Consider the following 144179-nt stretch of genomic DNA (forward strand, 5'->3'; position numbering starts at 1 on the left):
GAGGATCCAGTTGTTGCGGTCCACGTTGGGACAAATAACAGAGGTAAGACTAGGAAAGAGGACCTGTTTGGGGATTATCAGGAACTAAACTAAATTAAAGAACAGGTCCTCAAGGGTTATAATCTCCGGATTACTACCCAAGCCACATGCAAATTGGCATAGGGATGCGAGAATAAGGGAAGTAAACATGTGGCTAAAGGAGTGGTGTGGGAAAGAGGGGTTCCATTTCGTGGGGCACTGGCATCAGTATTGAAGCAGGAGGGATCTGTACCATTGGGATGGTCTCCACCTGAACCGACCTGGGACCAATGTTCTAGCGAAAAGGGTAAATAGGGTGGTCAACAGGACTTTAAACTAGAAAGTGGGGGGGAAGGGAAGGGTAAAACTCCAAGAGGTATGACTAATGGGAAACAAAGCAACAGGTTAGCGTGTGGGGGGATAGATTCAACATCATGGAAAATTATGAAAAAACTAAAAAGAAAGGAGAGCCCAGGAGAGGCTATTAAAGTCTCCAGAACACAAAATAGGGCAGAGTGTTTGGAAAGGGCTAGGAATCTAACTTCAAGCACATCAGATAAAGGGACGACAATGAGAAAGGGGACGGGAAATACAGGACTGAAGGTGTTGTATCTGAATGCACGTAGTATACAAAATAAGGTAAATGAGCTTGTGGCGCAGATTGAAATTGGCAGGTATGATGTGGTGGGCATCACGGAGACATGGCTGCAAGGGGATCAGGACTGGGAGCTAAATATCCAAGGATATACATCCTATCGAAAAGATAGGCAGCTTGGCAGAGGGGGTGGAGTTGCTTTGTTAGTAAGAAATGAAATTAAATCGATAGCAAGAAATGACGTAGGGTCAGATGATGTAGAATCTGTGTGGGTAGAGTTGAGGAACCGCAAAGGTAAAAAAACCATAATGGGAATTATGTACAGGCCTCTGAACAGTAGTCAGGATGTGGGGCACAAGATACACCAGGAGATAGAAAAGGCGTGGAAGAAAGGCAAGATTACAGTGATCATGGGGGATTTCAATATGCAGGTAGACTGGGAAAATCAGGTTGGTAGTGGATCCCAAGAAAAGGAATTTGTGGAATGCCTACGAGATGGCGTTTTGGAGCAGCTTGTGGTGGAGCCCACTAGGGAACAGGCAATTCTAGATTTAGTGATGTGTAATGAGGCAGATTTGATAAGGGAGCTTAAGTTGAAGGAACCCTTAGGAGGAAATGACCATAAATGATAGAATTTACCCTGCAATTTGAGAGGAAAAAGCTGGAATCAGATGTAACATTACAGTTGAATAAAGGCAACTACAGAGGCATGAGGGAGGAGCTGCCAGAATTGACTGGGAGATGAACCTAGCAGGAAAGACAGTGGAACAGCAATGGCAGGATTTTCTGGGAGTAATTTGGGAGACACAGCAAAAATTCATCCCTAGGAAGAAGAAGCATGCTAAAGGGAGGACGAGGCAACCATGGCTGACGAGGAAAGTCTGGGACAGCATAAAAGCTAAAGAGAAAGCATACACTGCGGCGAAGAGCAGTGGGAAACCGGGGGATTGGGAAGCCTACAAAGACCAACAGAGGACAACTAAAACAGAATAAGGAGGGAGAAGATAAAATATGAGGGTAAACTAGCCAGTAATATAAAAGAAGATTGCAAGAGTTTTTTTAGATATATAAAGGGTAAGAGAGAGGCAAAAGTGGACATTGGGCCGCTGGAAAATGACGCTGGAGAAGTAGTAATGGAGAACAAAGAAACGGCGGAGGAACTGAATAGTTACTTTGCGTCAGTCTTCACGGTGGAAGACACGAGTAACATCCCCAAAGTTCAAGAGAGTAGAGGGGCAGAGGTGAGTATGGTGGCCATTACCAAGGAGAAGGTGCTAGGAAAACTGAAAGGTCTGAAGGTGGATAAATCACCTGGACCAGATGGATTACACCCCAGAGTTCTGAAGGAGATAGCTGAAGAGATAGTCGAGGCATTAGTGGTGATCTTTCAGGAATCACTGGAGTCAGGGAGGGTCCCAGAGGACTGGAAAATCGCTAATGTAACCCCCTGTTTAAGAAGGGAGTGAGGCAAAAGACGCAAAATTACAGGCCGATTAGCCTGACCTCGGTCGTTGGTAAGACTTTAGAGTCCATTATTAAGGATGAGATTTCAGAATACTTGGAAGTGCATGGTAAAATCGGGCAAAGTCAGCATGGTTTCATCAAGGGGAGGTCATGCCTGACAAATCTGTTAGAATTCTTTGAGGAGGTAACGAGTAAGTTAGTCAAAGGAGAGCCAATGGATGTTATCTACTTGGACTTCCAGAAGGCCTTTGACAAGGTGCTGCACAGGAGGCTGCTCAGTAAGATAAGAGCCCATGGTGTTAGAGGCAAGGTACTAGCATGGATAGAAGATTGGCTGTCTGGCAGGAGGCAGAGAGTGGGGATAAGGGGGTCCTTCTCAGGATGGCGGCCGGTGACTAGTGGAGTTCTGCAGGGGTCAGTGTTGGGACCACAACTTTTCACTTTATACATTAATGATCTAGATGAAGGAACTGAGGGCATCCTGGCTAAGTTTGCAGATGATACAAAGATCGGTGGAGGGACAGGTAGTATTGAGGAGGCAGGGAGGCTGCAGAAGGATTTGGACAGGTCAGGAGAATGAGCAAAGAAGTGGCAGATGGAATACAACGTGGGGAAGTGTGAGGTCATGCACTTTGGTAGGAAGAATAGAGACATAGACTATTTTCTAAATGGGGAGAGAATCCATAAATCTGGAGTGCAAAGGGACTTAGGAGTCCTAGTCCAGGATTCTCTTAAGGTTAACTTGCAGGTTGAGCCGGTAGTTAGGAAGGCAAATGCAATGTTGGCATTTATTTCGAGAGGACTAGAATATACAAGCAGGGATGTGCTGCTGAGGCTTTATAAGGCTCTGGTCAGACCACATTTAGAATATTGTGAGCAATTTTGGGCCCCGTATCTCAGGAAGGATGTGCAGGCCCTGGAGAGGGTCCAGAGGAGGTTCATGAGAACGATCCCAGGAATGAAAGGTTTAATATATGAGGAACGTTTGAGGACTCTGGGTCTATACTCGATGGAGTTTAGAAGGATGAGAGGGGATCTGATTGAAACTTACAGAATACTGAAAGGCCTGGATAGAGTGGACGTGGGGAAGATGTTTCCATTAGTAGGAGAGACTAGGACCCAAGGGCACAGCCTCAGAGTAAAGGGAAGACCTTTTAGAACAGAGATGAGGAGAAACTTCTTTAGCCAGAGAGTGGTGAATCTATGGAATTCATTGCCACAGAAGGCTGTGGAGGCCAGGTCATTGAGTGTATTTAAGACGGAGATAGATAGGTTCTTGATTGGTAAGGGGATCACAGGTTACGGGGAGAAGGCGGGAGAATGGGGTTGAGAAACTTATCAGCCATGATTGAATGGTGGAGCAGACTTGATGGGCCGAATGGCCTAATTTCTGCTCCAATGTCTTTTGGTCTTATGGTTTGTAACATGAAAGTGCTGCCTTAAATGCCATTTAGTGGTTTTGTGCAATTGGGTAAGAACAGCAGGTTTCCTTCCCTTATGGGCAATAGGAAACTGGTTGGGGTTTTACAAAAATCATTTTTGCCAACTCCGCCATAAATACTTAATTCAAATTCTCAAGCTACCATTGTGGGATTTTAATTCCAGTTCTTTGGAAAACTTATGCACATCACTGGTTTCCTCATCCAGTATAACCACTGCATTACAGTCCTCCTCAGGTTCCTTCTTTTTGCCACAGTGTGAATGAAATGTTGCACCAGCCGCTTCTACTGCAAGCTGTCCTCACTGCTTCCTGATAGCCTATGTTTGTTCTTCCTTGATGTTGCATGTCCAAGAAACTCTGCGTCTTCCTTGGCTCCTTTTACCATTGATGTGGTCATACTTCCTACTAATCAAACTTGAGAAATAGCTTTCCAACTAAAATATTAAGCCTAGAAACTTTATTTTGTTACTTCTGTTCTTATCATTCAAAATGGCAGTATCCATTTTGGAGGTTTATTGAAAAATTAGTTTTATTGGCTTAACACTGACCTCAAGCAATGGTTTTCCAGCCACTCAGAAGCCCACACCACATTATTGATACAGCGTGGTTAACGCTTGACTCCGTGGAGGCATGCAGAAAGGCTGTTGCCAATGAGTGTGTCCACTGCAGCCTTTGTAAACTAAACTAGTCACCGCTCACCAACCGTGCATATATATTTGGTTTTATATTCATGATTTTCCCTATCTTAAAATGTGTTTGTTCACTAAGCACCCAGCTACTGATTCCATGCTTAACTACCCGTTTGTATCGTAAAGCCACATGTGTTACTGAAGGAAACAAAGCTAGACTAGAAATCAGGGCTGCATTTTTGTTGTACCAGCTTGAAAGTGTATAATGTAGAAACATACAATTTTACAAATTGGAAAGGGGTCATTCCTTGGACAGTATTAAGGCTCATTGCAGAATAGTTAAAGCACAGATGGGGACCGGTCAGCCCGTTGTGTCTATGCTGGCTCTCCATAGGAGCAATTTACCGAGTGCCATTCCCTCAACTTCCCCCCACAGCCCTGCACACTCTTCCTTTTCAGATAATAATCCAATTCCCTCTTGAGTTCTTCGATTGAATCTGCCTGCACCACACTCAGGCAGTGCATTCCAGATCCTAACCACTTGCTCTGTGAAAAGGTTTTTCTTCATGTTGCCATTGCTTTTTTTTTTGCTAATTACCTTGAATCTGTGCCCTCTTGTTCTCAATCTTTCTACCAATTAGATTTTCTTTTTCCCTGTCTACTCTGTCCAGACCCCTCATGATTTTGAATACCCCTTTCAAACCTTCTGTCAACATCCTCCTCCAAGGAAAACCCATGCTAACTTCTCCAATCTATCTTCATAACTGAAGTTCCTCATTCTGGAAGCATTCTTATTAATCTTTTCTTCACCCTCTCTAATGCCTTCACATCCTTCTTAAAGTGTAATGCCTAGAGCTGGATGCAATTCTCCTGTTGAGGCCAAATCAGTATTCTATATAATTTTAACATAACTTTCTTGTTTTTATGTTCTGTGCCCCTATTAATAAAGCCTAGGATGATGTATGTTTTACTAAATGCTCTCTCAACCGGCCCTGCACTTTCAATTATTTATGCATAGAAACACCCAGATCCTTCTGCTCCTGACTCACTTACTGTCTCTGTGTTCTTCTTACCGTCAATGACCTACTTGATCAATGACCTTTCTTCCATCATAAGGTCAAAGTGGGGATGTTTGTTGGTGATTGCAAAATGTTCAGCACCATTTGTGACTCCTCAGATACTGAAGCAGCCCATGTCCAAATGCAGCAAGACCTGGACAATATCTAGGCTTGGGCTGACAAGTGGCAAGTAGCATTTGCACCATACAAATGCCAGGCAATGACCATCTCCAACAAGCAAGAATCTAGCCATTGCCCCATTGACATTCAATGGCATTACCATTGCTGAATAGCTTACATTCAACATCCTGGGTGTTACCATTGACCAGAAACTGAACTGCACTAGCGATTATAAATACCGTGGCTACAAGAGCAGGTCAGAGGCTAGAAATCCTGCAGCTGGATGGGATGCCAATCAAGTGGGCTGCTTTGTTCTGGATGGTGTTAAGCTTCTTGAGTGTTGTTGGAGCTGCACTCAATGAGGCAAGTGGAGAGCATTACAACACATATTGGCATGAATAGAAGATTGGCTAGCTAACAGGAATCAGAAGATAGGCATAAATGGATAATTTTCTGGTTGGCAAGATGTAATGAGTGGTGTGCCACAGATGAGTGCTGGAGCCTCAGCTTTTTACAATTTAGATAAATGACTTAGATGAAGGGACCGAAGATATTGCTAAATTTGCTGATGACACAAATATAGGTAGGAAATTAAGATGTGAAGAGAACATAAAGAGACTACAAAGGCTTAAAGATAGGTTAAGTGAGTGGCAAATAGCTGGCAAATAGAGTATAATGTGAGAAAATGTGAAATTGCCCATTTTGGCAGGAAGAATATAAAAGAAGCTTATTATCTAAATGTGAGAGATTGCAGAGCTTTGAGATGTAGAGCATACGAACTAGGAGCAGGAGTAGGCCACTCGGCCCTTCAAGCCTACTCTGCTATTCAATGAGATTATGGCTGATCTGATTGTAACTTCCCGCCTACCCCCAATAAGCTTTCACCCCCTTGTTAATCAAGAATCTATCTTGCTCTGTCTTAAAATATTCAAAGACTCTGTTTCCAGTGCCTTTTGAGGAAGAGTTCATGATCCTCTAAGAGAAAAAAATTCTCCTCATCTCTGTCTTAAATGAGCGATCCCTTATTTTTAAACAATGACCTCTAGTTCTAGATTCTCCCACAAGAGGAAACATTCTTTCCACATCCACCATATCATGACCCCTCAGGATCTTCAAGGTTTAATTTAAGTCACCTCTTACTCTTCTAAACTCTACTGGATACAAGCCTAGCTTGTCCAACCTTCCCTTATAAGAACCTGCCCATTCCTGGTGTTAGTCTAGTATACCTTCTCTGAACTGCTCCTAACGCATTTACATCTTTCTTAAATCAGGTGACCATTACTGTGCACAGTACTCCAGTTGTGGTCTCACTAGTGCTCTGTACATCTGAAGCATGATCTCCCTTCTTTTGTATTCAATTCTCCTCGCAATAAACAATAACACCAATTAGCTTTCCTAATTACTTGCTGTACCTGCATACTTGCATTTTGAGATTCATGCATGAGGAGACACCCAGATCCCTCTGAATCTGAGAGCTCTGCAATCTCTCACCATTTAGAAAATATATGGAGTTCTTCAGTATCTGAGGAGTCGTGAATGGTGCTGAACATTGTGCAATAATCAGCGAACATCCCCACTTCTAGCCTTATGATGGAAGGAAGATCATTGATGAAGCAGCTGAAGATGGTTGGGTCTAGAACACTACCTTGAGGAACTCCTGCAGTGATGTTCTGGAATTGAGATGTTTGATCTCCAACAACCACAACCATCTTCCTTTCTGCTAGCATTGACTCCAACCAGCAGAAAGTTTTGCCCCTGATTTCCAGAGGGATTATTGAAACATCATCTTAAATGTTCTCTCTATAGAATCACTGTTACTATGAAGGGACAGTGAGAGGATTCCCTGGATCCCAAGTTGCTGCAAGTATATGTTCTGGACTCAGGTGAGCTTGAATCTGTTCATTTTTTTTTCAGTTATTGAGCATAACATGATCGGAATAATACCTCTGAACTATCAGCCTAGATTATGTGCTCCAGTTACTGTAATGGGCCAATGGGACTTTAATCCACTACCTTAAATAATTACCTAATCTTTGAGACCCCAGGCCACTTCTTTGTCCCTGGATTCCTGCTGTCCCAGGTGTGGCCTGTTTCAGGGTGGTATGAATCATCTCACTGGACATATCATCTTCACTCTTAAATCAGTTCCTTCTGAGCCCCTTCTGCTGTATAACTGGTTTTTAAGGGGTACAGGGAAATTTTGTTTCGTGACAAAGTTAGAGCCCCTAGAACAAGCCAGAACTTCGATTATTTTCAGACCTTTCATGGTCTTCTACTGCATTGGATTGCCACACTACCTCAATGTATTTATTAAAATTGCTAAACACAAGAAAAGTCCCAGACAAATCCAGAAATAACATACACAAGGTTTATTAGAATATTTTATGTCAATAACTGTCAGTTGTTTGTCACTCTTTTTTACTTGGTGACCATTTAAAGTGTGGGGATGTGAGAACACTTCAAATTATTCATTTGTGCTTTCAGTCAGTGAGGTTCCTATTGGGCGCACAAAGTCAGAAATGGCCGCTTTGGAGTCATTTTTGTAAACATCTAAAACCTGTCTAACCTTCACCCTTTCTCTTGTGTTGCTGTTAGCGCTCTTATTACTCTCACTAACCGGAGTTACGTTATTGAGCGTCTTGAGAAAGATGGACATGGGTACCACTTGGTGTATAGACCTGAATACCTCAAATCAAGAGAGATTATGTGCAGAGGCAGACACATATTCCCTGAATATACTCAGCACCCAAATCGGGTAAGCAATGTGCTTTGTGTTTAACTCAAATAGGTTGGTGCATTCATTTGGCAGATTGAAAGATCAGTGGATGTTCTTGAATGTATCTATGAACTAGAATCATAGAATGATGCAGCATAGAAGGATGCTGTTTGGCCCATTCAGTTAATCACATTCCACTGGTCTTTCGGCATAACCCTGTAATTTTTTCTCCAATGTGAACCTTCGAGCAGGAAAAGTCTGGCTGGTCCATCCAGATTATTACCTATGCATCAGGCCAAGAGACTCCCTACCCTCTCATGTCAACCCTGAGAGAGGCATGCCAGTGACTTTTGCAAGTGTGGTTGCAATGAATGGGGAATACAAATGTTGACTTCAAATCTCTTTCCTGTTTTGCTTCTAATGTTCTTCCCTTTTCTCTTCCAGAGGTACTGACCCACTACCTAAGCAGCCATTCATGTTAGCCTAAAGATTACCTAAGCAGCCATTCATGTTAGCCCAAAGATTATGGGTGGGATTTTCGCCATCGAGGCAAGAAGCTCAAATCATGGAATTTTCTGACTCGGCAGAGCTGTCTCCTTTAGAAGGGCCTGTGCCTGTCAATCTTTTGTTCTGGAGAGGTGAAGACAGGATGGAGTTCGGCTAGCCACCTCCAGACTCAATTTGGAGGCTGGCAAGTGCCAAGGCATGCTGGTTGGAAGGCCATCATCAGTTCTCTGGAACATTGTCCATGTTGTTTTAAAGGCTTTTAGGCCCCCTAGCCCTCACCCTTCACATCCCTCATAATGAACCCACTCCCATGACCCCATGCCCCTTTCGTTGGTCCCCTGCAGTCTCCCTGCCCACTCACCCAATATGTGCTATAGAACCAATAAACCATATAATAGCATTGGTAAGACTTGAAACAAACATCCATTCAGAAATTTGCTTTGAAAATAACTGTTACAACCCATTAAAAGTGTCAGAGCCATTATAATATCAATGACAAACTTTACCCCACTTCACACCTCCTACAGTTGCCTACTTAAACATACAGACATTGAAAAAAAAGAGTCCAAAGAATAATTTAGTATAATCTCAAAGATGTCAATCAATAAAACCAAATGCTCACCTCCCACCCTGGTAAACTAATCTGTTAGTGAGGCTTGGAGCTCAGAAAAGCATTTATATTAAGGCCAGAAAATGGTCTTACTCCAGATGGAGTAAGCACTCTGAAGAAGAGTCATACGGGTAAGAAATGTTAACTCTGTTTCCCTCTCCATAGATGCTGTCAGATCTGCTAAGTTTTTCCAGCATTTTCTGTTTTTATTTCAGATTTCCAGCAATCGCAATATTTTGCTTTTATTTTATGATAAGACCACCTGGAGTAGCAGATGTCGGGACATCTGTTTCTGTTGTTCCAGTTAACAGATTGCCATATTAGGAATAGCCATCAGCCCTTGACATTCAATGGCATTAACATCGCTGAAACGCCCACCATCAACGTCCTGGAGGTTACTACTGACTAGAAACTGAACTGGACTAGCCACATAAATGCTGTGGCTACAAGAAACAGGTTAGAGGCTAGGAATCCTGTGGCGATTAGCTCACCTCCTGATTCTCCAAAGCCTGTCCACTATCTACAAGGCACAAGTCAGGAGTGTGATGGAATACTCCTCACATGCCTGGCTGAGTGCAGCTCCAACAACATTCAAGAAGCTTGGCACCATCCAGGATAAAGCAGCCTGCTTGATTGGCACTCCATCCACATACTTAACATTCACTCCCTCCATCACTAATGCACAGTAGCACCAGTGTGTACCATCTACAAGATGCACAGCAGGAACTCGCCAAGACTTCTTTGTCAGTACCAGCTCGTGACTGCTACCATCTAGAAGGACAAGGGCAGCAGATAGATGGGAACACCGCCACCTGAAGCCACTCATCATCCTGACCTGGAAATATACTGTTCCTTCACTGTTGGGTCAAAACTCTGGAACTCCCTAACAGCACTGTAAGTGAACCTACACCATATGGATTGCAGCAATTCAAGAGGCAGCTCACCACCACCTTCTCAAGGGCAATTAGAGATGGGCAATAAATGCTGGCCTAGCCAGTGAAGCCCTTATGCCATGAATAAATGAAAGGAGGAATGTTTGGTTGAGCTCCAGGACACTCTAATACATTAGCTTGTTGGGAGGCCTATTTATAATGGACCTGTTTGATATTCACTTTTATAGAGTTGTAAGAACAGTTTTTTCTCAAAGCAGATTTCTGATTGGGTGTTATTTAAGCACATTTCAAGATTTGCCAATGTTATTTTGTGGCTTATTGGTTCTACAGTGCATACTGGGTGAGTGGACATGGAGGATGTGAGAGTCCATGGGGGAGTGTGGAAGGGACATGAAGGGCATGGAAGGGGCATAGAGGGAATGGGTGAGACCTTTTTAACATACATTTCAAAGGTTCCCAAATCTAGACCGTGGCTCAGAAATCCTGTTATGACACAGCAGTTTGTAAAGGCTGAGCTGTTTAAATCCCAGAGGGAGACTTGACAACTGTCATAACCTATATTTTCAATTGGTATGTTTGAGATGCAGCTCTGAATTCAGGAATAAGACTACCGAGCCTCAAGGTTTTTTTATATAAAACTAAATTAAACATTTATTAATTTAACAATAAATTAAATACATAAATATGTCTACACATTACCACCATAATAACTTTTAAACAAATCCGCAAATTAATCACTCCCAGGTAAATCTTCTCCAAGGCAACAGTAACCCATACACTTTAAATTGACACCAGGCAAAGCACATTTGTCCTTACACACACAAAGTCCCTTCTGTTTATACCTTTCTTTTCCTTTGAATATAAATTTTCAATTGTATTACTAGGTTTTTTTTAATTTTACCTTTTCTAACAAACCCTTTCATTCCACAAATTTTATTAGTAAGCTGAAAAAATAAACAATGCTTGGCATCTTCTAGCTAGGTGCAAGATTTCACCTATTCTTTTGAATGGTTTATTTAAAAATGCAAATTGCCCCTTGGCACCTATGTTTCTAAACTTCCCCATAGGCAAAATTTTCCCCATCGGGTGGGGAGGGGGGAAGTGTGGGAGTGGGTGTGGGTGGGCGGCCCTCTGATCGGGGGCACACTGCCATTTTTCATGGGCGGGCCAATTAAGGCCCGCCCAGCATGATGTACGCATGGAAGTGCTGTGCGCTCCCTGTGTGGGCGGAGAGAATGGCAAATGCGGAAGTACGCTCTCATCTCCCTGAGACTAAGTGCTGCCTCAGGGAGATCGGCTACCAAAGTTAAAAAGCTATTCTTTCAAAAATTTCATTTACCATCCATGTCCCCTCATGTGACAATGTCACATGAGTTGGGACATGGACACAACTTTAAGTAAAAGTGAATCTTAATTTTTAAATTCAGTCATGAAACCTCATCCCGCCCGTGGATGAGGTTTCATGCTTTTTCAGGTGGCTGCCAGAGCTCCCAACCTGTCTGCCAACCTTAAGGTTGGATGGGCAGGTCCGCTAATTGCTTTAATTGTTTCTTGAATGTCCTCCATAGGCCGTTTACAGGTTGGTGGGCACACAGCTGACTCGGCTGCGCCCCCGCCAACCTGAAAATGCAAATGACACGGGATGACGTCAGGAATTCCGCCCGACGTCATTCTGTATCCTTTTACATGTCGGTGAGCAGGCCCCGCCCCCCCGCTCGCCGACAGGAAAATTCTTGCCCATGTTTATCTAATTTTCAGGTCTGACAGCATCTGTGGAAAGGAAGACAGAGTTAATGTTTCGAGTCCGTATGACTCTTCTTCAGTTCTGATGAAGAGTCATACGGACTTGAAACGTTAACTTTGTCTTCTTTTCCACAGATGCTGTCAGACCTGCTGAGTTTTTCCAGCAATTTTTGTTTTTGTTTCAGCTTTCCAGCCATCCGCAGTATTTTGCTTTTATCTAATTGTCGTTTCAAGCCTACTTCTTTCTATAGATCAAAGCACCCAGACTAGCTGGCTTTAATCTAATTAAGACACACACACAGACACACACATAGACTCTGTTTTGAAAAATAATTTCCAATAACATAGACACTAATCTCTTCATGACATATAAACACACTGCTTGGCGTCTCCCAGCTAGGTGCAAGATTTTGCTCCCACTCTTGAATGCTTTATTCAACAAATGCAAATTTACACTTTACCTTCTATCCTCTTTAATGTTCACCCAATTAACATCTCAAACTACTATACATCAACGCTCCCAGACTAGCTGGCTTTAATCTAATTAAGACATGAACAGCTAAACACATAGGCAGAGACCCCACTACAATTCCAATTTTAAAAATAATTTTTAATAACATTATAAACATTAATACCTCTTCATGACATCCCCTCCCTATCGAAAAATGAACTGTCATAATTCTAAAAGATGGCTTAATTCCTAAAAACCCATCTTACACTATCTCCTATACTTATTACACTATTACATTACCAGATGCATACATTAACATAACATATATACACAAGTCCTTGGTATCAATAGAAATGACTCCAATCCAGTGTCCAGGTTTTTAAAAATGTCCAATTTTCCATTTAAGCTTCAAACTCTTGAAAACATATCTGCAAACAGATTTTCTCTACCAGCAACATATATAATTCGTAGATTAAATTATTGTAATAATAGACTCCATCTGAAAAGTCTTGCATTTTTGTCTCGAAATTTGTCCAAACACGTCAAAGGATTGTGGTCTGTATAAACAATTGTTTCTGATTAATTGTTTGCAACATAAATTTCAAAATGCTGCAATGCTAACACCAAACCCAAGGTCTCTTTTTCGACCGTTGAATATCTTCTCTGTTGTACATTCAGTTTCTGTGAAAAATACTCAATCGGTTTTTCAATTCCAGTGTCATCTTCTTGTAACAGTACAGCCCCAATGCCTATATCGCTTGTGTCAACGGCCAACTTAAATTGCTTGGCATAATTGGGTACTGCCAAAACTGGTGTCGTAGTTAATACAGTTTTCAAATTGTCTAATGACTTCTGACACTCCAGTGTCCATTGCAATTTCTTGTTCTTTTTGAATACTTCAATCAGTGGAGCAACCACACTGCTAAAATTTGGTACAAATTTCCGGTAAAGCCCACTCATGCTTAGAAATTTCAAACGTCTCATTTTGTTGGAGGCACTGGGAAATCCACGATAGCCTTGACTTTCGCACCTCTCGGAGCCACCTTACCAATGGTATGGCCTAAATATGTAACTTATGCTTTTGCAATTTCACTTTTAGCCAAGTTCATAACAAAATTAGTTTCTTATAATCGAGTAAGTAATTCTTCCAGATGTTGTAAATGCACCTCCCACGACTGACTGAAAACTATCAGATCATTAGTATAAACAGCACAATTGCTTAGACCTACAATTACTTTATTTGTCAGTCTTTGAAATATCATAGGTGCATTCTTCATACGAAATGGCATGACTTTAAATTCATATAGTCCATTTGGCGTCACCAAAGCCAATATCTCCTTTGCTCTTTCCAACAACGGTACCTGCTAATACCCTTTTAGCAAGTCAAACTTTGCAATAAATTTTGATTATCCTACTTTCTTATTGCAATCTTCCAACCGTGGTATAAGATAGGTATCCGCTTTTCTCATCGCATTCACCTTTTGATAGTCCAAACAGTCATCCGGTTTCGGTAACAGCTCAATAGGTGAACTCCAGTTACTGCAGCTAGACTGAATGATATCATATTGAAGCATGAAGTCAATTTTGTTTTGTACTTGTGATAACTTTGCCGGATTTAAACTATTAGGATGTTGCCTTATTGAAGATGAAACCTGTACAGACACATCGCTAAACCTGCCTTTCCCAACTTATTCCTACAAATAGGTTTGTGTGACTGCAATAGCCTTTTCAAATCACTTTGACAGTTATTTGGAAGGTAACTCAATAGTTCATTTAAATTTTTAAGCACTCCCTCATTATCCAATTTGATTAGAGGAAAATCAATTTCATAGTCCTGCACTTCCTCATCATCCACCATCACTAATACCTATTTTTGTTCCTTTTCCCTGTCAAAGTACTTTTTAAGCATTATTACATGACACATCCTCTGCTTTCTTCTACCTGGAATTATTAAATAATTTACTTCACTCAATTTATTTTCAGCCCTGTAAGTGGTGGTGTTCCCATCAATCTGCCACCTTGTCCTTCTAGATGGTGGTGGTCGTGGATTTAGAAGCTGCTGTCTAAGGAGCCTTGGTGAATTCCTGCAGTGCATCTTGTAGATGGTACACACTGCTACTACTGTCCATCGGTGGTGGAAGGAGTCAGTGTTTGTGGATGTGATGCCAATCAAGCAGACTGCATTGTCCTGGATGGTGTCCAGCTTCTTCAGTGTTGTGGGAGCTGCATTCATCCCGGCAAGTGGGGAGTATTCCATTACACTCCTGACTTGTGCCTTGTAAATGGTAGACAGGCTTTGGGGAGTCAGGAGGTGAGTTACTCGTCACGATTCCGAGCCTCTGATCTGCTCTTGTAGCCACAGTATTTATATGGCTAGTCCTGTTCAGTTTCTGATCAATGGTAACCCCCAGGATATTGATAGTGGTGAATTCAGTGATGGTAATGCCATTGAATATCAAGGGGCGATGGTTGGATTCTCTCTTGTTGGAGATGGTCATTGCGTGACACTTGTGTGGTGTGAATGTGACTTGCCAGTTGTGAGCCCAAGCCTGGATATTGTCCAGGTCTTGCTGCATTTGGACATGGACTGCTTCAGTATCTGAGGAGCCGCGAATAGTGTTGAACATTGTGCAATCATCAGTGAATATCCCCATTTCTGACCTTATGATGGATGGAAGATAATTGATCAAGCAGCTGAAGATGGCTGTGCCTAGGACACCACCCTGAGGAACTCCTGCAGTGATGTCCTGGAGCTGAGATGACTGGCCTCCAACAACCACAACCATCTTCCTTTGTGCTAGGTATGACTCCAACTAGCGGAGAATTTTCCCCCAGATTCCTGTTGACTCCAGTTTTGCTAGGGCTCCTTGATGCCACACTCGGTCAAATGCTGCCTTGATGTCAAGGGTAGTCACTCTCACCTCACCTCGGGAGTTCAGCTCTTTGTCCATATTTGAACCAAGGCTGTAACAAGGTCAGGAGCTGAGTGGCCGTGACGGAACCCAAATTGGGCATCAGTGAGCAGGTTATTGCTAAGCATGTGCCATTTGATAGCACTGTCGATGACCTTTCCATTACTTCTGATGGGGCGGTAATTGGCCGGGTTGGATTTGTCCTGCTTTTTGTGTACTTGACATACCTGGGCAATTTTCCACATAGCCGGGTAGGTGCCAGTGTTGTAGCTGTACTGGAACAGCTTGGCTAGGGGCATGGCAAGTTCTAGAGCATAAGCCTTCAGTACTATTGCCAGAATGTTGTCAGGGCCCGTAGCCTTTGCAGTATCCAGTGCCTTCAGCCGTCTCTTGATATCACGTGGAGTGAATCGAATTGGCTGAAGACTGGCATCTGTGATGCTGGGGTCCTCTGCAGGAGGCCGCGATGGATCATCTATTCAGCACTTCTGGTTGAGGATTGTTGCAAATGCTTCAGCCTTATCTGTTGCACTGCTGTGCTGGGCTCCTCCATCATTGAGAATGGGGATATTTGTTGAGCCGCCTCCTCCAGTGAGTCGTTTAATTCTCCACCACCATTCAAGACTGGATGTGGCAGGACTGTAGAGCTTAGATCTGATCTGTTGGTTGTGGGATCATTTATCTCTGTCTATCACTTGCTGCGTATGCTGTTTGGCACGCAAGTAGTCCCTTTTTATAGCTTCACCAGGTTGACACCTCAGTTTTAGGTATGCTTGGTGCTGCTCCTGGTTATGCTCTCCTGCACTCTTCATTGAACCAGGGTTGATCCCCTGGTTTGATGGTAGTGGTAGAGCAGTGGATACGCCAGGCCATGAGGTTACAGATTGTGTTTGAGTACAATTCTGCTGCTGCTGATGGCCCACAGCGCCTCATGGATGCCCAGTTTTGAGTTGCTAGATCTGTTTGAAATCTATCCCATTTAGCACGGAGGTAGTGCCACACAACATGATGGAGGGTATCCTCAATGTGAAGGTGGGACTTTGTCTCCACAATGACTGTGCGGTGGTCACTCCTACTGACACTGTCATGGACAGATGCATCTGCGGCAGGCAGGTTGGTGAAGATGAGGTCAGGTATGTTTTTCCCTCTTGTTGGTTCCCTCACCACCTGCCACCGACACAGTCTAGCAGCAATGTCATTTAGGACTCGGCCAGCATGGTCAGTAGTGCTGCTATCGAGCCACCCTTGGTGATGGACATTGAAGTCCCCCACCCAGAGCACATTCTGTGCCCTTGTCACCCTCAGTGCTTCCTCCAATTGATGTTCAACATGGAGGAGCACTGATTCATCACCTGAGGGAGGGTGGTACATGGTAATCAGCAGGAGGTTTCCTTGCCCATGTTAAAACTGATGCCATGAGACTTCATGGGGTCCGGAGTCGATGTTGAGGACTCCCAGAGCAACTCCCTCTCAACTGTATACCACTGTTCCGCCACCCCTGCTGGGTCTGTCCTGCTGGTGGGACAGGACATACCCAGGGATGGTGATGGTGGAGTCTAGGACATTATCTGTAAGGTATGATTCCGTAAGGAGGACTATGTCAGGCTGTTGCTTGACTCATCTGTGAGACAGCTCTCCCAATTTTGGCACGAGCCCCCAGATGTTAGTAAGGAGGACTTTGCTTAGGACTTTCATCTGGAATTTAAAAAAGAATCTCAGATTCTGAGGAGAGTTCTGATGATGAAAAAACCTTTAACCTAAAACCCAGTGTGGAGATGTTCAGATTTGTACAAGTTCTTCCAACGTTTGAGGAAAGAGACATTGAAGCATGCTTTATTTCATTTGAGAAGATGGCTAAACAGATGAAATTGCCACAGGAGTACTGGACATTGTTGTTGCAATCCAGGTTGGTGGGTAGCGTGCATGAGGTATAAGCTTCGCTATCAGAAGAGGTATCGGACTTATCTGCCACCTCTGTTAACTTATTCTTGGATACGTTTTGTAACTCAATTAGAGTTATATCTTCTACTCAGAAGAATGAGGGGGTATCTCATGGAAACCTATAGAAGTCTAACAGGACGAGTCAGGGTAGGTGCAGGAAGGATGTTCCTGATGGTGGGGGAGTCCAGAACCAGGGGTCACAGTCTGAGGATACGGGGTAGACCATTTAGGACTGAGATGAGAAGAAGTTTCTTCACCCAGAGAGTGGTGAGCCTGTGGAATTTGCTACCACAGAAAGTAGTATGTTTTGAAGAAGGAGTTAGATATAGCTCTTGGGACGAAAGAGATCAAAGGATATGGGGAGAAAGCGGGAGCAGGCTATTGAGTTGGATAATCAGCCATGATCATAATGAATAGCGAAGCAGGCTTGAAGGGCGGAATAGCCGACTGCTGCTCCTATTTCCTATGTCTGTGTTACTCCCATACAAGTCTTAGCAATTGCCAAAGCCATCATGCAGTCTCACCACTTCTAAAAGTACCTCACCAACTCCTGAACTCAAAGTGCTTCTCCTACTCGTAACCTTAGTATTCACTAATTCCAAACCAGTCAAGGAATTACAAATATTATCCTGCCAAGAGCCCCCATTTGTTATGACACACCAGTTGGTAAAGGCTTAGTTGTTTAAATCCCAGAAGGAAACTTGAACAACTGTCATAATCTATATTTTCAATTGGTATGTTTGAGATGCAGCTCTGAATTCAAGAATAAGTACACCAAGCCTCAAGAGGTTTTTTTTTAGATAAAACTAAATTAAATATTTATTAATTTAGCAAAAAGATAAACACATACGCATGTCTACACTGCCATAATAACTTTTAAACATATCTCCAAATTAATGACTCCCAGGTAAATCTTCACCAAGGCAACAATAACCCAGAGACTTTAAACAGGCACCAGGCAAAGCACATTTGACCCTATGAATTTAACCTGAGGTTCCTTGCATTTTGGTTCCTTTGCAGACACAGTTGTAAGCACTGGTTAGATCTTAAATGCCTCTGCTTTACACACACAAACTCCTTTCTGTTTATACCTAGCTTCCCCTTTGAATGGAAATTTTCCATTGTATCCTAGGCTTGTAACGCCATATCTTCTATCAATAATATTTTCATCCCACTAATTTTATTAGTAATATAAGCACATTGCTTGATGTCTCCCAGCTAGGTGCAGGATTTTACTCCCACTGTTGAATGCTTTATTCAACAAATGCAAATTTACACCTTACCTTCTACCTCCTTACTGTTTACTCAATTAACATCTCAAGCTACTATATATCAAAGCATCCAGACTAGCTGGCCTTAATCCAATTAAGACACACACAGTCAAACACATAGACACAGACCCCACTATAATTCAAATTTTAAAAAATAATTTCCAATAACATTATAGACATTAATATCTCTTCATGACAATCACCTGAGGGACCTTGAACTATATGCCTTTGGGGAGCTGGCTGGACTCCACATAAGTTGCAGGGCCATGAGATGCTTACCCCCACAATGGAGCCAGCCATGTCAGGAGTGCTGGGTGCAGGCTTGCTACCCACAGCCTTATCCCATGCTGGCAATAATTGCTAGCGCTGGGAATGGGGTAGGATGCCTGGAATCAGGTCCTGCATCCCATTTTTAAAGGCCTCCAGAGTCGGCCTGACTCTGCGAAAATCCCTCTCTAAATCAGTAAGCTACCTATTCACACATGCAAGACATCACTGGCAAACATGATTTAGCCTTCATTTGATGCCCATTGATCATCAATTTCTAGCAAGGGTAACTGGTTAGATGCAGGAACATTGTCTGATTCCACTAACATTGCACTCCCCTTTAATCTTCTCTGCTGCCGAACTCAATGATGCTGAGGCCAGATTCTGCTCCAGCTGAATTTCAATAATTCAGCATAGGTCAAGAATCAAATCTGAAACCTATGGGCTATGTGGCTTAGCACTGTATCTAAGGATGTCTTCATTCATTGTGTATGTTCCCCCACAGAGGCTATGAAAATGGGGACAGATGGGAGCAAGCCTAATCAGGCTGCAGTGTTTAGACAACCCCAGAAGGCGTTTGTGCCTTTATGCATGAATATCTAGGAAAATCTCACACCATTGGTAAAAGTTGAATACTTAGAACAAGAACAGAGTTGGATAAACACATTAGGTGACGATTCATACTGAACAACAAAGATGAAGCTCACCTAGATAAAAGCAAAATACTGCGGATGCTGGAAATCTGAAACAAAAACAAAAATAGCTGGAAAAACTCAGCAGGTCTGACAGCATCTGCGGAGAGGAATGCAGTTAACATTTCGAGTCCGTATGACTCTTCATCAGTTATTTTTGTTGTTGAAGCTCACCTAGGTTACATTAGGGAGAGTCATATTCTGGCATCAGCACAGTTTTTCTCGGCTGTTATGGATGTCATGCTATTTCTTTACCAAAAAGCATGGTGTTTGCATTCAACTTTAGGGCAGAAAATGATGCCTCATGAGCAGCAATCATTAACCCATTCAGGCTCCTTCCCTTTATAACTTAATTTGAACTTGCTAATGGGAGGCTACCAACTGTGGCTCCTAAGATAGGTGATGTTCACAAGTTTAAGGTTAACTCAGTCCAAGTTGGAGACCTTTGACCTTCCTTTTGTTTAACAACCTTGGATACCCCTCCAATTTTCTGTAAGTTGTTAAGCATGTAACTGGCATGTCTGTTCCCAAACATGGGCCTTTTTAGAGTATTGCCTTGTCATGGCCTTACTTAGCAGCTGCTTGCCTTATCTCTTCCTGGGGAGCAACACACTTCTCAGACATATGAAACCACATTATGATTGAAGAACTTAAGTAGCATGAAGGTGCAGCTTTGGCCAAGTGCTTAACTCTGGGAATTTTAAGGGTTGATCTCTTTATAAAATCCAGTCAAGTTTGCATTTTCCATTGAACTTAACTGTCACAATAAATTGTAATTTTTTTCCGTCTTAGTGATAAACAGGGTTCCTGCTGAAAGGCACCTGCAGAGTTAGTTAATTAGGTGGCTGGTCAGAACTGCTTCCCTAGCCAGCAGTAGTGATTCGGGTCACTGGAACCTTAGTTATTATAAATACAAGAGGTTTAGCAAACAAAGTAAGTAGCAAGATGCAACTTATCGGAGTGCAATAAGGCTGAGTGCTTAACTCTATGAATTTGGTTAAGTGAAGGAATTTTAAAGTGCAATTTTGTTTAAACATTTTTTTTACGGAATGTGGGCATCACTGACTAGGCCAGCATTTATTGCCCATTCCTAATTGCCCTGGAGACGGTGAGGGAGGGAGGGCTGTCTGGTATTTTTACAAAAAAGAGTGCTCCAAGAGTGCGAGTAGGAGATGGCAAGCCCTGAAACTCAGAGGCGTTAATCAGGGGAGCAGGTAGGTGATTGGTGAGTTTTAAGTTCCTTTTTCTTCTCTCTAAATTGGGGCAGTTATTTAAACTGGTACTGAGGAGATATAAGTATTGCATTAAATTTAGAGCACAACTAGTTGAATCCATAACATAACTACAGGTAATCATTGAGTAATGTTTCTGACCTTGAAACCTAATTAGTTAAATAGAACAAAATAAAGATGACAGGACAGGTGATGTGTTGCAGTTGCAGCATGTGGGACCTGGTGGGCACTTGTGTGACCCATGGCAACTATCAAAGGGAGGTGGGTGGTGTCGTAATGTCACTGGATAAGTAATCCCAAGGCCCAGGCTAATGTTGCAGGGACATGGATTCAAATGCCACCATGGCAGCTGGTGGAATTTGAATTCAATTAATAAATCTGGGGCAGAATTTTAAGTTTCCCTGCCAGGCTCATGCCTGTCCTGACCCCTCCACAATTTTAGGTTGGGACGAGTGAGGCAGAGCCTATCCCACCTGTCCTTTCCCTGGGAGTCTGAAACATTGACTCTAGACCCCATGAAGTCTCATGGCATGAGGTCAAACATGGGTAAGGAAACCTGCTAATTAGCACATACTGCACCCTCCTCCCTTCAGATGATGAATCAATGCTCCATGTTGAAACTCACTTCAAGGAACCACTGAGAATGCCTAGGATGCAGAATGTAATCGGTGGGGACTTCTATACCCATCAAGAAGATTGGCTCAATAGCACCACTACAGACCAAGCTGGGCGAGTCCTAAAGGATTTGATTCACTCCACGTGATATCAAGAAACGGCTGAAGGCACCAGATACCTCAAAAGCTATGGGCCTTGACAATATTCTGGCAATAGTACTGAACACTTGTTCTCCAGAACTTGCCGCGCCCCTAGCCAAAGACTTCCAGTACAGCTACAACACTGGCATCTACCTGGTTATGTGCAAAATTGTCCAGGTATTTCAAGTACACAAAAGCAGGACAAATCCAACCGGGCCAATTACCGCCCCATCAGTCTACTTTCAATCATCAGTCAACTAATGGAAAGGATCATCAACAGTGCTATCAGGCAGCACTTGCTTAGCAATAACCTGCTCACTGATGCCCAGTTTGGGTTACGCCAGGGCCACTCAGCTCCTGACCTCATTACAGCCTTGGTACAAAGATGGACAAAAGAGTTGAACTCCAGAGATGAGATGAGAGTGACTACCCTTGACATCAAGGCAGCACTTAACCAAGTGTGGCAACAAGGAGCCCTATCAGAACTGGAGTCAATGGGAATTGGGGTGAAAACTCTCCGCTGGTTGGAGCCATACCTAGCACAAAGGAAGATGGTTGTGTTGTTGGAGATCAGTCACCTCAGATCCAGGACATCAGTGCAGGAGTTCCTCAGGGTAGTGTCCTAGGCCCAACCATCTTCAGCTGCTTCATCAATGACCTTCCTTCCATCATAGGGCCAGAAGCGGTGATGTTCACTGATGATTGCGCAATGTTCAACACCATTCGTGACTCCTCAGATACTGAAGCAGTCCATGTACAAATGCAGCAAGACCTGGACAATATCCAGGCTTAGGCCGACAAGTGGCAAGTAACTTTCGTGCCACAAATGTGTCAGGCAATTAACATCCCCAACAAAAGAGAATCCAATCATCACCCCTTGATGTTCAGTGGCATTACCATCACTCAATTCCCCACAGTCAACATCCTGGGGGTTACCATTGACCAGAAACTGCACTGGACAAGCCATATAAATATTGTGGCTACACAAGCAGGTAAGAGGCTAGGAATCGTGCGACACGCAACTCACCTCCTGACTCCCCAAAGCCTGTCCACCATATCTACAAGGCACAAGTCAGGAGTTTGATGGAATACTCCCCACTTGCCTAGATGAGTGCAGCTCTCACAACACTGAAGAAGCTGGACACCATCCAGGACAAAGCAGCCCACTCGATTGGCACCATATCCACAAACATTCACTCCCTCCACCACCAACGCACAGTAGCAGCAGTGTGTACCATCTGCAAGATGCACTGCAGGAATTCACCAAGGTTCCTTAGACAGCAGCTTCTAAATCCATGACCACTACCATCTAGAAGGATAAGGTAGCAGATCGATGGGAACACCACCACGTGGAGGTTCCCCTCCAAATAACTCACCATCCTGACTTGGAAGTGTATCGCCGTTCCTTCACTGTCGCTGGGTCAAAATCCTGGAACTTCCATCCTAACAGCACTGTGAGTACACCTACACCATATGGACTGCAGCGGTTCAAGAAGGAAGCTCACCACCACCTTCTCAAGGGCAACTAGGGATGGGCAATGAATGCTGGCCCAGCCAACGAAGCCAACACCCTGTGAATGAATTAAAAAGCAAGTAAAATTAGGTTACCTGTAGGGGTGGAGAAAGCAGATATAATTAAAGGTATAGCACAGCATCTACAATCAGAAGTGATACCTGACATTCGTGCGTCAAATCTGGAGGTAGTGAGACTTCAGTTACAAATGAAGACGCTTGAACTCGAACAAGCAAAGGAACTGAAAAAAACTTGCATTCGAAGCAAAAGAAAGAGAAAGGGCATTTCAAAGGGAGCAAGCAGAAAAACAGGAGAAAGAAAGGAAGCAGGAGCTGGAATTTCAGGCAAGACAGAAGGATAAAGAAAGAGAGGCAAGGGAAAGAAAGAGATAAAAGGATGGAAGTTAAAAAAGAAATCTCAGATTCTGAGGAGAGTTCTGACGATGAAAAAACCTTTATCCTAAAGCCCAGTGTGGAGATGTTTAGTCTTGTACAAGTTCTTCCAAAGTTTGAGGAAAGAGACACTGAAACTTGCTTTATTTAATTTGAGAAGATAGCTAAACAGATGAAATTACCACAGGAGTACTGGACATAGTTGTTGCAATCCAGGTTGGTGGGTGCAGTGAGTGAGGTATATGCTTCGCTACAGAAGAGATATCGGTGAATTATGATGTGGTGAAAAGGGCTATTTTGAGTGCATTGGAATTGGTTCCTGAGGCATACAGGCAGATATTTAGGAATACGAGAAAACAGGCTGGGCAAACCTATATTGAGTTTGAGAGAGTAAAACAAAGTAATTTTGACTGGTAGATACAGGCGTTAAAAATAGACATATGCAGCTCTTAGAGAGCTCAGTCTTTTCGAAGAATTTAAAGATTCAATTCATTTGGTAGTGAGAACTCATGTGGAGCAACAGAGGGTTCAAATGGTAAGACAAGCAGCAGAGATAGCTGATGATTATGAGTAGTTCATAGAGCTAAATCTTTTTTCCATCACCCTTTTAAATCCGAAAAGAATAGAAAGTGGGAAGCTAAAAGGAAGGTGGGTGGTCAGGGAAGCGGAGTAGCTGGAAATTCCCAGGAAGTTTTTTTCTCAGAATAAAAAGGAAGGTGCTGAGGGTAGGAATGACATTCGAAAATTGAGGTGTTTTCATTGTAATACAGTGGGGAATGCGAAGTCAGTGTTTTGGAAATTACTGGGAAAATCTGTCGGAATTATTGGGGTACAGAAAGGTTCTGGAAATAAAAGTACTGTGGCTTCTGAGGTTCAGGCATAGGAAAAACCAGTGGTGTGTGTACAGGTAAAACTGGAAGAATCAGTGATCAGTAAAGAAGTGGAGATCTGTTCACAATTCACCCAAGAGAATTCTGAGGGGCAAGTTGCAGAAATGTTTAAAGATTTTGTGTGTAAAGGGAAAGTCTTTCCATGTGTACAGGGTGGAGTAGGTAAAGATGTTAAAATTTTAAGAGGCACATGGACTCGTCAATCCTTAATGTTGTGGGATAATGACATTTGATGTTCAGAGGGAGTATTGCAGGGGCAGGTGATAAGTGGGGGTTCATGGACTTGCTAAATCTATTCCGTTGTGGAAGGTAAATTTAAAGAGCAGATGGAAGATGGGTGAAGTTATTGTTGGGGTGCTGGAAAAATTGCCCATTGCAGGGGTTCAATTTATTTTGAGCAATGATATAGCTGGGTCACAGATTTGGGTGATGCCTAGGGTAGTTGAGCAGCCTGTAGAAGTGGTTTCAACAGAGGTGTGACAGAAGGAACATCCTGGATTGTTTCCAGATTGTGTGCAACAAGATCAGAGGCTCATAGGTTGAAACAAGAAAAAACAAGAACGGCAGGCAGTTCAAAGGAAAGAAGGTGTCAAAATCCAATTGGCTGGCACAATTCAGCTGAAGTGTTTAACTCGAGGTTAGGGGAGTTACAGAAAAATGATTTGCAATTAAAACAGTTATATCAGGCAGCTTACTCAGAAACAGAGGCAAAATGTCCGTTATGCTATTGCCTTAATGTATGATATTTTAATGAGAAAATGGAGGCTGGATCATGTCTTAGCAAAGGAAAGCTGGAGTGAGGTGCATCAGATTGTTATCCCAGTTGGGTACAGAAATGAGGTTCTGAGGATTGCTCATGAAATTCCAATGGGGGGACATTTAGGAATTAGCCAAACACAGGAAAAGATAAAGTTTTTTTTTTGGCCAGGATTGCATAGGGATGTAGTGAAATTCTGTAGAACATGTCATACATGGCAGATAATAGGCAAACCACAAGCAGTGATTAAGCCGGCACCCTTAATCCCAATACCAGAATTTGAACAACCTTTTACCAGGGTCATGACTGCTTGTGTACAACCCCTCTCTAAGAGTAAAAGTGGAAATCAGTACTTACTGACAATAATGGATGTGTCTACCAGGTTTCCTGAAGCGATACCTTGAAGAAATATTACAACTAAGGAGATTTTGGAGGAGTTAACTAAATTTGTTACAAGATATGGTTTGCCTAAGGAAATACAATTAGATCAGGTGTCAAATTCCATGTCACAGCTGTTTAAGGAAGTAATGAACAGTTTGGGGATAAAACAGTTTAAGTCAACAGCTTATCATCCGGAGTCACAAGCAGCTTTGGAAAGATGGCATCAAACTTTAAAAACTATGATAAGCATGCACTGTCAGGATAATCCTCAGGATTGGGATGGGGGAATTCCATTCTTGCCATTTGCTATCAGTGACGCTCCTAATGCATCGGCTGGTTTTAGCCCTTATGAACTAGTTTATGGCCGAGGTAAGGGGACTTGTGACATTCATTCATGAGAAATTGGTGGGTCAAAATTCAGAAACTATGCTCCTGGAGACAAATGTGTCAGGCAATTACCATCTCCAACAAGAGAGAATCCAATCATCGACCCTTGATGTTCAATGGCATTACCATCACTCAGTTCCCCACTGTCAACATCCTGGGGGTTACCATTGACCAGAAACTGCACTGGACAAGCCATATAAATATTGTGGCTACACGAGCAGGTAAGAGGCTAGAAATCGTGCGACACGCAACTCACCTCCTGACTCCCCAAAGCCTGTCCACCATCTACAAGGCGCAAGTCAGGAGTGTAATGAAATACTCCCCACTTGCCTGGATGAGTGCAGCTCCCACAACACTGAAGAAGCTGGACACCATCCAGGACAAAGCAGCCCACTCGATTGGCACCATATCCACAAACATTCACTCCCTCCACTACCAACGCACAGTAGCAGCAGTGTGTACCATCTGCAAGATGCACTGCAGGAATTCACCAAGGTTCCTTAGACAGCAGCTTCTAAATCCATGACCACTACCATCTAGAAGGACAAGGCGACAGATTGATGGGAACACCACCACGTGGATATTCCCCTCCAAATAACTCACCATCCTGACTTGGAAGTGTATCGCCGTTCCTTCACTGTCATTGGGTCGTAATCATGGAATTCCCTTCGTAACAGCACTGTGGGTGTACCCACACCACATGGACTGCAGTGGTTCAAGAAGGCAGCTCACTGCCACCTTCTCAAGGGATGGGCAATGAATGCTGGCCCAGCCAGCGAAGCCCACATCCTGTGAATGAATTAAAAATAACTATTGGTAGGAGTAACCACCGCAATCTTTTGAAGTGAAGTCTCCTTTTCGCCTTGAGGACACCCTTCATTGTGTTGTGTAGCCTCCCACCGTGCTTAATAGGATAGATTTAGAATGGAGTGCAGCCGACTAACTGAGTGAAGAATCACACAGTGCAGAAGAGGCCCTTCGGCCCATCGAGTGTGCACCAATACGTGAGAAACACCTGACTCACCGACCTAATCCTATTTACCAGCACTTGGCCCATAGCCTTGAATGTTCTGACAAGCCAAATGCTCATCCAGGTACTTTTTAAAGGATGTGAGGCATCCCGCCTCCACCACCCACCCAGGCAGCACATTCGAAACCGTCACCACCCTCTGGATAAAAAAGTTTTTCCTCACATCCCCCCTAAGCCTCCTGCCCCTCACTTTGAACTTGTGTCCCCTCGTGACTGACCCTTCAACTAAGGGGAACAGCTGCTCCCTATCCACTCTGTCCATGCCCCTCATAATCTTGTACACCTCGATCAGTGTTCTCTGCTCCAACGAAAACAGCCCATGTCTATCCAACCTCTCTTCATAACTTAAATGTTTCATCCCAGGCAACATCCTGGTGAATCTCTGCACCCGCTCCAATGCAATCACATGCTATAATGTGGCGACCAGAACTGCACACAGTACTCCAGCTGTGGCCTCACCAAGGTTCTTTACAACTCCAACATGACCTCCCTACTTTTGTAATCTATGCCTCGATTAATAAAGGCAAGTGTCCCATAAGCCTTTTTCACCACCCCACTAACGTGCCCTTCCACCTTCCGAGATCTATGGACACACACGCCAAGGTCCCTTTGTTCCTCAGAACTTCCTAGTGCCATGCCGTTCATTGAATACCTCCTTGTCAAATTACTCCTTCCAAAGTGTATCACCTCTCACTTTTCAGGGTTAAATTCTATCTGCCACTTAACTGCCCATTTGACCATCCCGTCTATATCTTCCTGTAGCCCAAGGCACTCCACCTCACTCGGCCAATCTTTGTGTCATCTGCAAACTTACTTATCCCACCCCCCACGTAGTCATCTATGTCGTTTATATAAATGACGATTAATAGGGGACCAAGCACAGATCCCTGTGGTACGTCACTGGACACAGGCTTCCAGTCACTAAAGCATCCTTCTGTCCTCACCCTCTGTCTCCTACAGTTTTGAATTCAGCAAAGGAGGACCAAGGGATTGATTAAGAAGGGGAAAATAGAATATGAGAGTAAGCTTGTGGGGAACATAAAAACTGACTAAAAGTTTCTGTAGATATGTGAAGAGAAAAAGATTGATGAAGACATATATAGGTCCCTTACAGTCTGAAACAGGGGAATTTATAATGGGGAACAAAACAATGGCTGACCAACTAAATACATACTTTGGTTCTGTCTTCACAAAGGAGGACACTAATAACAAACCAGAAATGTTGGGGAACACGGTTTAGTGAGAGGGAGGAACTGAAAGAAATAAGTATTAGTAGGGAAATGGTGTTGGAGAAATTGATGTGATTGAAGGCCAATAAATCCCCAGGGCCTGATAATCTACATCCCAGAGTAGATAAGGAAGTGGCCCTAGAAATAGTGCATGCATTGGTGGTCATCTTCCGAGATTCTATAGACTCTGGAACAGTTCCTACAGATTGGAGGGTAGCTAATGTAACCCCACTATTTTAAAAGGGAGGTAGAAAGAATAAAGGGAATTATGGACCAGTCAGCCTGATGTCGGTAGTGGGGAAAATTATAGAGTCCATTATAAAAGATTTAATAGCTGAGCACTTGGAAAACAATGGCAGAATCGAACAGAGTCAGCACAGATTTACGAAAGGGAAATCATGCTTGACAAATCTACTGGGATTTTTCGAGGATGTAACTAGTAGAGTTGACGAGGGAGAGCCAGTGGATGTAATTTAGTTGGATTTTCAGAAGATTTTCAACAAAGTCCCACATAAGAGATTAGCGTGTAAAGTTAAAGTGCATGCGACTGGTGGTAGTGTATTGAGATGGATAGAAAACTGGTTGGCAGAGAGGAAACAAAGAGTAGGAATAAACATGTCATTTTCTGAATGGCAGGCAGTGACTAGTGGGGTACCAGCGGGATCGGTGCTGGGACCGCAGCTATTCACAATATATATTAATGATTTAGATGAAGGAACTAAATGTAATATCTCCAAATTTGTAGATGACATAAAGCTGGGTGGGACGGTGAGCTGTGAGGAGGATGCAGAGATGCTTCAATGTGATTTGGACAAGCTGAGTGAGTGGGCAAATGCATGGCAGATGCAGTATAATGTGGATAAATGTGAGGTTATCCACTTTGGTAGCAAAAATAGGAAGGCAGAATATTATCTGAATGGCTATAAATTGAGAGAGGAGAATGTGCAATGAAACCTCGGTGTCCTCGTACACCAGTCGCTGAAGGTAAACATGCAGGTGCAGCAGGCAGTAAAGAAGGCAAATGGTATGTTGGCCTTCATAGCGAGAGGAGTCAAGTGCAGGAGCAGGGATGTCTTGCTGCAATTATACAGGGCCTTGGTGAGACCACACTTGGAATATTGTGTGCAGTTCTGGTCTCCTTATCTGAGGAAGGATGTTTTTTCTATAGAGGGAGTGCAGCAAAGGTTTACCAGACTGATTCCTGGGATGGCGGGACTGACATATGAGGAGAGATTGAGTCGATTAGGATTATATTCGCTGGAGTTCAGAAGAATGAGGGTGGATCTCATAGAAACCTATAAAATTCTAACAGGACTAGACAGGGTAGATGAAGGAAGGATGTTCCCGATGGTGGAGGAGTCCAGAACCAGGGGTCACAGTCTGAGGGTATGGGGTGGACCATTTAGGACTGAAATGAGAAATTTCTTCACCCAGAGGGTGGTGAGCCTATGGAATTCGCTACCACACAAAGTTGTTGAGGCCAAAACATTTTATGTTTTCAAGAAGGAGTTAGATATAGCTCTTGGGACGAAAGGGATTAAAGGATATGGGGAGAAAGTGGGAGCAGGCTATTGAGTTGGATGATCAGCCATGATCATAATGAATGGTGGAGCAGGCTCGAAGGGCAGAATGGCCTATTCCTGCTCCCATTTCCTTTGTTTCAATGTGTTTGCCCTGGATCACACTGTTATCCAGGACCTCCCACATGTGGCAGCCATGACACATCACCTGTCCTGCCAGCCTTATGTGTTTTAATTAACAACTTCATCATTTTATTCAATTATTTATTTTTTATGTATTTTATTAATCTACAACTCATTCCTCTACTATTTTAAACCTTAGGAATATAATAGACCTTAATCACTCACCACATACTTATCAGATACTCAGAAAACAGCTAGCTACTTCCCTTGTAGTAGAGTAAGAACCAATTTCTTGCAGGTGACAAAGTTAGAAAAAGCAAAGAAGCACCTCCCTCTCCTAACTCTCTCAACTCACCAAACTCCAGCACATTGGAGAGACCAAATGCAGACTGGGTGACTGCTTTGCGGAACACCTTCGGTTTGTCCGCAAGCATGACCCAGACTTCCCTGTTGCTTGCCATTTCAACATGCCACCCTGCTCTCATGCCCACATGTCTGTCCTTGGTCTGCTGCAATGTTCCAGTGAAGCTCAACGCAAACTGGAGGAACAGCACCTCATCTTCCTACTAGGCACTTTACAGTCTTCTGGACTTAATATTGAGTTCAACAATTTCAGATCATGAACTCTCTCCTCCAGCCCCACCCCCTTTCCGATCCCCCTTTTTCCAATAATTTATAATTTTTTTACAAATATATTTTTCTTTTCCCACCTATTTTAAAATTTATTTCGATCTATTGTTTCATCTCCATCTTTTAGTCCATTTCGATCCCTTCCCCCCCACCCACCCCCACTAGGGCCATCTGCCACTAGCTTGTCCTGCTTGCTACCCTTAATGTCCCCATTAGCACATTCCTTAGCTAATATCACCACCATGAACACCCCTTTGCCCTTTTGTCTATGACATCTTTGGCAGTCTCTTCTTGGCCTCCATCAATCACTGGCCCCCTATCGAGCACTACCTGTCCCACCCCCCCTCTACCAGCTTATATTTCATCTCATTTCTATATTTTTTAGTGAAGGGTCATACGGACTCAAAACGTCAAATGTATCCCTCTCCACAGATGCTGTCAGACCTGCTGAGTTTTTCCAGGTATTTTTGTTGTTCTAGATTTCCAGTACAGCGCTGGGCCGCACTGAGATCTCTGAATTTACATGCTCTGAAACTAAAGGGACAGCCTAGATACAGAACAAACAGTTCAAGCTAGTTTCTTTAATTAACTATTTCAGCTGCTGCCAGTGGATATCTTCTATGTTCTTCTTGGGCCCCCGAATGAGATTTAGAATTTAAACAGTACATTCCGTTAAATGTTAAATACAAACAATATTCGATTTTTAGAAAAAGATTTAAGATTCCCTCAGTTCACCAAACTCCAGCACACCGTTCAAGGTCACACTCTGGTAATGATTCTGAAGTGGAAGGATTGAGAACAAGAGGACACAGATTTAAAGTAGTTGGCAAAGTATGCAATGTGACATGAGGGAAAGGTTTTGTATGCAGTGTGTCGTTAGGATCTGGAATGCACAGGCTGACAGTGGTGGAGGTAGGTTCAATGGAGACAATCACGCAGGAATTGGATTGTTATCTGAAAAGGAAGAACGTACAGGGCTGTGGGGAGAAGGCAGGGATGTGGCACGAGGTAAATTGCTTCTATGGAGAGCTGGCGCAGAAACGACCGGCCCAATGGCCTCCTTTGGTGCCAAGGAGGTGTGGCAAGGGAAGGGAGGCAGCAGACAGAAAAGTGGTGTTAAAGCCACAATCAGCTTACACATGATCTTATTGAATGCTGATGTGCTGTATGGCCTGCTGCTCCTATTTCTTATGATCTTCACTTAAAAGACATATTTTCTCTGAGAGCTGATAACATATTCAAACGTTTTTGATTATACAATTCAAGTTATCCTTATTAATGTTTAATCACATGTTATTTAACCAAGCTAACTATACAATTGTCTGGTTAACGTACTTAATAATTGATTTTGTTAACTCAATCAAGTGTTAACTGATTAGATATGTTTAGATGGTCTTTTTCAAGTTAGAGGCATTAGTTTGAAATGACTCAGGAGCAACACGTCAGATCCCTTCAAACTGGGACCAGCAGCTGAACTTCCTTTGCCTTTTAAAAAGCCCTCAAAATTTGTCAGATTGCAACAGTAAAAAATACATTTGCAGCAACAAGCTTGTGCTTGACTGTAGCAACAAATGCAGATGTTTCACGTGGCACCTGCAGTGAGATTGAACAATGTTGAATAACCAGGGTGTAAGCAAAATACTGAGGTTGCTGGAAATCAGAAATAAAAACAAAAAATGCTGGGAAAACTCAACAGGTCTGGCAGCATTGTGGATAGAGAAGCAGAGTTAACGTTTGAAGTCTGTATGATTCTTCTTCAGAGTTGTTGTTTTTATTTCTAATAACTAGGGTTTCAAACCTGCTCAAATAATTGGGATGAAAGTCTGACTTGTATACAGTTTCTAGGGGTCCTACGCGAAATGAAAAAGAAATCTTAGCATAGCTGTAAGGAAGCCTGCCTTTGTAATCCAAAATATTCCAGTTGTATTGAAGTTGCCCTTGTGGGACCGTCTGGGCCTAAAGTGTAGTTAAATAGTTAAAAACAAAAAGCTACTGCGGATGCTGGAAATCCAAAACAAAAACAGAATTACCTGGAAAAACTCAGCAGGTCTGGCAGCATCGGTGGAGAAGAAAACAGTTGATGTTTCGAGTCCTCATGACCCTTCAGCAGAACTGAAGTATAGTTAGGAGAGAGGTGAAATATAAGCTGGCCTAAGGTGGGGGGCTGGGGGAGAGAGAAGTTGAGGGTGGGGTGGTTGTAGGGATAAGCAAGCAGTGATAGGAGCAGATAATCAAAAGATGTCACAGACAAAAGGATCAAAGAGGTGTTGAAGGTGGTGATATTGTCTAAGAAAAGTGCTAATTAAGAATGGATGGCAGGATACTCAAGGTATAGCTCTAGTGGGGGTGGTGTGGAAAGACTAACAAAGTATTAGTTGTAGATTTAAAAATAATGGAAATAGGTGGGAAAAGAAGAATCTATATAAATTATTGAAAAAAAAGGGAAGGGGAAGAAACGGGGTGGGGATGGGGAGAGGGGGAGTTTAAGATCTAAAGTTGTTGAATTCAGTATTCAGCCCGGAAGGCTGTAAAGTGCCTAGTTGGAAGATGAGATGCTGTTCCTCCAGTTTGCGTTGGGCTTCACTGGAACAATGCAGCAAGCCAAGGACAGACATGTGGGCAAGAGAGCAGGGTGGAGTGTTAAAATAGCAAGCGACAGGGAGGTTTGGGTCTTTCTTGCGGACAGACCGCAGGTGTTCTGCAAAGCGGTCGCCCAGTTTGCGTTTGGTCTCTCCAATGTAGAGGAGATCGCATTGGGAGCAACGAATGCAGTAGACTAAGTTAGGGGAAATGCAAGTGAAATGCTGCTTCACTTGAAAGGAGTGTTTGGGCCCTTGGACGGTGAGGAGAGAGGAAGTGAAGGGGCAGGTGTTGCATCTTCTCCGTGGGCATGGGGAGGTGCCATAGGTGGGGGTTGAGGAGTAGGGGGTGATGGAGGAGTGGACCAGGGTGTCCCGGAGGGAACGATCCCTACGTAATGCCGCCAGGGGGGGTGAAGGGAAGATGTGTTTGGTGGTGGCATCATGCTGGAGTTGGCGGAAATGGCGGAGGATGATCCTTTGAATGCGGAGGCTGGTGGGGTGATAAGTGAGGACAAGGGAGTTAAATAGTGCTGGGTGGGACAGTGTAAGAGGGAGTTTTTTCTATATCTAACTCTGTGTTATATGTGCCCTGAGAAGGTTTGATGAGACAGTGTAGAGAGATTTATCCTGCATATTTTTTTAACTTCATGGGATATGGGTGTTGATAGCAAGGCAAGCATTTGTTGCCTATCCGTAATTGCCACAATTGAGTAACTTCCTAGGCTATCTCAGAGGGCAGTTAAGAGTCAACTACATTTCTGTAAGAAAGGATCTGGAGTCACAAATAGACCAGACCAGGTAAGGACTGGCAGATTTATTTCCCTATAGGACATTAGTGAACCAGATGGGCTTTATGACAATAAATGATAGTTTTATGGTCACCATTACTGAGAACAGTTTTCAATTCTAGCTCTTTTAGTTAATTTCATTTAAATTACACCAACTGGATTTGAACCAGTGTCCCCAGAGAATTAGCCAGGGCCTTTGGATTACTAGTCCAAATAGATGGTTCGTATTTAAAAAAGTATCACATGGTTTATAACAAATATACAGTCCTCTAAGACACAAAAACTCCCAACATGAGAGGTGAATCAACCGTGGCTAACAAAAGAAGTTAAAGATTACATTAGATCAAAGGAAGTAACTTATAAGGTTGCCAAAAAAGATAAGCCCAAGGATTGGGGGCAAAAGGATGACCAAGAAACTGATAAAGGGAAAAGAGAATATGAATGCAAGCTAGCAAGGAACATAAAGGTGACTGTAAAAGCTTCTTAAGGTATGCATCAGTATTTACACGAGAGAAAGAGGTCAGCATGCTGGAGTACCCCAAGAAACTATTGCTGGAGTACCCCAAGAAACTATTGAATAAACAACTAATATTGAATTTGGGACAGGCAAAATTTGGGGCATTTGATATAAACAAAATAACAATTACTCTGCTTTTTAAGAAAGATGAGTGGCAAACGAGGGAACTATAGAACAGTTAGCCTAACATCTGTCTTGGGGAAATTACTAGAGTATTATTAAGGTTAGGATGGCTGCATAGCTTGTAAATTTTCTACTGATTAGAGAGACCCTGCAAGGATTTGCAAAGGGTAAGTCATGCTTACCCTTGAATCTCATTGACTCTCATAAAGAGGTGAATAAAGTAGTAGGCAGGGGAATGTCAGTGGATGTTGTTTCTACTGATTTCCAGATGGCATTTGCTAATATCCCTCAGAAGAGTTAGTTAAAGTTGAAAAGATGTAACAAGTGGTGTGCCACAGGGATCACAGGGCTGGGGCCTAAGCTTTTTACAATTTATATAAAGCACCTGGATGAAAGGACCGAAAGTATAGTTGCTAAATTTACTGATGATACAAGGATAGGTAGGAAAGTAAGATATGAAGAGGACATAAAGAGGCTGCAAAAGGATATAGATAGGTTAAGTGAGTGGGCAAAGGTCTGGCAAATAGAGTATAGTGTAGGCAAATATGAAATAGTCCATTTTGGCAGGAAGAATAAAAAAGCATGTTACCTAAATGGTGAGAGATTGCATAGCTCTAGGATGCAGAGGGATGTGGGTGTCCTAATGCATGAATCACAAAAGATTAGTATGCAAATACAGCAAGTAATTAGGAAAGCTAATAGAATGTTATCATTTATTGTGAGGGGAATTGAATACAAAAGTAGGGAGGTTATGCTTCAGTTGTACAGGGCATTAGTGAGACCACATCTGGAGTACTGTGTTGGAAGCAGTTCAGAGAAGGTTTACTAGACTAGTACCTGGAATGGGCAGGCTGCCTTATGAGGAAAGGTTGGACAGGCTAGCCTGTATCCGCCGGAGTTTAGAAGATGAAGAGGTGACTTGATTGAAATGTACAAGATCCTGAGGGGTCTTGACAGGGTGGATGTGGAGAGGATGTGGCAGAATCTAGAACTAGGGGTCACAGTATAAAAATAAGGGGTTGCCCATTTAAGATAGAGATGAGGAGAATTTTTTTTCTCAGAGGGTCGTGAGACTTTGGAACTCTCTTCCTCAAAAGGCAGTGGAAGCAGGGTCTTCGAATATTTTTAATGCAGAGCTAGATAGATTATTGATAAGCAAGGGGGTGAAAGGTTGTCGGGGTAGGTGGGAATATGGAGTTGAAGTTATAATTCTGCTGGTTGGATAATGTCAACAACAACTTATTTATATAATGCCTTTAATGTAATGAAACATACCAAGGTACTTCACAGAAGCATTATAAAACAAAGTATGACACCAAGCTACATATTGGGATATTAGGCCAGATGACCAAAAGCTTAGTTAATGAGGTAGGTTTTGAGGAGTGTCTTGAAGGAGGCAGAGAGATGGAGCAGTACCAGGCAGGAGCAATTCTGGAGCTTGGGGCCAAAGCAACTGGAGGCACAGCTACCGGTAGTGGAGCAATTATAATGAGAATGCACAAGTGGCCAGAATTCAAGGAGTCAGATATCTTGGAGGGCTGTGGGACAGGAGGAGGGTACAGAGATAGGGAGGACCATGGAGGGATTTGGAAACAAGGATGAGAATTTTAAAGTCAAGATGTTGCTTGACCGGGAGCCAATATAGGTCAGCGAACGTAAAGGTGATAGGGAAATAGGACTTGATGGGACTTAAGACACAGAGAGTAGAGTTTTGGATGACCTCAAGTTTATGGAGCGTAGAATGTGGAGATCAGCCAGGAGTACGTTGGAATAGTTGAGTCTAGAGGTAAGGGATGTAAGAGGGTTTCAGAAGCAGATGAACTGAGATGAACTAAGTCAGGCAATGATATGTTGGTGGGAATAGGCGGTCTTAATGAAGGCATGAATATGAGGTTGCAAGCACAAATGTGATAGCAAGGTTGCAAACATCGGCTATTCGTAGACTGTTGTCAGGAAGATGGGTGGAATTGGCAGCTAGGGTACAGAGTTGTGAGCAGGGAAAACAATGTTTTCAGTTTTCTCTGTTTAATTGGAGGATATTTCTGTTCATTCAGAACTGGATGTCCCATAAGCAGTATGATAATTTAGCAACATTGGAGGATTTGAGAGAGTCCTTGGCAAGGTTGAGCTGGAGGTTATCGTCATACATGTGAAAACTTATGATGTTGCCAAGGGCCAGCATGTAGATGTGAAATAGGAGGAGGCCAGGGATACATTATGTCTAGGGGTAGTCTGAAAATTAGAGACAGACTTTCAGGAGTGAAATTAGGAAACAATTATACATCCTTTTGTGCTGTACCAGATGGGGTTTTTGATGCTGACACTGAGTGCTAAAGTCCATTCTCTAAGGCCTCCCTTCACCACGGAGGGCACTCAGAAAAAGTGGGAACTCAATGGCTACATTATGAAAAATAGAATGAATAAGAGAACCTATGACTATCAACTTAAACACTTTTTGAAGACATTTAAATGTTATTTTTCAGATGAAAAGGTCTCTTGGTTCAGAAATGAAACACATAGAATTGGTGCTTGTTGCAGATAGTGTTGAGGTGAGTACTTACTTTAAAGAGGGAACTTGAATTTACATAGCAACTTTAAGATGCTCCAGAGTGCTTCATATCCAGTCAGGTACCTTGGAAATGTAATCACTATGGTTGAGTGATAAATATTGACTAGGAAGAATTCCTCTACTCATCTTAAAATAATGCCTTGGAATCTTTAAACTTCACTTGAGATGGCAGACTGCGTCTTAGTTTAAGATCTCATTTCAAATCAATAGTAGGGAACATGCTATCTATTTATTATCTATGATCTATCTATTATTAGGGACATGGTAACAGGTCACTTAGAAAATCATATGATTGAGCAGAATCAACATAAAAGGGAAATTGTGTTTGACAGATCTGTTATAGCTTTTTGAAGATATAACTAGTATATTTGGATTTTCAAAAAGCATTCAATAAGGTACCACACAAGAGGTTATGACACAAAATTAGTACTTATGGAATTGAGATAATATATTAACACAGACTGAGGATTGGTGAATGGACATAAAACAGTCAGAATAAATGGGACACTTTTGTTTTTGGTTGGCAGGTATTTGCAATCTATATCAATGATTTAGATAAGAGGACTGAGTCTGATGTATCCCAAGTTTGCTGATGATACAAATCTATGTCGCAAAATAAGCTGTGAGGATGACACAAAAAACCTGAAAAAACATATAGACAGGTTAAATGAGTGGACAAGAACGTGACACGTGGAGAATAATGTGGAAAAATGTGAGATTGTCCACTTTGGTAGGAAATAGAAGAGCTGAATATTTTTAAAGGGTGATAAATTGGGGAATGTTCATGTTCAGATCTTGGTGTCCATGTATATGAATTACAGAAAGGTGAAGTGCAGATACAGTGAGAAATTAGGAAGGCAAATGTATCTTAGCTTTTATTACAAAGGGATTTGAATATAAGAGTTAAGAAGCAATGATACAGGGTTTTGGTGAGAGGACCCTAGAATACTGTGTATTGTGTGTTGTGTTACCAAGAAATTCAATGGGAAATTCAGAAGAAACTTCTTTACCCAAAGAGTGATGAGCATGTGGAACTCACTACCACAAGCAGTGTTTGAGTGAATTGTGTAGATGTATTTAAGGGGAAGATAGACAAATATTTAGGAAAGAAGGAAATTGAGGATTACAATGATAGATTTAAATGAAGGAAGATGGGAGGAGTCTCAAGTGTGGTATAAACACCGACATAGATTGGTTGGGCTTAATGACTTATTTAAGTGCCATAAGTCCAATGTAGTTCCTGCCTCCTTACCCTTTTACCTTGGAGTGGGCACCGAAGGCTCACCAGACTAATTCCTGAGATGAGACGATTGCCCTATGAAGAGAGATTTGAGTTTAGAAGATTGAGGGGTGGTCTCATTGAAAGACATAAAAGTCTTAAGTGGCATGAAAGGGTAGACACTGGGGAGATATTTCCACTGGCTGTGGAGTCCAGAACTAGATGTTTCAATCTCCGAATAAGTGATCACCCTTTTTTCCTATATGTTCATAGGTTGTCAGTGTCACTGGCAAGGTCAACATTTGTTGCCTTTCCCTAATAACCTTGAGAAAGTGAGTCGACTTCTTGAACCACTGAAGTCCATGTGGTGTGGGAACACTCACAGTGCTGTTAAGGAAGGAGGTCTAGATTTTTGACTCAACAATAGTGAAGAAACAGTTATATTTCCAAATCAGGATGATATCTGATATTGAGGGGATAATGTGATTCACATGTGTCTACTGCCCTTGTTCTACTAGGTGGTAGAAGTTGCTGTTTTGAAATAAAAGCAAAATGCTGCAGATACTGGAAATCTGAAACAAAAACAGAAAATGCTGGAGAAACTCAGCAGGTCTGACAGCATCTATGGAGAGAGAAAAACAAAGTTAACGTTGCGAGTCCGCTCTGAAGAAGGGTCATACAGACTCGAAACATTAACTTTGTTTTTCTCACTCCACAGGTGCTGTCAGACCTGCTGAGTTTTTCCAGCATTTTCTGTTTTTGTTTTGCTGTTTTGGAAGATGGCCGCAGCGTGTACCCTAGATACACTACAGCACCTCACCAAGCCTCCTTTGATAGTGCCTTCCAAATCCGTGACCTCTCCCACCTCGAAGGACAAGGGAGACAGATGCACGAGAACACCACCACCTGCAAGTTCTCCTTCAAGCCGCACCATTCTGACTTGGAACTGTATTTCCATTCCATCACTGTCATTGGGTCAAAAAATGAGACATGACTAAGCTTTTCATCAAGACACTTGCAAGAATACCAATATAAGGGGAAAAAAAAACAATTTATACTGTCTGTGAAGAGAGTGCTGATTGGTTGGCAAGTGGCGTTGCCATGGCAAATGCACCAGTGATGGTGACTGGCAGTTAACTGCTAAGAATTGTTTGAAATTTAAACCAGGCAGCTTGACCCTGATTGGTCAAGGCATTGCCCTGAAGAATGAGTCAGCGAATGACTGTCACTTGCATTTTGCCTGTTTCAGCTAAACAATATATGTATATGTTCTTTCTGTCTGCAAAGAACAGAGCCTTATGTATTAATATATGTAGCTCCCAGTACACGCAAATGTGCCACAGTGCGTGTCACTGACTGACAATCTTAAATTGGTTGTCAGGGTGATTCTTAGCACACTGAGGATTATTTGGCAAATATTGTGCAATTGTGGAATCACATTTAATGTTGGACACTGTGTTTTGAGTTTTGCAATCACGGGCTGGTGGGGTACAGTCTGTACCCTGCCCATTGCGAACAGCGGCTGGGACATGTTGTATGATACAATCTGCCAGTCTTTGGGACATACGGCCTACATACCTAGCATCACACTGGCATTGAAATTCATATACCACATTACTCATTTGGGTGATAAGCAGAATGTCTTTTTGTTTTGACGGCAGCACACTGTTAGTCGTGAAAGCCATTGTTACTGCATAGTAGCAGCGTGAAACCGCTAGCTTCACCCCTTGCTCAAATTTTTGAGATACCTTGCCTTTCGGAGGTAATCTGAGGTAGAAAGGGCATTTTTCAGGGTCAAAAGTGATGGCCTTGGGCTTGTTCATGAGTTTGCGTGATATACAATGCAAAATTATCTGGTCAGGGTAGCCATTACGCTGCAGAATGCCTCTGATGCGCTCTATTTCAGCATCAAGCTTACATGGTGAGCAAATGGCTCGGGCCTTATTTATAAGGTGGCCATTAAGACCAATCAAATAGAATGTAGAACGTAAGAATCCCAATGTGTATATTGACCGGTGAAGGTAGGCTTGCGGAAAGCTTAGACACGTCTCCTTTTTTCAGCAATTCTCAAGTCCTGTACTACCAAATATCTATTAGTATTGGTTCTGGTCACCACACGTTAGGAAAGAGTGAAGGTCCTTGGGAAGGTGCAGAAGAGATTTACCAGAATTGTTCCAGGCACTGGGGGATTTTAGTCTGTTATTCAAGTAGTTTTTATATAGCAAAAAACAGTGGTCCTAGCACTGACCCTTATGGAACAACACTGTCTGAAAAATAACCATTCACGCGACTCGTTGTTTTCTGTTCTTAAGACAATTTTTTTCCAGTTGGACACTCTGCCCCCATTCCATGAGCCTCAATTTTGTTAACCAGCCTTTTATGTGGTACTTTGTCAAATGTACCTTTTTTCACCTTCGTCCATGTGCACTTTTTTAAGAAACCTCTTAAAATCCATATAGACAACATTTACTACATTATCTTCTACAACATTTTCTGTTATTTCAGCAAAAAATTCATTTAGATTAGTCAGGCATGATTGCCTTTTGCAAATCCGTGCTGGCTTTCCTTAACTAACTTGAATCTCTCCAACTGCCTGTTAATTTTTTTCACTGAATATTGTTTCTAAAACATTACCACTGACTGGCCTGTAATTGCTAGGACTGTCCTCAAATCCCTTTTTTAGAATAAGGGGGTTACATTTGTCACTCTCCAATTATCCGGCACTTCCCCCGCGCCTAGGGAAGATTAGAAGATTATGCAAGCTATAATGACACAGCCGATGGCAAAGGCTGAGTTGCTCAAATCCCAGAGGGAAACTTGAAACAACTATCATAACTAATTTTTGCAATTTGTATGTTTTGAGATGCAGGCTTTGAATTCGGTAGTAATAAGACCACTGAGTCTCAAGAGGTTTTTTAATATAAAAAACTAAATTAAACATTTATTAACACTAGGAGAATTGTAAGCACATACATATGTTTACAAAATTACTACTATAATAATGACAAAAATCCCCTCATTAATCTGACTCTCAGTTAGACCCCCATTAAAGCAACAGTAAAACTCAGATTTAAAAAGACCCCAGGCAAAGTGCATTTGACCTTACGAATTTAAAATGAGGTTCCTTGCAGACACAGTTGCAGGTGTACAGGCTGGTTAGATCTTAAATGACTGCCTTACACACACACAAACTCTTTTCTGTTTATACCTAGCTTTCCCTTTGAATGTAAACTTCCGATTGTATTACTAGGTTTTTAATGTCACATATTCTAACAATAATATTTTCGTCCCACTAATTTTATTAGTAATATAAATACATTGCTTGGCATCTCCCATCTACGTGCAAGATTTTACTCCCACTCTTGAATGCTTTATTCAGCAAATGCAAAGGTACCCCCTTGAGACCTATGTTTCTAAACTTCCCCATGTTTACAGACAAAGCGCTTCCACTGTCTCCATCCCCACTTCGTTCAGCAACCTGGGATGCAAGCCAGGTGACTTAGCTACCCTAAGTATAGCCAGTCTTTCCAGTATCTCCTCCCTTTCAATTTTCACACTATCCATTGCATCCAGTATCTCTGCTTCTACTGATATTTTGTCAGGTTCCTCTTCCTTAGTAAACACTGATACAAAGTACTCACCAAGTATTCTAGCCTTGTCCTGCACCTTTAAGCTTATATCACCTTTGTCCATACCACTCCAATAGGGTCCACTCCACCTCTTACTACCTGCTCCCTAGTAACATGCCTGTGGAAGGTTTTTGGGTTCCTTTTTATTTTGACTGACATTCTAATCTCATATTCTCTCTTTGCCAGTCATATTTTCTTCTTCATCTTCCCTCTCAGAGGCTATTTTGGTTCCCCTGCCTTTTGCCTTTATTGGAATGTGCCAAACAGTAAGCTGTTCGGCCCATCAAGCACTCTCCACCATTCAAACAGAACATGGTTGATCATGTATCTCTACATCATTTTCCCCCACTGATCCCATATCCCTTGAGGTCCATAATATCACAGAATCACACAGTGCAGAAGAGGCCCTTCAGCCCATCGAGTCTGCACTGACACGTGAGAAACACCTGACCTACCTACCAAATCCCATTTACCAGCACATGGCCCATAGCTTTGAACGTTATGACGTGCCAAGTGCTCATCCAGGTACTTTTTAAAGGATGTGAGGCAACCCGCCTCCACCACCCTCCCAGGCAGTGAATTCCAGACCGTTACCACCCTCTGGGTTAAAGAGTTTTTCCTCACATGCCCCCTAAACCTCCTGCCCCTCACCTTGAACTTGTGTCCCCTCGTGACTGACCCTTCAACTAAAGGGAACAGCTACTCCCTATCCACCCTGTCCATGCCCCTCCTAATCTTGTACACCTCGATCAGGTCGCACCTCAGTATTCTCTGCTCCAATGAAAACAACCCAAGTCTATCCAACCTCTCTTCATAACTTAAATGTTTCATTCCAGGCAACATGCTGGTGAATCTCCTCAGCACCCCCTCCAGTGCAATCACATCCTTCCTATAATGTGGCGACCGGAATGCACACAGTACTCCAGCTGTGGCCTCACCAAGGTTTTATACCTCCCTACCTTTGTAAGCTATGCCTCGATTGATAAAGGCAAATGTCCCATATGCCTTTTTCACCACCCCACTAACATGCCCCCCTGCCTTCAGAGATCTATGGACACACACGCCAAGGTCCCTTTGTTCCTCAGAACTTCCTAGTGCCATGCCGTTCATTGAATACTTCCTTGTCAAATTACTCCTTCCACAGTGTATCACCTCACACTTTTCAGGGTTAAATTCCATCTGCCACTTATCTGCCCATTTGACCATCCCGTCTATATCTTCCTGTAGCCCAAGACACTCAACCTCACTGTTAACCACCCGGCCAATCTTTGTGTCATCCACAAAATTACTAATCCTACCCCACATAGTCATCTATGTCGTTTATATAAATGACAAATAATAGTGGACACAGCACAGATCCCTGTGGTATGCCACTGGACCCTGGCTTCCAGTCACTAAAGCTTTCTTCTGTCATCACCCTCTGTCTCCTACAACTAAGCCAATTTTGAATCCACCTTATCAAATTACCCTGTATCCCATGTACATTTGCTTTCGTTATAAGTCTCCCATGTGGGACCTTGTCAAAGGCTTTGCTGAAATCCATATAAACTACATCAACTGCACTACCCTCATCTACACACTTGGTCACCTCCTCAAAAAATTCAATCAAATTTGTTTGACATCCCTCTGACAAAGCCATGCTGACTATCCCTGATCAAACCTTGCCTCTCCAAGTGGAGATAGATTCTCTCCTTCAGAACTTTCTCCAATAGTTTCCCTCCCACTGACGTGAGACTCACCGGCCTATAGTTCCCTGGCTTATCTCTACAACCCTTCTTAAATAGCGGAACCACATTAGCTGTTCTCCAGTCCTCTGGCACCTCCCCCGTGACCAGAGGGGAATTAAAAATTTGGGTCAGAGCCCCTGCGATCTCCTCCCTTGCCTCCCTCAGCAGCCTGGGACACAAATCATCCGGACCTGGAGATTTGTCCACTTTTAAGCCTGCGAACACCTCCAATACCTTGTCCTTCCCTATATCAATTTGCTCAAGAACCTCGCAGTCTCTCTCCGAGTTCAGTACCTTCATCCTCATTCTCTTGGGTGAAGACGGATGTGAAGTATTCGTTCAACACACTACCGATGTCCTTTGGCTCCACCCATAGATTGCCCTCTTGGTCCCTTATGGGCCCTACTCTTTCCCTGGTTATCCTCTTCCCATTGATACAATTATAGAATATCTTGGGATTTTCCCTACTTTTACCAGCCAGAGCTTTCTCATATCCCCTCTTTGCTCTCCTAATTGCTTTCTTAAGCTCCGCCCTGCACTTTCTGTACTCCACTAATGCCTCCGCTGAGTTGCTTCCCTTGTACCTGCTAAAAGCCTCTCTTTTCCTTCTCATCGTATCTTGAATATCTCTGGTCATCCATGGTTCTCTGTGCTTGTTACTCCTTCCTATCACCCTAGAGGGAACATGTTGAGCCTGTACCCTCCCCACTTCCTTTTTGAATGTCCCCCACTGCTCCTCTGTAGATTTCCCCACAAGTAGTTGTTCCCAGTCTACCTGGCTAGGTCCTGCCTTATTTTACTAAAATGCACTCTCCCCCGATCCAAAACATTTTTTTGCATCTTGTCTATTTCTTTGTTCATAACAAGCTTAAACTGTACCATGTTGTGGTCGCTATCGCTAAAATGCTCGCCCACCACCACCTCAGCCACCTGTCTGGCTTCATTCCCCAAAATTAGGTCCAGCACTGCACCATCCCTTGTTGGGACCTTTACATATTGACCTAAAAATATATCCAGAAATCTATCAATTACTGTCTTGAATATGCTCACTGATTGCGCTTCCAGACCCCTGAGAGGTAGGGAATTCCAAAGATTCACCATCCTTTATGAAAAAATTCATCCTCATCTCAGATGTAAATGGCCTGCCCCCTATTCTGAGATTGTGTCCCCAGTTCTAGACTCACGAGTCAGGGAAGAAATTCTATCTACATTTACTCCATCAAGCCCTGTAAGAATTTTGTAAGCTTCAATGAGATTGCTTCTCATTTTTTGAGTCTAGTCTGAGGAGGGCAAGAAAAGTGTTATACTGACCAAACATGAGCAGTGCTTGTTACGAACATCAAGCTAAGCAAGCTAAAGAGTCACTCATGTTTAATGACATCTCAGACAGACCATGGATGAAGTTTGGATTAGACTTCTTCACTCTTTTCAGAATTGATTTTCTTGTCACTGTCCACTGCCATTTCGACTACTGGGAGTTAGACAAGCTGACATCAATGGCCACCAGTGAGATTGCAGAATGCCTGAAAGCATACGTCAGTTGTCATGGTATTCCTGATATTGTGATGAATAACAATGGCCCTTAGTTCACGAGTGAAGAATTCAGGTCCTTCATAAATAATTGGGAAATTCAGCACTCCACACTATCTCCAGTCAAATAGAAAGGCTGAGACACCAGTGAAAATTGCCAAAGGGATCATCAAAAAATCGAGTAGATCCAGCATAGATGTATACAAGGCAGTCCTGGAGTGGAGGAATGCACCTACTAAGGGCTTGTAAAGTACTCCAGTTCACGCCACACCCAAACTACTCTTCCAATAGCTAAAACACTACAGAAGCCTGAAGTATTAACAGGAGTGAGTGACAAAATCAAAGTTAAACGACAGAAAGCCAAATTTCACTTTGATAAAGCTTCCAAATCGTTGCCAGAGCAGAGAATTAGAGGTCAGAGTGCAAACATTCAACACTCTCAACAAAAGTCAGCCCACTTGGGAACTTGGAACATATCTAGAGAAGTTGTTACCTCGATTGTACACGGTAAAACTGAACAACCAGATATATCATCGAACCGCAGACATATACATGCAACTGGCGAAGCTGCTCCTTCACAGCAGATAGCTGATGAGGAAGATGTGAGTTCACCACCAGGAACTCGATGACCATCAGTCCTAGAAGTCAACCGTAAGACACAGGAGCAGAAGTAGGCCATTCGGCCCATAAGTCTGCTCTGCCATTCAATGAGATCATGGCTGATCCGATAATCCTCAACTCCATTTTCCTGCCTTTTCCCCGTAACCCTTGATTCCCTTACTGATTAAAAATCTGTCTATCTCAGCCTTGAATATACTTAACGACCCAGTCTCTACAGCCCTCTGCAGTAAATAATTTCACAGATTGACTATTCTCTGAGAGAAGAAATTCCTCCTCATCTCTGTTTTAAATGGGTGCCCCCTTACTCTGAGATTATGTCCTCTGGTCCCAGACTCTCCCTGAAGGGGAACCAACCTCTCAGCATCTACCCTGTCAAACCCCTAAGAATCTTATATGTTTCAATAAGGTCGCCTCTCATTCTTCTAAACTCCAGTGAGTACGGACCGAACCTACTCAACCTCTCCTCATAAGAAAATCCCTCCATACCTGGAATCAACCTAGTGAACCTTCTCTGGACTGCCTCCAATGCCATTATTTCTTTCCTTAGATAAGGGACCAAAATTGTTCACAGTATTCTAGGTGTGGTCTAACTAGTGCCTTGTATAGTTTTAGCAAGACTTCCCTATTTTTATACTCTATTCCCTTTGAAATAAAGGGCAACATTCCATTTGCCTTCCCTATTACCTGCTGAATTTTTATATTAGCTTTTTGGGATTCATGCACGAAGACCCCCAAATCCCTCCATGCTGCAGCCTTCTGCAGTCTTTCTCCATTTAAATAATATTCAGCTCCTCCATTCTTCCTGATAAAGTGCATAACCTCACATTTTCCCACATCATATTCCATCTGCCAGTTTTTTGCCCACTCACTTAACCTTTCTATATCCCTCTGTATACTCCTTGTGTCATCCTCACCACTTGCCTTTTGTGAATTTCCCAATCATCATTTGTATCATCCGCAAATTTCCCAACCAGGACAACGGATCAGCAGCACCAATTACCACAGCAGCAACACTTGCCACAGCAATAAAATTCCCCAGAAAGGTAACATTACCGCAGGAACAAGCAGAAATCAGATGAACCACCAAGAACAACCTGCATGCGTACCATTAGAAGACTTGAATGCTTTAAAGATTATATGCGCAATGCATTATGTAGGGTCAGATGTAAGTGGATCAGGCTAAAATGACCACTTTCTGTACATGCGTGATTATTTTCATTGTAGACAATGTAAGTGTCTAACTTGCAATTGCAAATGATAGTGTATGCAGGTTGTTTTATTTTTCTTTTTATGAAAAGGGGACTGTTTGGAGAAGTGCCTTTTGCGATAGTCATGTGATCTCTGATGTCATCCTTGGTGTATAAACCCTTCAGAGCAGAAGCAATTTCATCCACTACTTGGAACAATACTCATGATTGGGCAGACTGCTGATTGCCTTGCAGAATGACTTAAACAGCTCTGGGCCATGAAGGCCCAGATTCAAACTGCATCACCTTAGCATAGGCGACAGCAGTCTAGACTGGCTGTCTGACAGGCAACAGCATATTGTCAAGAAAACAAGAAATTGTAATGTTTTTCTTCTGGAAATATCTCTGGCATATTTTCTAAAGTACTGTAAATCAGGCTGTAATTAGATTAAGAGCTAGAGTGACGGCAAGGATCTAAAGTCAACAATAAGAAGTTGTTTCGATATGAAGAGGAACTTCAGTCAGTTTTACATAAAACAATAACAGGAATAGTTTGAATTGAGTTGTTTTAGTTGTAAAAATGTGTAAGGAAGTGAGATAAAGATAGGGTAAGTTTGTTATTTACAGGTCAAAGAGCTAAAGTAAAGAATGATTTAATCAATTCTGAGAAGAAAGCATTTCTGAAGAAACTGGTTGCAACAATTGAGAGATCAAAGGGAAGGAACGTATTTAAGGAAATACCAAAGCCTATCTGGAGGGTTAGCTGGTCAGATCCCCCAGAAGAAGCAGGATAGCTGATCGGAACTCCCCGAAGACAGTGTGAACAAGGCCAGACCTGAAGACCCAGTTGCTGCCAGCCTCAGGGGACACCCCAAGGAAAAAAACACTGTGTGGTAAAAACTACTGGAATCCTATAGATTTTAAAATCTATAAGAATAGTTGCTGAACAGAAAAGGGAAAGGTTAGCTCTGAGGGTAGTTAAGATTTGTCAGACTGTTTTAAAGTACTGCTTACTGTGTGAAGCCATTTTTGCGATTACATTTAATTGTGTTTTTTTCTTTTACTCTTTTAATAAATGTTTACTTGACCATAAAATCATCAGAAGTAGTCAGGGAAATCATCTCCTGATTTCAGAACCACTCCTCATATGATACAAATTGGAAAAACCTTTTTGGCAGCTGTTTCTAGTTTCCATCTGGGATTTGAGCAGCTCGGCATTCACCATCCACCATGTCATAACAATAATCACTGGTAGAGTCTTAGTGGCATGAAGGTGAATGCTGTCATTCTGAAAGAGGATAGGAGGTTCATACTTCACGGAGTCATTACCACTTTCCCTGTGCAGCACTTCAGAGTCTCGCAAGCTGTACCTGTAGCCATGATGTCAACAATTTGAACTTGCTTAGCAGCAAGCTTTACCTGCACAAGAGCAGTGTCAGCTTTTACTGCAGCACTTGGACTTCTGCTTATGCAATGGAAGCTAAGACATTGACCATCAGACACTACATCGTAATCAGATCCACTAAAGGAGTTGGCTACTACTGCCGCTGGAAAGGATGAACTTCATGCTTTGCTAAAGCAATGTGCAAAATTGGTGCCAGATTCCTTTATGTCTTTGACATTAACTGCAAGAAAATCCATCAGGCATTTCAGTGTATACCTATCAGATTTCTTTTGTCGGATGTTCCAGCAAAGTCAATATCGGAGTCCCTCTACAGCAGAACTCGACTTTCCCTTCTGGCGAACTGGCACCTGTGCTAGCCTTATTCCCTAATCTCGCTCCTGTCTCTTATGCCAGTGTCTCATCATAAGACCATAAGACATAGGAGCAGAAATTAGGCCATTCGGCCCATCGAGTCTGCTCCGCCATTCAATCATGGCTGATAAGTTTCTCAACCCCATTATCCCGCCTTCTCCCCGTAACCTTTGATCCCCTTACCAATCAAGAACCTATCTATCTCAGTCTTAAATACACTCAATGACCGGGCCTCCACAGCCTTCTGTGGCAATGAATTTCATAGATTCACCACTCTCTGGCTAAAGAAGTTTCTCCTCATCTCTGTTCTTCCCTTTACTCTGAGGCTGTGCCCTCGGGTCCTAGTCTCTCCAACTAATGGAAACATCTTCCCCATGTCCACTCTATCAAGGCTTTTCAGTATTCTGTAAGTTTCAATCAGATCCCCCCTCATTCTTCTAAAATCAATCGAGTATAGACCCAGAGTCCTCAAAACGTTCCTCATATGTTAAGCCTTTCATTCCTGGGATCGTTCTCGTGAACCTCCTCTGGACCCACCCCAGGGCCAGCACATCCTTCCTGAGATACGGGACCCAAAATTGCTCACAATATTCTAAATGTGGTCTGACCAGAGCCTTATAAAGCCTCAGCAGCACATCCCTGCTTTTATATTCTAGTCCTCTCGAAATAAATGCCAACATTGCATTTGCCTTCCTAAATACCGGCTCAACCTGCAAGTTAACCTTTAGAGAATCCTGGACTAGGACTCCCAAGTCCCTTTGCACTCCAGATTTCTGAATTCTCTCCCCATTTAGAAAATAGTCTATGCCTCTATTCTTCCTACCAAAGTGCATGACCTCACACTTCCCTATGTTGTATTCCATCTGCCACTTCTTTGCCCATTCTCCTAACCAAATCCTTCTGCAGCCTCCCCGCCTCCTCAATACTACCTGTCCCTCCATCTATCATTGTATTATCTGCAAACCTAGCCAGATTACCTTCAGTTCCTTCATCTAGATCATTAATGTATTAAGTGAAAAGTTGTGGTCCCAACACTGACCCCTGCAGAACTCCACTAGTCACCGGCTGCCATCCTGAGAAGGACCCCCTTATCCCCACTCTCTGCCTCCTGCCAGATAACCAATCTATCCATGCTAGTGCCTTGCCTCTAACACCATGGGCTCTTATCTTACTGAGCAGCCTCCTGTGCGGCACCTTGTCAAAGGCCTTCTGGAAGTCCAAGTAGATAACATCCATTGGCTCTCCTTTGTCTAACCTACTCGTTACCTCCTCAAAGAATTCTAACAGATTTGTCAGGCATGACCTCCCCTTGTGCAGATCATGTGCAGATCTAGCTTCTACGCCAACTTCTAAAGTATATGCAGCGTTAGTATCTGAGCTGGTGAGAGTGAATGAGTTTCCACTGTGTCACAGCCTTTCTGCTTTTTCACCTGTGACTCTGCTACCATTGCCTAACCAGTTCACAGTTCTTGAATGTCTGAAGGGAGAATTAAATTAAGTTCTAATTTCCTCTTTCAGTATCAGAGTGCATTTAACAGCAAACGAAAAGTGATCAGTCGATTGGCTAATGCTGCTAATTATGTAGATTTGGTGAGTATGAGAACAGATTTAAATAATTATATCAAAATAATTTTCCCTGAACTTATCAATCACAATGTGCAGAGCGCAGAATCTTTGCAGCAGTAAGACGGGAGTTTATGACATGACTAAAGAGTACAGTGAGATGGTTTTATAATATGGGTAAAATATGGAGGGAGACAGAGGTTTATCAGGTGAGTAAAAAGTGTAGTGAGACAGGTTTATGCAATTTGTAAAGAGTGCCGGGAGTCAGGGGTTTATGAGATGAACCAAGAGTGCAGTGAGACAGGAGGTTATGAGATGGTACAGAGGGCAGTGAGACAGCGGTGTATGAACTGGTAATGGGAGATAGGGGTTTATGAGATGCGTAAAGAGTGCAGTGAGACGGGTTTATGAACTGGGTAAAGAGTGCACTGAGAGAGCATTTTAGGAGATGGGTAAAGTTTGGAGGGAGACAGTGGTTTAGGAGTAAAGAGTGCATTCAGAATGGGGTTTGTGAGATGAGTAAAGAGTGCAGTGAGACAAGGGTTTGTGAGATGAGTGAAGAGTGCAGTGAGACAGGGGTTTGTGAGATGGGTAAAGAGTGCAGTGAGACAGGAGTTTGTCAGATGAGTAAAGAGTGCAATGAGACAGATTTGTGAGATGGGTAAAGAGTGCAGTGAGACATTGTTTTGTGAGATGAGTAAAGAGTGCAGTGAGACTGGTTTGTGAGATGGGTAAAGAGTGCGGTGAGACAGGAGTTTGTGAGATGAGTGAAGAGTGCAGTGAGACAGGGGTTTGTGAGATGGGTAAAAAGTGCCGTGAGACTGCGGTTTAGGAGTTGGGTAAAAAGAGCAGTAAGACAGGGGTTTATGAGATGGGTAATGTTTGCAGGGACACAGTGATTTTGCAGTTGGGTAAAGAGTGCAATGAGAATGGGGTTTGTGATATGGGTAAAGAGTGCAGTGAGACGGGTTTGTGAGATGAGTAAAGAGTGCAGTGAGACAGGTTTGTGAGATGGGTAAAGATTGCAGTGAGACGGGTTTGTGAGATGGGTAAAGAGTGCAGTGAGACAGGGGTTTGTGAGATGGGTAAAGAGTGCAGTGAGACAGGGGTTTGTGAGATGAGTGAACAAGTGAGACGGGTTTGTGAGATGGGTAAAGAGTGCAGTGAGACAGGGATTTGTGAGATGGGTAAGGAGTGCAGTGAGATAGGGGTTTACGAGATGAGTAAAGAGTGCAGTGAGACGGGTTTGTGAGATGGGTAAAGGGTGCGGTGAGACAGGGGTTTGTGAGATGAGTAAAGAGTGCAGTGAGACAGGGGTTTGTGAGATGGGTAAAGAATGCAGTGAAACAGGGGTTTGTGAGTTGGGTAAAGAGTGCAGTGAGACAGGGATTTGTGAGATGGGTAAAGAGTGCAGTGAGACAGGGGTTTGTGAGATGGGTAAAGAGTGCAGTGAAACAGGGGTTTGCGAGATGGGTAAAGAGTGCAGGGAGACAGGGAATTGTGAGATGGGTAAAGAGTGCAGTGAGACGGGTTTTTGAGATGAGTAAAGAGTCCAGTGAGATGGGTTTGTGACATGGGTAAAGAGTGCAGTGAGACGGGTTTGTGAGATTGGTAAAGAGTGCAGTGAGACGGGTTTGGGAGATGAGTACAGAGTGCAGTGAGAAAGGGGTTTGTGAGATGAGAAAAGAGTGCAGTGAGACAGGGGTTTGTGAGATGAGTAAAGAGTGCAGTGAGACAGGGGTTTGTGAGATGGGTAAAGAGTGCAGTGAGACAGGGGTTTGTGAGATCGGTAAATAGTGCAGTGAAACAGTGGTTCGTGAGATGGGTAAAGAGTGCAATGAGACAGGGGTTTGCGAGATGGGTAAAGAGTGCAGTGAGACACGGGTTTATGAGATGGGTACAGAGTGCAGTGAGACAGGGGTTTACTAGATGAGTAAAGTGTGCAGTGAGACAGGGGTTTGTGAGATGGGTAAAGAGTGCAGTGAGACAGGTGTTTGTGAGATCGGTAAAGAATGCAGTGAGACAGGTTTGTGAGATGGGTAAAGAGTGCAGTGAGACAGTGGTTTTCGAGATGGGTTAAAAATGCAGTGAGACAGGGGTTTGTGTGATGGGTAAAAAGTGCATCAGGGAGACAGGAGTATACAAGATGGGTAAAGCCTGCAGTGAGACAGGGGTTTATGAGAAGAGTAAAAAGTGCAGTGAGACAGGGGTTTGTGAGATGGGTAAAGAGTGCAGTGAGACAGGGGTTTTTGAGATGGGTAAAGAGTGCAGTGAGACAGCGGTTTACTAGTTGGGTAAAAAGAGCAGTAAGACAGGGGTTTATGAGATGGGTAAAGTTTGCAGGGAGACAGTGATTTAGGAGTTGGGTAAAGAGTGCAATGAGAATGGGGTTTGTGAGATGGGCAAAGAGTGCAGTGAGACGGGTTTGTGAGATGAGTAAAGAGTGCAGTGAGACGGGTTTGTGAGATTTGGTATAGAGTGCAGTGAGACGGATTTGTGAGATGGGTAAAGAGTGCAGTGAGACTGGGTTGTGAGATGAGTAAAGAGTGCAGTGAGAAAGGGGTTTGTGAGATGAGTAAAGAGTGCAGTGAGACAGGTTTGTGAGATCAGTAAAGAGTGCAGTGAGACAGGGGTTTGTGAGATGGGTAAATAGTGCAGTGAGAAAGGGGGTTGTAAGATGGGTAAAGAGTGCAGTGAGACAGGGGTTTGCGAGATGGGTAAAGAGTGCAGTGAGACAGTGGTTTGCGAGATGGGTAAACAGTGCAGTGAGACAGGGCTTTGTGAAATGGGTAAAGAGTGCAGTGAGACAGGGCTTTACGAGATGAGTAAAGAGTGCAGTGAGACAGGGGTTTGTGAGATGGGTAAAGAGTCCGGTGAGACAGGGGTTTGTGAGATGAGTAAAGAGTGCAGTGAGACAGGGGTTTGTGAGATGGATAAAGAGTGCAGTGAGACAGGGGTTTGTGAGATGGGTAATCAATGCAGTGAGACGGGTTTGTGAGACGGGTAATGAGTGCAGTGAGACAGGGGTTTGCGAGATGGGTAAAGAGTGCAGTGAGACAGGGGTTTGTGAGATGAGTAAAGAGTGCAGTGAGACAGGGGTTTGTGAGATGAGTAAAAAGTGTAGTGTGACGGGTTTGTGAGATGAGCAAAGAGTGCAGTGAGATGAGTTTATGAGATGAGTAAAGTGTGCAGTGAGACAGCGGTCTGTGAAATGTGTAAAGAGAGCAGTGAGACGGGTTTGTGAGATGGGAACGGAGTGCAGTGAGATAGAGGTTTGTGAGATGGGTAAAGAGTGCAGTGAGACAGGCGTTTATGAATTGGATAAAGAGTGCAGTGAGACGGGTTTCTGAGATGGGTAAAGAGTGCAGTGAGACGGGTTTGTGAGATGGGTAAAGAGTGCAGTGAGACAGGGGTTTGTGTGATGAGTAAAGAGTGCAGTGAGACAGGGGTTTGTGAGATGAGTAAAGCGTGCAGTGAGACAGGGGTTTGTGAGATGGGTAAAGAGTGCATTGAGACAGGGGTTTGTGAGATGGGTAAAGAGTGCAGTCAGACGGGTTTGTGAGATGAGTAAAGAGTGCAGTGAGACAGGGATTTGTGAGATGAGTAATGAGTGAAGTGAGACAGGGGTTTGTGAGATGAGTAAAGAGTGCAGTGAGACAGGGGTTTGTGAGATGAGTAAAGAGTGCCATGAGACAGGGGTTTATGAGATGAGTAAAGAGTGAATTGAGACAGGGGTTTGTGAGATGGGTAAAGAGTGCAGAGAGACAGGGGTTTTTGAGATGAGTAAAGAGAGCAGTGAGATAGGGTTTTGTGAGATGGGTAAAGAGTGCAGTCACATGGGTTTTTGTGATGAGTAAAGAGTGCAGTGAGACAGGGGTTTGTGAGATGAGTAAAGAGTGCAGTGAGACAGGGGTTTGTGAGATGAGTAAAGAGTGCCGTGAGACAGGGGTTTGTGAGATGGGTAAAGAGTGCAGTGAGATGGGTTTGTGAGATGAGTAAAGAGTGCAGTGAGACAGGGGTTTGTGAGATGCGTAAAGAGTGCAGTGAGACAGGCGTTTGTGAGATGAGTAAAGAGTGAATTGAGACAGGGGTTTGTGAGATGGGGAAAGAGTGCAGTGAGACGGGTTTGTGAGATGGGTAAAGAGTGCAGTGAGACAGGGGTTTGTGAGATGTGTAAAGCGTGCAGTGAGACAGGGGTTTGTGAGATGGGTAAAGAGTGCAGTGAGACAGGGGTTTGTGAGATGGGTAAAGAGTGCAGTCAGACGGGTTTGTGAGATGAGTAAAGAGTGCAGTGAGACGGGTTTGTGAGATGAGTAAAGAGTGCAGTGAGACAGGGGTTTGTGAGATGAGTAAAGAGTGCATGAGACAGGAGTTTGTGAGATGAGTAAAGAGTGCATTGAGACAGCGCTTTGTGAGATGGGTAAAGAGTGCAGTGAGACAGGGGTTTGTGAGATGGGTAAAGAGTGCAGTGAGACAGGGGTTTGTGAGATGAGTAAAGCGTGCTGTGAGACAGGGGTATGTGAGATGGGCAAAGAGTGCAGTGAGACGGGTTTGTGAGATGAGTAAAGAGTGCAGTGAGACGGGTTTATGAGATTTGGTATAGAGTGCAGTGAGACGGATTTGTGAGATGGGTAAAGAGTGCAGTGAGACATGGTTGTGAGATGAGTAAAGAGTGCAGTGAGAAAGGGGTTTGTGAGATGAGTAAAGAGTGCAGTGAGACAGGAGTTTGTGAGATGGGTAAAGAGTGCAGTGAGACAGGGGTTTGTGAGATGGGTAATCAATGCAGTGAGACGGGTTTGTGAGACTGATAATGAGTGCAGTGAGACAGGGGTTTGCGAGATGGGTAAAGAGTGCAGTGAGACAGGGGTTTGTGAGAGGGGTAAAAAGTGCATCAGGGAGACAGGAGTACACAAGATGGGTAAAGCATGCAGTGAGACAGGGTTTTATGAGACGAGTAAAAAGTGCAGTGAGACAGGGGTTTGTGAGATGAGTAAAGAGTGCAGTGAGACAGGGGTTTGTGAGATGGGTAAAGAGTGCAGTGAGATGGGTTTGTGAGATGAGTAAAGAGTGCAGTGAGACAGGGGTTTGTGAGATGAGTAAAGAGTGCAGTGAGACAGGGGTTTGTGAGATGAGTAAAGAGTGAATTGAGACAGGGGTTTGTGAGATGGGGAAAGAGTGCAGTGAGACGGGTTTGTGAGATGGGTAAAGAGTGCAGTGAGACAGGGGTTTGTGAGATGTGTAAAGCGTGCAGTGAGACAGGGGTTTGTGAGATGGGTAAAGCGTGCAGTGAGACAGGGGTTTGTGAGATGGGTAAAGAGTGCAGTGAGACAGGGGTTTGTGAGATGGGTAAAGAGTGCAGTGAGATGGGTTTGTGAGATGAGTAAAGAGTGCAGTGAGACAGGGGTTTGTGAGATGAGTAAAGAGTGCAGTGAGACAGGGGTTTGTGAGATGAGTAAAGAGTGCATTGAGACAGGGGTTTGTGAGATGGGTAAAGAGTGCAGTGAGATGGGTTTGTGAGATGAGTAAAGAGTGTAGTGAGACAGGGGTTTGTGAGATGAGTAAAGAGTGCTGTGAGACAGGGGTTTGTGAGATGAGTAAAGAGTGAATTGAGACAGGGGTTTGTGAGATGGGGAAAGAGTGCAGTGAGACGGGTTTGTGAGATGGGTAAAGAGTGCAGTGAGACAGGGGTTTGTGAGATGTGTAAAGCGTGCAGTGAGACAGGGGTTTGTGAGATGGGTAAAGCGTGCAGTGAGACAGGGGTTTGTGAGATGGGTAAAGAGTGCAGTCAGACGGGTTTGTGAGATGAGTAAAGAGTGCAGTGAGACGGGTTTGTGAGATGAGTAAAGAGTGCAGTGAGACAGGGTTTTGTGAGATGAGTAAAGAGTGCAGTGAGACAGGGGTTTGTGAGATGAGTAAAGAGTGCATTGAGACAGCGCTTTGTGAGATGGGTAAAGAGTGCAGAGAGACAGGGGTTTTTGAGATGAGTAAAGAGAGCAGTGAGATAGGGTTTTGTGAGATGAGTAAAGTGTGCAGTGAGACAGGGGTTTGTGAGATGGGTAAAGAATGCAGTGAGACAGGGGTTTGTAGGATGGGTAAAGAGTGCAGTGAGACGTGTTTGTGAGATGAGTAATGAATGCTGTGAGACTGGTTTGCGAGATGAGTAAAGAGTGCAGTGAGATAGGGTTTTGTGAGGTGAGTAAAGAGTGCAGTCAGACGAGTTTATGAGATGAGGAAAGTATGCAGTGAGACACGGGTTTGTGAGATGAGTAAAGAGTGCAGTGAGACATCTTTGTGAGATGTGAAAAGTGTGCAGTGAGACGGGTTTGTGAGATGGGTAAAAAGTGCTGTCAGACGTGTTTGTGAGATGAGTAATGAATGCTGTGAGACTTGTTTGCAAGTTGAGTAAAGAGTGCAGTGAGATAGGGTTTTGTGAGATGAGTAAAGAGTGCAATCAAACAGGGGTTTGTGAGATGGGTAAAGAGTGCAGTGAGACAGGGGTCTGTGAAATGTGTAAAGAGAGCAGTGAGACGGGTTTGTGAGATGGGAAAGGAGTGCAGTGAGATAGAGGTTTGTGAGTTGGGTAAAGAGTGCAATGAGACAGGGGTTTTTGAGTTGGATAAAGAGTGCAGTGAGACAGGTTTCTGAGATGGGTAAAGAGTGCAGTGAGACAGGGGTTTGTGAGATGGGTAAAGAGTGCAGTGAGACAGGGGTTTGTGAGATGTGTAAAGAGTGTAGTGAGACAGGGGTTTGTGAGATGTGTAAAGCGTGCAGTGAGACAGTGGTTTGTGAGATGGGTAAAGAGTGCAGTGAGACAGGGGTTTGTGAGATGGGTAAAGAGTGCAGTCAGACGGGTTTGTGAGATGAGTAAAGAGTGCAGTGAGACAGGGGTTTGTGAGATGAGTAAAGAGTGCAGTGAGACAGGGATTTGTGAGATGAGTAAAGAGTGCAGTGAGACAGGCGTTTGTGAGATGAGTAAAGAGTGCATTGAGACAGGGGTTTGTGAGATGGGTAAAGAGTGCACTGAGACTGGGGTTTGTGAGATGAGTAATGAGTGCAGGCAGACGGGTTTATGAGATGAGTAAAGTGTGTAGTGAGACAGGGGTTTGTGAGATGGGTAAAGAGTGCAGTGAGACAGGGGTTTGCGAGATGAGTATAGAGTGCAGTGAGACACGAGTTTATGAGATGAGTAAAGAGTGCTGTGAGACAGGGGTTTGTGATATGAGTAAAGAGTGCAGTGAGACAGGGGTTTGTGAGATGAGTAAAGAGTGCAGTGAGACAGGAGTTTATGAGATGAGTAAAGAGTGCTGTGAGACAGGGGTTTGTGAGATGAGTAAAGAGTGCAGTGAGACAGGGGTTTGTGAGATGGGTAAAGAGTGCAGTGAGACGGGTTTGTGAGATGGGAAAGGAGTGCAGTGAGATAGAGGTTTGTGAGATGGGTAAAGAGTGCAGTGAGACAGGGGTTTATGAATTGGATAAAGAATGCAGTGAGACAGGTTTCTGAGATGGGTAAAGAGTGCAGTGAGACAGGGGTTTGTGAGATGGGTAAAGAATGCATTGAGACGGGTTTGTGAGATGGGTAAAGAGTGCAGTCAGATGAGTTTATGAGATGAGTAAAGTGTGCAGTGAGACAGAGGTTTGTGAGATGGGTAAAGAGTGCAGTGAGACTTGTTTGTGAGATGAGCAATGAATGCTGTGAGACTGGTGTGCGAGATGAGTAAAGAGTGCAGTGAGATAGGGTTTTGTGAGATGAGTAAAGAGTGCAGTGAGACAGGGGTTTGTGAGATGGGAAAGGAGTGCAGTGAGATAGAGGTTTGTGAGATGGGTAAAGAGTGCAGTGAGATGGGTTTATGAGAAGGGTAAAGAGTGCAGTGAGACAGGGGTTTGTGAGATGGGTAAAGAGTGCAGTGAGACAGGTTTGTTAGATGTGTAAAGAGAGCAGTGAGACGGGTTTGTGAGATGGGTAAAGAGTGCAGTGTGACAGACGTTTATAGGTTGTATAAAGAGTGCAGTGAGACGGGTTTGTGAGATGGGCAAAGTGTGCATTGAGACAGGGGTTTGTGAGATGAGTAAAGAGTGCAGTGAGACAGGGGTTTGTGAGATGAGTAAAGATTGCAGTGAGACACGGGTTTGTGAGATGGGTAAAGAGCGCAGTGAGACAGGGATTTGTGAGATGAGTATAGAGTGCAGTGAGACAGGGGTCTGTGTGATGTGTAAAGAGAGCAGTGAGACGGTTTTGTGAGATGGGTAAAGTGTGCAGTGAGACGGGTTTGTGAGATCGGAAAAGAGTGCCGTGAGATAGAGATTTGTGAGATTGGTAAAGAGTGCAGTGAGACAGGGGTTTGTGAGGTGGGTAAAGAGTGCAGTCAGACAGAGGTTTATAAATTGGATAAAGAGTGCAGTGAGACGGGTTTGTGAGATGATTAAATAGTGCAGTGAGACAGGGGTTTGCGAGTTGGGTAAAGAGTGCTGTGAGACAGGGGTTTGTGAGATGGGCAAAGTGTGCATTGAGACAGGGGTTTGTGAGCTGGGTAAAGAGTGCAGTGAGATGGGTTTATGAGATGGGCAACGTGTGCATTGAGACAGGGGTTTGTGAGATGGGCAAAGTGTGCATTGAGACAGGGGTTTGTGAGATGGGTAAAGAGTGCAGTGAGACAGGGGTTTGTGAGATGAGTAAAGAGTGCAGTGAGACAGGGGTTTGTGACATGAGTAAAGTCTGCAGTGAGACAGGGGTTTTTGAGATGACTAAGGAGTGCAGTGAGACGGGTTTGTGAGATGGGTAAAAAGTGCAGTGAGACAGGAGTTTGTGAGATGAGTAAAGAGTGCAGTGAGACAGGGGTTTATGAGATGGGTAAAGAGCGCAGTGAGACAGGGGTTTGTTGATGAGTAAAGAGTGCAGAGAGACAGGGGTTTGTGAGATGAGTAAAGAGTGCGGTGAGACAGTGGTTTGTGAGATGAGTAGAGAGTGCAGTGAGTCCGGGGTTTGCGAGATGAGTAAAGAGTGCAGTGAGACAGGTGTTTGTGAGATGGGTAATGAGTGCAGTGAGACAAGGGTTTGCGAGATGTGTAAAGAGTGCAGTGAGACAGGGATTTGTGAGATGGGTAAAGAGTGCAGTGAGACAGGGGTTTGCGAGATGTGTATTGAGTGCAGTGAGACAGGGGTTTGTTAGATGAGTAAATAGTGCAGTGAGACAGGGGTTTGTGAGATGAGTAAAGAGTGCAGTGAGACCGGGGTTTGTGAGATGAGTAATGAGTGCAGTGAGACAGGGGTTTGTGAAATGTGTAAAGAGTGCAGTGAGATAGGGGTTTGTGAGATGAGTAAAGAGTGCAGTGAGACAGGGGTTTGTGAGATGGGTAAAGAGTGCAGTGAGACAGGGGTTTGTGAGATGAGTAAAGAGTGCAGTGAGACAGGGGTTTGCGAGATGAGTATAGAGTGCAGTGAGACGGTGGTTTGTGAGATGGGTAAAGAGTGCAGTGAGACGGGTTTGTGATATATGTAAAGAGTGCAGTGAGACAGGGGTTTGTGAGATGGGTAAAGAGTGCAGTGAGATGGGTTTGTGATATGTATAAAGAGTGCAGTGAGATGGGTTTGTGATATGTGTAAAGAGTGCAGTGAGACAGGGGTTTGTGAGATCGGTAAAGAGTGCAGTGAGACAGGGGTTTGTGAGATGTGTAAAGAGTGCAGTGAGACAGGGGTTTGTCGGATGAGTAAAGAGTGCGGTGAGACGGGTTTGTGAGATGAGTAAAGAGTGCACTGAGACAGGGGTTTGTAAGATGGGTAAAGAGTGCAGTGAGACAGGGGTTTGTGAGATGAGTAAAGGATGCAGTGAGACGGGTTTGTGAGATGGGAAAGGATTGCAGTGAGATAGAGGTTTGTGAGATGGGTAAAGAGTGCAGTGAGACAGGGGTTTATGAATTGGATAAAGAATGCAGTGAGACGGGTTTCTGAGATGGGTAAAGAGTGCAGTGAGACAGGGGTTTGTGAGATGGGTAAAGAATGCATTGAGACGGGTTTGTGAGATGGGTAAAGAGTGCAGTCAGATGAGTTTATGAGATGAGTAAAGTGTGCAGTGAGGCAAAGGTTTGTGAGATGGGTAAAGAGTGCAGTGAGACTTGTTTGTGAGATGAGCAATGAATGCTGTGAGACTGGTGTGCGAGATGAGTAAAGAGTGCAGTGAGATAGGGTTTTGTGAGATGAGTAAAGAGTGCAGTGAGACAGGGGTTTGTGAGATGGGTAAAGAGTGCAGTGAGATGGGTTTGTGAGATGAGTAAAGAGTGCAGTGAGATAGGGTTTTGTGAGATGAGTAATGTGTGCAGTGAGACAGGGGTCTGTGAGATGTGTAAAGAGAGCAGAGAGATAGGTTTGTGAGATGGGAAAGGAGTGCAGTGAGATAGAGGTTTGTGAGATGGGTAAAGAGTGCAGTGAGATGGGTTTATGAGAAGGGTAAAGAGTGCAGTGAGACAGGGGTTTGTGAGATGGGTAAAGAGTGCAGTGAGACAGGTTTGTTAGATGTGTAAAGAGAGCAGTGAGACGGGTTTGTGAGATGGGTAAAGAGTGCAGTGTGACAGACGTTTATAGGTTGTATAAAGAGTGCAGTGAGACGGGTTTGTGAGATGGGCAAAGTGTGCATTGAGACAGGGGTTTGTGAGATGAGTAAAGAGTGCAGTGAGACAGGGGTTTGTGAGATGAGTAAAGATTGCAGTGAGACACGGGTTTGTGAGATGGGTAAAGAGCGCAGTGAGACAGGGATTTGTGAGATGAGTATAGAGTGCAGTGAGACAGGGGTCTGTGTGATGTGTAAAGAGAGCAGTGAGACGGTTTTGTGAGATGGGTAAAGTGTGCAGTGAGACGGGTTTGTGAGATCGGAAAAGAGTGCCGTGAGATAGAGATTTGTGAGATTGGTAAAGAGTGCAGTGAGACAGGGGTTTGTGAGGTGGGTAAAGAGTGCAGTCAGACAGAGGTTTATAAATTGGATAAAGAGTGCAGTGAGACGGGTTTGTGAGATGATTAAATAGTGCAGTGAGACAGGGGTTTGCGAGTTGGGTAAAGAGTGCTGTGAGACAGGGGTTTGTGAGATGGGCAAAGTGTGCATTGAGACAGGGGTTTGTGAGCTGGGTAAAGAGTGCAGTGAGATGGGTTTATGAGATGGGCAACGTGTGCATTGAGACAGGGGTTTGTGAGATGGGCAAAGTGTGCATTGAGACAGGGGTTTGTGAGATGGGTAAAGAGTGCAGTGAGACAGGGGTTTGTGAGATGAGTAAAGAGTGCAGTGAGACAGGGGTTTGTGACATGAGTAAAGTCTGCAGTGAGACAGGGGTTTTTGAGATGACTAAGGAGTGCAGTGAGACGGGTTTGTGAGATGGGTAAAAAGTGCAGTGAGACAGGAGTTTGTGAGATGAGTAAAGAGTGCAGTGAGACAGGGGTTTATGAGATGGGTAAAGAGCGCAGTGAGACAGGGGTTTGTTGATGAGTAAAGAGTGCAGAGAGACAGGGGTTTGTGAGATGAGTAAAGAGTGCGGTGAGACAGTGGTTTGTGAGATGAGTAAAGAGTGCAGTGAGTCCGGGGTTTGCGAGATGAGTAAAGAGTGCAGTGAGACAGGTGTTTGTGAGATGGGTAATGAGTGCAGTGAGACAAGGGTTTGCGAGATGTGTAAAGAGTGCAGTGAGACAGGGATTTGTGAGATGGGTAAAGAGTGCAGTGAGACAGGGGTTTGCGAGATGTGTATTGAGTGCAGTGAGACAGGGGTTTGTTAGATGAGTAAATAGTGCAGTGAGACAGGGGTTTGTGAGATGAGTAAAGAGTGCAGTGAGACCGGGGTTTGTGAGATGAGTAATGAGTGCAGTGAGACAGGGGTTTGTGAAATGTGTAAAGAGTGCAGTGAGATAGGGGTTTGTGAGATGAGTAAAGAGTGCAGTGAGACAGGGGTTTGTGAGATGGGTAAAGAGTGCAGTGAGACAGGGGTTTGTGAGATGAGTAAAGAGTGCAGTGAGACAGGGGTTTGCGAGATGAGTATAGAGTGCAGTGAGACGGTGGTTTGTGAGATGGGTAAAGAGTGCAGTGAGACGGGTTTGTGATATATGTAAAGAGTGCAGTGAGACAGGGGTTTGTGAGATGGGTAAAGAGTGCAGTGAGATGGGTTTGTGATATGTATAAAGAGTGCAGTGAGATGGGTTTGTGATATGTGTAAAGAGTGCAGTGAGACAGGGGTTTGTGAGATCGGTAAAGAGTGCAGTGAGACAGGGGTTTGTGAGATGTGTAAAGAGTGCAGTGAGACAGGGGTTTGTCGGATGAGTAAAGAGTGCGGTGAGACGGGTTTGTGAGATGAGTAAAGAGTGCACTGAGACAGGGGTTTGTAAGATGGGTAAAGAGTGCAGTGAGACAGGGGTTTGTGAGATGAGTAAAGGATGCAGTGAGACGGGTTTGTGAGATGGGAAAGGATTGCAGTGAGATAGAGGTTTGTGAGATGGGTAAAGAGTGCAGTGAGACAGGGGTTTATGAATTGGATAAAGAATGCAGTGAGACGGGTTTCTGAGATGGGTAAAGAGTGCAGTGAGACAGGGGTTTGTGAGATGGGTAAAGAATGCATTGAGACGGGTTTGTGAGATGGGTAAAGAGTGCAGTCAGATGAGTTTATGAGATGAGTAAAGTGTGCAGTGAGGCAAAGGTTTGTGAGATGGGTAAAGAGTGCAGTGAGACTTGTTTGTGAGATGAGCAATGAATGCTGTGAGACTGGTGTGCGAGATGAGTAAAGAGTGCAGTGAGATAGGGTTTTGTGAGATGAGTAAAGAGTGCAGTGAGACAGGGGTTTGTGAGATGGGTAAAGAGTGCAGTGAGATGGGTTTGTGAGATGAGTAAAGAGTGCAGTGAGATAGGGTTTTGTGAAATGAGTAATGTGTGCAGTGAGACAGGGGTCTGTGAGATGTGTAAAGAGAGCAGTGAGATAGGTTTGTGAGATGGGAAAGGAGTGCAGTGAGATAGAGGTTTGTGAGATGGGTAAAGAGTGCAGTGAGATGGGTTTATGAGAATGGTAAAGAGTGCAGTGAGACAGGGGTTTGTGAGATGGGTAAAGAGTGCAGTGAGACAGGTTTGTGAGATGGGAAAGGAGTGCAGTGAGATAGAGGTTTGTGAGATGGGTAAAGAGTGCAGTGAGACAGGGGTTTATGAATTGGAAAAAGAATGCAGTGAGACGGGTTTCTGAGATGGGTAAAGAGTGCAGTGAGACAGGGGTTTGTGAGATGGGTAAAGAATGCATTGAGACAGGTTTGTGAGATGAGTAAAGAGTGCAGTGAGACTTGTTTGTGAGATGAGCAATGAATGCTGTGAGACTGGTGTGCGAGATGAGTAAGAGTGCAGTGAGATAGGGTTTTGTGAGATGAGTAAAGAGTGCAGTGAGACAGGGGTTTGTGAGATGGGTAAAGAGTGCAGTGAGATGGGTTTGTGAGATGAGTAAAGAGTGCAGTGAGATAGGGTTTTGTGAAATGAGTAATGTGTGCAGTGAGACAGGGGTCTGTGAGATGTGTAAAGAGAGCAGTGAGATAGGTTTGTGAGATGGGAAAGGAGTGCAGTGAGATAGAGGTTTGTGAGATGGGTAAAGAGTGCAGTGAGATGGGTTTATGAGAATGGTAAAGAGTGCAGTGAGACAGGGGTTTGTGAGATGGGTAAAGAGTGCAGTGAGACAGGTTTGTTAGATGTGTAAAGAGAGCAGTGAGACGGGTTTGTGAGATGGGTAAAGAGTCAGTGTGACAGACGTTTATAGGTTGTATAAAGAGTGCAGTGAGACGGGTTTGTGAGATGGGCAAAGTGTGCATTGAGACAGGGGTTTGTGAGATGAGTGAAGAGTGCAGTCAGACAGGGGTTTGTGAGATGAGTAAAGATTGCAGTGAGACAGGGGTTTGTGAGATGGGTAAAGAATGCATTGAGACAGGTTTGTGAGATGAGTAAAGAGTGCAGTGAGACTTGTTTGTGAGATGAGCAATGAATGCTGTGAGACTGGTGTGCGAGATGAGTAAGAGTGCAGTGAGATAGGGTTTTGTGAGATGAGTAAAGAGTGCAGTGAGACAGGGGTTTGTGAGATGGGTAAAGAGTGCAGTGAGATGGGTTTGTGAGATGAGTAAAGAGTGCAGTGAGATAGGGTTTTGTGAAATGAGTAATGTGTGCAGTGAGACAGGGGTCTGTGAGATGTGTAAAGAGAGCAGTGAGATAGGTTTGTGAGATGGGAAAGGAGTGCAGTGAGATAGAGGTTTGTGAGATGGGTAAAGAGTGCAGTGAGATGGGTTTATGAGAATGGTAAAGAGTGCAGTGAGACAGGGGTTTGTGAGATGGGTAAAGAGTGCAGTGAGACAGGTTTGTTAGATGTGTAAAGAGAGCAGTGAGACGGGTTTGTGAGATGGGTAAAGAGTCAGTGTGACAGACGTTTATAGGTTGTATAAAGAGTGCAGTGAGACGGGTTTGTGAGATGGGCAAAGTGTGCATTGAGACAGGGGTTTGTGAGATGAGTGAAGAGTGCAGTGAGACAGGGGTTTGTGAGATGAGTAAAGATTGCAGTGAGACACGGGTTTGTGAGATGGGTAAAGAGCGCAGTGAGACAGGGATTTGTGAGATGAGTATAGAGTGCAGTGAGACAGGGGTCTGTGTGATGTGTAAAGAGAGCAGTGAGACGGTTTTGTGAGATGGGTAAAGTGTGCAGTGAGACGGGTTTGTGAGATCGGAAAGGAGAGCCGTGAGATAGAGGTTTGTGAGATGGGTAAAGAGTGCAGTGAGACAGGGGTTTGTGAGATGGGTAAAGAGTGCAGTCAGACAGGGGTTTATAAATTGGATAAAGAGTGCAGTGAGACGCGTTTGTGAAATGGGTAAAGAGTGCAGTGAGACGGGTTTGTGAGATGATTAAATAGTGCAGTGAGACAGGGGTTTGCGAGTTGGGTAAAGAGTGCTGTGAGACAGGGGTTTGTGAGATGGGCAAAGTGTGCATTGAGACAGGGGTTTGTGAGCTGGGTAAAGAGTGCAGTGAGATGGGTTTATGAGATGGGCAACGTGTGCATTGAGACAGGGGTTTGTGAGATGGGCAAAGTGTGCATTGAGACAGGGGTTTGTGAGATGGGTAAAGAGTGCAGTGAGACAGGGGTTTGTGAGATGAGTAAAGAGTGCAGTGAGACAGGGGTTTGTGACATGAGTAAAGTCTGCAGTGAGACAGGGGTTTTTGAGATGAATAAGGAGTGCAGTGAGACGGGTTTGTGAGATGGGTAAAAAGTGAAGTGAGACAGGAGTTTGTGAGATGAGTAAAGAGTGCAGTGAGACAGGGGTTTATGAGATGGGTAAAGAGCGCAGTGAAACAGGTGTTTGTTGATGAGTAAAGAGTGCAGTGAGACAGGGGTTTGTGAGATGAGTAAAGAGTGCGGTGAGACAGTGGTTTGTGAGATGAGTAAAGAGTGCAGTGAGACAGGTGTTTGTGAGATGGGTAATGAGTGCAGTGAGACAAGGGTTTGCGAGATGTGTAAAGAGTGCAGTGAGACAGGGATTTGTGAGATGGGTAAAGAGTGCAGTGAGACAGGGGTTTGCGAGATGTGTATTGAGTGCAGTGAGACAGGGGTTTGTTAGATGAGTAAATAGTGCAGTGAGACAGGGGTTTGTGAGATGAGTAAAGAGTGCAGTGAGACAGGGGTTTGTGAGATCGGTAAAGAGTGCAGTGAGACAGGGGTTTGTGAGATGTGTAAAGAGTGCAGTGAGACAGGGGTTTGTCGGATGAGTAAAGAATGCGGTGAGACGGGTTTGTGAGATGAGTAAAGAGTGCACTGAGACAGGGGTTTGTAAGATGGGTAAAGAGTGCAGTGAGACAGGGGTTTGTGAGATGAGTAAAGGATGCAGTGAGACGGGTTTGTGAGATGGGAAAGGAGTGCAGTGAGATAGATGTTTGTGAGATGGGTAAAGAGTGCAGTGAGACAGGGGTTTATGAATTGGATAAAGAATGCAGTGAGACGGGTTTCTGAGATGGGTAAAGAGTGCAGTGAGACAGGGGTTTGTGAGATGGGTAAAGAATGCATTGAGACGGGTTTGTGAGATGGGTAAAGAGTGCAGTCAGATGAGTTTATGAGATGAGTAAAGTGTGCAGTGAGACAGAGGTTTGTGAGATGGGTAAAGAGTGCAGTGAGACTTGTTTGTGAGATGAGCAATGAATGCTGTGAGACTGGTGTGCGAGATGAGTAAAGAGTGCAGTGAGATAGGGTTTTGTGAGATGAGTAAAGAGAGCAGTGAGACGGGTTTGTGAGATGGGTAAAGAGTGCAGTGTGACAGACGTTTATAGGTTGTATAAAGAGTGCAGTGAGACGGGTTTGTGAGATGGGCAAAGTGTGCATTGAGACAGGGGTTTGTGAGATGGGTAATGAGTGCAGTGAGACAAGGGTTTGCGAGATGTGTAAAGAGTGCAGTGAGACAGGGATTTGTGAGATGGGTAAAGAGTGCAGTGAGACAGGGGTTTGCGAGATGTGTATTGAGTGCAGTGAGACATGGGTTTGTTAGATGAGTAAATAGTGCAGTGAGACAGGGGTTTGTGAGATGAGTAAAGAGTGCAGTGAGACCGGGGTTTGTGAGATGAGTAATGAGTGCAGTGAGACAGGGGTTTGTGAAATGTGTAAAGAGTGCAGTGAGATAGGGGTTTGTGAGATGCGTAAAGAGTGCAGTGAGACAGGGGTTTGTGAGATGGGTAAAGAGTGCAGTGAGACAGGGGTTTGTGAGATGCGTAAAGAGTGCAGTGAGACATGAGTTTGTGAGATGAGTAAAGAGTGCAGTGAGACAGGGGTTTGCGAGATGAGTATAGAGTGCAGTGAGACAGTGGTTTGTGAGATGGGTAAAGAGTGCAGTGAGACGGGTTTGTGATATATGTAAAGAGTGCAGTGAGACAGGGGTTTGTGAGATGGGTAAAGAGTGCAGTGAGATGGGTTTGTGATATGTGTAAAGAGTGCAGTGAGACAGGGGTTTGTGAGATCGGTAAAGAGTGCAGTGAGACAGGGGTTTGTGAGATGTGTAAAGAGTGAATTGAGACACGGGTTTGTCAGATGGGGAAAGAGTGCAGTGAGACGGGTTTGTGAGATGGGTAAAGAGTGCAGTGAGACAGGGGTTTGTGAGATGTGTAAAGCGTGCAGTGAGACAGGGGTTTGTGAGATGGGTAAAGAGTGCAGTGAGACAGGGGTTTGTGAGATGGGTAAAGAGTGCAGTCAGACGGGTTTGTGAGATGAGTAAAGAGTGCAGTGAGACGGGTTTGTGAGATGAGTAAAGAGTGCAGTGAGACAGGGGTTTGTGAGATGAGTAAAGAGTGCATGAGACAGGGGTTTGTGAGATGAGTAAAGAGTGCATTGAGACAGCGCTTTGTGAGATGGGTAAAGAGTGCAGAGAGACAGGGGTTTTTGAGATGAGTAAAGAGAGCAGTGAGATAGGGTTTTGTGAGATGAGTAAAGAGTGCAGTGAGACAGGGGTTTGTGAGATGGGTAAAGAGTGCAGTGAGACAGGGGTTTGTGAGATGAGTAAAGCGTGCTGTGAGACAGGGGTATGTGAGATGGGCAAAGAGTGCAGTGAGACGGGTTTGTGAGATGTGTAAAGAGTGCAGTGAGACGGGTTTATGAGATTTGGTATAGAGTGCAGTGAGACGGATTTGTGAGATGGGTAAAGAGTGCAGTGAGACTGGGTTGTGACATGAGTAAAGAGTGCAGTGAGAAAGGGGTTTGTGAGATGAGAAAAGAGTGCAGTGAGACAGGTTTGTGAGATCAGTAAAGAGTGCAGTGAGACATGGGTTTGTGAGATGAGTAAAGAGTGCAGTGAGACAGGGGTTTGTGAGATGGGTAAATAGTGCAGTGAGAAAGGGGGTTGTAAGATGGGTAAAGAGTGCAGTGAGACAGGGGTTTGTGAGATGGGTAAAGAGTGCAGTGAGATGGGTTTATGAGAAGGGTAAAGAGTGCAGTGAGACAGGGCTTTGTGAGATGGGTAAAGAGCGCAGTGAGACAGGGCTTTACGAGATGAGTAAAGAGTGCAGTGAGACAGGCGTTTGTGAGATGGGTAAAGAGTCCAGTGAGACAGGGGTTTGTGAGATGAGTAAAGAGTGCAGTGAGACAGGGGTTTGTGAGATGGGTAAAGAGTGCAGTGAGACAGGGGTTTGTGAAATGGGTAATCAATGCAGTGAGACGGGTTTGTGAGACTGATAATGAGTGCAGTGAGACAGGGGTTTGCGAGATGGGTAAAGAGTGCAGTGAGACAGGGGTTTGTGAGAGGGGTAAAAAGTGCATCAGGGAGACAGGAGTATACAAGATGGGTAAAACATGCAGTGAGACAGGGTTTTATGAGACGAGTAAAAAGTGCAGTGAGACAGGGGTTTGTGAGATGAGTAAAGAGTGCAGTGAGACAGGGGTTTGTGAGATGGGTAAAGAGTGCAGTGAGATGGGTTTGTGAGATGAGTAAAGAGTGCAGTGAGACAGGGGTTTGTGAGATGAGTAAAGAGTGCAGTGAGACAGGGGTTTGTGAGATGAGTAAAGAGTGAATTGAGACAGGGGTTTGTGAGATGGGGAAAGAGTGCAGTGAGACGGGTTTGTGAGATGGGTAAAGAGTGCAGTGAGACAGGGGTTTGTGAGATGGGTAAAGAGTGCAGTCAGACAGGGGTTTATAAATTGGATAAAGAGTGCAGTGAGACGCGTTTGTGAAATGGGTAAAGAGTGCAGTGAGACGGGTTTGTGAGATGATTAAATAGTGCAGTGAGACAGGGGTTTGCGAGTTGGGTAAAGAGTGCTGTGAGACAGGGGTTTGTGAGATGGGCAAAGTGTGCATTGAGACAGGGGTTTGTGAGCTGGGTAAAGAGTGCAGTGAGATGGGTTTATGAGATGGGCAACGTGTGCATTGAGACAGGGGTTTGTGAGATGGGCAAAGTGTGCATTGAGACAGGGGTTTGTGAGATGGGTAAAGAGTGCAGTGAGACAGGGGTTTGTGAGATGAGTAAAGAGTGCAGTGAGACAGGGGTTTGTGACATGAGTAAAGTCTGCAGTGAGACAGGGGTTTTTGAGATGACTAAGGAGTGCAGTGAGACGGGTTTGTGAGATGGGTAAAAAGTGCAGTGAGACAGGAGTTTGTGAGATGAGTAAAGAGTGCAGTGAGACAGGGGTTTATGAGATGGGTAAAGAGCGCAGTGAGACAGGGGTTTGTTGATGAGTAAAGAGTGCAGTGAGACAGGGGTTTGTGAGATGAGTAAAGAGTGCGGTGAGACAGTGGTTTGTGAGATGAGTAAAGAGTACAGTGAGTCCGGGGTTTGCGAGATGAGTAAAGAGTGCAGTGAGACAGGTGTTTGTGAGATGGGTAATGAGTGCAGTGAGACAGGGGTTTGTGAGATGAGTAAAGGATGCAGTGAGACGGGTTTGTGAGATGGGAAAGGAGTGCAGTGAGATAGAGGTTTGTGAGATGGGTAAAGAGTGCAGTGAGACAGGGGTTTATGAATTGGATAAAGAATGCAGTGAGACGGGTTTCTGAGATGGGTAAAGAGTGCAGTGAGACAGGGGTTTGTGAGATGGGTAAAGAATGCATTGAGACGGGTTTGTGAGATGGGTAAAGAGTGCAGTCAGATGAGTTTATGAGATGAGTAAAGTGTGCAGTGAGACAGAGGTTTGTGAGATGGGTAAAGAGTGCAGTGAGACTTGTTTGTGAGATGAGCAATGAATGCTGTGAGACTGGTGTGCGAGATGAGTAAAGAGTGCAGTGAGACCGGGGTTTGTGAGATGTGTAAAGATTGCAGTGAGACAGGGGTTTGTGAGATGAGTAAAGAGTGCAGTGAGATAGGGTTTTGTGATATGAGTCAAGAGTGCAGTGAGACAGGGGTTTGTGAGATGGGTAAAGAGTGCAGTTAGATGGGTTTGTGAGATGAGTAAAGAGTGCAGTGAGATAGGGTTTTGTGAGATGAGTAATGTGTGCAGTGAGACAGGGGTCTGTGAGATGTGTAAAGAGAGCAGTGAGATAGGTTTGTGAGATGGGAAAGGAGTGCAGTGAGATAGAGGTTTGTGAGATGGGTAAAGAGTGCAGTGAGATGGGTTTATGAGAATGGTAAAGAGTGCAGTGAGACAGGGGTTTGTGAGATGGGTAAAGAGTGCAGTGAGACAGGTTTATTAGATGTGTAAAGAGAGCAGTGAGACGGGTTTGTGAGATGGGTAAAGAGTCAGTGTGACAGACGTTTATAGGTTGTATAAAGAGTGCAGTGAGACGGATTTGTGAGATGGGCAAAGTGTGCATTGAGACAGGGGTTTGTGAGATGAGTAAAGAGTGCAGTGAGACAGGGGTTTGTGAGATGAGTAAAGATTGCAGTGAGACACGGGTTTGTGAGATGGGTAAAGAGCGCAGTGAGACAGGGATTTGTGAGATCAGTATAGAGTGCAGTGAGACAGGGGTCTGTGTGATGTGTAAAGAGAGCAGTGAGACGGTTTTGTGAGATGGGTAAAGTGTGCAGTGAGACGGGTTTGTGAGATCGGAAAGGAGAGCCGTGAGATAGAGGTTTGTGAGATGGGTAAAGAGTGCAATGAGACAGGGGTTTGTGAGATGGGTAAAGAGTGCAGTCAGACAGAGGTTTATAAATTGGATAAAGAGTGAAGTGAGACGGGTTTGTGAAATGGGTAAAGAGTGCAGTGAGACGGGTTTGTGAGATGATTAAATAGTGCAGTGAGACAGGGGTTTGCGAGTTGGGTAAAGAGTGCTGTGAGACAGGGGTTTGTGAGATGGGCAAAGTGTGCATTGGGACAGGGGTTTGTGAGCTGGGTAAAGAGTGCAGTGAGATGGGTTTATGAGATGGGCGACGTGTGCATTGAGACAGGGGTTTGTGAGATGGGCAAAGTGTGCATTGAGACAGGGGTTTGTGAGATGGGTAAAGAGTGCAGTGAGACAGGGGTTTGTGAGATGAGTAAAGAGTGCAGTGAGACAGGGGTTTTTGAGATGACTAAGGAGTGCAGTGAGACGGGTTTGTGAGATGGGTAAAAAGTGCAGTGAGACAGGAGTTTGTGAGATGAGTAAAGAGTGCAGTGAGACAGGGGTTTATGAGATGGGTAAAGAGCGCAGTGAGACAGGGGTTTGTTGATGAGTAAAGAGTGCAGTGAGACAGGGGTTTGTGAGATGAGTAAAGAGTGCGGTGAGACAGTGGTTTGTGAGATGAGTAAAGAGTGCAGTGAGTCCGGGGTTTGCGAGATGAGTAAAGAGTGCAGTGAGACAGGTGTTTGTGAGATGGGTAATGAGTGCAGTGAGACAAGGGTTTGCGAGATGTGTAAAGAGTGCAGTGAGACAGGGATTTGTGAGATGGGTAAAGAGTGCAGTGAGACAGGGGTTTGCGAGATGTGTATTGAGTGCAGTGAGACAGGGGTTTGTTAGATGAGTAAATAGTGCAGTGAGACAGGGGTTTGTGAGATGAGTAAAGAGTGCAGTGAGACCGGGGTTTGTGAGATGAGTAATGAGTGCAGTGAGACAGGGGTTTGTGAAATGTGTAAAGAGTGCAGTGAGATAGGGGTTTGTGAGATGAGTAAAGAGTGCAGTGAGACAGGGATTTGTGAGATGGGTAAAGAGTGCAGTGAGACAGGGGTTTGCGAGATGTGTATTGAGTGCAGTGAGACAGGGGTTTGTTAGATGAGTAAATAGTGCAGTGAGACAGGGGTTTGTGAGATGAGTAAAGAGTGCAGTGAGACCGGGGTTTGTGAGATGAGTAATGAGTGCAGTGAGACAGGGGTTTGTGAAATGTGTAAAGAGTGCAGTGAGATAGGGGTTTGTGAGATGAGTAAAGAGTGCAGTGAGACAGGGGTTTGTGAGATGGGTAAAGAGTGCAGTGAGACAGGGGTTTGTGAGATGCGTACAGAGTGCAGTGAGACATGAGTTTGTGAGATGAGTAAAGAGTGCAGTGAGACAGGGGTTTGCGAGATGAGTATAGAGTGCAGTGAGACAGTGGTTTGTGAGTTGGGTAAGGAGTGCAGTGAGACGGGTTTGTGATATATGTAAAGAGTGCAGTGAGACAGGGGTTTGTGAGATGGTTAAAGAGTGCAGTGAGATGGGTTTGTGATATGTGTAAAGAGTGCAGTGAGATGGGTTTGTGATATGTGTAAAGAGTGCAGTGAGACAGGGGTTTGTGAGATCGGTAAAGAGTGCAGTGAGACAGGGGTTTGTGAGATGTGTAAAGAGTGCAGTGAGACATTGGTTTGTCGGATGAGTAAAGAGTGCGGTGAGACGGGTTTGTGAGATGAGTAAAGAGTGCACTGAGACAGGGGTTTGTAAGATGGGTAAAGAGTGCAGTGAGACAGGGGTTTGTGAGATGAGTAAAGGATGCAGTGAGACAGATGTATGTGAGATGAGTAAAGAGTGCAGTGAGACAGGGGTTTGTGAGATCGGTAAAGAGTGCAGTGAGACAGGGGTTTGTGAGATGAGTAAAGAGTGCAGTGAGACAGGGATTTGTGAGATGAGTAAAGGGTGCAGTGAGACAGGGGTTTGTGAGATGGGTAAAGAGTGCAGTGAATCAGAGGTTTTTGTGATGATTAAGAAGTGGAGCCGGGAGACAAAAGTTACGAGATGTGTTCAGCGTGCGGTGAGACAGGTGTATGAGATGATTAAGGATTGCCGGGAGACAGGAATTGACAAAGTGAGTAAAGAGTGCAGTGAGACAGGGCTTTATGAAATGGGTAAAGAGTGCAGCGAGACAGGGTTTTATGAGATGAGTAAAGAGTGCAGTGAGACAGGGGTTTGTGAGATGGTTAAAGAGTGCAGTGAGACAGGGGTATAGGAGTTGGGTAAAGAGTGCAGTGAGACGGGTTTTTGATATGCGTAAAGAGTGCAGTGAGACAGGGGTTTGTGAGATGGGTAAAGAGTGCAGTGATACGGGTTTGTGAGATGAGTAAAGAGTGCAGTGAGACAGGAGTTTATGAGATGAGTAAAGAGTGCAGTGAGACAGGGGTTTGTGAGATAGGTAAAGAGTGCAGTGAGACGGGTTTGTGAGATGGGAATGGAGTGCAGTGAGATAGAGGTTTGTGAGATGGGTAAAGAGTGCAGTGAGACAGGGGTTTATGAATTAGATAAAGAATGCAGTGAGACGCGTTTCTGAGATGGGTAAAGAGTGCAGTGAGACAGGGGTTTGTGAGATGTGTAAAGAGTGCAGTGAGACATTGGTTTGTCGGATGAGTAAAGAGTGCGGTGAGACGGGTTTGTGAGATGAGTAAAGAGTGCACTGAGACAGGGGTTTGTAAGATGGGTAAAGAGTGCAGTGAGACAGGGGTTTGTGAGATGAGTAAAGGATGCAGTGAGACAGATGTATGTGAGATGAGTAAAGAGTGCAGTGAGACAGGGTTTTGTGAGATCGGTAAAGAGTGCAGTGAGACAGGGGTTTGTGAGATGAGTAAAGAGTGCAGTGAGACAGGGATTTGTGAGATGAGTAAAGGGTGCAGTGAGACAGGGGTTTGTGAGATGGGTAAAGAGTGCAGTGAATCAGAGGTTTTTGTGATGATTAAGAAGTGGAGCCGGGAGACAAAAGTTACGAGATGTGTTCAGCGTGCGGTGAGACAGGTGTATGAGATGATTAAGGATTGCCGGGAGACAGGAATTGACAAAGTGAGTAAAGAGTGCAGTGAGACAGGGCTTTATGAAATGGGTAAAGAGTGCAGCGAGACAGGGTTTTATGAGATGAGTAAAGAGTGCAGTGAGACAGGGGTTTGTGAGATGGTTAAAGAGTGCAGTGAGACAGGGGTATAGGAGTTGGGTAAAGAGTGCAGTGAGACGGGTTTTTGATATGCGTAAAGAGTGCAGTGAGACAGGGGTTTGTGAGATGGGTAAAGAGTGCAGTGATACGGGTTTGTGAGATGAGTAAAGAGTGCAGTGAGACAGGAGTTTATGAGATGAGTAAAGAGTGCAGTGAGACAGGGGTTTGTGAGATAGGTAAAGAGTGCAGTGAGACGGGTTTGTGAGATGGGAATGGAGTGCAGTGAGATAGAGGTTTGTGAGATGGGTAAAGAGTGCAGTGAGACAGGGGTTTATGAATTGGATAAAGAATGCAGTGAGACGCGTTTCTGAGATGGGTAAAGAGTGCAGTGAGACAGGGGTTTGTGAGATGGGTAAAGAATCCATTGAGACGGGTTTGTGAGATGGGTAAAGAGTGCAGTCAGACGAGTTTATGAGATGAGTAAAGTGTGCAGTGAGCCAGAGGTTTGTGAGATGGGTAAAGAGTGCAGTGAGACTTGTTTGTGAGATGAGCAATGAATGCTGTGAGACTGGTGTGCGAAATGAGTAAAGAGTGCAGTGAGATAGGGTTTTGTGAGATGAGTAAAGAGTGCAGTGAGACAGGGGTTTGTGTGATGGGTAAAGAGTGCAGTGAGATGGGTTTGTGAGATGAGTAAAGTGTGCAGTGAGATAGGGTTTTGTGAGATGACTAATGTGTGCAGTGAGACAGGGGTCTGTGAGATGTGTAAAGAGAGCAGTGAGATAGGTTTGTGAGATGAGTGTAGAGTGCAGTGAGACAGGTGTTTGTGAGATGGGTAAAGAGTGCTGTGAGACAGGGGTTTGTGAGATGAGTAAAGAGTGCACCATGACAGGGGTTTGTGAGATGTGTAAAGAGTGCAGTGAGACAGGGGTTTGTCGGATGAGTAAAGAGTGCGGTGAGACGGGTTTGTGAGATGAGTAAAGAGTGCACTGAGACGGGTTTGTAAGATGGGTAAAGAGTGCAGTGAGACAGGGGTTTGTGAGATGAGTAAAGGATGCAGTGAGACGGGTTTGTGAGATGGGAAAGGAGTGCAGTGAGATAGAGGTTTGTGAGATGGGTAAAGAGTGCAGTGAGATGGGTTTATGAGAAGGGTAAAGAGTGCAGTGAGACAGGGGTTTGTGAGATGGGTAAAGAGCGCAGTGAGACAGGGATTTGTGAGATGAGTGTAGAGTGCAGTGAGACAGGTGTTTGTGAGATGGGTAAAGAGTGCAGTGAGACGGGTTTGTGAGATGGGTAAAGAGTGCTGTGAGACAGGGGTTTGTGAGATGAGTAAAGAGTGCACTGAGACAGGGGTTTGTGAGATGAGTGAAGAGTGCAGTGAGACGGGTTTGTGAGATGAGTAAAGTGTGCAGTGAGACAAGGGTTTGTGAGATGGTAAAGAGTCCAGTGAGACAGGGGTTTGTGAGATGGGTAAGGAGTGCGGTGAGACAGGGGTTTGTGAGATGGGTAAAGTGTGCAGTGTGACAGACGTTTATGAGTTGGATAAAGAGTGCAGTGCGACTGGTTTGTGAAATGGGTAAAGAGTGCAGTGAGCCGGTTTCTTGAAATGGGCAAAGTGTGCATTGAGACAGGGGTTTGTGAAATGGGTAAAGTGTGCAGTGAGACAGGGGTTTGTGAGATGAGTAAAGAGTGCAGTGAGACACGAGTTTGTGAGATGAGTAAAGAGTTCAGTGAGACAGGGGTTTGTGAGATGAGTAAAGAGTGCACTGAGACAGGGGTTTGTGAGATGTGTAAAGAGTGCAGTGAGACAGGGGTTTGTCGGATGAGTAAAGAGTGCGGTGAGACGGGTTTGTGAGATGAGTAAAGAGTGCACTGAGACGGGTTTGTAAGATGGGTAAAGAGTGCAGTGAGACAGGGGTTTGTGAGATGAGTAAAGGATGCAGTGAGACGGGTTTGTGAGATGGGAAAGGAGTGCAGTGAGATAGAGGTTTGTGAGATGGGTAAAGAGTGCAGTGAGATGGGTTTATGAGAAGGGTAAAGAGTGCAGTGAGACAGGGGTTTGTGAGATGGGTAAAGAGCGCAGTGAGACAGGGATTTGTGAGATGAGTGTAGAGTGCAGTGAGACAGGTGTTTGTGAGATGGGTAAAGAGTGCAGTGAGACGGGTTTGTGAGATGGGTAAAGAGTGCTGTGAGACAGGGGTTTGTGAGATGAGTAAAGAGTGCACTGAGACAGGGGTTTGTGAGATGAGTGAAGAGTGCAGTGAGACGGGTTTGTGAGATGAGTAAAGTGTGCAGTGAGACAAGGGTTTGTGAGATGGTAAAGAGTCCAGTGAGACAGGGGTTTGTGAGATGGGTAAGGAGTGCGGTGAGACAGGGGTTTGTGAGATGGGTAAAGTGTGCAGTGTGACAGACGTTTATGAGTTGGATAAAGAGTGCAGTGCGACTGGTTTGTGAAATGGGTAAAGAGTGCAGTGAGCCGGTTTCTTGAAATGGGCAAAGTGTGCATTGAGACAGGGGTTTGTGAAATGGGTAAAGTGTGCAGTGAGACAGGGGTTTGTGAGATGAGTAAAGAGTGCAGTGAGACACGAGTTTGTGAGATGAGTAAAGAGTTCAGTGAGACAGGGGTTTGTGAGATGGGTAAAGAGTGCAGTGAGATGGGTTTGTGAGATGAGAAAAGAGTGCAGTGAGACAGGGGTTTGTGAGATGAGTAAAGAGTGCAGTGAGACAGGGGTTTGTGAGATGGGTAAAGAGTGCAGTGAGATGGGTTTGTGAGATGATCAAAGAGTGCAGTCAGAAGAGGTTATGAGATGAGTAAAGTGTGCAGTGAGACAAGGGTCTGTGAGATGTGTAAAGAGAGCAGTGAGACGGTTTTGTGAGATGGGAAAGGAGTTCAGTGAGATAGAGGTTTGTGAGATGGGTAAAGAGTGCAGTGAGACAGGGGTTTATGAGTTGGATAAAAAGTTCTGTGCGACGGGTTCGTGAAATGTGTAAAGAGTGCAGTGAGACGGGTTTGTGAGATGGGCAAAGTGTGCATTGAGACAGGGGTTTGTGAGATGGGTAAAGAGTGCAGTGAGACCAGGCTTTGTGAGATGGCTAAAGAGTGCAGTGAGACGGGGGTTTGTGAGATGGGTAAAGCGTGCAGTGGGACGGGTTTGTGAGGTGGGTAAACAGTGCAGTGAGACAGGAGTTTGTGAGATGGGTAAAGAGCACAGTGAGGCAGGGGTTTGTGAGATGTGTAAAGAGTACAGTGAGACAGGGGTTTGTGAGATGGGTAAAGAGTGCAGTGATACGTGTTTATGAGATGAGTAAAGTGTGCAGTGAGACGGGTTCGTTAGATGGTAAAAGGTTCAGTGAGACAGGCGTTTGTAAGATGAGTAAATTGTGCAGTGAGACGGGTTTGTGAGATGATCAAAGAGTCCAGTCAGAAGAGGTTATGAGATGAGTAAAGTGTGCAGTGAGACAGGGGTTTGTGAGATGGGTAAAGAGTGCAGTGAGACGTGTTTATGAGATGAGTAAAGTGTGCAGTGAGACAGGGGTTCGTGAGATGGTGAAGGGTTCAGTGAGGCAGGCGTTTGTAAGATGAGTAAAGAGTGCAGTCCGAAGAGTTTATGAGATGAGTAATGTGTGCAGTGAGACAGCGGTCTGTGAGATGTGAAAAGAGAGCAGTGAGATGGTTTTGTGAGATGGGGAAAGAGTGCAGTGAGACGGGTTTGTGAGATGGGAAAGGAGTTCAGTGAGATAGAGGTTTGTGAGATGGGTAAAGAGTGCAGTGAGACAGGGGTTTACGAATTGGATAAAGAGTGCAGTGAGACGGGTTTGTGAAATGGGTAAAGAGTGCAATGAGACAGGGGTTTGTGAGATGGGTAAAGAGTGCAGTGAGACGAGTTTGTGAGATGGGTAAAGAGTGCAGTGAGACAGGGGTTTGTGAGATGGGTAAAGAGTGCAGTGTGACAGACGTTTATGAGTTGTATAAAGAGTGCAGTGCGACGGGTTTGTGAAATGGGTAAAGAGTGCAGTGAGATGGGTTTGTGAGATGGGCAAAGTGTGCATTGAGACAGGGGTTTGTGAGATGGTTAAATAGTGCAGTGAGACAGGGGTTTGTGAGATGGGTAAAGAGTACAGTGAGACTGGGGTTTGTGAGATGGGTAAATAGTGCAGTGAGACGTGTTTATGAGATGAGTAAAGTGTGCAGTGAGACAGGGGTTTGTGAGATGTGTAAAGGGTGCAGTCAGACGTGTTTATGAGATGAGTAAAGAGTACACGGAGACGGGGGTTCATGTGATGGGTAAAACGTGCATTGAGACAGGGTTTTGAAATGGGCAAAGATTGCGGGGAGTGTGGGTGCTGTATGTGTGGTGTGCTTATTGTAGTCATGCAATATAATGTAATTTCAGTTGATGCTTACTGAATATTCTATCTCACTGTAGTTCTACAGACCTTTATATATTCGAATTGCACTGATCGGTATTGAGGTGTGGACAACAGACCAGATAGTTGTGGATGGTAATGCGCTGGGAACCATGAAGCGATTTCTTAACTGGAGGAAAACAAACCTTCTACCAAGGCTCTACAATGATAATGCTCAGTTTATAATGTAAGCTAATCTTACTGCCAGCTCTGCTTTTTTAGGACTGAGTCTAATTGCATGCTGTTTTCAGGTAACGGAGGTGCAGGAACTGTTAGACTAGTGGTAACTTTAGTTAGAATTTATTTTTCAAAATAATAGGGTTCAGTGCTTAAATGTTCACAGGTTCATTAATTTTACTACGTCAATAGTAATTAAAGTTACACTTAACACTCAACATGCAAATAGGCTTAAGGTAAATAAGATTAGACAGGTAAATGAGTGGTTCAAGGATTGGTGTGGGAGAAATGGGTTCTGATTCATGGTGCACTTGCACCAGTACTGGGGAAGGAGAGAACTGTTCCGTTGGGATGGGCTTCTTTTGAACCATGCTGGGACCAGTGCCAACTGCGGTTGTAGATAGGACTTTAAACCAATTTGTGGGTGGGAGGGTTCAGCTGAAGGGAAGTTTAAAAAATCAGAAAGAAACGAGAGAGCAGATGTGCAGGGAGGTGAACGATAATCAAAGTGTGACATATCAGTTGATCCAAATGCAGTTACTGCATTACTTAATGGGAACTTATACTAAAAGCATTGATTTCAATATCAGCTGTCAAAGAGGCCTTGGTGAGTTGACACAGCGCATCTTGGAGATGGTACACACTGCTTCCATTGTACATCGGTGGTGAAAGGAGTGAATGTTTTTTGTGGTGGATGGATCAAGCAAGCTGCTTTGTTCTGGATGGTGTCAAACTTCCTGAATGTTGATGGAGCTGCACTCATCCAGGCAAGTGGAGAGTATTTCATCATACTCCTGATTAAGAACATAAGAATTAGAAGCAGGAGTAGGCAATTCAGCCCCTCGAGCCTGCCCCGCCATTCAATACGATAATGGCTGATCTCATTTCAGCCTCAACTCCAATTTCCTGCCCTCTCCCCATAACCTTTCAACCTGTTACTAATTAAAAATCTGTTTATCTCCTCCTTAAATTTATTCAGCGTCCCAGCATCTGCTGCACCCTGAGGTAGTGAATTCCATAGATTCACGACCCTTCGAGAAAAGTAATTCCTCCTCATCTCTGATTTAAATCTACCACCCCTTAACCTAAAACTATGACCTCTCATTCAAGAATGCCCCACAAGGGGAAACATCCGCTCCACATCTACTTTGTCTATCCCCTTTAGCATCTTATATACCTCAATTAGATCTCCTCTCATCCTTCTAAACTCTAGTGAGTATAGGCTTAAACTGCTCAATCCCTCCCCTTAAGACAAGCCCCGCATTTCTGGAATCAACCCTAGTGAACCTCCTCTGAACCGCCTCGAGTGCAACTATATCCTTCCTCAAGGAAGGGGACCAAAACTGTGCACAGTACACCAGGTGCAGTCTCACCAATGCCTTGTACAGTTGCAACAACACTTCCCTATTTTTATACTCTATTCCTTTAGCAATAAATGCCAAAATCCCATTTGCCTTCCTTATTACCTGCTGTACCTGCATAATATCTTTTAACGATTCATGCACGAGGATGCCCAGATCCCTCTGCACTGAAGCATTCTGAAGTTTCTCTCCATTTAAATAATAAGTCACCTTTTTTATTCTTCCAACCAAAAATTCTCGTTCCTTTTATATAATTGTAGAAGCTTTTGCTCTCAGTTTTTACATTTTGCGCTAGTTTTCTTTCATAATTTACCTTTGCTCTTTTTATTATTTTTTTAGTAATCCTTTGTTGACCTTTAAAAGTTTCCCAATCTTCCAGCCTGCCACTGACCTTTGCAATTTGGTATGCCTTAGTTTTTGCCTTTATGTTATCTTTAACTTCCTTGCTTAGCCATGGATATTTTTTACCCCCTCTTACCATCTTTCTTCCTCTTTGGAATATATTTTACTTGGGCGGAATTGAATGTCTTGTTAAATATCTGCCACTGTTCATCAACTGTCCTACCTTGTAGTCTTCCTGCCCAGTCCACTAGGGCCAAATCTGCCCTCATACCTATGTAGTTACCTTCGTTTAACTCCAGAACACTAGTGTGGGACTCAAGTTTCTCGCTCTCAAACTGAACTTGAAATTCTAGCATGCTATGATCACTCTTCCCTAGAGAATCCTTTACTATGAAATCACAGAAACTAGGAGTAGGCCATTCGGCCCTTCGAGCCTGCTCCGCCATTCATTACGATCATGGCTGATCACCCAACTCAATAGCCTGCTCCCACTTTCTCCCCATACCCTTCGACCCCTTTCGCCCCAAGAGCTATATGTAACTCTTTCTTGAAAACATACAATGTTTTGGTCTCAACTACTTTCTGTGGTAACGGATTTCACAGGCTCACCACTCTCCGGGTGAAGAAATCTCTCCTCATCTCAGTCCTAAATGGTCTACTCCATATCCTCAAACTGTGACCCCTGGTTCTGGACACCCCCACCATCGGGAACATCCTTCCTGCATCTACCCTGTCTAGTCCTATTAGAATTTTACAGATTTCTATGCGATCCCCCCTCATTCTTCTGAACTCCAGTGAATATTATCCTAGCGACTCAATCTCTCCTCATATGTCAGTCCTGCCATCCCAGGAATCAGTCAGGTAAACCTTCGCTGCATTCCCTCTATAGTAAGTACATCCTTCCTCAGATAAGGAGACCAAAACTGCATACAATGTTCCAGGTGTGGTCTCACCAAGGCCCTGTACAATTGCAGCAAGACATCCCTGTTCCTGTACTCGAATCCTCTGGCTATGAAGGCCAACATACCATTTGCCTTCTTTACCGCCTGCTGTATCTACATGCTTACCTTCAGCGACTGGTGTACAAGGACACCCAGGTCTCGTTGCACATTCCCCTCTCTCAATTTATAGCCATTCAGATAATAATCTGCCTTCCTATTTTTGCTACCAAAATGGATAACCTCACATTTATCCACATTAACCTGTACCTGCCATGCAATTGCCCACTCACTCAGCTTGTCCAAATCACACTGAAGCATCTCTGCATCCTCCTCACAGCTCACCCTCCCACCCAGCTTTGTGTCATCTGCAAATTTGGAGATATTACATTTAATTCCCTCATCTAAATCATTAATACATATTGTGAATAACTGGGGTCCCAGCACCAATCCCTGCGATACCCCCACTAGTCACTGCCTGCCATTCGGAAAAAGACCCATTTATTCCTACTCTTTGTTTCCTGTCTGCCAAGCAGTTTCCTATCATGTTCTCCCTGTAACCATGCCTCAGTAATTGCCACAAAATCATACCTATTTATCTCTATTTGCGCTGTTAACTCATTGGTTTTATTCCAAATGCTACGCGCACTCAGATACAAAACCTTTAAGTTTGTCCTATTGTCAATTTTCCCTACTCTTATATGATTCTTTGGTGCAATATGGCGTTCACACACTGTCCCTTCCTTTCACTTTTGGTAACAATCAGCCTCGTCACTAACCTGCACTCTTACCCTCTCCTTAAACTTTGATTTTTTTATATTTCCATGCAACTGAACCCTCCCCACAACTATTTAGTTTAAAGCCCTATATACAACTCTAGTTATGCGATTCGCCAGGACACTGGCCCCAGCATGATTCAAGTGGAGCCCGTCCAAATGGAATAGCTCCCTCTTTCCCCAGTACTGGTGCCAATGTCCCATGAATTCGCACCCATTTCTCCTACACCAATCTTTGAGCTACGCATTTACCACTTTAATCTTATTGACCCTGTGCCAATTAACTCGTGGCTCAAGTAGTAATCCGGAGATTATTACCTTTTTGGTTCTGCTTTTTAGTTTAGCCCCCAGCTGCTCGTATTCCCTCAGCAGAACCTCTTTCCTGATTCTACCTATATTGTTGGTACCTGCGAGTACCACGACAACTGGATCTTTTCCCTCCCACTCCAAGCTCCTCCACAGCCCTGATGAGATATCCTTAACCCTGGCACCAGGTAGGCAATACAGCCTTCGGGACTCTCGATCCTGGCTACAGAGAACAGTATCTATTCCCTTAACTATACTATCCCCTTAACTATACTATCCCTGATTACAACTACATTTCTCTTTCCTCCCCCCACTTGAATGGCTCCCTGTGCCACGATGCTATGGTCAGTTTTCTCATCCTCCCTACAGTTCCCGCTCTCGTCCATGCAGGGAGCAAGAATCTCGAACCTGTCGGATAAGAGCTACGGCTGAGGCTCCTGCAGTGCTATTTCCTGGGTCCCTCTATCTGCCTCACTCATAGTCACACCCTCCTGTCCCTGACCACTGGCCAAATTTAAGGTAGTTAATCCAAGGGGTGACTGTCTCCCGAAATACAGCATCCAGGTAACTCTCCCCCTCCCTGATGTGTCGCAGTGTCCGAAGCTCAGACCCCAGTTCATCAACTCTGAGCCGGAGTTCCTCGAGCAACCAGCATTTGCCAAAGATGTGGTCACTAGGAACCACAATTGGGTCCACCAGCTCCCATATCCTGCAGCTACAACACATTGCCTGGCCCTGCATCTTTATTTAATTTAATTAGTTTTTCAATTTGTTTTTAAATTTCCTACTGGTCTTTAGTTTATCAATCTGTAAAATATTTCTCCTATTTACCTTTAATCTGAAAGCAAGTTAGAATAGAGATTCAAAATACACTTTTTAAAATCAACTGGAACTTGCTTTCTCTGCTGAGTTGAAGCTGAAGTGTTAGGCCTCCGATCCTGGGCCCCAGTAGTCACCTTTAATCTGAAATCAACTTAGAATAGGTAGTTCAAACTAACAGGTACTTACCAACCAATTAACTTACAATTTTCCTGTGATGTCATGCTTTGTTTTCTTTCACTCGGCGACAGTGACTGCAGAGGACGTTCTTTCCAGGCTGCTTCCTGGCGACGGTGACTGCAGAGGACGCTCTTCCGAGACTGCTTCCTGGCGACGGTGACTGCAGAGGACACTCTTCCCAGACTGGTTCCTGGCGACAGTGACTGCAGAGGACGCTCTTCCCAGACTGCTTCCCGGCAACGGTGACTGCAGAGGACGCTCTTCCCAGACTGCTTCCCGGCGACGGTGACTGCAGAGGACGCTCTTCCCAGACTGCTTCACGGTGACGGTGACTGCAGAGGACACTCTTCCCAGACTGCTTCCCGGCAATGGTGACTGCAGAGGACGCTCTTCCCAGACTGCTTCACGGCGACAGTTACTGCAGAGGACACTCTTCCCAGACTAGGATTCTGCCTAGTAGATGGTGGACAGGCTTTGGGGAGTCAGAAGGTGAGTTATTTACTGCAGAATTCCCATCTCTGACCTGCTCTTGTACCCACAGTATTTATATGGTTGTTCCAGTCCAGTTTCTGGTCAATGGTGTTGTGAAAGCCAGCTTACCTAAACACTGAGAGCAGATGTCGGGAACTCCAAACCCTGATGGACTTCTGAGTTTCCGCACATTCACAGACTGCGAACGCTGCAGTTTTGCATTTTTTACGTCCTTTGGGCCCAGCATGCCTGTGTATTAAGAAAAATGGGGCAAAGACCTGGATCCTGTGACCGGGAGTGGAGGGCCTTTGCTGGCAAGTGTCCCAGGCAGAGACAGGAAGGGGAAACAGGGAACAGGGAGAGGCCCCAAATGAAGAATCCCAGACAAGGGACAGGAACAGGAAGAGGTCCCACTTAGGTTAAAAAGTAGGTAAAGTGCTGTAGTTAGCAGACTTTTAAGTCTGGTAATTGAAGAGGGCTCAGGGGGAGCCCTGAAGATCCAATAAGGCAGCAGAAGGTTGGTGACTCCATGCTGCGGTCCGCCAGGGCAAGGTACCCCTTTTGGAGCAGTAATCTTCTGCTCGGTGCGACTGAAGAGCTGAATTTGTGCTTGTGAGTTGGTGCTTGATCGCAGACTCGGGATCCAGGGAAATGGAATCTTGGGCGATGAGATTGACACCGTGCGAGGTGGGCCGTTGTTGATGCCATCCAAGTTGGAGCGAGTTTTGGAGAGAATAACCAAGCTAGATCGGTTAGATCTTTGAAGGTGAAGACTGGGATCCCTCTTGTGAGAGAAAGAGTTTCAGTGAGGTTGATTGGCTCATAGTGATTACTGACGTCTGGGTGGGTTGTTGAGAAATCTGTGGACTCAGTCTTGGTTGCATCTGTCATTTATTATGCAGTGTGGTGTGTTCGACTATTTGTTTGTTAATTTACACATACCTCATATTAACCCTGAATGTTAGAGAATAAGATAGATATTGTAAATTGTTTCATGCTTCTGATTTTGTATACTAAAGTTTATTTTTGTTTGTTCAAAATCCATGGAATCTTGTGTCTTTCTTTGCTGAGCAAACGTTTTGAATTTCAATCTTTGTCTAGTTTAAACAAAACGCTATTGGAGCTTACCAAAAATTGAAGGTCTGGCCTAAGACCATGACAGTGGTAAACCCCAGGATCTTGATGGTGGGAGGTGATAATTCTGTTGAACGTCAAGGGGAGATGATTGGATTCTCTATTGATAGAGATGGCCATCACCTCACAATTGTGTGGCAATTACCCCTTATTAGCCCGAGCTTGAATGTTGTTCAGATCTTGCTGCATGCGGGCACAGACTACTTCAGTATCTGAGGTGTTACAAATTGAACTGAACACGATACAATCATCAGCAGGCATCCCCACTTTTAACCTTATGATGGAGGGAAAGCCATTGATGAAGCAACTGAAGATGGTTGGGCCCAAGAAACATAGAAACTAGGAGCAGGAATGGGCCATTCGGCCCTTTGAGCCTGCTCCGCCATTCATTATGATCATGGCTGATCATCCAACTCAATAGCCTGCTCCTGCTTTCTCCTCATACCCTTTGATCCCTTTCACTCCAAGAGCTATATCTAACTCCTTCTTGAAAACATACAATGTTTTGGTCTCAACTACTTTCTGTGGTAACGGATTTCACAGGCTAACCACTCTCTGGGTGAAGAAATTTCTCCTCATCTCAGTCCTAAATGGTCTACCCCATATCCTCAGACTGTGACCCCTAGTTCTGGACTCCCCCACCATCGGGAACATCCTTCCTGCATCTACCCTGTCTAGTCCTGTTAGAATTTTATAGGTTTCTATGAGATCCCCCCCCTCATTCTTCAGAACTCCAGCGAATATAATCCTAAGCAACTCAATCTCTCCTCATATGTCAGTCATGCCATCCCAGGAATCAGTCAGGTAAACCTTTGCTGCACTCCCTCTATAGCAAGTACATCCTTCCTCAGATAAGGAGACCAAAACTGCACACAATATTTCAGGTGTGGTCTCACCATGGCCCTGTATAATTGCAGCAAGACATCCCTGTTCCTGTACTCAAATCCTCTGGCTATGAAGGCCAACATACCATTTGCCTTCTTTACTGCCTGCTGCACCTACATGCTTACCGTCAGCAACTGGTGTACAAGGACACCCAGGTCTCGTTGCACATTCCCCTCTCTCAATTTATAGCCATTCAGATAATAATCTGCCTTCCTATTTTTGCTACCAAAATGGATAACCTCACATTTATCCACATTAAACTGCATCTGCCATGCATTTGCCCACTCTCTCAGCTTGTCGAAATCACACTGAAGCATCTCTGCATCCTCCTCACAGCTCACTCTCCCACCCAGCTTTGTGTCATCTGCAAATTTGGAGATATTACATTTAATTCCCTCATCTAAATCATTAATACATATTGTGAATAACTGGGGCCCCAGCGCCGATCCCTGCGATACCCCACTAGTCACTGCCTGCCATTCGGAAAAAGACCCATTTATTCCTACTCTTTGTTTCCTATCTGCCAACCAGTTTTCTATCCATCTCAATACACTGCCCCCAATCCCATGTGCTTTACTTTTACATGCTAATCTCTCATGTGGGACTCTGTCGAAAGCCTTCTGAAAGTCCAAATAAACCACATCCACTGGCTCCCCCTCATCAACTCTACGAGTTACATCCTCGAAAAATCCCAGTAGATTTGTCAAGCATGATTTCCCTTTCATAAATCCATGCTGACTCTGTCCGATTCTGCCACTGTTTTCCACGTGCGCAGCTATTAAATCTTTTATAATGGACTCTAGAATTTTCCCCACTACCGACATCAGGCTGACTGGTCTATAATCCGCTGTTTTCTCTCTGCCTCCCTTTTTAAATAGTGGGGTTACATTAGCTACCCTCCAATCTGTTGGAACTGTTCCAGAGTCTATAGAATGTCCTAAGATGACCACCAATGCATCCACTATTTCTAGGGCCATTTCTTTAAATACTCTGGGATGTAGATTATCAGGCCCCAGGGATTTATCGGCCTTCAATCCCATCGATTTCCCCAACACCATTTCCCTACTAATACTGATTTCTTTCAGTTCCTCCCTCTCATTAAACTCTGTGTTTCCCAACATTTCTAGTATGTTATTAGTGTCCTCCTTTGTGAAGACAGAACCAAAGTATGTATTTAGTTGATCAGCCATTGTCTTGTTTCCCATTATAAATTCCCCTGTTTTAGACTGTAAGGGACCTACATTTGTCGTCACCAATCTTTTTTCCTTCACATACGTATAGAAACTTTTACAGTCAGTTTTTATATTCCCTGCAAGCTCACTCTCGTACTCTATTTTCCCCTCCTTCATCAATCCCTTGGCCCTCCTTTGCCGAATTCTAAACTGCTCCCAATCCTCAGGTCTGTTGTTTTTTCTGGCCAATTTGTATGCCTCTTCCTTGCATCTAATACTATCTCTAATTTCCCTTGTAAGCCATGGTTTGGCCACCTTTCCTGTTTTACCTTGCGCCAAAGAGGAATAAACAATTGTTGCAGATCACCCATGGGCTCTTTGAATGTTTGCCATCGCCTACCCACCGTCATCCCTTTAAGTAACGTTTCCCAATCCATCATAGCCAACTCGTGCCTCATACCATCGTAGTTTCCTTTATTAAGATTAAGGACCCAAGTCTCAGAATCAACTATGTCACTCTCCATCTTGATGAAGAATTCTATCATATTATGGTCACTCATCCCCAAGGGGCCTCACACAACTAGATTGCCAGTTATTCCTTTCTCATTACACAATACCAAGCCGAGGATGGCCTGTTGTCTCGTTGGTTCCTCAATGTATTGGTCCAGAAAAACATCCCATATACACTCCAGGAATTCCTCCTCTATGGTATTGTTACTAATTTGATTTGCCCAATCGATATGCAGTTTAAAGTCACCCGTAATTACAGATGTTCCTTTAACACATGCGTCTCTAATTTCCTGTTTAATGCCATTCCCAACATCACCAAGCAGAGGAACTTTTTTTTTTATTCATTCACGGGATGTGGGCTTCTCTGGTTGGGCCAGCATTTATTGCCCATCCCTAGATGCCCTTGAGAAGGTGGTGGTGAGCTGCCTTCTTGAACTGCTGCAGTCCATGTGGTGTAGGTACACCCACAGTGCTGTTAGGAAGGGAGTTCCAAGATTTTGACCCAGCGACAGTGAAGGAACGACGATATATTTCCAAGTCAGGGTGATGAGTGACTTGGAGGGGAACTTCCAAGTGGCGGTGTTCCCATCTATCTGCTGCCCTTGTCCTTCTAGATGGTATTGGTCTTTGGTTTGGAAGGTGCTGTCTAAGGAGCCTTGGTGAATTCCTGCAGTGCATCTTGTAGATGGTACACACACTGTTGCTACTGTGCATCGGTGGTGGAGGGAGTGAATGTTTGTGGATGTGGTGCCAATCAAGCTGCTGCTTTGTCCTCAATGGTGTCAAGCTTGTTGAGTGTTGTGGGACCTGCACTCATCCAGGCAAGCAGGGAATATTCCAATACACTCTTGCAGAGATGTCCTTGGACTGAGATTATTGGTCTCCAACAACCACAACCAACTCTCTTTGTGTTAGATTTGACTCCAATCGATAGAGAGTTGCCCCCTGATTCCAATGGACCTCAGCTTTTTTTCAGGGCTTCTTGATGTTAATAGGATCCACGCCGGTGATGGAGTCAAAAATATACACAGAGCCTTTCCTTGCTGAGGTAGTTTATTGACTTTGTTCAGTGTCAACACGCATCACGTCCCCTCAGCGTCCTGGCTATCACCTATTTGTATTCTCTTTTGAAGAAACCAAATATCAATAAATTAAACCAATAAATGGAGATAACAACCCCTGATGGGGATCTCTTATTAATAGACTCTTTTTGAGAAACAAAAATCAATAAATTAAACAAAAAATCAATAAATCAGAGAGAGTAACAACCTCTGATGGGGCACTGAAACTAAAACAAGAATGTGAAAGGAAACTTACAAAATTAAATCAAAATGTCATTTCTGGGCGTGATGATGCACCCCTGGCTCTGCGGTGCCCAGCGATCGCAGAAACACCTATTTATATGTGTTCAATACCCATTACCTGTATCCCTTAACAATGCAATTGACATGAACAAATCTTAACAAGGTAATTGATCTGTAACTCCATGTCTATCACAACGTCCCTAGCTAATGTTCTACCTCCATTTTTCTGATCTGAATCTGACCCAACTCCTGGGATCCCATCCCCCTGCCACACTAGTTTAAATACTCCCCAACAGAACTAGCAAAAGCCCCCGCAAGGACACTGGTCTCACCTTCTCCAGAACCGATCCCAGTGTCTCAAGAATCTGAATCCCTCCCAGCTACACCATCTCTCCAGCCACGTGTTCATTTGGTCTATCCTCTTATTCCTGCTCTTGCTAGCAAGTGGAACTGGGAGTAATCCTGAGATTACTACATTTGAGGTCCTGCATTTTAATTTATCTCCTAACTTCCTGTACTGAGCTTGCAGGTCCTCATCCCTTCATTTACCTATGTCGTTGGTACCAATGTGTACCACGACCACTGGCTGTTTACCTTCCCTCCCCAGAATGTCCTGCAGCCGCTCTGTGACATCCTGAACCCTGGCACCAGGGAGGCAATATACCATCCTTGATTCACGTTTGCAGCCACAGAAGCATCTGTCTGTGTCCCTAACTTTTGAATCCCCAATCACGATAGCCCTGCCACTTGTTTTCCTCCCACCCCTCTGAACAGCAGAGCCACCCGCGGTGCAGTGAACTTGCCTGTTGCTGCTTTCCCCTGAGAGGCCATCCTCCCTAACAGTATCCAAAGCGGTATATCTGTTAGAGAGGGGGATGACCACAGTGGACTCCTGCACTACCTTCCTGAGTCTTTTACTGTTCCTGATGGTCACCCATTCCCTTTCTGCCTGTGTAATCTTCACCTACGGTGTGACTACCTTGCTAAACAATGAGTCCACCTGCAGCTCCGGCTCCGAAATCCAGTTAGCTAGAAGCTGCATTTGGACACACCTTCCGGTCAGCAGGGACGCTAGAAGCGTCCCTCATTTCCCACATCCTGTAGGAGAAGCATTTCACGGGTCTGAGTTCTCCTGCCATGACGTCCCTCTCAATTAAGCTAGTTACTCCCTTAAAAAATACGCTAGCTCGGGGCTTTATTTATGTTAGCTAGGAACCTTGTTTCTTGACTAATTATACTTGTACAGTAGTACTCTATACTTTTTTTAAGCTCCTACCTCAGTATTAAACAATTAATTACTTTAGTAGATTGGAAAAAAAACTCACCAGGATTTACTCATCAATCAGCTGCTTTTTTTAAAATCCACTTTCAGAAGAATGTCCCTCGCAGGTCTGGTGCACTCCTGAAGGTACTGCCTCTCCCTTTCTTCCTCTTTTTTTTTTGGTTTGCGGAGGAAGGAGGGATGGAGACGCTACAGCAATGAAATGTTTGGGGCTATTCCGTTCTTTGACAGTGGGTCCTCCTCGATTCCCTTCTGAGTCGCAGTGTCTGCGCTGACTCCTCCCAGAATGCTTCAGTCACTTCTCACTACCGCCCTCTGTTGGATGCTCTTCCTCCTGCTGAGTACAAGAGTCCTTTTCCTCGATCTCCTTCTGAGTCTCGGTGTCTGCGCAGTCTCCTCCCAGAATTTTTTTTTTTATTGTAAAAATATACTTTATTCATAAAAAATCTTCAATCACATTCAAAACCATTTCAAAAACAACATTACAAGGGTACAATCCAGGTTAAACTTTTACAAAATGTATCACCAGGTGCATCAGTACAAACAATATTACAATCATTTACAGCCTTTCATTTTGATCTGTACAGCCCGAGGGGCTCTAAACAGTTCCCAGTCTCTCGGTGCGCTGTGGTAGAAAGGTCTTAGACAGCGACCCTTCCCCATTGCGCCTTTGCGGCAGCTGCCCCAAGCTTTAGTGCGTCCCTCAGCACGTAGTCCTGGACTTTGGATTGTGCCAGTCCGCAACAATCGGTCGGGGACAACTCTTTGTGCTGGAAGACCAACAAGTTTCGGGCAGACCAAAGCGCCTCTTTCACCGAGTTGATGATCCTCCAGCTGCAGTCGATGTTTGTCTCGGTGTGTGTCCCTGGGAACAGCCCGTAGAGCACAGAGTCCTGTGTCACAGAACTGCTCGGGATGAACCTCGACAGCAACCACTGCATCTCTCTCCAGACTTTCTTTGCAAAGGCACAATCCACAAGGAGGTGAACAACGGTCTCTTCCCCACCACAGCCACCTCGAGGGCATCGTGCAGAGGGGGTGAGACTCCTGGCGTGTAGGAAGGATCTGACGGGGAGGGCCTTTCTCACCACCAGCCAAGCTACGTCTTGGTGCTTGTTGGAAAGTTCTGGCGATGAGGCATTCTGCCAAATGACTTTGACAGTCTGCTCGGGGAACCATCCCACAGGGTCCACCCTCTCCTTATCCCTCAGGGCCTCTAGGACGTTACGTGCCGACCACTGCCTGATGGACTTGTGGTCAAAGGTGTTTTTCTGCATAAATTTTTCCACCAGGGACAGGTGGTACGGCACGGTCCAACTACTTGGAGCGTTCCGCGGCAGCGTGGCCAGACCCATCCTTCGCAACACCGGGGACAGGTAGAACCTCAGCACGTAGTGACACTTGGTGTTTGCGTACTGAGGGTCTACGCACCGCTTGATGCAGCCACACACAAAGGTGGCCATCAGTATGAGGGCGATGTTGGGCACGTTTTTTCCCCCTTTATCTAGAGGCTTGTACATCGCGTCCCTGCAGACACGATCCATTTTCGACCTCCAGATAAAGCGGAAGATGGCTCGAGTGATCGCCATCGCGCAGGAGTGTGGAATGGGCCAGACCTGCGCCACGTACAGCAACAGCGAGAGTACCTCACACCTGATGACCAGGTTCTTACCCGCAATGGAGAGGGAGCGTCGCTCCCACATGCCCAGTTTCCTTTTCACCATAGCCACTCGCTCCTTCCAGTTTCTAACGCATGCCCCGGTCCCTCCGAACCATATCCCCAGCACCTTCAGGCCGTCAGCCCTGACAGTGAAGGGGACAAAGGATCGGTCAGCCCAGTTCCCAAAGAACATGGCCTCGCTCTTCCCACGATTTACCTTGGCTCCTGAGGCCAGTTCGAACTGGTCGCAGACGTGCATCAGTCTGCGCACCGACAGCGGATCCGAGCAGAAGACGGCGACGTCGTCCATGTACAGGGAGGCTTTTACCTGAGTGCCTCCACTGCCTGGGATCGTCACTCCTCTTATGCCCGGATCCTTCCTGATGGACTCGGCAAAGGGTTCTATGCAGCACACGAAAAGGACAGGCGAGAGAGGACAGCCCTGCCTGACTCCAGATTTAATCGGAAAGCTATCTGTTTCCCACCCATTGATTGAGACTGCGCTACTGATGTTAGTGTAGAGCAGTTGGATCCAATTTCGAATTCCCTCCCCAAAGCCCATTTTGGAGAGCACATCCCCCATGTAGGTGTGCGATATTCTGTCAAAGGCCTTCTCCTGATCCAAGCTGATGAGGCAGGTATCCACACCCCTGTCCTGTACATAGGCAATCGTATCCCTGAGCAGCGCCAGGCTGTCAGAGATCTTCCTGCCTGGCACAGAGCAGGTCTGGTCAGGGTGAATCACCAATTCCAGAGCGGATTTGACCCGGTTGGCGATGACCTTGGACAGAATCTTATAGTCCACATTCAACAGTGAAATGGGTCGCCAATTTCTAATTTCCTCCCTTTCCCCCTTGTGCTTGTAGATGAGGGTGATGATGCCTTTCCTCATGGATTCTGACATGCTGCCGGCCAGGAGCATACTCTCGTACACTTCTAGCAGGTCTGGGCCGATCAAGTCCCACAGAGCCGAATACAACTCCGCCGGCAGGCCGTCGCTTCCGGGGGTTTTACTCTTCTCGAAGGACTCGAGGGCCTTAGTCAGTTCGTCAGGGGTTAGCGGTTTGTCTAGGCTCTCCCGCGTACTGTGGTCTAAGACCTCCGTGATAGAGGACAGGAAGGACTGGGAGGCCGTGCTATCCGTGGGCTTCACGTCATACAGACCGGCATAAAAGGATTTGCTGATCCTCAGAATGTCGGACCGTGATGACTTTACTGAGCCGTCTTCTTCCTTCAGGCTGCTGATCACAGAGCGCTCTCTGTGTACCTTTTGGAAGAAGAAACGTGAGCACGTCTCATCCTGCTCCACGGAGCGGACTCTGGAACGGAAGATGATCTTGGAGGCCTCCGAGGCAAAGTGCGAGGCTTGCTGGCCCTTCACCTCTTGGAGCTCCTCCTTGACATCGACCCCCATCGACTGCAGCCGGAGCAGATTCTGCATCTTTTCCTGGAGTCGGGACATTTCCCTCTGTTCCTTTCTAGCTTTCTGGGTGCCTTTGCGGATGAAAAACCTCTTGATGCTTCCCTTGATCACTTCCCACCAGTGTGTCAGGGACTCAAAGAGGGGTTTCACGGTTCTCCAACCTTTGTAATCCCTCTTGAGCTCCTCAATGTTCTCTGGGGTCAGCAGTTGCACATTTAGCTTCCATGCCCCCCTGCCCACCCTCAGGTCTTCCTCCAAGTGGCAGTCCGCCAGTAGGAGGCAGTGGTCAGAGAAGAACACCGGCTTGACGTCGGTGGATCTGACTGTGAATGCACGGGACACAAACAGGAAGTCTATCCTGGAACGAATGGACCCGTCTGGCCGCGACCAGGTGTATCTACGCTGCGCTCCGTCTGCAGGGTTGCTGAAGACGTCGTGCAGCTTGGCATCCTTAACTGTTTCCATCAGGGATCTGGACGTAGCGTCCAATCTGCTTCCGGCCCTGCCGGATCGTCCAGCCGCATCGATGATGCAGTTGAAGTCCCCGCCCAGAATGACCGGCCTGGAGGTCGCCAGCAGCAGTGGGAGCTGCTGAAAAACCTCCAGCCGCTCAGCCCCTTGTGCCGGGCCGTACACGTTAATTAACCGGAGTGGAGCGTTCTTGTACATTACGTCTGCTACCAGGAGTCGCCCGCCCACCACCTCCTTGACCTCGGAGACGGTGAAGTTGCCTCCCCGCAGCAGAATACCCAGGCCGGAGGAACGAGAGTCGTTTCCGCCCGACCAGATCGATGGCCCGTGGGACCACCATCGTGACCATTGCCTGTAGGAGCTGAGGTGCGGTATCGCACACTCCTGCAGAAACAACAGGTCAGCTTTGACCTTGGCTAGGTAGTCCAAGGTCGCAACACATCGCGTAGTAGATTTAATGCTACGCACATTTATGGATACAATCTTTAAACCCATATTAAAGCATTTATTCTCCTACCAAACCCACTGTCTCTGAGAGTCCCAGACCTTTAGTCTGCTCCTTCATACCCGTAGTGAGCTCAAATTCCTTCACTTTGGATGGGCTGAGGTAGATCTCCTTGGCCGTGTTCTGCTCCAGTGGCATCTGGAGGTTCACGTGGTGAGCGGGTTTTGAGATGACCTTTGCTGGAGAAGCTTCTCCAAAACTCACCCCCTCTGGGGGGTTGCTGTTCCCGGCTTCCTGGAGCTGGGGTGCGATGATTGCCTCACTGCTCCCAGATTCCAGGGGCTGTGGTGCACTGGCCTCCTCAGGTTGCAGGCAAAGTTGGGGTGCGCTGGTCTCCTTGTTGTCTCCAATTTTCTGGAGCTCGGGTGTCTCGTCCTCCAACGCCCTGGAGCTTTGCCGCCTCTTCTGTCGGTGCCGCTCTGGCACTTCATCATCCGAAGAGCTGCTGCCCTTGTCATCCGTGTCGGATGGGAGACGCCTCTTGCCGCTTCTCTGGGAAACGCCTTTGCTTCTTCTTCGCTCCCTCTTACTTTTCTTGTTCTTCACCGTCCGCCACTCCCCCTGCTGCTTTTCCACTGCTGCCTCCTCCTCCATTGATTCGCTGTCCTGAGGACTGGAAGGTTCAGGGGGTAGTGCTGTTGATTGGCTCTCTGTTGCCTCAATCTCTTTCTCCACCTTGTCTCTCTCTGTGTCCTCCTTTGTCCCGTTGAGCTCCCTGGGGGCCTTGGTGGTTGGAGTGACACGGAACATTTCTTCTGCTTCCCCGTGGTCGGCTTTGGCTGCCTGTGCGTAAGTACGGCAGCGTTTGGGGCAGGTCCTGTAGAGGTGACTTGCCTCGCCACACAGGTTGCAGCACTTGGCCTGTTTGCAGTCTTTTGTCTGGTGCCCTTCCTGTTTGCAGATCTTGCAGAGGGAGGCGCTGCAGTGCTGTCTCCTCCCAGAATGTTTCAGTCACTTCTCACTACCGCCCCCTGTTGGATGCTCTTCCTCCTGTTGCATGCAAGAGTCCTTCTTCTCGATCTCGTTCTGAGTCGTGGTGTCTGCGCTGACTTCTCCCACAATGCTTCAGTCACTTCTCACTACCACCTTCTGTTGGACAACACACTTTCCTAAATCTCTTTGAGTCATCTGCAAATTTAGCTACAATGCCTTCACTCCCCTCATCTAAATCATTGATATAAATTATAAAATGCTGAGGCCTCAGCACAGACCCCTTCAGGACTCCGCTCATCACATTCTGCCAATCAGAGAAAGACCTATTTTGCATACTCTCTGTTTTCTGCTAGCCAGCCAATCTTCTGTCCATGCTGATACATTACCCCCAACACTATGAGCTTTTATTTTTCCAAATTAACCTTTGATGTGGCACCTTATCAAATGCCTTCTGGAAATCAAAGTACAGCACGTCTACAGGCTCCCCTTAATCCACAGCGCATGTTACTCCTTCAAAGAACATCAATAAATTGGTTAAACATGTTTTCCCTTTTACAAAACCATGCTGACTCTTCCCAATTATGTTGTGACTCATGCATGAGAACAACCAGATCCCTCTGCACCTCAGAATTCTGCAGCCAGTTATAACTTCCTTAATTATCAATTCTAAGACCTTCCCTACAATAGAAGTCAAGCTTTTTTTATTCATTCATGAGATGTGGGTGTCGCTGGCCAAGCCAGCATTTATTTTCCACCCCTAATTGCCCTTGAGTAGGTGTTGGTGAGCTGCCTTATTGAACTGTTGGAGTCCATGTGGTGTAGGTACACCCACAGTTCTGCTAGGTAGGAAGTTGCAGGTTCAAATTTTGACCTAGCGACAGTGAAGGAACGACGATGCATTTCCAAGTCAGGATGGCTTGGAGGGGAACTTCCATGTGATAGTGTTCCCATGTATCTGCTGCCCTTGTCCTTCTCTGAAACTTCAGCCTTGAGAAATGCCTTTCTCCATGTATGGAGTGCATTTAAGTGCTCAGGAAAAATTAAACTAACCATCGTCCTGGGGGATGATCCCACATCACCAAAGGTATTTTTGGATTCCTTTACTAGGGACTGTATTAATTAAAAATTGTAATTAATTAATTAATGTAACTAATTAATTGTAATTAATTAAGAGGGACTGTAGACCCCAGCCATTGAAGTGAGCTCTTCACATGGGCTGCCCATACCAGGGCCAATGTCAGTTTAACAGCCCGATTGGTCAGCTAAGATTTTGTGAAGCACCTCATTAATTACTGTGTGATTTCTTTCACCAACCCCATTACTAAATGGACATTCCGTTGCTGTGTTTATAACTACGAAGTTCATATTTTCACATATACTTCTAAATTTGTTGTTGGCAAATTACCACCACCCCCCTCCATTGTCAGTTAGGAATTTAGTCGTTGCTCCCAGTCCAGTTCCTATCCATTTTTCCACTACCTTGTCCATAATTACATTTTTATCTTTAATATATATTATGTTGACAGCCTGAATCTAATTGCCATGTCTATGGTGTGTAAGAGAAAAATGTTTTGGTGCTGGTTCCATATCTTCAAGTCCATTGCTACAATTTCATTAACGTCCCTTGCTAATGGGAGACTCACTATGGGCTGTGATGGCGTCCTTCTACATTTTTTACATATATCACATTTCTCACAGATTGATCTCTTCTAAAGGTTTAGTATACTCGTCATACATTACCCCAACATCCTTTCTTAGAATTTTTAACCTATGACAAGATGGATGGGCAAACTGCCGATGTAGTTTTAAAACAATTTGCCTTTTTACCTTTAAACTCCTAACCCCTGATGTCATCAACACTTCTTTAACATTGTGATTAGAAATGTTACCTCTTGTCAAGGGGATACAATAATGTCCCAATTGCGTTAACTGTAAGTCTACAGAGTTCCGAAAAACAGTTGGCTTATCGTGTTCAATATCTAATTTATTTGAGCCTTTTTCCTAGGTAGCTTACTCAAAAGTAAAGGTATTTGACCGGATATAAAATCTGTGCTGATAAAATGGTTTAGCGGCTATTTTACATTGAACCACCACTCTCTTTAGTGACTTTAACGTGTTTCCATCCCCAAACCTGAATTAAGTAGAACTTTCATCTTCCTTAACCTTACTTCAGTCTTTACTATTTAGAGAATCGACCCCACATACTGTGGACTTGCATCCACTGACTAACACAGCACAATTGAATAGTCCGCAACTAGAACACCCATTACAGGACTAAAGCTTGTGATGACCAGTACAATTCCTTCTGACTGATCAGTACTGTCATCTTCCTCTTCTGATCCTTCCTTTTCTTGTGCCATTTCAAAAACCCTGTTATTCCATTTTGGATAATCCATCGCTTAATGATATTTTGAGTCATACCTGAAGCACTAGTTTACCATTCCTTGGTCATTCCTGAGATTCATTCTCCTGCCATCATTACCCAATTCCTGTCAGAGCTATCAAAAGGGTCTTTATCTTCATTTCTTTTGTTTGTGGTGGTTCTTTTGTATTGATGCTTGCGCCCCATATCTAAACAGTCTCGAAGTTCTGCGAGTATTGAATCTTACACCTTTTACGTTACCACTGAATGCTCCATTGGTGCCACGAAGGTGGCTGGGAATTAATGTTTCCCCAGGAATTTTTTAAGGGTTCTTACATCTGTTCCAAAAGCGTAGCTGTTTCTGAGAATCTAACTCCAGTCAAGACCAGTCGATACTTGAAATCCAACAAATTGAAAGCATAAAAGCAAAATACTGTGGATGCTGGAAATCTAGATTAAAAACAAAAACACCTGGAGAAACTCAGCAAGTCTGACAGCATCTGCGGAGAAGGATACAGTTGACGTTTCGAGTCTGTATGACCCTTCATCAGAACTAAGACATAGAAATGAGATGAAATATAAGCTGGTAGAAGGGGGTGGGACAGGAGAGCTCAATAGGGGGCCAATGATAGGTGGAGGCCAAGAAGAGTGCCAAAGATGTCATAGACAAAAAGACAAAGGGGTGTTGATGGTGGTAATATTATCTAAAGGATGTGTTAATGGGGACATTAAGGGAAGCAAGCCAGTGGCAGATGACCCTAGTGTGGGTGGGCGGAAGGGATCGAAATGGGCTAAAAGGTGGAGATGAAACAATAGACCAAAATAAATTTAAAAATAGGAAGGAAAAGAAAAAATATAGTTGTAAAAAAATTGTAAATTATTGGAAAAAGGGGGATCGGAAAGGGGGTGGGGATGGAGGAGAGAGCTCATGATCTGAAATTGTTGAACTCAATGTTAAGTCCGGAAGACTGTTAAGTTCCTAGTCAGAAGATGAGGTGCTGTTCCTCCAGCTTGCGTTGAGCTTCACTGGAACATTGCAGCAGGCCAAGGATGGACATGTGGGCATGAGAGCAGGGTGGTGTGTTGAAATGGCAAGCAACAGGGAGGTCTGGGTCATGCTTGCGGACAGACCGAGGGTGTTCCGCAAAGCGGTCACCCAGTCTGCTTTTGGTCTCTCCAATGTAGAGGAAACCGCATTGGGAGCAGCAAATGCAGTAGACTAAACTGAGGGAAGTGCAAGTGAAATGCTGCTTCACTTGAAAGGAGTGTTTGGGCCCATGGATGATGAGGAGGGGGGAAGTAAAGGGGCAGATGTTGCACCTTCTGCGGTTGCATGGGAAGGTGCCGTGGGAGGGGGTTGAGTTGTAGGGGGTGATGGAAGAGTGGACCAGGGTGTCCCAGAGGGAACGGTCCCTGCGGAAAGCCGCCGGTGGGGGATGTGAAGGGAAGATGTGTTTGCTGGTGGCATCATGCTGGAGTTGGCGGAAATGGCGGAGGCTGGTGGGGTGATAAGTGAGGACAAGGGGGACCCTATCATCGTTCTGGGAGGGAGAGGAAGGTGTGAGGGCAGATGCGCGGGAGATGGGCCGGACACAGTTGAGGACCCTGTCAACCACCGTGGGTGGAAAATCTCAGTTAAGGAAGAAGGAAGACATGTCAGAGGAACTGTTTTTGAAGGTAGCATCATCAGAACAGATGCGATGGAGGTGAAGGAACTGAGAGATTGGGATGGATTCCTTACAGGATGCGGGGTGTGAGGAGCTGTAGTCGAGGTAGCTATGGGAGCTGGTAGGCTTGTAATGAATATTGGTGGACAGTGTATCACCAGAAATTGAGTCTGAGAGGTCAAGGAAGGGAAGGGAAGTGTCAGTGATGGACCACGTGAAAATGATGGAGGGGTGGAAATTGGAAGCAGAATTAATAAGTTTTTCCAGATCCAGACAAGAGCATGAAGCAGCGCCGAAGCAATCATCGATGTACCGGAGAAAGAGTTGTGGGAGGGGGCCTGAGTAGGACTGGAACAAGGAATGTTCCACGTACTCCATAAAGAAACAGGCATAACTGGGGCCCATGCGGGTACCCATAGCCACACCTTATATTTGGAGGAAGTGAGACAGGTTTAAGGAGAAATTGTTCAGTGAGAGAACAAGTTCAGCCAGACGGAGTAGTGGTGGATGGGGATTGTTCAGGCCTCTGTTTGAGGAAGAAGCAGAGAACCCTCAGACCATCCCAGTTGGGGATGCAGGTCTAGAGGGATTGGACGTCCATTGTGAAGAGGAGGCGGTTGGGGCCAGGGAACTGGAAATTGTTGATATGATGTAGGGTGTGAGAGGAATCGCGGATGTAGGTGGGAAGAGATTGAACAAGGGGAGAGAGAATGGAGTCAAGATAGCAAGAAATGAGTTCCCTGGGGCAGGAACAGGCTGACACGATCGGTCTGCCGGGAAAGTCCTGTTTGTGGATTTTGGGTAGGAGGTAGAAGCGGGTCATCCAAGGTTGGGAGACTATGAGGCTGGAAGCTGTGGAGGGAAGATCTCCAGAGGAGATGAGGTCAGTGACAGTCCTGGAAACAATGGCTTGATGTTCAGTGGTGGGGCCATGGTCCAGTGGGAGGTAGGAGGAAGTGTCTGCGAGTTGACGCTCAACATCTGCGAGGTAGAGGTCAGTGCGCCAGACAACAACAGCATCACCCTTGTCAGCGGGTTTGATGACAATGTTAGGGTTGGACTTGAGAGAACGGAGTGCGGCAAGTTCAGAAAGAGACAGGTTAGAGTGGGTGAAAGGAGCAGAGAAATTGAGACGACTGATGTCACGCCGACAGTTCTCAATGAAAAGATCTAGAGCAGGTAAAAATCCAGAGGGAGGGGTCCAGGTGGAGGGAGAATATTGGAGGTGGATAAAAGGATCCATTGAACGGGGAGAGGACTCCTGCCCAAAGAAGTGAGCACGGAGACAAAGGTAGCAGAAGAAGAGTTCAGCATCGTGCCGAACCCGAAATTCATTGAGATGAGGGCATAAGGGTATGAAACTGAGTCGTTTGCTGAGCACTGAACGTTCAGCATCAGAGAGGGGAAGGTCAGAGGGTATGGTGAATACACGGCTGGGGCTGGGATAGGAAGACGGGATGGGAACAGAGGGACAGGCAGGAGTACAGGGTCCTGGATGGGCGTTGATGTCGATGAGTTGTTGGAGCTTGCATTCCTTTGTATCTGAAAGAAAGAGACAAAGTTTCTTGTTGAGGCGAGAATAAAATGAAACTAGGGGCGAGGACAGCTTAGAAAAAGGGTGCGTCGGTGCTGCTGGAGGGAGGGGTCGAGTGTGTTCATATGGCGGCGCATGGGACTGAGTGTGGATCTCAGGATGCGGCGAGAACAGCAGTCCGAGGAGCGTTGTATGTCCCGGAGATACCTGTAATTCTGGGTGGGTTCGAAACATGAGGGGTGGAACTTCACTTGGAAATCGCATGGGGTACGTCGGAGACGGAGACAGTCACTAAGGAAGGAAATATGGCTGTGAAAGCGAGTTTTAGTAGACACCTTGTCAATTTGAAAGCATGCACTGAATTAGAGATCTCCAAATAGAATTCCTGCAATCTTGTATATAACCTGCTAAATTTCACAATATATTCTTCCATGGAATAACCGTCCATCCTTCTAAATTTATCAAAGTCCGACCAGGCCTCACATGAATTTAACAGATCATCTTTCTTACAAATTTTCTTCATGAAATTTCAGAGTTATACAAACCTTCCTCAGTGTCCAGTTGATGAGCCTCTAGTTCCAAAATAACTTGGCACCTCATCCTGCTTCTGGTGGGAAGCAAAAGTGCAAAGGCCATGCCTTGCTTTACCTTTGGTAAGGACGTAACCCATGTACACATATGCTCTTCATTCTTCCATTTGTAATAAGGTTCAGATTCACAGAAGAATGGGGGAAAATTATACCCTGATACTCCTTGCTTGGTTTCTCCAAAATAACTAATCGAAACACAAGATCAGCCATGAACTTATTGAATGATGGAGCAGACTCGAGGGGCTGAATGGTCTACTCTTGTTCCTATTTCTTATGTTCTTATGTTTCCAATCTTCACCTTTAACCAACCATCCTCTGCTGCCAATGTTAATAGAATCCATGCTGGTTGGTGAAGTCAAAACTGAGGCACAGAGCGTTCCCTTGCCAGGAGAGTTTATCGACTGTGTTCAACATCAACACTCCTATCCCTTATTTATTTGCTCCTTTAAATAACAAATAAACCAATAAAATAAATTAATTAAAAAATAACAAAGCCTCTGAAAGGGGCACTGTAATAAAGGGCAAAACTTTAAAGGAAACTTAGCTAATTAAATTAAAATGTCATTCCTGGGCTGACGATGCATTCCAACCTCCTGCAGTGCGCACTGGTCATGGAAGACCTCGAGTGCGCTGGTGAATACTGCATGCTGCCTCTCCAGGGACACCCAGGTGAGAACATAGCCAGGAAATAGGGGCAGACATTCGGGCCTAACCACCACCTCCATGACCCGCTACCTGGACCTGTTAATGGCCACTTTGGCCAGGCCCAGGAGCAGACCCACAAGGAGGTATCCCCTACTTATACTCTTTCAAGTATAACAAATAAAGGGGACAAATTAGCAAAAGAACAAATGTACAAATTAAAGGGACAGCCGCTTAAAAAGAAACTGCATCCCTATTTATAGATTCTTTTAAGCGAAATAAACTCAATAAATTAAACTAAAAATCAATGAGGGGCATCCCCTGTTATTATGTGTTCAAATCCTTGTTTCCCCTAACAATCTAATTGACATTAACAAACCTAAACAATGTAATTGATAAGACATTGACACTTGATACCATACGTGGCCAAATGCTGCCTTGCTGTCAAAAACAGTCTTTCTCGCCTCACCTCTTCTGGAAAACTAAAGAAAACACTTTAACACTTTCAATGTTCACTTCACCAGCTCCCTCCCTATTTTGATTTGAAAATTTCCTGGAGCCAATTGCTTCCTCAGACCATGTAAAAATTGCCCTGCCATTTACAAATTTATCCATAGACTGCAAAATTGACTTTGATAGCAGAATAATTTTCATCGTATGATACATAAGTAGTGCAATCATTCAGTACAGGTCACTCACAAAAGTGGAGCCCATCTACATGTGTAATACCTGATCAACATTTAGATACTGGTAAAGTTGTATTTTGAGGCGTGGAAAGGGACTGTAAACCAATTTTCATTTACCCTGTAACATTCACAGCACCTGCACCCACCCTGTTAACAAATACATTTTACCTCTTCCACAGGGGCAGAAGCTTTAATAATATCACTGAACAGCTCGTTGAGTTTGGCTCCATGTGTTCTCCGGATGACTCAGGAGGTATTGTTCTGGTGAGCATTGGTCAGTTCTTTGATTTCATTTTCTACTTGTGGGCACCTCTGGCTGCAGGAATGGCCAACTCAGGAAGCATGGAATCCTACAGGACTTTTTTAATCATATATGTGTGTGCAATGTATTGTGATGATCAATTGTCTAACTCTGGTTTTAAGGTTTTAAGTTCTGTTTAATCTGCATTGTACTCTCTTCAAGGCCAATATATCCTTGCTTAAAGAAGTTTATTTCAATTTGCATACAGTGAATGGAGTGAAAAATTCAGTAAAGGTCTTTAATATCAAATATATGCCAAAGCGTACCAAAATGCTGAAAATTGTTAGTTAGTTGCTGCAGTATAGTGTGATCCAGGAATAACAAGGTTTATCAATTATTATTAGATAAATCATTATTAGATTTAGTTTTTTTTTAATGTTATCTTCCCCAGCGAGGGAAGGTTCAGGCTTTTGCACAACTGCTTGGATAATGGTTTAAACAATTTCCCTCATATCCCTGTGGGAAAAGAGGTTCCACATGGGAAAGGAGGCTCCCTGTGGGTAAAGAAGCTCCCTGCGGGAAAGGAGTCTCCTGCTGAAGGAGAGGAGACTCCTGCAGCCGGAACGGAGCTCTCCCCTGCTGCAAAAACAGAGACCACCACCCAACCCCCTCACTGCCATGGAAAAATGCTACTCCATATAGCACAGCTAAGCCTGGGAACTCTCCTTTCCACCTAGTCCTTGTTCATACTTGTTTGCTTTTGTTTTCCTAGGATACTACTGCCGAAAGTTTGGGCATTGCTTCCAATTTAGCTCATGGAATTGGACACAATCTTGGAATGGACCATGACTTCCCAACTCCAAAGTGTGTCTGTGCAGACAAAAAAGCTGGTTGCATCATGGCAGAGGCACGAGGGTGAGAAATGAAGACTGTTGATAGCTGTGGAAGACTAATAAGATTGTCGATGATATGTGCAGGGGGGCGGGGAGCAGTTACAACACAGCGAGAAACCAAGAAAATACAGACCAATTTAAGTAGGTTTGGAGCACCCTATTGAGGCAGCCAGACTTCAGTGAATCAACCTTCTGCTCCAGAAGGGGATGCTAGAGACCCAGAGGAACCGGTACATATTGGCGCCTTCACGAACTTCAGTAATGAACGCTAAATCTGTTTAAGTAGACTTATGCCGAGTAAATCTGTTCAGGATCCAGGTGAAATTCCTAGGGAATCACCTGCTGACATGGCACCACAATGTCAAACCCTTCTAATGGGGGTAGACAGGAAAAGTGCTTGTTCCACCAGAGCTTAAATTACCATGATGTCCTACCCTAAATTGCAGCTCTCCAACCTAAGCTGCGATCGATTGCATGTATTTAAGAACATAAGAAATAGGAGCAGGAGTAAACCATTCAGCCCTTCAAGCCCACTCTGCCTTTCAGTGAGATCATGGCTGATTTTACATGCAAACATACGAACAAGGAGCAGAGTAGACCATTCAGCCCCTCGAGCCTCATCACTTGCTTTAAATGGGCGACCCCTTATTTTTAAACAGTGACCCCGAGTTCTAGATTCTCCCACAAGAGGAAACATGCTCTCCACATCCACCCTGTCAAGACCCATCAGGATCTTAAAGATTTCAATCAAATTGCCTCTTACTTTTCTAAACTCCAGTGGATACAATCCTAACCTGTGCAACCTTTCCTCATAAGGCAACCCACCCATTCCAGGTATTAGTCTGGTAAAAACAAAAAGCTACTGCGGATGCTGGAAATCCAAAACAAAAACAGAATTACCTGGAAAAACTCAGCAGGTCTGGCAGCATCGGTGGAGAAGAAAACAGTTGACGTTTCGAGTCCTCATGACCCTTCGGCAGAACTGAAGTATAGTTGGGAGAGAGGTGAAATATAAGCTGGTCTAAGGTGGGCGGTGGGGGGAGAGAGAAGTTGAGGGTGGGGTGGTTGTAGGGATAAGCAAGCAGTCTGGTAAACCTTCTCTGAACTGCTTCAAAACTCCATTTACGATAAGGTGACCAGTACTGTACACAGTACTCCAGATATGGCCTCACTAATACCCTGTACAACTGAAGCATAACCTCCCTACTTTTGTATTCAGTTTCCTTCACAATAAATAATAACATTCTATTAGCTTTCCTAATTACTTGCTCTACTTGCATGCTAGCCTTTTATGATTTTCTACTTCAACACCATTTTCCTGCACTATCCCGGTATGACCATCAGACCATAAGACATAGGAGCAGAAATTAGGCCATTCGGCCCATCGAGTCTGCTCCGCCATTCAGTCATGGCTGATAAGTTTCTCAACCCCATTCTCCCGCCTTCTCCCTGTAACCTTTGATACCCTTACCAATCAAGAACCTATCTATCTCGGTCTTAAATACACTCAATGACCTGGCCTCCACAGCCTTCTGTGGCAATGAATTCCATAGATTCACCACTCTCTGGCTAAAGAAGTTTCTCCTCATCTCTGTTCTAAAAGGTCTTCCCTTTACTCTGAGGCTGTGCCCTCGAGTCCTAGTCTCTCCTGCTAATGGAAACATCTTCCCCCACATCCCACTCTATCCAGGCCTTTCAGTATTCTGTAAGTTTCAATCAGATTCCCCCTCATCCTTCTAAACTCCATCGAGTATAGACCCAGAGTCCTCAAACGTTCCTCATATGTTAAGCCTTTCATTCCTGGGATCATTCTCGTGAACCTCTTCTGGACCCTCTGCAGGGCCAGCACATCCTTCCTGAGATACGGGGCTCAAAATTGCTCACAATATTCTAAATGTGGTCTGACCAGAGCCTTATAAAGCCTCAGCAGCACATCCCTGCTTTTATATTCTAGTCCTCTCAAAATAAATGCAAACATTGCATTTGCCTTCCTAAATACCGACTCAACCTGCAAGTTAACCTTAAGAGAATCCTAGGATTCCCAAGTCCCTTTGCACTCCAGATTTCTGAATTCTCTCCCCATTTAGAAAATAGTCTATGCCTCTTCTTCCTACCAAAGTGCATGACCTCACACTTCCCCACGTTGTATTCCATCTGCCACTTCTTTGCCCATTCACCTAACCTGTCTAAATCCTTCTGCAGCCTCCCTGCCTCCTCAATACTACCTGTCCCTCCACCTATCTTTGTATCATCTGCAAACTTAGCCAGGATGCCCTCAGTTCCTTCATCTAGATCATTAATGTATAAAGTGAAAAGTTGTGGTCCCAACACTGACCCCTGCGGAACTCCACTAGTCAGCTGCCGCCATCCTGAGAAGGACCCCCTTATCCCCACTCTCTGCCTCCTGCCAGACAGCCAATCTTCTATCCATGCTAGTACCTTGCCTCTAACACCATGGGCTCTTATCTTACTGAGCAGCCTCCTGTGCGGCACCTTGTTAAAGGCCTTCTGGAAGTCCAAGTAGATAACATCCATTGGCTCTCCTTTGTCTAACCCGATCGTTACCTCTTCAAAGAATTCTAACAGATTTGTCAGGCATGACCTCCCCTTGATGAAACCATGCTGACTTTGCCCTATTTTACCATGCAATTACAAGTATTCTGAAATCTCATCCTTAATAATGGACTCTAAAATCTTACCAACGACTGAGGTCAGGCTAATTGGCCTGTAATTTCCCATCTTTTGCCTCACTCCCTTCTTAAACAGGGGGGTTACATTAGCGATTTTCCAGGCCTCTAGGACCCTCCCTGACTCCAACGATTCCTGAAAGATCACCACTAACGCCTCCATTATCTCTTCAGCTATCTCCTTCAGAACTCTGGGGTGTAATCCATCTGGTCCAGGTGATTTATCCACCTTCAGACCTTTCAGTTTTCCTAGCACCTTCTCCTTGGTAATGGCCACCATACTCACCTCTGCCCCCCGACTCTCTTGAATTTTGGGGATGTTACTCATGTCTTCCACCGTGAAGACTGACGCAAAGTACCATTTCAGTTCCTCCGCCATTTCTTTGTTCCTCACTACTACTTCTCCAGCGTCATTTTCCAGCGGCCCAATGCCCACTTTTGCCTCTCTCTTACCCTTTATAAATCTAAAAAAACTCTTGCAATCTTCTTTTATATTACTGGCTAGTTTACCCTCATATTTAATCTTCTCCCTCCTTATTTCTTTTTTAGTTGTCCTCTGTTGGTCTTTGTAGGCTTCCCAATCCCCTGGCTTCCCACTGCTCTTCGCCGCATTGTATGCTTTCCGTTTAGCTTTTATGCTTTCTCTGACTTCCCTTGTCAGCAATGGTTGCCTTGTCCTCCCTTTAGTATGCTTCTTCCTCCTAGGGATGAATTTTTGCTGTGTCTCCCAAATTACTCCCAGAAAATCCTGCCATTGCTGTTCCACTGTCTTTCCTGCTAGGCTCATCTTCCAGCCAATTCTGGCCATCTCCTCCCTCATGCCTCTGTAGTTGCCTTTATTCAACTGTAATACTGTTACATCTGATTCCAGCTTTTTCCTCTCAAATTGCAGGGTAAATTCTATCATATTATGGTCACTTCCTCCTAAGGGTTCCTTCACCTTAAGCTCCCTTATCAAATCTGCCTCATTACACATCACTAAATCTAGAATTGCCTGTTCCCTAGTGGGCTCCACCACAAGCTGCTCCAAAAAGCCATCTCGTAGACATTCCACAAATACCTTTTCTTGGGATCCACTACCAACCTGATTTTCCCAGTCTACCTGCATATTGAAATCCCCCATGATCACTGTAACCTTGCCTTTCTTACATGCCCTTTCCATCTCCTGGTGTATCTTGTGCCCCACATCCTGACTACTGTTCGGAGGCCTGTACATAACTCCCATTATGGTTTCTTTACCTTTGCGGTTCCTCAACTCTAACCACACAGATTGTATATCATCTGACCCCACGTCGTTTCTTGCTATCGATTTAATTTAATTTCTTACTAACAAAGCAACCCCACCCCGTCTGCCAACCTGCCTATCTTTTCGATAGGATGTATATCCTTGGATATTTAGCTCCCAGTCCTGATCCCCTTGCAGCCATGTCTCCGTGATGCCCACCATATCATACCTGCCAATTTCAATCTGCGCCACAAGCTCATTTACCTTATTTCATATACTACATGCATTCAGATACAACACCTTCAGTCCTGTATTTCCCATCCCCTTTCTCACTGTCGTCCCTTTATCTGATGTGCTTGAAGTACATCCTAGCCCTTTCCAAACACTCTGTCCTATTTTGTGTTCTAGGGACCTTAATAGCCTCTCCTGGGCTCTCCTTTCTTTTCAGTTTTTTTCATAATTTTCCATGAAGTTGAATCCACCCCCCCACACGCTAACCTGCTGCTTTAGTCATTCCCATTAGTCATAGTTCCCATTAGTCATATTCTTGGAGTTTTACCCTTCCCTTCCCCCCACTTTCTAGTTTAAAGTCCTGTTGACCACCCTATTTATCCTTTTCGCTAGAACATTGGTCCCAGATCGGTTCAGGTGGAGACCGTCCCAACGGTACAGATCCCTCCTGTTCCAATACTGATGCCAGTGCCCTACGAAATGGAACCCCTCTTTCCCACACCACTCCTTTAGCCACGTGTTTACTTTCCTTATTCTCGCGTCCCTATGCCAATTTGCATGTGGCTCAGGTAGTAATCCGGAGATTATAACCCTTGAGGACACGTTCTTTAATTTAGTTCCTAGTTCCTGATAATCCCCAAACAGATCCTCTTTCCTAGTCTTACCTATGTTATTTGTCCCGACGTGGACCACCACAACTGGATCCTCCCCCTCCCTCTCCAATATCCTTTCAAACCGGTCAGAGATGTCCCTCACCCTGGCACCGGGCAGGCAACATACCATGCGGGACTCTCGATCTTGCTTACAAAGGATGCTATCAATTCCCCTAATTATAGAATCCCCTACAACTACCACTTGTCTTTTTGCTCCCCCCCCTTGAATGTCCTCCTGTGCCATGGTACCGTGGTCAGCTGGCTCATCCACCTTACAGCCCTGTTCCTCATCCACACAGGGAGCAAGTACCTCGTACCAGTTGGACAAGGTCAAGAGCTGAGGCTCCTCTGTTCTTGAACACAGAATCCCTCTACCTGCCTCACTTACAGTCACATTCTGCTGACCCTGACCACTGACCGAATTTGAGGTACTTAATCTACCGAGTGTGACCGCCTCCTGAAACAAAGCGTCCAGGTAATTCTCCCCCTCCCGGATGTGCCACAGCGTCCGGAGCTCGGACTCCAGCTCATCAATTCTGAGCCGCAGTTCCTCCAGCAACCAACACTTGCTGCAGATGTGGTCACTGCAGCTCGCAATGGGATCTGCCAGCTCCCACATCATACAGCTACAGCACATCACCTGCCCAGCCATCTCGACTTAGATAATTAATTTATTAATTAGCTTTGCAGTGTTTGTTTTTCAAATTTGGTGCAGATTTCCTACTAACCATTCAGGTCACAGCTTTCCTCTGACATCACTTTTTCACTTTTATCCTGTGTCTCCGCCGCTCTCCTCGTGCTCTTTTATCCTGTGTCTCCGGTCTCCTCGCGCTCTTTTATCCTGTGTCTCCAGTCTCCTCGCGCTCTTTTATCCTGTGTCTCCGCTCTCCTCGCGCTCTTTTATCCTGTGTCTCCGCCGCTGTCCTCGCGCTCTTTTATCCTGTGTCTCCGCTCTCCTCGCGCTCTTTTATCCTGTGTCTCCACCGCTCCCCTCACGCTCTTTTATCCCATGTCTCCGCTCTCCTCGCGCTCTTTTATCCTGTGTCTCCGCTCTCCTCGCGCTCTTTTATCCTGTGTCTCCACTCTCCTAGTGCTCTTTTATCCTGTGTCCCCGCTCTCCTCGCGCTCTTTTATCCTGTGTCTCCGCTCTCCTCGCGCTCTTTTATCCTGTGTCTCCACTCTCCTAGTGCTCTTTTATCCTGTGTCTCCGCTCTCCTCGTACTCTTTTATCCTGTGTCTCCGCCGCTCTCCTCGTACTCTTTTATCCTGCCTTGATATTTGTAATATGTAGAAATCCATCGATTTCAGTCTTGAATATACTCAACACTGATCCTCCACAGCCCTCTGGGACAGAGAATTCCAATGATTCACCATCCTCTGAGTGAAGAAATTTCTCCTCATCTTTGAAACTGGACAATTTCCCCCCTTTTCTGAGTTCTCCATTCTCCATCAACTAAAATTAGCAAAGTTCATTAACTTGACATTTACTTCATAACTGTTTGTAGCATCTTTCTGTGTGCTAGTTGCTTCTCATATTTGCAGACATAACAACTGTGAGTATATTTCAAAAGCAATTCTTTGACTCTGATAAGTTTTGTATGTCCCAAGGATGTGCTAAAAATGGAAGTATTTTCTTTTGTGTTTTTCTGAGGAATGAGCATTGCATGAACTCTAGATTGTTGTTATTGACAGATCTCACCAGAATATCCATATTTGTGTTCAGGAAGGTGTGCGATTTATTCCCAGGCCACTCCTAGCCAATTAGGCGGAGGCACACAGTAGGGTTCCGTTCAAGGTTCTATGTTTAATTTCCCTCATTAGAAACAGTGTTGTTGAGATGAAGTTTTGAGCTGTGGGATTTGAATCTTTATTGTAATTGTTTTTTGACCCTCTCCGTTTTGATTGTCTCATTTATTCTTCCAGACTTCAGCCAGCCCAGGTCTTCAGTAGTTGCAGCAGAGAATCCTTGCAACGCAGTCTAGCCCGCGGTGTTGGGATGTGCCTTTATAACCTGCCTGATCCCAGTTTGTTGGTTCGCGGACAGAAATGTGGAAATTTTTATGTGGATCCAGGCGAAGAGTGTGACTGTGGAAAACCTGAGGTAGGTTATGAATGGACAGGACAGTATGAAAGAGGCACTGACCCAAAGATTCCATAATGCAGAAATGTTCATTTTTAAGACTTCTTAAAGTCTTCAAGCAACCTTCTTTGCTGGAAGTGCAGAACATCAGACCCATTGTTAAGAATTGTAGACTGCATGAGTCATTAGTTATGCCACAGGTTATCCTCAACTTATTTCTGTGATTCGGTATCATAGAATTAAATTTTAATGTTTGGACCCACTCACTGAGGAGATGGTCGGTGGCAAGTCAGGAACCCGAAAGTTCATGAGGTAGTTTATCCATGGCCCTTCAAGTGAGCCAAGAATTAGAATCTCACATCCAGGTTCTCACGTCCATGTTTCCTGAAGGTAGGCTTGATCCTGACCTCCAACTGAAAGTTGGAGCTGCACTATTATGGACGGGCTCAAGGCAAGGCTAGAATATTTAATGTGTACTTTCTATCAGTGTTTACCAAGAAAGATGATACTGATGAAATATTGGTTAAAGTGGAGCTGGAAGAATTAATGGATGGGGTGAAAATTGAAATGCAGGAGGCATTGGAGACACTGGCTGTGCTTAGAGTGGCTAAGCCACCTGATCCACATGGCTTGCATCCCAGGTTGCTAAAGGAACTGAGAGTGGAGATAGCTGGCCATAGTTTTCTAATCTCCCCTAGATACAGGGGTGGTGCAAAATGATTGGAGAGTGACAAATGTGACAATTTTATTCAAGAAAGGGTGTAAGGACATTCCTAGTAACTACAGGCTGTCAATTTATCATCAGTGAGGAGTAAGGTACTCGGTGGGTTTGGAGAGAGGGAGGAAGAAAATCAACAGGGACTTGGAGAGGTTAGAGTCATAGGCCGGAATTTTCCGGCCCCATTGGCGTTGGAACAATATGGTGAGAAGGCCAAAAATTGGTTTCATGTGAAGCTCGTTTGCAATCGTCCGCTGCCTTCATCAATGGTGGGCTGGGTTTCCCGCTGCCACATGTCGGGATCCTGATTTTAATACTTTCGCATACATATATCCTGCTCACCAGAATCACCCCCCCCACACTGGATCATGCCGATGTGTATCACAACTGTACATAAGCGACGTGCACCTGGCGAGCTGCACTTTGCTCAGGACTTTGAGGCTTGTTTGCCCACCTTGCTTTGGGCAGCACTGGTGGTCATCAGCACCAGGCTTCGCAGGCAGCACCACATCACTTTTAGGGGGGCTCACGGGCAGGCCTTCACCTACTAGAGCAGCCAAACGGAGGGGTGGTTCAATGGCTGTCGGGCTAATGCATGCTTGGGGAAGGGGGAGAAGTGGCCTCAGGCAAGGGGAGAGGCTGCAGGACGAGAGCTGTACAGGGGAAGGAGGCATCCCAGGGAGTATGTGGGGGCATATGTTGATCTGTGCAACTGGCCTCAAGATGGTGAGGGCTGAGGAGGGAGTCTCCAGAGGAGATGAAGCCAGATGGAGATGTGAGGGTTTGTGTGAGTGAGTGTGTGGTGATGTCCCTTGAGCTGGCAGTGAGTGAGATGCCAGTGAATGTGTGATGACCTTGTGAGTGTGAGATTAGCCTTACCCTGCTAGCATGGATGAGATCATTCATCTGTTTTCTGTACTGGATGACCGACCTCTTGTGTGCAGCATTGGAACTGACCACCTTTGCCACGGCCTCCTGAGCCAGAATGATGAGACTGATGGGCCTCCTGCGGCCAGAGCGAGGGTAGAGGACATCACAGTGGGCCTCCACGGCATCCAGAAGGCATCCCAGGGATGCGTCACTGAACTGGGGGGCTGCATTCTTCTTGGCTTTTGGGGCCATGTCTTCACTGGAGTAGTCCTGGGCAGCAAGCATTGAGATGTGTGCATGTGGCTGCAGTTTAAGTGTGGCACCCTGCGTCAGGAAGTGGTGAGGTGACGGCGTGGCGGGCAAATCGGAGGCCTCCCGTCAGTGGAGATGGCATGTTTCCTGTGGCAGCGTAATTAATGAGGTGGGAATGGGACGATACTGTGCGAAAACCCGCCATTACAGCAGGTGGGTAAATGACTTTTTTTCCCGCCTTCTAACCCACTTTGTGCAAATCTGGGATGATTTCACCCATCGAGTCATTTACAGTGCAGAAAGTGGCCATTCAGCCTATCAAATCCATGCTGGCTTCACACAGAGGAATCTAGTCAGTCCCATTCCCCTGCTTGATCCTCGTAGCCCTGAAAATTTATTTCCTTCAAGTTCCCACCCAATTTCCTTTTGAAATCATTGATTGTTTCCGCTTCCACCACCCTCATGGGCAGCGAGTTCCAGGTCATTACCACTCACTGTGTATAAATGGGTGATGCAGGAGTTGTGAGGGAGAACGTTTTTATACAGTGAGTGGTAAGTACCTGGAACTCACTGCCCACAAGGGTGATGGAAGAGGAAATAATCAATGATTTCAAACAAAATTGCATAGGCACTTGAAGGAAATAAATCTGCATGAATACAGGGATAGAGTAGTGGATTGTAACTGACTGGATTGTTCTATAAAGAGCTGGCATGGCCTTGATGAGCTGAATGTACTCCATCTATGACGTAATAGATCTGACCCTATTTAAAAGGACTACAGTGAGGAGCAGAATGGAACTATTTTACAACTAGCAACTAAGAGACAACAACCACAATGATGGAAACTAAAAGAGGGAAGGCTTTTCTCTGTTTCTCTGAGGCATCACTGATGATCAGCAGGCTATAAGGGCCAGCAGAGAAATTATTCCCAGTGGATGAGAGTAAGGAATTTGCCTCCAAAACCAAGGAGGAGTAGCTAGAAGTCATGAAGGAGGTGGGCAGCAGGTGTGTGGTTCCTTTTCATGGATACAATGGTTCAATGACGTCATCAGGACAGGAAAGGAGAGTAGCATTCCAAATTTAAGTGTCATCCCTGGAGTGCTGCTTTGGGCCGCATGAGAGTGGAGTTTGGTGACAGAGGGACATTTAATGGTTAATTTCTATCTAAAGTCTAATCTTTCTTTAATTTAGCAACTAACTAAAACTTCCTGTTTTGGTTGGGAAGGTGAGTTTTAATCCAGCTTTAAAACAGGGGCTATACAGGCTCTACTTGCAGCTGCAGCTAGTTATTTAGTTAACTGGCTAAACAAGTTTTCAGACGCTAGATTCAGACAGCATAAAAGCAAGCCATCAACAGTGCTGCTTTTATCTGCACTGGAGTGCTACTTTGGGCTGCATTAGAGTTCTTCAGTTGATGTTTGGTGAAAAGGGGAACTTGGGGAAGTGGGGAGGAGGGATCCTTTCATTTTCTACCTTTCCTCAGTAAGAAGAGTGGCAACCTCAGTAAGTAGGACCTGGTGAGTATTTATTCTGTCCTTAATGTTCTCTAAACTAGGGGAAGTAAAAGTAAAGGGAGTAAACCATGGCAGGGCAGCTCAGTCAAGTGGAATGCTCCTCCTGTGCAATGTGGAAAGTCAGGGACACTTCCAGTGTCCAGGGCAACCACATGTGTGGGAAGCGTCTCCACCTGCAGCTACTTGAAATCCGCATTTCAGAGCTGCACCTGGAGTCACCATGGAGCATCCACAAAGATGAGCTCTTCAAGGATAGCATGTAGAGTGAGGTGGTCACACTGCAGGTAAAGAGTACATAGGCAGAAAGGCAATGGATGACCGCCAAGCAGAGTAAAAGTACTAGGCAGGTACTTCAGGAGTCCCCTGGGTCCATCTCCCACTGTAAACAGATTTCCATTTTGGATACTGCTGGGAAAGATGGTTTCTCAGGGAAATGCAGCAAGAGCAAGTCCGTGGCACCACAAGAGGCTCAGCTGCACAGCGGGGGGGGGAGAAAAAAGAGCAGGAGAGCAATAGTGATAGGAGATTTTATCTTGAGGGGAATGGATAGACATTTCTGCGGCCGCAGACGTGACACCAGGATGGTATGTTGCCTCCCTGGTGCCAAGGTGAAGGATGTCACTGAGCGGCTGCAGGACATCCTGAAGGTGGAGGGTGAACAGCCAGAGGTCGTGGTCCATATTGGTACCAATGACGTATGTAAAAAGAGGGACGAGGGCCTGAAAACAGAATATAGGGAGCTTGGAAATAAATTAAAAAGCAGGACCTCGAAGGTAGTAATCTCAGGATTACTCCCATTGCCACGTGCTAGCAAGATCAACAATAGGAGAATAGACCAGATGAATGTGTGGCTGAAGAGATGGTGTAGGAGGGAGGGATTTAGATTTCTGAGGCACTGAGACTGATTCTGGGGAAGGTGGGATCTATACAAGTTGGACAGTTACACCCCAGCAGAATCAGGACCAATATCCTCGCAGGGGTATTTGTGAGTACAGCGGAGGAGGGTTTAAACTAGACTGGCAAGGGGATGGGAATCTGAGTGGGGAGACACAAGAGATGGAAACAAAGATAAGAATGGAAGATAGAAAAGTAGAAAGCCAAAGTGGAAGGCAGAGGAAACAAGGGCTAGCAGCAAATAGGGCCATAGTACAAAAAAAGTTGTGTAAAAATGCTAAAAGGACAAGTCTAAAGGCACTGTATCTGAATGCATGGAGCATTCGCAATATGGTAGATGAATTAATAGCACAAATAGATGTAAATGGGTACGATATGATTGCGATTATGGAGACAAGGCTGCAGGGTGACCAAGGCTGGGAACTGAATATCCAAGGGTACTTGATATTTAGCACAGAAGGCCAAAAGGAAAAGGAGGTGGATAGCGTTGTTAGTTAAGGCTGAAATCATTGAGATAGTGAGAGAAGATATTGGCTCAGAAAATCTAAATGTAGAATGAGTCTGGGTGGAGCTAAGAAGCAACGAGGAATGGAAAACATGAGTGGGAGTTGCCTATAGGCCTCCAAACAGTAGTGGTCAGGTAGGGGATGGCATTAAACACAAAGTTATGATGTATGTAACAACGCTTCTACAGTAATCATGAGTGACTTTAATCTACATATAGACTGGACAAACCAAATTAACAATTATACTGTGGCAAACAAATTCCTGTAGTGTGTATGGAATGTTTTTTTTAAGCCAGTACATCGAGGAACTAACTAGGGAACAGGGTATCATAAATTTAGTATTGTGCAATGAGAAGGGGTTAATTAATAATCTTGTTTTGTGGGGCCCTTTAGGGAAGAGTGACCATAACATGGTAGAATTCTTCATTAGGATGGAAAGTGAAGTAGTCCAATCTGAAACTAGGGTCCTAAATCTTAACAAAGGAAACTACGAAGCTATGAGGTGTGAGTTAGCTAAGAGAGATTGGGAACTTCAGTAGAAGGCATGATGGTTGATAGGCAATGGCTAATATTTAAGGAAAGAATTGCAGCAGTTATACCTTCCTTTCTGGTGCAAAAACACAACAGGAAAAGCGTCCCAACCATGGCTAACAAAAAAAATTAAGGATAGTATTAGATCCAAAGAGGAGTCATAGAAAGTTGCTATAAAAGGTAGCAAGCCCGAGGATTGGAAGCAGTTTAGAATTCAGCAAAGGGGACGAAGGGATAGATTAGGAGGGGAAAAAATTGAGTATGAGAGTAAACTTGCAAGGAACATAAAAGCTGACTGTAAAAGTTTCAACAAGTATATAAATAGAAAAAGATTAGAAAAGACAAATGTACAGTCTGAAACAGGAGAATTTATAATAGAGAAGTGTGCTCCTCGTGCTCCATGTGGGAAGCCGGGGACATTTCCAGTGCCCGGGAACAGCATGTGTACAGGAAGTGTGTCCAGCTGCAGCTCCTGGAAGCTCGGGTTTCAGAGCTGGAACGGCGGCTGGGGACACTGTGGAGCATCTGCGAGTCTGAGAGTATTGTGGATAGCACATTTAGAGAGGTGGTCACACCACAGCTGAAGGGACTTGAGGAAGGAAGGGAATAGGTGACCACCAGGCAGTCCAAGAGAGACAGGCACATAGTTCAGGAGTCCCCTGAGGTCTCGCTCACAAATCGGTATTCCATTTTGGAGGCTGATGAGGGCGCTGGTTCTTCCAGGGAGTGCAGACAGAGCCAAGCTTCTGGCACCACAAGCAGCCTGCCTGTACAGGAGGGGAGGAAGGGAGGAAGAGCAGTAGTAATAAGGGATTCTGTAGTCAGGGGACCAGATAGGAGCTACTGTGGCCGTCAACGTGACTCCAGGATGGTATGTTGCCTCCCTGGTGCCAGGGTCCGGGATGTCACTGAACGGCTGCAGGGCATCCTGAAGGGGGAGGGTGATAAGGCAGAGGTCATGGTACATGTTGGTACCAATGACATAGGTAGAAAGAGGGATGAGGTCTTGCATCAAGAATTCAGGGAGTTAGGCAGTAGACTAAAAAGCAAGACCTCTCGGGTTGTAATCTCTGGATTACTCCCAGTGCCACGTGCTAGTGAGCTCAGAAATAGGAGAATAGCACAGATGAATACGTGGCTTAAGAGTTGGTGCAGGAGGGAGGGTTTAGATTCCTGGATCACTGGGACTGTTTCTGGGGAAGGTGGGACCTGTACAAGCGGGACGGTCTACATCTGAACCAGAGCAGGACTAACATCCTTGCAGGCAGGTTTGCTCGTGCTGTTGGGAGGAGTTGAAACTAATTCTGCAGGGGGAGGGGGCACAGAATGTTAGCAGAATAGGGACACATCATAATACAGTAAAATAAGCAATAAGCTTCAAAGGAGTAAGGCAAGGCTGGATGGCCTCTACTTTACTGCCAGGAGTATTAGAGGTAAAACGGATGAGTTAAGGGTGAGGATTGACACGTGGAATTGTGATATAGTAGCCATCACTGAGACGTGGTTGAGGGAGGGGCAGGATTGGCAGCTCAACATTCCGGGATATAGAATCTTCAGGTGAGACAGGGGAGGGGGTAAAAGAGGAGGAGGCGTTGCATTATTAATTAAGGAGTCAGTTACTGCAGTAAGGAGAGATGATATCTTGGAGGGGGCATCAAATGAAGCTTTGTGGGTAGAGTTTAGGAATAAAAAAGGGCCAACCACATTATTAGGTGTTTATTATAAACTACCAGATAGTCAGAGGGAAATTGAGGTGCAAATATGTGCACAATGTGCGGAGGTGTGTAAAAACAATAACAATAGCGTAACTATATTTGGTGATTTCAACTTTCCTACCATTATTTGGGATAAACATAGTGTTAAGGGCTTGGATAGAGTGGATTTCTTGAAATGTGTGTAGGAGAACTTTTTAGGTCAATATGTAGAGGGTCCAAAAAGGGACGATGCATTGCTGGACCTAATTCTGGGGAATGAAGCCGGACTGGTGGCTGAGTTGGTGGTGGGCAAGCATTTTAGTGATAGCGACCACAACATGGTACAGTTTAAATTTGTTATGGACAAAAAAATCGACAAGTTGCGAAAAAATGTTTTGGATTGGGGGAGAGTGAATTTTAGTAAAATAAGGCAGGATCTTGCCAAGGTAGACTGGGAACAGTTACCTGTGGGGAAATCTACAGAGGAACAGTGGGGGGTGTTCAAAAAGGAAATGGGGACGATAGAGGCTCAACGTTTTCCCTCTTGGGTGATAGGAAGGAGTAACAAGCCCAGAGAAGCATAGATGACCAGAGATATTCAGGTTACGATGAGAAGGAAAAGAGAGGCTTTTAGTGGGTACAAGGGAAACAAATCAGCGTAGGCATTATTGGAGTACAGACAGTGCAGGGTGGAGCTTAAGAAAGCAATTAGGAGAGCAAAGAGGGGATATGAGAAAGCTCTGGCTGGTAAAAGTAGGGAAAATCCCAAGATGTTCTATAAGTATATCAATTGGAAGAGGATAACCAGGGAAAGAGTAGGGCCCAGAAGGGACCAAGGGGGCAATCTATGGGTGGAGCCAGAGGACATCGCTAGAGTGTTGAATGAATACTTCACGCCCGTCTTCACCCAAGAGAATGAGGATGAAGGTATCGATCTCGGGGAGACTGCGAGGTTCTTGAGTAAATTGATATAGGGAGTGACAAGGTATTCGAGGTGCTGGCAGGTTTAAAAGTGGACAAATCTCCAGGTCCGGATGATTTGTGTCCTAGACTGTTGAGGGAGGCAAGGGAGGAGGTCGCAGGGGCTCTGATCCAAATTTTTAATTCCTCTCTGGTCACGGGGGAGGTGCCAGAGGACTGGAGAACAGCTAATGTGGTTCCACTATTGAAGAAGGGTTGTAGAGATAAGCCAGGGAACTACAGGCCAGTAAGTCTCACGTCAGTGGTAGGGAAACTATTGGAGAAAGTTCTGAAGGAGAGTATCTATCTCCACTTGGAGGTAAGGTTTGATCAGGGATAGTCAGCATGGTTTTGTCAGAGGGAGGTCATGCCTAACAAATTTGATTGAATTTTTTGAGGAGGTGACCAGGTGTGTAGATGAGGGTAGTGCAGTTGATGTAGTTTAAATGAATTTCAGCAAAGCCTTTGACAGGGTCCCACATGGGAGACTTATAAAGAAGACAAATGCCCATGGGATACAGGGTAATTTGATAAGGTGGATTCAAAATTGGCTTAGTTGTTGGGGGCAGAGGGTGATGACAGAAGGATGCTTTAGTCACTGGAAGCCAGTGTCCAGTGGTGTACCACAGGGATCTGTGCTCGGTCCCCTATTATTTGTCATTTATATAAACGACATAGATGACTATGTGGGGGGTAGGATTAGTAAGTTTGCGGGTGACACAAAGATTGGCCAGGTGGTTAACAGTGAGGTTGAGTGTCTTGGGCTACAGGAAGATATAGACAGGATGGTCAAATAGGCAGATAAGTGGCAGATGGAATTTAACCCTGAAAAGTGAGAGGTGATACACTTTGGAAGGAGTAATTTGACAAGGAAGTATTCAATGAACGGCATGACAGTAGGAAGTTCTGAGGAACAAAGGGACCTTGGCATGTGTGTCCATAGATCTCTGAAGGTGGAGGGGCACATTAGTGGGGTGGTGAAAAAGGCATATGGGACACTTGCCTTTATCAATCGAGGCATAGATTACAAAAGTAGGGAGGTCATGTTGGTGTTGTATAGAACCTTGGTGAGGCCACAGCTGGAGTACTGTGTGTAGTTCTGGTTGCCACATAATAGGAAATATGTGATTGCACAGGAGTGGGTGCAGAGGAGATTCAGCAGGATGTTGCCTGGGATGAAACATTTAAGTAATGAGGAGAGGTTGGATAGACTTGGGTTGTTTTCGTTGGAGCAGAGAAGACTGAGGGGCGACCTGATCGAGGTGTACAAGATTATGAGGGGCATGGACAGGGTGGATAGGGAGCAGCTGTTCCCCTTAGTTGAAGGGTCAGTCACGAGGGGGCATAAGTTCAAGGTGAGGGGCAGGGGGTTTAGGGGGGATGTGAGGAGAAACCTTTTTACCCAGAGAGTGGTGATGGCCTGGAATGCACTGCCTGGGAGGGTGGTGGAGGCGGTTTGCCTCACATCCTTTAAAAAGTACCTAGATGAGCACTTGGCACATCATAACATTCAAGGCTATGGGCCAAGTGCTGGTAAATGGGATTTGGTAGGTAGGTCAGGTGTTTCTCACGTATCGGTGCAGACGTGATGGGCCGAAGGGCCTCTTCTGCACTGTGATTCTGAGAGGGAAATATAAAGGATATGATAACAGGACACTTAGAAAATATCAACGGGATTAGACAAAGTCAACATGGATTTACGAAAGGGAAATCATGTTTGTCAAACTTACTGGAGTTTTTTGAGGAAGTAACTAGAGGAATAGATAAAAGAGAACCAGCAGATGTGGTATATTTGGATTTACTGAAGGCTTTTGATAAAGTCCCACATAAGACGCCAGTGTGTAAAATTAAAGCACATGTGATTGGGGGTAATATATTGGCATGGATTAAGAATTGGTTAGCAGACAGGAGACAGAGAGTAGGAATAAATGGGTCTTTTTCAGAGTGGCAGACAGTGTCTAGTGGGGCACCGCAGGGATCAGTGCTTGGGCCCCAGCAGTTCACAATATATATTAATGATTTGGATGATGGAACCAAATGTAATATTTCCAAGTTTGTTGATGACACAAAACTTGGTGAGAATGTGAGCAGTGAGAAGGGTGTTAAGAGGGTTCAAGGTGACTTAGACGGATTGAGTGAGTGGGCAAATACATGGCAAATGCAGTGTAATGTGGATAGGAAAAATAGAATGGCAAAGTATTATTTAAATGGTGATAGATTGGGAAATGTTGATGTACAAAGGGACCTTGGTGCCCTTGTACACCAATCACTGAAAGCAAGCATGCAAGTGCAGCAAGCAGTTAAGGAGGCAAATGATATGCTGGCCTTCATTGCGAGAGGACTTGAGTGCAAGAGCGAGGAACTCTTACTGCAGCTGTACAGGGCCTTGGTGAGACCACACCTGGAGTATTATATGCAGTTTTGCTCCCCTTATGTAAGAAAGGATATATTTGCCATAGAGAGAGTACAGTGATGGTTCAGCAGACTGATTCCTGGGATGGCAGGATTGTTGTATAAGGAGAGATTGGACCGACTAGGCCTGTGTTCACTGGAGTTTAAAAGAATGAGAGGGGATCTCATTGAAGCATATAAAATTCTGACAGGGCTGGACAAACTGGATGCAGGGATGATGTTTCCTCTGGCTGGTGCGTCTAGAACAAGGGGTCACAGTCTAAGGATACAGGGTAGGCCATTTAGGACTGAGATGAGGAGCGGCTTCTTCATTCAGAGGTTGGTGAACCTGTGAAATTCTTCACCACAGAAGGCTGTGGAGGCCAAGTCACTGAATATATTTAAGAAGGAAATAGATAGATTTATGGACTCTAAAGGCTTCAAGGCTATTGGGATAGAGCGGAAGTACGATGTTGAGATAGAGGATCAGCCATGATCATATTGAATAGTGGGCCAAACGACCTACCCCTGCTCCTATTTTCTATGTTTCTATCTCCTCACTCTCACTTCCCAGCTTTCTCCTGTACAGCACTTCTCAGGCCATCATGCCTTCCAGAACCATTATCCTTCTCTCTCGAGGGGCCTCCTCATATTTCCATTTAAATGGACACCACTGAAACACTCCATCTTATATTTTATTTGTTCAAGGAATGAACTGGCAAGGCCACCATTTGTTGCCTATCCTTAATTACCTGTCAGGAGTGAACTGCCTTCTTGAACCACTGTAGCCCATGTGTACATGCACCCACAGTGCTATTAGAAGGGAATTCCAGGGTTTTGACCCAGTGACAGTTCCAAGTCAGGCTCGGAGGAAGCTCTGAAGAAGGGTCACACAGACTCGAAATGTTAACTCTGTTTCTCTCTGTACAGGTGCTATCAGACCTGCTGAGTTTTTCCAGCATTTTCTGTTTTTATTACAGATTTCCAACATCCACAGTATTTTGCTTTTATCGGAGAGGAACTTGCAGATGGTGGTGTTCCCATGTGTCTGCTGCTCTCGAAGTCATGGGTGAGAGACAGAAATGCTCCTCACGTTTGATTAAAAACACTTGGATATGCACTTAGGGTGCCTTACCCTACAGGGCTATGGATCAAGAACTGGCATTTAGGATTTAGATTAGATGGCCCCTTTTTGGCTGGCTCAGACACAATGTCCCAAATGGGCTCCTTCTGTGCCTTCAATCTTTCTTTGATGTTTGGAAGATGCTGTCAAAGGAGCTTTGGTGAATTCCTGCAGTGCATCTTGTAGATGGTACACACACTGCTGTTACTGTGCGTCGGTGGTGGAGGGAGTGAATGTTCGTGGATGTGGTGCCAATCAAGCGTGTTGTCTTGTCCTCCGTGGTGTTGAGCTCCTTGAGTGTTGTTGGGGGCCACACTCATTTTTAAAAAAAAAAATTATTCTTTCATCGGACAGTTCCGTCACTGACAAGGCCATCATTTGTTCTCCAGCCCTAATTGCCCTTTAAATGAGTGGTTTGCTCGGCCATTTCAGAGTCAACCACATTGCTGTGGGTCTGGAGTCACATGTAAGGCCAGGCCAGGTAAGGACAGCAGATTTCCTTCTCTACAGGACATTAGTGAACTAGATGGCTGTTTTTTTAATGGGACTAGCTTTCAATTCCAGATTTATTAATTGAATTCAAATTCCACTCACTGGATTTGAACCCCTCAGAGCATTAGCCTGGGTCTCTGGATTACTGGCCCAGTGACATTACTGCTACACTACCATCTACCCAAACTCATCCAGGACAAGTGGAGAGTAATCCATTTATCTATCCCTAGAGACTCAAACCTATAGCTGTTCAGGAAAGCCCCGTTTGGATGATGTTCTTGGGGAATGGTCATGATAAATTTTACAACTCCATCCTCTCCTCCACCTTGAGGTTGCATAATCACCAATTCCTGCCGCTCCTTGCATAAATTTATGAGGTTTAATTGATATGCTGACTCGAACACGTGTTCGGGAATTGTTCCAAACCTGATACCTTCAATGTCGGATTTTACCCCATCAGTTAGATCTCATGCTAGCATATTGCATGCTCTCCCTGTGGCTTGCGATTTGGCTGTGTCTATTATCCCGTCTGTGGCCTGCCTAAGGATCCGTAGCAGACCTTCTCCTTGTAGCTCCACGGCTGTCAGGGCATATCCTGTCCTGCGCGCACTGTAGTGCAGTCCTGGGGCAGTCTCAGCAGCCAACCAGGAGGCATGATCATTTAAGTCATGGATCTGATCTGAATTAAGCATGGAATTGGCAATCCCAAATAGCCCTCCGATATCGCCTAGTGTACTTCTTTTTAACCTAGCCTGTGCTTTTGCTCTAATTCCTGGAACGATTTGAAATTTATAGTCATTGACTATCTTCTTCAGTTGGCTTCTAGCCCATTTTATGGAATCCTGGTGGCGGTGACAAGTCGCATGCAATACTGACAGTAGTCCCAAGATATTATATGTCACTTCCAGGAAGACCATAGTTACATCATGTAGCAATGGTTTTGACTTTCCTATCCTGACTATCCTGTCCCGGGGTGGGGGCTACATCTGGACTACATTTAGACATTGAGTGTGTCTTTGATATCCACACGTAGTCAAAGTAAAACATCGTGTATCATAACAATCATGCTTATCTATTACATATTTACATGTTTCTTGACAATATTGTCCCTCAAGACCAGATTCCCAAACAAAGGGAGGTAGGTCGGTCCATCCGGTGGTCACATTAATCTCTTGATACACCCAAATGTCTGTTGGCGAAAAGCTGATAAGGGGTGCATGCATTTCACATTTCCCATTTCCCATACCACCAACCCATTTTACACATGCAACAGCTACCATCTTATCTCGTTCAGGTTGTCTGGAGAGACTTTACAGTCCAATAAAGTATTCTCATAACAGTTTTAAAACAAAAATCAGGCATTGACAAGCTTTGCTTCCTTATCTTCTCCTCAAACAACATTTTATTGTCTCAAAAGTAACCCACTAAACTGTGTCTGACCCTTTTTTTTAGAATTATTCCAGATTCATAAATCGGCCAAAAATTGGATTTCTGCCAAACTTTGTCAAGATCTTGAGCTTAACTTCATGTTTTGGGAGCAGACTTCCAAATACAAAAGCTTGCAGCATTTGAATTAGTGCCAATTGTTGTCAAACATTTTAAAATGAAAATTCCCTTTTGAGAACTTTATCAAGAACCAAACCTCAAATTTTTAAACTTTGTAAGATCTGTAATTCACACTATCAAAATTAAAACTCTTTCTCATGTGTATTAATTTGTATCCAGATTAAAAGTTCCATATGTTTATCGACACATTCTTTTATCTTTGGATAGCATCCTCGTTATTCAAAAGTAACCTGTTAAATTACACTGCACTTTACATCTCAAGATTGTCCCAAATTCAAATTACAGTGCTGTTGGAATGCAGATTTCCTTTCATACTTAGTTCATCTCTTCAAAAGAAACCTCTTTTTATCCATTGGAACCACCTAGACCGTGTGTTTATGTCTTTTGGTTTTCCTCGAATCCTTTTGAATTTCAGGTAATTTTTGTTTTCCTCAGAATTTTAGAATACCAACTCGTATGTATCAATCCCAAACAGCTTGGAAGCTGGTGATAAGGGTTATTTCCTACTAGTTTGCAAGGAGGTGGTACAAAGGTTGGTTCATCTCAAACAAAGGCAAAACCTGTTTTATCTTTACAATACCTTCAAATTGGGATTTTTACCAGAAATCTCAACTCAAACCTTATACTCAAAACTTTGGAATGTTTGAGTACACTTTTCCTTTAATCTAATATGGGGCTTTCGACTCTAAAGTGCTGAACTACACACACAAATGACAATTTAGGGAAGAAAACACATTAAAGCTCACATACAAATGCTTCCTTGCACAAAACAAACACAGATATAAAGGTATGCATTTATATTCCAATAATATTGAACTTAACTCTAAACGAAACTTCAAGCAGCAGTGGGGAGAATAAAGGGATCTTGGAGGCTCCACCTATAGGGACAAACAAACTGGCTGAAGCTCACATTTTCTCTGCTGCTGCCTGTCATTGCTCACTAACTCCCCTAGGGGTATCCCCTTTCTCTCTCTCTCTTCAGCACAAACAGCTCTTGTAACTTAGATCAATTCACTTCTTTTAAGTTACAAAAAATCAGTAGGGGACCTTTCAGGCCCCAATTAACCTTCCACATATTCCCAATATTTGTTGGTGGCCCCTGGGAGAAAGATCTGCTGCTTCGACCGGTGCAACTCGACCGTGATATTTCTGGATTAGTTTAGTTTGTTGCAGATACAGACTCAAAATGAGTACTGTAGCTTTGTCAGTTTTATCGTTAACCTGAGCTTTCCACCACTCCTTAGAGTGTGACAGCGGATCGCTTGGCTGCCAACCTTGTTATTTCATTTTGCTGATCAGCTTTCTATGCTTCCTGGCGAGGTGAAGGGACAGGGTTCCGCAACAAACCTGAGTCAGGTCTTCTCAGCCATATCCACACACACACACACACCCACACCAAAACAGGAACCCACAGATCCCCCTGAGATCTGAGGCTCAATCGCCCCTCACTAAAACAGGGACCCACAGTTCCCCCGAGATCTGAGTCTCCTGAGGTTCAATCGCCCCACACTAAAACAGGGACCCACAGTTCCCACAAGATCTGAGTGTCCTGAGGTTCAATCGCCCCTCACTAAAACAGGGACCCACAGTTCCCCCGAGATCTGAGTCTCCTGAGGTTCAGTCGCCCCACACTAAAACAGGGACCCACAGTTCCCCCGAGATCTGAGTCTCCTGAGGCTCAATCGCCCCTCACTAAAACAGGGACCCACAGATCCCCCTGAGATCTGAGTCTCCTGAGGCTCAATCGCCCCACACTAAAACAGGGACCCACAGTTCTCCCGAGATCTGAATCTCCTAAGGTTCAATCACCCCACACTAAAACAGGGACCCACATTTCCCCCAAGATCTGAGTCTCCTGAGGTTCAATCGCCCTATCTGTCCACCTGAGTCTCCCTGGCCAAGACATTCGGATTTGCCCTATTAGACCTCCGTTCTAGTTTGACACGAACAACTGGGGAGTATCTTTCAAATGAAAATACTCACCAGATCATTGTTCTGCCTTCGCAGAGGTCCGGGCGAATCCTGCTGACTATGCCAATTGAAGATGGTACACTCTCCAATCTTGCAACGACCACAGAGACTCAGGCTTCCTTTTAACCGGTTTTATTCAAGCATATGCAAGGAAGCCGCAATCATTCCTAAGAATGAAGACCCAGCTCCCAGATTGATTACATTTCATTACTTTTGTACTTTTTCTTATCATAATACATTTGAGTACATTTGAATACATCCAATCAGTAACAAACACACCGGTCCCATGCTAACTCTATCCTATTGAGTACATAAACATGTGATTTTGCTAACCAATTATTCTAAAGGATGTATACAAAATTTAATTATCCAATCAAAATTAAAACACGTACGCAAAGACCTTGGTTCTCACAACTCAAGACTATTTGTGTTTCATCAAAGCCCCCCTTTGTCCCTTGTTTGTCTTCCCATATCTAAACTAAAACCATCTGCCCCTTCCCTATGTGAGAGGGGAGTACACTTAATCTAATTTATGTCATACTTTTGTCTCCAGTCTGACTCTCAAGGCTGTGCAATGTTCATCTGGTGGATTTTAAGGGTTTTTCAGTAAATTCTTACTGTATTCTCTTTTAGCAATTTTAATTTCCCCCTAACAGGCAGAACAACCCAAGGTCACAAGTGAAAAAGGCACCATTGCAACAGTTCAAGGTTATTGTCCAAAGACAAAGCGGGAAGATAAATGTGGGAAGAGAAAGCTTGAGTGACCCAACAAAATCATGATCATCCTGACATGCAAAGTTTTTTTGAAGCCATGCAGGGTCACCTGTAGTCCAAGGTCAAATGGACAATATCCCCCTTTCTCACAGGATGGTGTTTCCCTTTTTAAGGATGACAATACCATTGGTTAGCACTGGAAAGAACAGCTCCTCAACCATGAATCCACAGTGGCAGCTGATAACTTCAAGGCTATTCCCCCAGTACCCTGTGGTAGAATCCATAGGTGAGCCACCATCGAAGAGAGAGCAGCAACAACCAATCAAACTAATTTGTTCTGGATGGTTTAAAGCTTCTTGAGTGTTGTTGGAGCTGCAGTCAACCAGGCAGTTGGAGAGTATTCCATCACACTCTTGACTTGTGCCTTGTAGTTGGTAGATAGGCTTTGGGGAGCCAGGAGGTGAGGTACTCTCTGCAGAATTCCCAGCCTCTGACCTCTTTTTTATCCTTTCATGGGATGTGGGCGTTGCTGGCTAGGCCAACATTTATTGCCCATCCCTAATTGCCCTTGAGAAGGTATTGACCTTATTAGGATTGGGCAAAAAATACTGGTCTAGCCAGCAATGCCCACTTCCTGAGAGGGAATTAAAAAAAGGTGGTGGTGAGTTGCCTTCTTGAACGGCTGCAGTCCATGTATTGTTGGAAGGGGGTTCCAGAATTTTGACCCAACGACAACGAACGAACGATGAGATAGTTTCAAGTCAGGACAGTAAGTGGCTTGGGGGGGAAATTGCAGATAGTGGCGTTCCCATGCATCTTGCTGCCCTTGTACTTTTAGATGGTCGAAGTTGCGGGTTTGGAAGGTGCTGTCAAAGGAGCCTTGGTGAATTCCTGCAATGCACCTTTTAGATACACACTGCTGCTACAGTGCGTCAGTGGTGGAGGGAATGACTGCTTAAAGTGGTGGATGGCAGGCCAATCTAACGGGCTGTTGCCCAGGTCTTGCTGCACATGGACACCGACTGCTTCAGTACCTGAGGGGTCGCAAATGGTGCTGAACATTATGCAATCATCCATGAAGATTCTCACTTCTGACATTATAATGGAGGGAAGGTCATTCATGGAGCAGCTGAAGATGGTTGGGCCTAGGCACAACCCTGAGGTGCTCTTGAGGGAGATGGTGCTGTAGTGGAAATGTCACTGGACTATCAATCCAGAGTCCCAGGTTAATTCTCTGGGGGCATGGGTTCAAATCCCACCATGCTGGCTGCTGGAATTTAAATTCAATTAATAAAACCTGGAATTGAAAGCTGGTCTTAGTGTTGTTGACTTTGAAACTATCAATGATTGTCTTAAAAACTCTGGTTCACTAATGTCCTTCACAGAAAGAAATCTGCTAACCTTACCTGATTTGGCCTAAATGTGACTCCAGACCCACAGCAATCTGGTTGACTTGTAATTTCCCTCTGAAATGGCCTAGCAAGTCACTCAGTTCAAGGGTAATTAGGGATGGGCAGCAAATAATGGCTTTGCCAGCGATGCTCACATCCCGTGTTGGAACAAAGAAAAAAGAACCCCTACAATGATGTCATTTGACTGAGATAACTGTCTTCCAACAACTGCAGCATTTCATTTGTGCTGGATATGTCTCTAACCAGTGGAGAGTTTCCCCCAGCTCCTCTTGACTTGAGTTTTGCTTGGACTCCTTGATGCCAGACTCAGTTAAGGGCAGTCACTCTCGCCTCACCACTTGAGTTCAGCTCTTTTTTCCATGTCTAGTCCAATGAGGTCAGGAGCTGAGTGGCCCTGGCGGAACTCAAACTGAGTGTCAGTGAGCAGATTGTTTCTGACTAAGTGCCGCTTGACAGAACTGTTCTTGACCCCTTCCATCACTTTGCTGATGTTCAAGAGTAGACTGATGGGGCAGTAATTGCCGGGTTGAATTTGCCCTACATTTTGTGGACATGACATACCTGGGCAATTTTTCATTGTCGGATCGATGGCAGCATTGTGGAATCGCTAGAACAGCTTAACTAGGGCACAGTTAGCCTCCAGTACTAGAGTGAGATGTTGTCAGGGACTGTAGCTATGCTGTATCCAGTGCCTTTAGCCGTTTCCTGATATCAAAAGGAGTGCTCTTAAACACAATGTTCAGCACCCTGCTTAGCACAGAAGCAACTGGTAGCATGGAAAGGAAGCAAGCAGCATGGCACTCACTCGACTCCACACTACTATTGAGGTGGGAGCACCAAATTTGCATCCTGCCTGCCTCCAACATAACTGGTGTAGGGAGGTCACAAATTGCAAACAACACTAAAAAAAAACAGGGCAGGTCAGCTTTTAGCCCCGGAGCTCTTTTTAACGTGACTAGCTTTTACTTTCACTGTTTTTCTTTTCCTTTAGGATTGCATGGACCCCTGTTGTGTTGCTTCAATCTGTAAATTTCGGTCTGGTGCAAAATGTGCCTCAAATGATATCTGTTGCAGAAATTGCAAGGTAAACACTTGTTACATCTCTCAGTCTCTCCCACCACCAGATTTATGTAAGATGAACATATCGGGTTATTATAGTTACTTAGATGAAAATGTCATATTGGTATCCCAGTTTTTTAATGGTCTTTACACGTGTGATGGAAAGTAGATAAAGCTGGATTAAAGTTTTACAGTTCAATTTTAACCTACCAGGATATTCCCTGCCAGTTTAACTCTGCTGCTGTCTCATTGCCAGAACCAAGGCTACAAAGTATATGCTTAATAAATTGGTTAATTAGTTAATATAAATCTGTACATCACTGTTCGAGCTCAGGCTTTTTGAGGATATAATTACCGTGAACTGGCTTTGAATCATAAGTTTCAGTTGCCCAGTTTCCAGCATGTCTCCAATAGAGCCATAGAATGGTTACAGCATAGAAGGAGGCCGATTGGCCCAACATGTCCATGCTGGCTCCTATGGGAGCAATTCACCTAGTGCCACTCACCTGCCTTTTCACCATAGCCCTGCACATTGTTACTTTTCAGCTAATGATCCAAATCATTTTTGAATGTCTCAGTTGAACCTGCTTTCATCACACTCTCAGGCAGTGCGTTCCAGATCCTAACCACTTGCTGCATAAAAACGGTTTTCCTCCTGTTACAAAAACAAAAATACCTGGAAAAACTCAGCAGGTCTGACAGCATCTGCGGAGAGGGATACAGTTGACGTTTCGAGTCCGTATGACCCTTTACCAGGTATTTTTGTTTTTGTTCTAGATTTCCAGCATCCGCAGTATTTTGCTTTTTTCCTCCTGTTACCATTGCTTCTTTTGACAATTACCTTTAAACTGTGCCCTCTGGTTCACAATGTTTCCTCCAATGGGAACAGTTTCTCCCTATCTACTCTGTCCAGACCCCTCATGATTTTGAACACCTCTAACAAATCTCTTTTCAACCATTTCTTCTCCAAGGAAAACAGTCCAAGCTTCTCCAACCTATCTTCAAAACTGAAGTTCCTCATTCCTGGAACTATTCCCATGAATCTTTTCTGCACTCTCTCTAATGCCTTCACTTTTTTTTAAACTATGGTCCTCAGAACTAGACACAGTATTCCAGTTGAGGACGAATCAGTGTTTTATACAGGTTTAACATAACTTCCTTGTTTTTGTACTCTATGTTGCTACTTATAAAAGCACTCACCATGTTCAAGGATTTGTGCATATATGCCCCAAGTTGCTTTGCCCTTGCATCTCCTTTAGAATTGTACCCTTGAGTTTTTATTGTTTATGTTCTTCCTACCATTATATCCCAAACATCAACTCTCCTGCAAGGGCCCTAAAATCCAGAGGCAGTATCAAGCTTTTCGAACTCACAATGCATATCAGCTGCTGTTCACATACCCAACACTCCAGCAAGATTATCCTTTGTCTTGAATCATGAGAAATTACCATTTCTCAGGACAGCGAACCATTACGTCGGGAGTAGATAGTATTGTCAGGTGAGAAGTAGCATTTCCAGCTTGCCGCTTCATTTGGCTGTCTTTTTCCTTATTAAGCATCCTGGTGCAAAGGCCTGCTCTGAGAACTCCACCAGCAGGAGTTGTTTTTTATTCATTCATGGGATATGGGCTTCTCCGACTGGGCCAGCATTTATTGCACATCCATAGTTTCCCTTGAGAAGGTGGTAGTGAGCTGCCTTCTTGAACCACTACAGCCCATCTGGTGTAGGTACACCCACAGTGATGTTAGGAAGGGAGTACCCTAGTTGATAGTGGCCATGGATTTGGAAGGTGCTGTCGAAGGAGCCTTGGTGAATTTCTGCAGTGCATCTTGTAGATGGTACACACTGCTGCTACTGTGTATTGGTGGTGGAGGGAGTGAATGTTTGTGGATGTGGTGCCAAACAAGCGGCTGCTTTGTCCTGGATGGTGTCCAGGTTCTCCAATGTTGTGGGAGCTGCACTCATCCAGGCAAGTGGGGAGTATCCATCACACTCCTGACTTGTGCCTTGTAGATGGTGGACAGGCTTTGGGGAGTTAGGAGGTGAGCTACTCGTTGCACAATTTCTAGTCTCTGACCTGCTCTTGTAGCCACAATATTTATATGGCTAGTCCAGTTCAGTTTCTGGTCAATGGTAACCCCCAGGATGTTGATAGTTGGGGAGTCAGTGATGGTAATGCTGGAGATGGTCATTGCCTGACACTTGTGTGACGTGAGTCTTACTTGCCACTTGTCAGCCCAAGCCTGGATATTATCCAGATCTTGCTGCATTTGGACATGGACTGCTTCAGTATCTTAGGAGTCGCGAATGGTGCTGAACATTGTGGAATCATCAGCGAACATCTCCACTTCTGACCTGAAGCTTGAAGGAAGACCATTGATGAAGCAGCTGAAGATGGTTGGGTCGAGGACAGTACCCTGAGGAACTCCTGTGGTGATGTCCTAGAGCTGAGATGACTGACCTCCAGCAACCACAACCATCTTCCTTTGTGCTGGGTATGACTCCAACCAGCCGAGAGTTTTCCCCCTGATTCCCATTGACTCCAGATTTGCCAGGGCTCCTTGATGCCACACTCGGTCAAATGCGGCCTTGATGTCAAGGGCAGTTACTCTCATCTCACATCGGGAGTTCAGCACTTTTGTCCATGTTTGAACCAAGGCTGTAATGAGGTCAGGAGCTGAGTGGCTCTGGTGGAACCCAAACTGGGCGTCAGTGAGCAGGTTATTACTAAGCAAGTGTGGCTTGATAGCACTGATGATGAATCCTTCCATTACTTTACTGATGATGGAGAGTAGACTGATGGGGCGGTAATTGGCCGGGTTGGATTTGTCCTGTTTTTGTGTACAGGACATACCTGAGCAATTTTCCACATAGCCGGGTAGATGCCAGTGTTGTCGCCATACTGGAACAGTTTGGCTAGGGGCATGGCAAGTTCTGGAGCACAGGTCTTCAGTACTATTCCCAGAATATTGTCAGGGCCCATAGCCTTTGCAGCTATAGTGCATTCAGCTGTTTCTTGATAACACCTGAAATGAATCGAATTGGCTGAAGACTGGCATCTATGCTGCTGGGGACCTCCGGAGGAGGCAGAGATGGATCATCCACTCGGCACTTCTGGCTGATGATTGTAGCAAATGCTTCAGCCTTATCTTTTGCACTGATGTGCTGGGCTCCTCCATCACTGAGGGTGAGGATATTTGTGGAGCCTCCACCTCCAGTGAGCTGTTTAATTGTCCACTACCACTCACGAGTGGATAGAAACATAGAAACTAGGAGCAGGAGTGGGCTATTCGGTCCTTTAAGCCTTCTCTGCCATTCATTATGATCATGGCTGATCATCCAACTCAATAGCCTGCTCCCGCTTTCTCCCCATACCCTTTGATCCCTTTCACCCCAAGAGCTATATCTAACTCCTTCTTGAAAGCATACAATGTTTTGGTCTCAACTACTTTCTGTGATAACGAATTCCACAGGCTCACCACTCTCTGGGTGAAAAAATTTCTCCTTATCTCAGTCCTAAATGGCCTACCCCATATCCTCATACTGTGACCCCTGGTTCTGGACTCCCCCACCATCGGGAACATCCTTCCTGCATCTACCCTGTCTAGTCCTGTTAGAATTGTATAGGTTTCTATGAAATCCCGCCTCATTCTTCAGAACTCCAGCGAATATAATCCTAACCGACTCAATCTCTCCTCATATGTCAGTCCAGCCAACCCAGGAATCAGTCTGGTAAACCTTCGCTGCACTCCCTCTATAACATGTACATCCTTCCTCAGATAAAGAGACCAAAACATCACACAACATTCCAGGTGTGGTCTCACCAAGGCCCTGTACAATTACAGCAAGACATCCCTGTTCCTGTAGTTAAATCCTCTGGCTATGAAGGCCAACATACCATTTGCCTTCTTTACCGCCTGCTGCACCTGCATGCTTACCTTCAGTGACTGGTGTACGAGGACACCCAGCTCTCGTTGCACATTCCCCTCTCTCAATTTATAGCCATTCAGATAATAATCTGCCTCCCTATTTTTGCTACCAAAATGGATAACCTCACATTTATCCACATTATACTGCATCTGCCATGCATTTGCCCACTCACTCAGCTTGTCCAAATCACACCGAAGCATCTCTGCATCCTCCTCACAGCTCACCCTCACACCCAGCTTTGTGTCATCTGCAAATTTGGAGATATTACATTTAGTTCCCTCATCTAAATCATTGATATATATTGTGAATAACTGGGGCCCCAGCACCAATCCCTGTGCTGCCCCACTAGTCACTGCCTGCCATTCGGAAAAAGACCCGTTTATTCCTGCTCTTTGTTTCCTGCCTGCCAACCAGTTTTCTATCCATCTCAATACACAACCTCCAATCCCATGCACTTTAATTTTACATGCCAATCCATTATGTGGGACTTTGTCGAAAGCCTTCTGATAGTTCAAACAAACCACATCCACTTGCTCCCCCTCATCAAATCTACTAGTTACATCCTCGAAAAATTCCAGTAGATTTGTCAAGCATGATTTCCCTTTTATAAATTCATGCTGACTCTGTCCGATTCTGCCACTGTTTTCCACATGCTCAGCTATTAAATCTTTTATAATGGACTCTAGAATTTTCCCCACTACTGATGTCAGGCTGACTGGTCTATAATTCCTTGTTTTCTCTCTGCCTCCCTTTTTAAGTAGTGGGGTTACATTAGCTACCCTCCAATCTGTAGGAACTGTCCCAGAGTCTATAGAATCTCGGAAGATGACCACCAATGCATCCACTATTTCTAGGGCCACTTCCTTAAGTACTCTGGGATGTAGATTATCAGGCCCTGGGGATTTATCGATCTTCAATTCCATCAATTTCCCCAACACCATTTCCCTACTAATACTGATTTCTTTCAGTTCCTCCCTCTCACTAAACCCTGTGTTCACCAACATATCTAGTATGTTATTAGTGTCTTCCTTTGTGAAGACAGAACCAAAGTATGTATTTAGTTGATCAGCCATTTCTTTGGCCTGTTCTCTCGTTGGTTCCTCAATGTATTGGTCCAGAAAACCATCCCGTATACACTCCAGGAATTCCTCCTCTACGGTATTGTTACTAATTTGATTTGCCCAATCTATATGCAGATTAAAGTCACCCATAATTACAGATGTTCCTTTATTGCATGCGTCTCTAATTTCCTGTTTATTGCCATTCCCAACATCACCACTACAGTTTGGGGGTCTGTATACAACTCCCACTAACGTTTTTTGCCCCTTAGTGCTTCTCAGCTCTACCCAAAAAGATTCCACATCGTCGGAGCTAATATCTTTCCTCACTATTGCGTTAATTTTCACTTTAACTATCAATGCAACTCCACCACCTTTCCCTTTTTGTCTGTCCTTCCTAACTACTGAATACCCCTGGATATTCAGTTCCGATCCCTGGTCACCCTGCAGCTATGTCTCCGTAATCCCGACTATATCATACCTGTTTACATCTATTTGCGCGGTTAATTCATCCGCTTTATTGCGAATGCTCCTCACGTTCAGGCACAAAGCCTTAGGCTTGTCTTTTTAACATTACTTGTCCCATTCCCACTTTTTTTCACTGAGGCCTTGTTTGATTCTTGCCCTTGATTTCTCTGCCTATCACTTTTCTTATTCCCCTTTCTGTCTTTTGTTCTTGTCCTTGATTCCCCTTCCTCTGACTCTTTGCATAGGTTCCCATCCCCCTGCCATTTTAATTTAAACCCTCCCCAACCACTCTAGGAAATGTTCCCCCTAGGACATCAGTCCCGGTCCTGCCCAGATGTAACCCATCCAGTTTGTACTGGTCCCATCTCCCCCAGAACCAGTCCCAATGCCCCAGGAATCTGAATCCCTCCCCCTCACACCATCTCTTCAGCCATATATTCATTCGATATATCTTGCTATTTCTACTCTGACTGGCACATGGCACTGGTAGTAATCCTGAGATCACTACCTTTTGAGATCCTACTTTTCAACTTACTTCCTAACTCCCTATATTCTGCTTTTAGGACCTCATCCCTTTTTTCCCCTATGTCGTTTGTACCAATATGCACCACGACCACTGGCTGTTCACCCTCCCCCTTCAGAATATCCTGTAGCTGCTCTGAGACATCCTTGACCCCAGCACCAGGGAGGCAACATACTATCCTGGAGCCTTGTTTGCGGCCACAGACATGTCTGTCTATTCCTCTTACAATTGAATCCCCTATAACTCTTGCATTCCCACGCTTTTTACTCCTCCCCTGTGCAACAGAGCCAACCGCGGTGCAACGAACTTGGCTGTTGCTGCTTTCTCCTGAGAGGCCAATCCCCCCAACAGCATCCAAAGCGGTATATCTGTTTTGCAGGGGAATAGCCACAGGAGATTCCTGCACTGCCTGCCTAGTCCTCTTGCTTTGCCTGGTGGTCACCCATTTCCTTCCTGCCTGAGGACTCTTAGCCTGCGGTGTGACCACCCCTCTATACGTGCTATCCACGATACTCTCCGCCTCGTGGATGCTCCATAGTGCCCCCAGCCACTGCTGCAGCTCCAAAATCTGGGCTATCAGGAGCTGCAGCTGGAGACACTTATCGCACACATGCTGTCCCAGGGCTCTGGAAATGTGCCCGGCTTCCCACATAGAGCAGGAGGAGCACACCATGGTTTTGAGCTCTCCTGCCATGACTTACCCCTTTAAATTAAATTAAACCTTTTGAAAGATACTTAACATCAATTACTCTCGACCCTTCTTCCCTGCTCCTCGTGGTTACAGAATATAGCCCCTAAAAACAATGAACCACAAAATAAGCCCTTAAAAACTAAACTATAAGCAATAAAAGTAATAAATGCTTACCCGGCCGTACTCACGGTACTCAAAGGATCACCTTGTCCCCTCCTCACCGAGCTCCCTCAGTCACCCCTGCTCTCCCAGCTTCTCTTCAACTCCCGGCTCCTCTCGCGCTCTTCTTCAACTCCCGACTCCTCTCACGCTTCTTTTCAACTCCCGGCTCCTCTCGCGCTTCTCTTCAACTCCTGACTTCTCTCGCACTCCTTTTCAACTCCCGACTCCTCTCGCGCTTCTCTTCAACTCCTGACTCCTCTCTCACTCCTTTTCAACTCCCGACTCCTCTCGCGCTCCTTTTCAACTCCCGACTCTTCTAGGTGCTGCTTCCCGCCTGTCCCAGGGTCCTCCTCTCGCACTCTCCTCTAGAGGCTGCAGACTGCCTGTCCCAGAGTTCTCCTCTCACACTCTCCTCTAGGTGCTGCTGACTGCCTGTCCCACGGTCTTCCTCTTGCACTCTCCTCCAGGATGTGGTAGGACTGCAGAGCTTAAATCTAATTTGTAGGTTGAGGGATCACTTAGCTCTGTCTATCACTTGCTGCTTATGCTGTTTGGCACGCATGACGTCCTGTGTTATAGCTTCACCAGGTTGACACCTAATTTTTAGGTATGCCTGGTGCTGCTCCTGGCATGCCCACCTGTACTCCATTGAACCAGGGTTGATGGTCATGGTAGTGTGGGTGATATGCAGGGCTTTGAGGTTACAGATTGTGTTTGAGTACAATTCTGCTGCTGCCGATGGCCCACAGTGCCTCCTGGATTCCCAGTCTTGAGTTGCTAGATCTGTTCAAAATCTATCCCATTTTAGCACGGTGGTAGTGCCACACAACACGATGGAGGGTATCCTCAATGTGAAGGCGGGACTTCGTCTCCACAATGACTGTGCAGTGGCTACAGATACTGTCACGGACAGATGCATCTGCGGCAGGCAAGTTGGTGAGGATGAGGTCGAGTATCCCTCTTGTTGGCTCCCTCCCTAGACCCAGTCTAGCAGCTATGTCCTTTAGGACTCGGCCAGCTCGGTCAGTAGTGGGGTTACTGAGCCACTCTTGGTGATGGACATTGAAGTCCCCCACCCAGAGTACGTTCTGCACTCTTGCCACCCTCAGTGCTTCCTCCAAGTGATGTTCAACATGGAGGAGCACTGATTCATCAGCTGAGGGAGAGCGGTACGTGGTAATCAGCAGGAGGTTTCCTTGCCCATGTTTGTCCTGATGCCTGAGACTTCATGGGGCCCGGAGTCAATGTTGAGGACTCCCACGGCAATTCTCTCCTGCCTGTATACCAATGTGCTGCCCCCTCTGCTGGGTCTGTCCTGCCGATGGGACAGGACATACCCGGTGATGGTGGTGTCTGGGACATTATCTGTAAGGTATGATTCCGTGAGGATGATTATGTTAGGCTGTTGCTTGACTAGTCTGTGTCAGAGCTCTCCTAATTTTGGCACGAGCCCCCAGATGTTAGTAAGGAGGACTTTGCAGGGTCAACAGGGCTGAGATTGCTGTTCTTGTTCCTGTTGCCTAGGTCGATGCCGGGTGGTCTGTCCAGTTTCATTCTATTTTTGTGACTTTGTAGCAGTTTGTTACAACTGAGTAGCTTGCTAGGCCATTTAGGAGTCAACTGTATTGCTGTGGGCCTGGAGTCACATGTAGGCCAGACCAGGTAAGTATGACAGATTTCCTTCCCTAAAGGACATTTGTGAACCAGAACAATTGACAATGGTTTCATAGTTATCATTAGACTTTTAATTCCAGATTTTTATTGAATTGAAATTCCAACATCTGCCATGGCAGAATTCGAACCCGGGTCCCCAGAGCATTACCCTGGGTCTCTGGATTACTAGTCCAGCAATAAAACCAATATGCCATCGCCTCCCCATAGCCCTTCCCCCACCCTTTGTCCAAAGATAGATAGGCTATTGATTTAGGAATCCTCCCTGGATGTTCTGAGACATCTGATGCCCACAAGCTGCTGATTCCCATCAGCCCAGAAGACCATATCTCAATGACCTAAGCCCTATAGCTGCACTTAAATGTGTCCCCATTTTTCTGACGCAGAATCATCCCAGTCCTCAGCCTGTGCCTGAAGTTCCCTTGGGGTATGCGATTGGAATCATAGCATTATATAGAGACATAGAAAAAAGGAGCAGGAGTGGGTCATTTGACCCTTGGAGCCTACTCCACCATTCAATATGATCATGGCTGATCCTCTATCTCAACGCCATACTCCCACGCTCTCCGCATACCCCTTGATGCCTTTAGAGTTTAGAAATCTATCTATTGCCTTATTAAATATGTTCCGTGACTTGACCACCATAGCCTTCTGCGGTAGAGAATTCCACAGGTTCACCACCCGCGGAGTGAAGAAGTTTCTCCTCATCTCAGTCCTAAATGGCCTGCCCCATATCCTGAGACTGTGACCCCTTGTGGGTCCCCTACTATTAGTCATTTAGATAAACGACGTAGATGACTATGTCGAGGGTAGGATTAGTAAGTTTGCAGACGACACAAAGATTGGCCGGGTGGTTAACAGTGAGGTTGAGTGTCTTGGGCTACAGGAAGATATAGACGGGATGGTCAAATGGGCAGTTAAGTGGCAGATGGCATTTAACCCTGAAAAGTGTGAGGAGATACACTTTAGGAGGATTAATTCGACAATGAAGTATTTAATGAACGACATGACAGTAGGAAGTTCTGAGGAACAAAGGGACCTTGGCGAGTGTGTCCATAGATCTCTGAAGGCGGAGGGGTATGTTAGTGGGGTGGTAAAAAAGGCATATGGGACACTTGCCTTTATCAATCAAGGCATAGATTACAAAAGTAGGGAGGTCATGTTGGAGTTGTATAGAACCTTGGTGAGACCACAGCTGGAGTACTGTGTGTAGTTCTGGTCGCCACATTATAGGAAGGATGTGATTGCACTGGAGGGGGTGCAGAGGAGATTCACCAGGATGTTACCTGGTATGAAACATTTAAGTTATGAAGAGAGGTTGGATAGACTTGGGTTGTTTTCGTTGGAGCAGAGAAGACTGAGGGGCAACCTGATCAATGTGTACAAAATTATGAGGGGCATGGACAGGGTGGATAGGGAGCAGCTGTTCCCCATAGTCGAAGGGTCAGTCACGAGGGGACACAAGTTCAAGTTGAGGGGCAGGAGGTTTAGGGGGGATGTGAGGAAAATCTTTTACCCAGAGGGTGGTGACGGTCTGGAATGCGCTGCCTGGGAGGGTGGTGGAGGCAGGTTGCCTCACATCCTTTAAAAAGTACCTGGATGAGCACTTGGCACATCATAACATTCAAGGCTATGGGCCAAGAGCTGGTAAATGGGATTAGGTAGGTAGGTCAGGTGTTTCTCACGTGCCGGTGCAGACTCGATGGGCTGAAGGGCCTCTTCTGCACTGTGATTCTGCAATTCTGTGATTAATAGGGGCATTGAGCACAAGAGCAGGGAGGTTATGATGAAATTATATAAGTCACTGGTTGAACCTCAGCTGGAGATTGTGTACAGTTCTGGGTGCCACACTATAGGAAGGATGTGAATGCATTGGTGACAATGCAGAAGAGGTTTATGAGAATGGTTCCAGGGATGAGACACTTCAGTTATGAGGAAAGATTGGAGATATTGGGACTGTTTTCTTTGGAGAGGAGAAGACTAAGAGGAGACTCATAGAAGTTTTCAAAATGATGAGGAGCCTTGACAGATTAGATAGGGAGAAACTGTTTCCGCTCGTAAACGGATTGAGAACCAGAGGGCACAGTTTCAAAGCATATTACAAAAGAAGCAAATGTGTGGTTAGAAAACTTTTTCACACAGTGAGTAGTTAGAGTTTGGAAAGCACTACCTGCAAGTGTGGTGGAGGCAGGTTCAATTGAGGCATTCAAAAGGGCATTGGATGATTATTTAAATAGAAACAACGTGCAGAGTTACAGGGAAAAGGCAGGAGATTGGCATTAAGTTAAAATGCTCAGAGAGCCGGTGCAGACACGAGGGGCCGAATGGCCTCCTTTCACACCGTAACAATTCTGTGATTCTGTGAAGAGTTGGAATGATGGCGTTGTAACTGATGGTATTATACAGTGTCCTGATCAGTTTTTGTGTGTTTGTTGGCAATAGAAATTAATATTATTGATTTCTGACCAAGATTAACATGTTGCTTTAAATTTGCAGTTCGTAAAACCAAATAGAATTTGCAGGAAACCCATTGGAGAGTGTGATTTTGCAGAATACTGCACAGGCTCATCTTCACAGTGTCCAGTCAACATGTTTAAGAAAAATTTTCATCCTTGTGCAAATGCAACTTCGTATTGTTATAACGGTGCATGTCAGATATTGCACACTCAGTGCCAGGATATATGGGGACCAAGTGAGTATACAGCACATGGAAAGCAACCAATTACGTATCAGCTTTTCTGCTTTCAAATCTTTATTTTCCCTTCCATTTTCTGTTATTATGTTGTAAGATTTTTGGGGTCTTTGCACCGCTTTAGGTCAGGAACAGACTTGGAGCAAAGTTTTGTTGCGAACCGACTTTATTGAGACTAAGTCAGGAAAAGTTTATTAAGTTCTCAAATAAATATTTCAACAAATTTGGGCGGTGATTTGACGCAGAATATCCTCTCATGTACAAAACCTGGGTGGTAGGGCGCATGTAATGGTTTCTCTCACAGCTTTGGTCTTTTGGCCTTCGAGTCTCTCTCCCTCTCTCCTTTGTCTCTTGTCTTGTTTTGTACTTGTCTCTGGATGGTCTTTCTCTCTGCTGTGAAGAAAGCAAACTCTAGGCATCCTTTATGCTGACTGTTATCCAATTAATGCCTCCCTCACCCCAATCATCTTCAGCCCCATGTGTGAGGATACTTTGCTTGACCAACCAGGAATAGTTTATGTGGCTGTTGCTAACCTTCCACATTTATATAAATAATATTCTTAGTATCTCAATGCTTTTACATGCATGGTTCCTTATCTGGTAGAGAGACATTCTACCAGATATTCCATTCTCATACACAAGCGGTTTTTGACAGATATCTTTCAAGGTCTTATCGTTTTGCTGAGAATAAGTTATTTTAAAACTTGACACAAACTCCCAAAATCCCCCTATCTTGACATCTTTTATATACTGTGCCCTACTTCTAAGTCTCCAGACCTTACTTTCTGCAAAGTAGGATATCTAATAAAGGCAAATATTAGTAAACTACAATATTAAGTTTTAACAATTAGCATTCTTGTTAATAACCTAATAATGTTACAGTGTATCTTAGTGCTATCATGTTTTTTGACTATTTATTTACCTAATGGCATGATATACAAATATAAATACCACCATTTGCAACCTCATGGCCCAGCAAATCCCTTACTCCACCATTATCATTAAACCACGGGATCAATGCTGGTTATTGGCAGAGTGCAGGAGGGCATGCCAGGAGCAGCACCAGGCATATCTAAAAATGAGCTGTAACCTTGTGAAGCTACAAAACAGGACTACTTGCGTGCCAAACAGAGGAAGAAACATGGATCGACAGAACCGAGTGATCCCACAACCAACAGATCAGACCTAAGCTCAGCAGTCCTGTCACATCCAGTTGTGAATGGTGGTGGACAGTTAAACAACTCAGTGGAGGAGGAGGCTGCACAAATATCCCCATCCTCAATGTTGGGGGAGCCTAGCACCCAGTGCAAAAGACCAAGGCTGAAGCATATGCAGCCAACTTCGAGTGGGTGATCCACCTCGGCCTCCGCCGGAGGTCCCCAGCATCACAGATGCCAGTCTTCAGCCAATTCAATTCACTCCACATGATATCAGGAAGCAACTGGAAGAACTGGATGCTACAAAGGCCATAGACCCTGACAACATTTTGGCTGCGATACTGAAGATTTGTGTTCCAGAACTGAAAGGTGCAGCAAAGGGAGAAGAGTAGAACCAGAGTAACAGCAGGACTGAGGTGACAGAATTTGTAACTTCAATCTCATTAATGCTACAATCCAAGGGGAGGGTGACAAAGAAATTTACTATAGAGTCATAATGGCACAGAAAGAGGCCATTCGAACCATGCTGGCTGTCTGTACAGGAATTCTGTCAGTCCCACTCTCCTGCTCTACCTTCATAGCTCTGGTTATTTAGTTTCTCAAGCGCCTATCCAATTTCCTTTTGAAATAATCCAAAAGCTTCCACCACTCTCGTAGACTACTCATTGTTACATTACTACTCACATTACTACTTACAGCGTGAAAAAGTTCTTCCTCAAATACCTCACTACCTCTTACCCAAAACCTTAAGTGTATGTGTTGTCATGAAGCTATTAGTGCATTTAATATTATTGTAAAATATTTTTCTTTTAAAATAGAGGCTTAGTCTGTGGGTATGTCTTAACTGGATTAAAGCCAGCTAGTCTGGGTGCTTTGATATGTACTAGTTTTGATATGTAAGAGAGATGGCGCGCATTTGCATTTTTTGAATAGAGCATTCAAGAAGTGGGGTGAAAACTACCACCTAGATATCAGATACCAAGCAATATGTTTATGTTACGAATAAAATCAGTACTATGAAAAGGGTTTTATTGTAAAAGGTAGAGTTCAAAGAGATTGGTGATACAATGAGAATTTACATTCAATGAGCGGTGCTGGGTATAACTTCAGTTTTGTGTGTGCAGGGCACAGGCAATGTGAGATCAAAAGGCAGCTGTAAGCTGTCTCCACAGGAACCAAAGTGAAAAGAACCTCATTTTGAATCCGTAAGGTGAAAATGCTTTGCCTGGTGTTTGGTTAAGTCTATGGGTTGCTGTTGCCTTCATGGAAATTTATTTGGGAATTTGTTAAAAGTTAATAGTAGTAACTTGAAGCCATAAGTATATACATTTTAATCAGTGTAAATTAATAAAATGTTTAATTTAGTTTAATGTAAAACCTTGAGAACCGATGGTCTGATTCCTGAATTTAGAGTCGCATCTCAGACATAACACTTAAAAGTATAGGTTATGACAGTTGTTTAAAGTTTCCCTCTGGGGTTTTAAATAACTCCGCTTTACTAACTGCATTGGTCATAACAACTGGGGGCTCGTCCAGGATAAATTATATTTCTAATTCCTCGATTGGTTTGGAATTGGTGAATCTTAAAGGTGAGAGTACAAGAGACACTTTGAATTCAGGAGTTGGTGAGGTGTTTTAGAAGTGGTGAGACTGCAAGAATACTTTGGCAATTGCTAAGACTTGTCTGGGAGTAGAAGAGATAACTCTGATTGGGTTGGAGAAAATAACCAAAAGCAAGTTAACAGAGTTGGCAGATAAGTTAAGATTGGGGTTACCTGCGGAGGCTAGGAAATCAGATGTAGTTAAAGGTATAGCATAGCATCTACAGTTGGAAATGAAACCTGACACTAGTGAGTCACAGCTGGAGGTAGCGAGACTTCAGTTATAAATGAAGACGCTAGAATTTGAACAAGCAAAGGAACTGAAAATGCTTGAATTTGAAGTAAAGGACAGAGAAGTGGCTTTTAAAAGAGAATTAGAAATTGGGAAGATAGAGAAGGAGGAAAGCAAAAAAGAGAGAGAGAGAGAATTCCAACTGAAAATGTTGGCAGTTCGGTAGGTGAGGAAGGATTTATCTATAGAGTAGAACCCAGTGGGGATATGTTTAAATTTGTGCAAGTTCTTCCAAAGTTTGAGGAAAAAGATGTTGAACCATCCTTTATTTCATTTGAGAAGCTAGTTAAACGGATGAAATGGCCATCATTATTACAGCCTAAGTTGTTAGATAGGGCACTAGAGGTATACGCTTCGCTTTCAGAAGAAATGTCGGTGAATTATGATATGGTAAAAAAAAGCTATTTTGAGTGCATTTGAGTTGGTTCCTGAAGCATACAGGCAGAAATTTAGGAATATGAGAAAACAGCCTGGGCAAACTTAAATTGAGTTTGAAAGAGTAAAACAAAGTAATTTTGACCGGTGGATACAGGTGTTAAAAATAGAGACAACCTATGCAGCTCTTAGGGAAGTCATTCTTTTGGAAGAATTTAAGGATTCAATCCCTTTGGCAGTGAGAAATCATGTGGAGGAACAGAGGGTTGATTCTGTAAGACAAGCAGCAGAGATAGCTGATGATTATGAGTTAGTTCATAGAGATAAACCTTTTTATCCATCACCCTTTCAAATTGTAAAAGGATAAAAAGTGGGAAGGTGACAGGAAGGCAGGTAGTCAGGGAAGAAAAGGAGTAGCTGGAAGTTCCCAGGAAGTTTTTTTCTCAGAATGATAAGGAAGGTGCTGAAGGTAAAAGTGGCATTCAAAAATTGAGGTGTTTTCATTGTAATAAAGTGGGGCACACGAAGTCAGTGTGTTGGAGGTTGCAGGAAAAATCTGTTGGAATTGTTGGGGTACAGAAAAGCTCTGAAAGAGAAAGTACTGTGTGTACAGCTAAAACAGGGAGAATCAGTGAAAGGTAAAGAAGTGGGAATGTGTTCACTGTTTACTCAAAAGAATTCTGAGGAGCAGGTTGCA

At 44.7% G+C, this 144179-nt stretch overlaps 1 long non-coding RNA gene across 1 annotated transcript; it reads left to right on the forward strand.

Moving 5' to 3' along the window:
* The first annotated feature begins 8053 nt into the window (after nucleotides 1-8053).
* Nucleotides 8054-78140, forward strand: LOC144693087 (uncharacterized). Its single transcript, XR_013579468.1, has 4 exons — nucleotides 8054-8080; nucleotides 36661-36726; nucleotides 49934-50005; nucleotides 78076-78140. It is a non-coding gene; the product is annotated as an uncharacterized LOC144693087 (long non-coding RNA).
* The last annotated feature ends 66039 nt before the right edge of the window (nucleotides 78141-144179 follow it).

This window comes from Cetorhinus maximus, chromosome 1, assembly GCF_964194155.1.
Source record: "Cetorhinus maximus chromosome 1, sCetMax3.hap1.1, whole genome shotgun sequence".
In the NCBI taxonomy this organism is placed as follows: domain Eukaryota; kingdom Metazoa; phylum Chordata; class Chondrichthyes; order Lamniformes; family Cetorhinidae; genus Cetorhinus; species Cetorhinus maximus.